At 43.7% G+C, this 103,375-nt stretch overlaps 5 protein-coding genes across 8 annotated transcripts; 3 read left to right on the forward strand and 2 right to left on the reverse strand.

Annotated features, from left to right (window-relative positions):
- The first annotated feature begins 651 nt into the window (after nucleotides 1–651).
- On the forward strand, nucleotides 652–16,610 carry TMEM175 (transmembrane protein 175). Its single transcript, XM_035141126.2, has 10 exons — nucleotides 652–820; nucleotides 2,946–2,984; nucleotides 4,104–4,201; nucleotides 6,001–6,052; nucleotides 7,639–7,674; nucleotides 9,172–9,255; nucleotides 10,008–10,172; nucleotides 11,270–11,348; nucleotides 12,616–12,745; nucleotides 14,071–16,610. Exons 1-10 carry the CDS (start codon nucleotides 671–673, stop codon nucleotides 14,732–14,734), a joined length of 1,497 nt encoding a protein of 498 aa, XP_034997017.2. The 5' UTR covers nucleotides 652–670; the 3' UTR covers nucleotides 14,735–16,610.
- On the reverse strand, nucleotides 16,598–20,798 carry MYL5 (myosin light chain 5; the record flags this gene model as incomplete). The annotated part of the gene is made up of 6 exons (XM_060269091.1): nucleotides 16,598–16,767; nucleotides 16,933–16,981; nucleotides 18,363–18,441; nucleotides 19,149–19,253; nucleotides 19,797–19,872; nucleotides 20,598–20,798. Coding segments are annotated over 6 exons (609 nt in total), but the record flags the coding sequence as incomplete, so codon positions are not given.
- Nucleotides 20,799–25,407: 4,609 nt separating this feature from the next.
- Nucleotides 25,408–30,263, forward strand: ATP5ME (ATP synthase membrane subunit e). Its single transcript, XM_035141127.2, has 4 exons — nucleotides 25,408–25,566; nucleotides 27,053–27,107; nucleotides 28,710–28,808; nucleotides 30,127–30,263. Exons 1-4 carry the CDS (start codon nucleotides 25,531–25,533, stop codon nucleotides 30,150–30,152), a joined length of 216 nt encoding a protein of 71 aa, XP_034997018.1. The 5' UTR covers nucleotides 25,408–25,530; the 3' UTR covers nucleotides 30,153–30,263.
- Nucleotides 30,264–34,025: 3,762 nt separating this feature from the next.
- GSTK1 (glutathione S-transferase kappa 1) lies at nucleotides 34,026–49,264 on the forward strand. The gene is made up of 8 exons (XM_060268826.1): nucleotides 34,026–34,295; nucleotides 36,842–36,923; nucleotides 38,477–38,605; nucleotides 38,883–38,983; nucleotides 44,915–44,950; nucleotides 46,319–46,435; nucleotides 47,567–47,660; nucleotides 48,266–49,264. Exons 1-8 carry the CDS (start codon nucleotides 34,116–34,118, stop codon nucleotides 48,307–48,309), a joined length of 783 nt encoding a protein of 260 aa, XP_060124809.1. The 5' UTR covers nucleotides 34,026–34,115; the 3' UTR covers nucleotides 48,310–49,264.
- Nucleotides 49,265–49,318: 54 nt separating this feature from the next.
- On the reverse strand, nucleotides 49,319–98,629 carry LOC118097646 (rap1 GTPase-activating protein 1). Of its 4 annotated transcripts, none has more exons than XM_060268825.1 (23): nucleotides 98,563–98,629; nucleotides 79,701–79,794; nucleotides 78,109–78,144; nucleotides 74,764–74,811; nucleotides 74,074–74,112; nucleotides 72,689–72,880; nucleotides 70,650–70,753; nucleotides 69,759–69,837; nucleotides 69,262–69,315; nucleotides 69,079–69,162; nucleotides 68,350–68,450; nucleotides 67,901–68,030; nucleotides 67,480–67,635; nucleotides 66,630–66,701; nucleotides 65,315–65,401; nucleotides 63,802–63,936; nucleotides 61,143–61,310; nucleotides 57,435–57,538; nucleotides 54,738–54,854; nucleotides 53,925–54,051; nucleotides 53,716–53,818; nucleotides 51,866–51,951; nucleotides 49,319–51,734 (listed from the first exon to the last, which is right to left on the reverse strand). In XM_060268825.1, exons 3-23 carry the CDS (start codon nucleotides 78,124–78,126, stop codon nucleotides 51,711–51,713), a joined length of 2,028 nt encoding a protein of 675 aa, XP_060124808.1. In that variant the 5' UTR covers nucleotides 78,127–78,144; nucleotides 79,701–79,794; nucleotides 98,563–98,629; the 3' UTR covers nucleotides 49,319–51,710. The 4 variants fall into 4 exon arrangements, with proteins under 4 accessions (XP_060124808.1, XP_034996620.2, XP_034996622.2 ...); XM_035140729.2 differs by lacking the exon at nucleotides 98,563–98,629 and having other exon boundaries at nucleotides 49,319–50,346; nucleotides 51,665–51,734; nucleotides 53,925–54,054; nucleotides 79,701–84,822; XM_035140731.2 differs by lacking the exon at nucleotides 98,563–98,629 and having other exon boundaries at nucleotides 49,319–50,346; nucleotides 53,925–54,054; nucleotides 79,701–84,822.
- Nucleotides 98,630–103,375: the final 4,746 nt, after the last annotated feature.

Consider the following 103,375-nt stretch of genomic DNA (forward strand, 5'->3'; position numbering starts at 1 on the left):
ACAGAAAAATCGGAAAATTAGAATATCATCGAAAAGTGCATTTATTTCAGTAACGCAACTTAAAAGGTGAAACCGATATATGAGATAGATGCATGACATGCAAAGCAAGATATGTCAAGCCTTTATTTGTTGTGATTGTAATTATTCGTTGTTAGGCGGGTCAATTATAAATGGAATGTAATTAATGAAATGTAATAGCAATGTTAATTTTTGTATTATTGTAACTGTTTTATTACTGTGGAATTTCCAAAAGAAAGCATTTGTAAAAATTAAAAGAAAAATAATAAGTTGCATTACTGAAATAAATGCACTTTTCGACGATATTCTAACTTTCCGAGTTTCACCTGTACTGTATATTGGTTTTAAAAGAAACGACAAGAGAAGATTCGGGTCTAGTGAGCTGCATCCCCCCTAGGATTCTCGTTTATGAAACCCAATACTGTACAGTACAAAGTGAATCAAAGGACCGAGTCTTGTGTTTTGCGTCTTTCCCTTTTCAACTTCCCGCCCCCGAAGGGAACCAGGCAGCGCCTCCTCCCGAAGCCAAGGCCGCCGAGAGCGGGGCGGGCCTGGCCGGAGGAGGCGGGCGGGCGGGCGGTGTTGGCGGCCGCCCTCTGTGACGAGGAGGGCGGGCTCTGCTTTGAGGCCCGCCCGGCATGCGAGGAGCGGGATGGCCGAAGCCGGGGACTACGCGGACGCCGTGGTCTCTCCGCCGCCGCAGGGCAGGCCTCGCGGCGGGGAGCTGGGCGGCGGCACCCAGGCCTCGCAGCGCCTGCTGGCCTATAGCGATGCCCTGCTCTCCATCATCGCCACCGTCATGGTGAGTCTCTCGGAGTCAGGCGCGTCCAGAGGGCGGCGAGGGGAAAGCAGGCGCGCCCCTTGCTGTGGGATCCCGTGGGGGGCTTTCCCCGCCACGCGCGGAGGTTGGGTGGAGCTGCACCTGTTGGAGTCCCGCCTGCTGCGCTAGACAGGCTGGGAGAAGGAACGAGGCGGGTGGAGAGACACAACAACCCCTGGACCATAGCTGTCAAGTTCTCCCTTTTTCTAAAGGGAAATTTCCTTCTGCTGAATAGGCTTCCTCGCGAGAAAAGGGAAAAACTTGACAGCTGTGCCCTTTCGCATGGAAGGGGCGAGGTTTCTGCAGCAGCGCCTTTTCCTTTTTCTAAATTATGTAATTCTTTATTTAGATTATTAAAATACATTCCTACAAACACGCAAACATACACGAAATATGAAAGTAAACACACAAACATACACGAAAAAGGGAAAAAAAGAGTAAGTACAAATCATGAAGAAAAAAGCATCACAGTTTAAAATTAGCTTCCCATCACTTGTATATCATTTCCCTTATCCCTTATACAGAACTTGCTCTTCCTCACAAATAAAGATAAAAATATAACTTAAAACACTCTATAATATATGCATACATATTTCCCCTTATGTATCTCAATCCAAACAATCCATACCTTCTTTTTTAAAATAATCTTCCACATATTTCCACTCACCTAGCAAAGATGACAGCAGCAATTAAAAATATCCCAAAACAAAGAGTTAAAGCCTCTTCCTTTTTCAAGATGAAGCAGCATGGCTGGATTAGAACCTGGGTCACAAGCTCTTTCAACACCACCTTTGTAATACACAGGCAATAATCTTGCTTTATTTGTTACCTTTCTACCCTGCCTAAGGAAAATAGTAGTAACAGTGTTCTTACATCTGGCTGGGTTGCCCAAGCCTCTTGAGATTCTTCCCCCTCTCCTGTTTTGACTACACAATAACCCTGCAAGGGCTCTTGGACCACACTTCACTCATACCTGTGCCTAGAAACCACGGGTCTTGAGAGCAGTTTTCCCGTTTGTCCCACCGCTTTCCTCAGGACAATCCACTGTTTATTTTTTATTTATTGAATTTACGCAGAGGTCTCAGGGCGGTTCACAGGACAGAATCAGAATATAAAAGCACAAAATAGGTAAATAAAATAAAAACAACAACCCAACAACGCACCCACCCCTGAATCGGAGCAAATGTCGACCCGCAGAAAACCCGGTTGGTGTTTGCTCTGATTCAGCTGTAAGGAGAAAGCGGCAGTGTGGATGAGCCCCAGAGAGAATGACTGAACTGTGGGCTCCTTAGGCCTTGGTCAGCTCTAACCACTTTGAAAAACTGCCTTTTTGGGGGAGGGGACTTGTCACCTTTCATTCATGCTGTGTTCACAATCCTTAAATCAGATTAGGACCTCAGTTTCAGTTTCCCCCTTCTACTCCAGGGGACAGAGACCCTGCTCTACCTCCAAGAGGTTCAAACATGCGGGTCTGCCCATTTTATTCTCACAACCAGTGCTTTTTTTCAGGGGGTACGCAGGCAGGGGGTACGCAGGCATACCCCTAAACATTTTGTGAATCTTTGTACTTTTGTCCATTTACTGTATTTATTTTTCCTGATTTGAACTACCGTATAAAATGGTGATTTTTCTTGAGTCAAAATGAGACTACCCCTAAACATTTTTTAAGAAAAAAAGCACTGCTCACAACACTCTTGAGGTAGGTGGGTGAGGTCACCCAATGAGTGCTGTGGCTGAAAGGAGATTGGCGCCCACGCCGTTAGCTCATGTCCAACCCTCTCTTCGCTGTGGCTGCATACCTTTACATAATAGCATCTTTATTTACTTTGGCGTAAGCACCACTCAGTAAAGTGGTACGATTTTAATAGTAAAATAAAGGATAGGTTGAAAAGATTGGGGGGCGGGAACCACCCTTTTATCATGCTTTAATCACTGTGATTGTGAGCAAGGTCAGGGTTAGGAAAGCATGTTGGGAAATACAGTACCCATTTTGTTTATGCATCTGTAAACTCATTAGAGATAATTTTCCCCTTCCCCAAATGTCCCTTTTATGCTCTTCGGTGTTTTGTTTTTTCTTCACTGCTTGTTACAAATGCTTCTTTTGCAGATTTTGCCCGTGGCCCATACAAAGATACACCCAGATCAGGTATTGTGTATAATAATAATAATAATAATAATAATAATAATAATAATTTTATATCCCTCTTTTTTTCCCTGATGGAACTCAAGGCGGTGTATTTCACATTAAGTGTACTTTTGATTGTATTTCGGTTTACTAATTTAGATTGCACTTTGCATCTCCAGTATGGTTGTTCCAGTATATAGGACATTTAGTGCTGAGTGGTTAAACCACAGAGCCTAGGGCTTGCCAATCAGAAGGTCGGTGGTTCGAATCCCTGTGATGGGGTGAGCTCCTGTTGTTCAGTCCCAGCTCCTGCCAACCTAGCAGTTCGAAAGCACGTCAAAGTGCAAGTAGATAAATAGGTACCACTCCGGCGGGAAGGTAAAGGGCGTTTCCGTGCGCTGCTGTGGTTCGCCAGAAGCGGCTTAGTCATGTTTGCCACATGACCTGGAAGCTGTACGCTGGCTCCTTCAGCCAATAACACGAAATGAGCGCCACAACCCCAGAGTCGTCCGCGACTGGACCTAATGGTCAGGGGTCCCTTTATCTTTACCTTACTAAAAGAAATTAGAACATCCGTTTCAGGTTCATTTTAAAGTTTCTGTCAATAGGTGCCTCACAGACCACTTCCAGCCCACCTCGGCTTCAGCTTCCCCTATCCCACTTTCCCTCACCCAAGTGGCAAGTGGGTCTCTTTTGACTGGCCTCTTGTTATTTTGCATGCAACCACCAAGATAGGAACAGCACCGTCTCCATATTTTGCTTTTGACCTAACCACACTGCTTTCCTGAGTACTTCGCAGGGCAGCACTTCCGGGTTAGAAAGAGTAGAAGACATCTATACTGCTTACTAATTAACTACCAGGCACCTTAAACAATTCAGTGTGTCCACCAGCTAGATTTGTCTTTATTCAAAGAGTTTCATTCTCAGGTTTTGTGTCTTCAGAGAGCAGGGGGAAGAATGTATTAGATTTGGTTTTTGTTCTTGTTTTAAATTCACAGCCTGCACCTTAAGGTTCGCTTTGCAATGCGCTTTCTCTTTGTGCTTTTGCTTGTGTGAAAAACAAACACACCATGTCATGTTTCACTAACTTCCGTAATGAATAACAGGCACTTATTTGTCAAATGCTGTGCTTTATTTCAGAAACTGGGTGAAAGTGTTCAGCAGCTCCTAGCCACCAAAATTGCCGTTTACCTGATGACTTTTTTAATAGTAACAGTTGCCTGGGCAGCTCATGTCAGGTACGCATTTAGGAATGTGTTGGAATCGGAGTATAAAAGCACAAAACACAAGCTGGTCCAAGGAAGGAAGGCATCCTGTAACATAGCTCGCAGGTTGTGCTGAGCCCTGCCATGCCAGTTGAATTAACTGCCACTAAGGACACATTAGTGGGACCCAGGTGGCGCTGTGGGTTAAACCACTGAGCCTAGGGCTTGCTGATCAGAAGGTAGGCGGTTTGAATCCCTGTGACGGGGTGAGCTCCCGTTGCTCGGTCCCAGCTCCTTCCAACCTAGCAGTTCGAAAGCATGTCAAAGTGCAAGTAGATAAATAGCGGGAAGGTAAACAGCGTTTCCATGTGCTGCTCTGTTTTGCCAGAAGCGGCTTTGTCATGCTGGCCACATGACCTGGAAGCTGTACGCCGGCTCCCTCGGCCAATAACGCAAGATGAGCGCAGCAACCCCAGAGTCAGTCACGACTGGACCTAATGGTCAGGGGTCCCTTTACCTTTACCTTTTTAAGAACACATTAAAGCAGCCTAGGAAAAATAAATCCTCAGTAGAACATAATAAGATCTTTATTTAATCAAACCAACAGTTAATCAAGCCCAGCCCCCTATTTTCCACATCGGAAAAAATGAATTGCACTTGGTTAAAAGAAGCCCCTTTTTTTCTTTTTTGTCCTGAATCTACTGCCAGACAATTTCATTATGTTACCACCATACAAGGCTTTCTTTTGACCAGTCTGCACATACATCCGTTTGCCATTTGCGGCCTTGGGAGAAGGAACAACTTTTGTAAGCTTCTGCTGCATCTTGCGGAAGTATTTTAATGCTTAATGTTTTATTATAATTTTATATGTGTTGGAAGCCACTCAGAATGGCGAGGCAACCTATACAGATATGGGCAGGGTATACAAATAATAGAATCTATTGTTGTTATTACCTGGATACAATTGTTACTGGCTCAGGAGTACTCACCATAGCTGCCAAGTTTTCGCTTTTCTCACGAGGAAGCCTATTCAGCATAAGGGAAAATCCCTGTAAAAAAGGGATAACTTGGCAGCTATGGTACTCACCCTTTACAAGCTTGGGTTTGTTGGCTGTTCTCAAAATCTCATTTAATTGGTGGTTTGTGAGGGATCTACAAATAAGTAGTTTGGCTTATTAGCCTCTTCCCCTACCTACCTACCTACCTACCTACTCCCCCCCAAAAAGTCCTGTGACTTTCACCGAGGGCTTGCAGGGAGGGCAAAGCTCTTTCTCCTTTCTGCTATGTATAAAGAAGATAAGAAACAGTGGGGAGAAACTCCTTTCATTTCCTGTCTTATCCAATCCTCAACACACTGGAGTTATGACCAGCCTAAGAGCTGAGCTCTTTGTATATGCCAAGGGAGAGGTGGGAGCTTATTTGATAAAATGAGAAATGGCAGGAGAATCTTCCATCTTTTAGTTTCTTTAAGCCACAGTAGGTGTAAGAGCTTGAGGGGTTGGGGAGGGAAGCATCCTGTTGGCTGACTTTCACCAAAGAGCCTAGCAAGGTGGTGAGCAGATTTGCCTGGTTCATCAGGCCTGGTCGCCTGATCTTTGTGAGTGGTGTTTCAGAAAGGGAAGTTTCTGAGTTTCACATTCATTTCTCCCTTACTGCTGAATATGAGTAGACTCATCATAGATTGGAGACACTGCATAACTTCCCAAGTGATACTACTATCATCAAAATTAAGACTTGTTCAGTGAACGTGTCTGTCTGTCAAAGCTTTCAGAGTATTTTACCAGGGCCAAATTATTAATGGCTTCTGTTCTCTCTCTCTCTCTCCCTCTCAGACTTTTTCAAGTGATTGAACTCATAGATGATGTCCTTGCCCTTCTAAATTTGGTGAGTGAAATAAAGGTCCGTTGAAAAAAAAAGACACGCTGGTGTAAAGATCAAGATATTCCCAGCCTTGAGTATTATCGATACCAAGATGGAACAATTTTGAATCTCCTGCTTACAAATTTCAGTATCCTTATGTTTCAAAAACACAATTATCTAGAACAGCAGTGGGCTATGATGTGTTTTATCCGTTTTACTGCACCACTATTTGATATTAATGTCTGAGTCACCCAGGACATTATAACTGCACCCGGGATATATGTGTAATGTTTTTTGCTTCATTTGTTGACAGTGAAGTGCAAAATATGAATAGTTTAATAATTACCCGAAGCAGTTGGAGGTTTTAACTCGTCCCAGTGCATAACATACAGAATCTTGAGCAGGCATCCCCAAACTGCGGCCCTCCAGATGTTTTGGCCTACAACTCCCATGATCCCTAGCTAACAGGACCAGTGGTCGGGGAAGATGGGAATTGTAGTCCAAAACGTCTGGAGGGCCGAAGTTTGGGGATGCCTGATCTTGAGGGACATTCTGTCCAAGTCTTCTTCAAATGTATGGGAGCTGTCCAGGAGTCCTGCCTTTCTAGGGCTAGCAGAGTGGGTGGCGTTGTGGTCTAAACCACTGAACCTCTTGGGCTTGCCGATCAGAAGGTCAGTGGTTCGAATCCTGTGACAGGGTGAGCTCCCGTTGCTCTGTCCCAGCTCCTACCAACCTAGCAGTTTGAAAGTTTGCCAGTATAAGTAGATAAATAGGTAGAGCAGCGGCAGGAAGGTAAACAGTGTCTCTGTGCGCTCTGGTTTCCACCACGGTGTTCCGTTGCTCCAGAAGTGATTTGGTCATGCTGGCCACATGACCCGGAAAGCTGTCTGTGGACAAACGTCGGCTCCTTCGGCCTGAAAGCAAGATGAGCACCGCAACCCCTTTGATTGGACTTAACCATCCAGGGGTCCTTTACCTTTTTACCTTCTGTCCAAGTCGTCTTCAAATGTATGGGAGCTGTCCAGGAGTCTTTCTGCCTTTCTAGGGTTGCCATATGTCTGGATATTCCTGGGCAGGTCCGGGATTCCAATGACGGAATTAGCGTTTGGGTAGAATTTTGGGAAATGGGCAAAATGTCTGGGTTTTTGACAACAACTTATTGTGTTTGGATTTTTACTTCTTGAAATATGGCAACCCTATAAAGCTGTCATTCATTTCGGCATGTCTTGTGCTGAGAGAACAACCTGCTTGATTGTGCCCTAAAATTGTTGCGATCTAACACAAGAAACAGATTTGAGTGTAACTTGGGAAAATGGCCTGAGGCTACAAACAGATGATTGTGGGAAGCCACTGATGTCTTCCAATGAGTTCTTCTGCATTTCTTTGTAGTACAGTACCATGCCTGGGTTTGATAAAGCATGAGGGTTGTAGAGGTTCCACAGGCAACACTTACTGCATTATCTTTGTTCAATGTGAGTTGCTGCTGCATTGCTATGTATGAAGTCCTTGGACGTGATCTGGCTCCCTTTCCATGCTAATGTCATTCCTGACTTGCATTTACATGTCAAGGAGCCATTTCTTCTCACATGTTGAATTCTTTTCTCTCCTAGGCATGTATGATGCTCATTACCTTTTTGCCATACACAGTAAGTAAGTTCTTTCCTGCCTAACGTTCCCCCTCTGTCTGATTTTTGAGGACTAAACTCCTTTTAAAACTTAAAGACTCTACCTGTTGGAATAGAGTTGACATCTTCCTGAAATGGGTACCACTCTTACTTGCTTAAAAAGCTTAAGCGTAACCTTAAATATATGGTATATCAATTGGTCAGCTGAAGATTAATCACTTAACCAGTTATCACAAAACTTCACTTATTACAAGTAAATAATGCCTAAAGTAAAAGGCAAACAATGTTAATGTACTCTTATCTATTCTGAAGCATGTCTCATTATGGAACACTTTGTACAGGTATAGAAAGCCATTTGAACAGAGTGGTCAGTGTGCCTTTGCAGACCATGGCTCTCTAAAATGTCCCCAGCTCCTCTTTGCCTCTGGTGTTGGATAGGAGCAAATCCCCAGGCTTTGAGTATGAGTGAGCAGTAAAAGCTACCCTCCCATCACAAGACCACAACCTGTTTCCTTTCCTTGCCTCTAGATGGTTAGCATGAAACCAAAGCGATTCCGACTGCTAATCCATTCAGTCACAAATGCATGTCAAAACCCAGAAACTGATTTTAAGCAAATTTATTAAGAATAAGGATTAAGAAAACCACAAAGGGGAAATGCAGAATGATCTTACTATGTATTTGTCACAGTGCATTTTGTTCTCTGCGACTGCGGTGAGGCTTGCAACTCTAAACCTAATCCTCTTCGAAGGTAAATTATTTTAACTAAATGGTCTGAATTGTTCAGACAGTCCAAGAATTTTCTCACCCAAACTTGAAACTGGGCTCTGCCAGTTAGCATAGAAATTTCACTGTGCTTGCACCAATGCCTTCCAGTAGAAGAAGAGGATTTTGGATTTGATATCCCGCTTTATCACTACCCGAAGGAGTCTCAAAGCGGCTATCAATCTCCTTTCCCCTCCTCCCCCACAACAAACATTCTGTGAGGTGAGTGAGGCTGAGAGACTTCAAAAAAGTGTGACTAGCCCAAGGTCACCCAGCAGTTGCATGTGGAGGAGCGGAGGCGCGAACCCGGTTCCCCAGATTACGAGTCTACCACTCTTAACCACTACACCACACTGGCTCTCACTAGCTTTTCGGCATAATATGCTGGTTCATAAACCCAAGTTGCAAGCATCTCAGTCCATCCTAGAATTCTGTACTCAAGCACCTGTTCACTGAAAGAGTGAAATTCAGAAATTTAGCATTTCTTACTGCTTTCCTCTTCAAGTTACTACAATATGCTTGGATGTGCTCTTGGCCTCTCTCAGAATAAGTTGCAGATCTTACAAGTTTGTTTATTGATTCAGCTGAGTGTCAAGGCAGGACATAAAAAGCAGAGCTTGCAAATATATAACTTCATATTTTTAAAAAAGCTGATCCAAGCAAATATATATACAGTACATATTTATTGGTCTTACTCTTTACTTTCCTTGAGTGTATTTTGCAGTATATCACTGATCTCCCATTTTGTCTTGCAGTTCTCCTTGATGGCCTCATTTCCAGATGTACCATTTGGCATTTTCATGTTTAGTAGCTGCAGTGTTGTAATCGGCACTATCCAGGTCTTGTTGCTTTCATTTGAGTATTTAAAATTAGGGACTATTTGCAAGAAAGAATCCATAGGTTTTAATCAGAAAATGGTGATGATGCACGTGTTATCCTCCTTATATGAGAACATAATTGTTTAGTCCCCAAAGGAAAGAGTAGATTCCCTTCTTGCAGCAGCTAGTAGAGCAGGGATCCCCAAACTAAGGCCCGGGGGCCAGATGCGGCCCAATCGCCTTCTAAATCTGGCCCGCGGACGGTCCGGGAATCAGCATGTTTTTACATGAGTGGAATGTGTTCTTTTATTTAAAATGCATCTCTGGGCTATTTGTGGGGCATAGGAATCCGTTTGTATTTTTTTTCAAAATACAGTCCGGCCCCCCACAAGGTCTGAGGGACACTGGACCAGCCCCCTGCTGAAAAAGTTTGCTGACCCCTGTAGTAGAGGCAACAAAAGCTGCAAGCGCTTACAGGACCAGTTTATTATTGCATTGCTTTGTGCTCACAAGTTTGCTATTCAGGCAGGCAAGCACAAACAACAGTGGACAACAATCATTCACAGTCATTTGTGGACAATATGGTAAACAAAGGTTTGATGCAAATTGGGATTGGAAATTGGCTAACTCTTCAGTGTGCAACGGTAAGAGGGAGGTGGGGAAATAAGCAGAAGCTCGAGGCTTGTTCTTGTAACACCAAACCATGGTTTGGCATTATGTCTGGGATTGGCGTTAGTCTCCTGTACTCATGCAGTGCTTTCTTCACTCTGCAGGCAATCATCGTAGTGTATGGCTTCCACCACCCGTATTTACTCAGCCATCAAATACAGGAGTCTGAAAACCAGGCATTTTACAAAAATCATATTCTGAAGATTATACTAAGAGGGCCAACGCTTAGTTTTTTTGCTGCCATCGTCTCATTTTTCTTCATCCCATTGGTAAGCTCTCCTTTACATTCAAGCAGCGATTAACAAACTGTGTGCAAGAGCAGGATTGTGTTCTGCAAGGGGGGCTTTTCAGGGTGCCAGCCAACCATGCCCTTCTTGGGGTATTTCACTCCTTTTCCTCATTCTCCCTACCGCTTCTGACTGTCAGCCTATATTTTGTGTCTGCTGAGCATGTTCAGTCTTCATTAGGCTGTTGTGAGGAGGGGTTGGTTTTTTAAGTTTGGGGGTTTATTCCCCCTAAATATTTTTTTGTATTCCTGAAAACCCTGGAACTCATCTGAGCATGTTACCATGCAATAAACAAACTCTTATTTCCTTCCATAATGGAACCCAATACTGTATAACTACTGTACAACAAATATACCTTGCAATTCCCTGAAATGAGAGGTAATCGGAGGAACAAAAATATTTAAGGAGCTAAGGATAACAGCTGATATAGAAATAATAAAAATAACCAAATCCTTAATGGGATGCCGGCTACTACCTCGTTTCACTTCGATTAGCAGTTTCCTCAGAAGGAAAATGAGAATACTATATTTTTTTAATAATAACAACATTCAGAAATAAGGGAACTCTATTTTTGCATATTCAAAACGCAGGCAAAAAAGGTGGACTCAAAATTAAGCTATCAAGCTTTCTGAAAAAATCAAAGCCTGGGCGATCTCAACCCCATTACAAGATAAGGAGAAAGAAAACTCAAATTTAGCATTCCCAAGGCCCAAAAAGCAGGCAAAAGGGGAATTCAAAATAAGTTATCTAGCTTTCTGAAAAACACAAAGCCTGGGCTATGTCAACACCATTCCAAGATAAAGGGTAAGAACTCAGATTTAGCATTTTCAAGGCCTGAAATGCAGGCAAACAAGGAGCTCTAAACAAGCTTATACTGTATAGCTTTCCGAAAAACACAACTTCTCAATGCAACTTGTGTCTGCTGAGCATGTTCAGTCTTCATTAGGCTGTTGTGGGGAGGGGTTGGTTTTTTAAGTTTGGGGGTTTATTCCCCCTAAAGATTTTTTTGTATTCCTGCAAACCCTGGAACTCCTCTGAGCATGTTACCATGCAATAAACAAACTCTTATTTCCTTCCAGGCTTACGTGTTTCTTGGACTCGTTATTTTTTTCCCACATGTCAGCCACCTAACCAAATGGTTTAAAAGCAAGTTCCTTGGTGAGTATCCTTTTTTGTTTGTTTGTTTGTTTGTTTAAAGATTTTTATTTTTTTAAAAACCAGGCTGCCCATGCCACTAGATTGGCAATCTAATAGACACTATACAAAAAGAGAAATGAACTGAACCGAAAGTAAGGAAGTTCAGGATTCCTTCATTAGCCCTAGTTACATACTGTATTTTTCTGCGTATAAGACTATATCCCCCCCCCAATTTTTTAAAGTTTGAATTTGGGGGTCGTATTATACACGGAATGTTGCAATTACTTATTTCTTAATTTTGGGCTCAAAAAATAGGGGTTGTCTTATACATGGGGGTGTCTTATACATGGAAAAATACGGTAATTGATACCATAGTGACCAGCTGAAATGGCATAGGAGGCAGCAAAATGGCAGCTGGTCCCAGCCAACTCGATGGAGGGGGCTTTGCAATCTGTCCTCTGCCTCAGACACAGCTAGGCAGAAGCTGACTTAATTCTTCTTCATGGGATTGCTTTATCTCCTCCTTGGGCGACTGACTAGGAGGCAGGTTTTGAAAGTATGGTCCAGAATGAAAACAGAAGGACAATTCAGGCCAAAGAAATTGTTTTCTCCTTGCTTTGTATTGGACAGTGATTGTGACAGAAAGTCTGTCTCCAAGTCTTCTAAAACGACCAGAGCACACAGGGCCTTCTCTGTGGCTTCTCTGGCCACAACTCTGAAATTCCTATGCTAACTGGAAATAATCAGGCTCCTAATTCGTCTGTCACCAGAAACTGAAAACACCTTTAATTTAAAAAGTAATACCTGGTGTTATTGTTTCTGGTTTTAATGTACAATATGTTCTACCCTCGCTGCTGCTACGTTTGTGTCTTGTTTTGCTTTAGGTATGTTCTGGTTTCTGTTGCTTTTAGAAAGTGTCTTTCTAACATGTTTATTGCTTATATGATACAGTTTTACGATGGTGTTGCATGCCACACTGGGCACTTCTGGTAGAAGAGAGGAATATCGATCAATTAATACTATATTTGGAATAGGATAGGCAGCTGGCCAGTTGGGAGTCTAAGAATAAACACATGATGAAAAGTCGCAAAACAATAATCTGTACAGGCAAGGTTCTCCTATCAAGCTTTGGATAAGCAACATATCTATGGGAGAAGGTAGGCAGGAATAACATGGTGAATACGTTTTTATTTGTTTCTAGAGGATGAGACAAAATGAATAAAGGCTTGTTGACTTTATAAAAGAAAAGCTTAGCTCTTTCATCCCGCATGCTTATTGTGCCTTCCAGGTCAAGAAGACGAAGCCCCCCTGGAGTCTTTTACTTCTTACCTTACAGAACCCCTTAGTAAGGAACGAGTGGAAGCATTCAGTGATGGAGTTTATGCAATCGTAGCAACCCTATTGATTCTGGATATATGGTAGGTCTTCAGAAATCTTAAATGTTTTAGGATTAAGTTCTATCCAGTATTGCCCTTGACTGTTTTTCATAGGAGAATACAGTGCTTGGAGGGGAAAGTGTGTACAGTGGTACCTTGGTTCTCGAACAGCTTGGTTCCCGAACGCCGCAAACCTGGAAGTGAGTGTTCTGGTTTGCGAACATTTTTCAGAAGCCGAACGCCCGACACAGCTTCCGTGTGAGTGCAAGAACTCAGACTCCCGGAACAGATTAAGTTCGAGAACCAAGGTACCACTGTCTAGTTTTATTTCATAAAATTTATACACTGCTTGACTGTAAAAAAAAACAACAACCTCAAAGCAGTTTACAAAAAGATAAAACAAGAAAACCAGGAAAGATTTACAGCCCTACTTTAAAACATACAAAAGTTGAAATACTAAAACAGATTAAAATGTCCTCAGCTTTCTAAGATTCTGGGTAAGCTTGTCTAAACAAGAGTGTTTTTAGCAGGCGCTGAAAAAAGTTCAGTGAAGAGGTCTGCTTGATCTCAATAGGCAGGGAGTTCCAAAGTGCCACACTAAATGGCTGAATTCTTACCAATGTGGAACGGGTATTATGTGGCACCTATAATAGTGTCCACTTCTGCCAATCGAAGCAGTCGAGTGGCCGCACATGGGGTAAGGTAATCTTGTAGGTAAACTGGTCCCAAGTTGTTACGGGCTTTATATACTAATAGTAAGGCCTTGAACTTGGCCAGTAGCAAATTGGCAACCAGAGCAGATAACTGAGCACAAGTGCTATATGCTGACAAAGCCTCACTCCTATCAACAATTGCTCTGCAGCATTCTGTACTAACTCCAGCTTCTGCATCAAGCACAAGGGAATCCCCACAGATCTCTCTTGAGCATGGGCCCTCTACCAGTGTCTTGTGCAATCATATTAGTACTTGCACATCCCAGTGGAAAATACCTACGCTTAATGAAGTGAAATGATGAAATTTCCACCTTTGCTTCATGTCGGTAGTTCATAGATGGCAAAGTGAGTGCTGCATATCACATAGCGCTTGTCCATAGCAGTTGCCTGCAGAATAGAAAGGTCACCTAGATCTGCAGTCTCCTGTTATCCCACTAACTGACCAAAAACCACCAGTTCATTTTAATCCTCCTCCTCTGCAGAAAACAGAGGTGTTATATGTACCATTGTTTAACTATGAAAATCATTTAATAAAAAGGATTTTAATATATATATATATAAGTGTTAAAGTAACATGCAGAAAATGATAGAAAATCACCATATAAACGGATGCCACTGCATGTACAACTCAAAGATCATTTCCCACCCCAACAGTGAAGATAACGTTCCTGACGCTAAAGAGGTGCGAGAGAAATACCATGGGAATCTCATCAATGCCTTGAGTGAATATGGTCCAAATTTCCTCGCCTACTTTGGGTCTTTTGTTACGATCGGCCTCCTCTGGTTTGTCCACCATTCGCTCTTCCTTCACGTGACGAAAGCGACGCGCCTGATGGGCCTCCTCAACAATCTCTCGTTGGCTTTCGTTGGAGGTCTGCCTCTGGCCTACCAGCTGACCAGCGACTTTGCAGAGAAGTCTCACAACGAGATAGAAGCCATCCAGGTGAGCTGCGTCACCATTTTCTTCGCCAGCATCTTTCAGTTTGGGATCTGGACTGCCGCCCTCTTCCACGAACGGGAAACGTTGCATCCTTTTGCACGATACGGGGGCAAAGAGCATGCCTTTATGTTTGCCAAGCTGGCTCTCTACCCTTGTGTGAGCCTCGCCGCCTTCTTCCTGACCTGCATTGTAAGCAAGCTGAGTACAGAAATCTTCCACCTCACGCAGATCATCGTCCCATTTGCCTTCCTCGTCTTGCGCATCTTTGTCAGGGTTGGTTTGGTGGCGTTGAAGTTCCTGGTGTCTTTGTTCAGGCCACGGAAAGATGTATTAGAAGAAGAGGAAGCGTGTTTGCCTCCTGCTGAGACCTTGTCATAGCTTTACCTCTGCTTTCCTTGAAATTCCTGTGGAATTGCTTCGACTTGAACATACCTGGTCCAAGCCACAACTGGGTATATTCAACATTTTACCAGTTTAGATGCTTTGCTTCATGAAACATAGAACCCTTTGAGTAAAGAGATTTCAAGTGCAAACCCAGAAATAGAGTCATGCAATAGGGTCATATTTTTGGCCGCAGGTTGGACGTTTTTGTCAATGATTAGGGCTAGGATGATGCATCTAACCAGCAATGTAGCCAGTTTTTTGCATAATAATAAAAATAATAATTTATTATTAATACGCCGCCCATCTGGCTTTGTTTCCCCAGCGTGGTGGCAGAGGGAGCACAGAAAAATTAAGGGAGAATTATAGCATTGGGTCTGTTTTTGAGGCGTTGAATAAGGGGACGGGACTGTGGCTTGGTGTTAAATCACATGCTTTGCATACAAAATGTTCCAGGTTCAATTCATAGGATTGCCAGTTAGAGCTGGGAGAGTTCATCTGAAACTGAGGAGCTGTTTTCAGTTACAGGTAGTTTTAATAATACTGAGTTAGCTCAATCAGTGGTCTTGGAATAAGGTAGCTTTCCCTAGTTCCTAAAGTCAAGTTTCAGTTGTCATAATTAGTAAAAGTAGTAAGATTCATATTCATGTCATGTTATCAGTGGGCATTATTTGAATGTTAAGTTGTTACATATTCTAGGGTGTGCCTGTTGTAGTAAATCGTACATACATCTGGAATACATACAGGATGTAATTGGCCTGGAATACGAGTGAAAATTATTATGTAGAGTGTTGGACAACTGCTCGTGAATCCCCAAAACAAATGGCTTTCATGGACAATAGACAAGGTGGTTCATCTCTGGTTGGAAAATCTAAAGACCTCCATTTTCTCAGGGATCTGGAATCTAGGAATGTGAAAATTGTACCAGGGCTCATCCTGGTTTCTGCAGAAAGTTGAGGGTAGCACCTACAGATATTAAGTCATTTTCCAGCTCTTGCTTAATGTCTCTTTCCTTCAGTGTTGTTCTGCTGAGTGTCACACTTCCGGTATAAATCCCTCTGAGCTTTGGCTAATCCACTAAGCTGCTGGTTTACTGTATCTTGAATGTTGCTTTTAGCTTGAAGAAAGAACTTTCTATACCTGATGTTTGATGCAACTTCTCAATGAAATGCTCAGCATTATGCCACTCAGAAAAAAACAGCAGTCTCTTTTCTTGAAATGCACATACGTAGGCTAGCTAATAGCTTCTGTACTTTTCCCTTAATTGCACTTTATTATAAACGTAAAATAGTATTTATATTTTGAGTGGCTTATGATGCCCAATTACCTTTACTTGATTGATTGATTGATTGATTGATCATCATAATACTTGCTTTGGAGAAATGCACTATATTGTATGTTGAGATTCAACCTACAGTCTAAGATATGTCCTCTTAATGATTCTCTTTGGTCCCTTATTTTATATATTTCTTAATTTTAAAATGTGTTGGAACATTTTTTTTATTGAATAAAATGCTGCATTTACAATTGAAACTGGCAGGAGTTTTATTCCACTTCATCATCTCTCTTCCACATTGGAATACCAGAATACCATTTCACCAATCCTTACAGCAGCCGTGTAATGCTGCAAACTAGGAGGAAACTAAGCTACACAGGAGATCCCAGTCACAGATCCCATCTAGTTTGCTCTTGAGCAAATGCCACTTGCAGTCTCCCCAGACTGATACCTTTCTGAAAATAATTCTTTTAAGTAGCAAAATTTTATATAGTACCTTGTTGAAGAACAAATCATTCCAACTTGACATTTTCCTGTAGGGTTGATATTCAAATAAAATACACAGTGCTTGCAGTCATAGAGAAAGTAATGCATTTATTTTGTTTTATTCTTATTGCATGGGCATAGGTGTTGACAGTTTCCAAAAGTAGGCAGACTATTCTTTTTCATCTCCGTGAGTGATGGTATAGCAGAGAGCTTTGTAATCCAGGTTTCCTGCTGCGTCAATAGGAGAACTCTGGAACATCTGATCCATCTGCACATCAACAGGGATAGTTAGAACTGGGGGCAACAGAGACACCTCCCACCAATCTAACTAATGTGATCCTGGCCACATCTTGAAAAGTTTGGTGGCATTTTGGAAAACAGGCATCCTAAAAAGCCATGTATAATTGATTTTGGGTAAATAGAACATACAAACCTCTTCAGCATTGAACCTGTCACCTTGGGACATCATTAAGCGTTTAATACTGTAGAAGAAAAAGAGAGAAAATTACCTTGTTTATGAAACGGCTGGCATAAGAGTCATTGTTAAGATCTCACTTCTTTAACCAGAAACTGCAGCCGAGGCTTTCCCTACAGGTGAAACTCGGAAAATTAGAATATCGTCGAAAAGTGCATTTATTTCAGTAATGCAACTTAAAAGGTGAAACCAATATACAGTATGAGATAGATGCATGACATGCAAAGCAAAATATGTCAAGCCTTTATTTGTTGTAATTGTAATTATTTGTCGTTAGGCAGGTCAATTATAAATGGAATGTAATTAATGAAATGTAATAGCAATGTTTATTTTTGTATTATTGTAACTATTTGTTTTATTACTGTGGGATTTCCAAAAGAAAGCATTTGTAAAAATTAAAATTAAAATAAAAAATAATAAGTTGCATTACTGAAATAAATGCACTTTTCGACGATATTCTAATTTTCCGAGTTTCACCTGTACGGTTACAAGTTGTGGTTAAGGAGGAGACACCTTAACTACTATTGTGAATTTATACCAGGCACGTCTAAAACAACTGGCATCCCATTGTCCTTGCGGGGGGGGGGGACCAAAGTTGTTGAGTTTTCTTTAGGAAGGGGGAGGTCTTAAAACGCAACAATAAGTGGGTGCAGCAAAACAGGCAAGTTTCTTGCCACTAACGACCGCCTATTGCACATAACAGACGGACAGAGCGAGGACAGCGGGGGGCAGAGACTTTTAACACCATGCTTCTTTAAACGAGCGATCGGAAGGGAACCTGCGATCGACCACGGTTGGACAACGCTGATTGAGATAATACACAAGCTCTTCTCCGGGAGACAGCCTATTTGTATGGTCACGAAGTAATTTTGCCTTAACCCTAACATGTGAGCCAGGCCAATGTATGTGGTGTGATGTTGGCAGGCTTAAGGAGTAGAAAGGTAGGGCTAAACTACATGCAACAACAGTGAACCCAAGCATTTCACGGTGGCTCTGCTCCCGAGTGTGTGTAAAGTGAGAGCGGGGTGCCGTTTCAAATTGCAAAAGGGTCAAGGCATTCTGAACCCTCACCTCACCCGCCACATATTCCCGCAGACCTTCCCCCGCAACCTTTTACTCCCAGCTGGGTTCATTTCCAACTCAAAAGCCTGGATGGGGGCCAAAATGCCTTTGGGGGATGGCCTGTGGTAGGGAAAATGGGTGTGCGGGGGGGGGGTAGGGTTGTCACCTCCTACCCATAACTCATTTTGCATGCTTGTGCACTCTACAGGTGATTGGAGCAGAGCTGGTTTTAAAGCCAAGGGTCCTCCACTGTCGCTGCAACTTGTCGCTGCAATATGAGCTGTCCACCAGCCAACAGGGGTTCTGCTTAGGTAGCTAATACTTACTAATCCTTGTTAAGGTTTCCTTTACCATCTGGGTCAAACATTTTAAATGCGTTCAATATGGTCTCTTCAGTATCCGTACCTGCAGAAAACAATGAGGTACAGCTGAAGCTAGGCTGGTCATGGCATTGCTTCTGAGCGATAGAAAAGCCCATTTAAAATTGGATACCCCAGAAAGAAGAATACTGTATTATTAACGGGAATCTGTTATCTGTGGGGATTTTCCTACTCTTCCTTTCAATTGGGGGGGGGGGGGAACCTGCAGAAAAGATGAAAGAACCACAGGGAAAATACAGGATGACAATGATTTGATGATGTTATTGTGCAGATACCCTATAGAAAGAGGAAATGAAGAGTAAAAGCAGCCCAAGGGTGTTATGGGTTACCAAAACACCCAGGAAGAAGACAAAAACCACAAATGCAATCAGTTTGTTAAACCTTTCATTTGAATTTTAACTTTCGTCCAGTGCTAAATACTGATTTTACTGCCATAGAGAAAATAACTCGTCTGAAATGTCATGATTAGCCTCATGTGCAAATTTAAGGGGAAATGTAGTTTTAATAAGAGAGTGTTAACCCCCCCACACATATATTAAGTAAAATAGAAACATCGTCATCTGACCCCCCCACCTCCCCCCATCTACGTCTATCCCCCTCTTTCTTCCCAATGTCTCAACAAATGAAACTGATTTGTAAAAATGTTACGAGAGACATTGCATATATTTCTGTACTGTAAATCAATAAAATCTTTAATAAAAAACAAATAAAATAAGAGAGTGTTAAACTTACCACTTAACTTTTCCCCAAACAGGTTCAAAAACATGGTAAAATTAATCGGTCCAGTGGCTTCTTTAAGCATAGATTCTAACTCCTCATCTTTGACATTTGTTTTACCTAAAATCAAATGGGAAATAAATGATCCATTGCATCAACAGAGCATGCATGTACCAGAATATGCTTGATGGTATAGAGCAGGCTTCCTCAAACTCAGCCCTCCAGATGTTTTTGAGACTACAGTTCCCATCATCCCTGACCACTGGTCCTGTTAGCTGGGGATCATGGGAGTTGTAGGCCAAAAACATCTGGAGGGCAGAGTGTGAGGAAGCCTGGTATAGAGAGACTGCCACCATCATTTGTTGTTTAAGTGCCAGCAAAAAAAAAATTTTTTTAACATTCAACAGTTCCCCATTTAATCTCCCAGGCTTAAAAAAAATTCTATACAGTATAAAACTCAAGAGAGCTCAAATTAGGAGGCATAGTAAAATATGAATCTGAATTTCAGATCCCAGCCCTGCCTTTGAGTTAACAGGATGCATTTAGAAATGAGTTTACATATGCTTTCTAAGGAACATATTTAAATTACATTATATGGAGAAAACACAATTGTTACTACAAAATGGAGATTGAAAGAGGATGTGGCCATTTCGCAAAACTTGCCTAAAGAAGCATAGGTATCTTTCAAGTCTTCTTTATCAATGAAGCCATCTCTGTTCTGATCAATTAGCGTAAAAGCCTATAAAAAGTATTTATTTAGAGAGAGAGAGAGAATTGGGATATAAAACGTTCTTGTGATTAGAAGAAATTACTGATTTAACATTTTGTGTTTAAGCCCAGTGATTTCAATATGCAGGATAACAGTCTCCAAATGAACTTTTTCTGCACTTAAGTCCTCAGAATTGGGATAACCTCAAACTGCTAAAAGAGATCAGGATTGCGGACTTTATTTATTCATTTTTTTTACTTGTACCAGTTTAAGTGTGATGGCTTGCCACAAAGGCTCCATGGGTTTTTAGTTTGGTGTTGTTAAGAGAATCTCCCTAACCCTGCAGGAAGAACTACAGAGCCCAAAGGTTCTATGAGGAGAGGGACTGAGCATTCAGCCAGTTCATCTGTAGAATAAACATGCTTCATTCCTTAGATAACCCCCCCTTTCTAACCTGAAAAAACCATCAAAACAAATATTTACAAAGTCCTGTCTCCAACTGCAGCCCAAGTCTGTGATATCAGAGGGAACACCTGCTTTCTTCCTACAGGTGTGGTCTGCATCATCATCATCATCTTCATCATCATTGTACCCCACCCATCTGACTGGGTGCACTGCCCTTTCCATTTCCTATTTCCATACATCTCAAGATTCAGGTAGCTGCACATCCCTGATTAATATTAAGAGAAAAATACAGAATTGCAAGCCTATTTGTAAATTAGAGCCTCCCGGCCATAGACAGGGAATTTACTTACTTCCTTAAATTCTTGAATCTGTGTCTGTTCAAAGTTGGAGAAAACATTAGAGGATGCTCTCTGAGCACGTTTGGCTCCCCCTTCCTTCTTCTTGGTTTTTCTGCTGGCCTGAAAAGAGCAGGAAATGAACTCAGTCGGTGCAGCATAGAGCCCATATGACAATTCAGCAGCAGCAATGGCAATCCATGAACCATTATCATAGAATTGTGGTGTTGGAAGGGACCTCAAGGGTCATCTAGTCCTACGCCCCGCAATGCAGGGACTTTTTACCCTACATGGGACTCAAAATCATGACAATAATAATAATAATGATAATATGTCCTCCATCAGACTGAGTTGCCCCAGCCACACTGGATGGTCCTCAACAAAATATTAAAAGCACAATAAATATAACAACAACAACAACAACAACAATTTTTTATTTGTACCCCGCCCATCTGGCTGGGTTTCCCCAGCCACTCTGGGTGGCTTCCAACAAAGATTTAAAATACATTAAAATGTCACACATTTACAACTTCCCTGAACAGAGCTGCCTTCAAATATCTTGTAATTGTTTATCTGAGATCTGATGGGAGGGTGCCACTACCAAGAAGGCACTCTACAGACTCAGCTATCCCATACATACATACATACATACATACATACATACATACATACATACATACATACATATATACATACATATTTGGACTTTCCCCCCAATTAACAGCCATCAAAATATGCAGCGAGTCATAGAAGGCACACTTTAATTTAGGTACTCTTAAACCTGCACAAATCAGAATACGTTGTTGCTGCTGTAGTTTTCAACAAAACAGATTGTATCGCCACACAGGCCAAACTCACCATCTTTTGTGGAAAGCTACTCTGCCCACCTTTCTCTGGCAAATTTTTCTTTATGAATTGCCTCTTATATGAAGGGGAGGATCTTGTCTTTACAGCTCAGATCTCCCAAAGGAGATCTCAAACGTCTTAAGAACCCTGAGCTCGCAAGAGCTATTCCATACATGGCAAGAACTGCAGGATACCTTCTGTTCCCCAGTGGCTGGGCAACTGTTCCTTAGACATGAACTTGCCTAGTAAGTCATTTGCTTTAACTGCAGAGAACTAAGAGTACATACAGTGAAAAACTCTGAGATTGTTGTAATGTATGCGTGTGGCACATTTGGATTCAGTTATCTATTAGACGGCTTGCCAGAAGTGTTAATAGCGCAGACAAAACACAAGTTTGTTTTTTTTAAATTTGGTAGTGCAATTCCACCCCCCTCAAATATAAAATGCACCACCCGACATCAATTAAAACATATATATTATAGGATAATATCCAGTTGTGGAGTCCCACTTGAATAACATCGGATTGCAGACCCTTAGGAACAGATCAGTGGCAGGAGTGGGACTGCAAGCAGGAGAAGAGGGAGGGGAAGTTTAATTGTGTTCCCTGGCAATAATGTTGGGTCTTCCATTACTCAACCATTACTGCTATACTGTAATTCAGTGCACTTACAAAAAAAAGAAGAAGATCCAAAATGTTGTTAAATTTTGCAGAATTTAACAACATTTTCCTCTCTAGCAAGGGAGGGGAGGACCTGCTCACTCTTGGGCTGCCTCTGATACGCATTTTTATTTTAAAAGCATGAATGGACTAGGAATGGGAAGGGATTCTGGAAGATTTCATGACAAACCCTCTGGCTTTGCCAATGTACAAAAGTAAACGGGGATCAAAAATTCAGAACGGCAGCTGTGGCTTTCCAATAGAAATAAGTGGGACAGAGAAGTGTAATTTGGGTGGATCATACCCATTACTTAGGACAAAGTAAAGCAAAAAGCATTAGGATTCATAAAATACCACCCTGATTTAAAAAGGCTTCTAGGGATATTATATTTAAATAGGTTTGTGTGTGTGGACACAGTAGGATTGTTTAAAAAAATAGCATGCAGGCAATCAAGATCTGTAGATCTCTCTCTCTCTCTCTCTCTCTCTCTCTCTCTCTCTCTCTCTCTCTCTTATTTATTTATTTATTTATAATTTATCTAAGCTACAAACACTGAACCCAATATTGCATGGCATTTACATTAGATTTCACTGAAGGCATTACAATTGGGTGTCAGTTTGGATGTCAATGACAGCAAAATCATCATTGCAGGAATTAATCTGGTAATGTTAGTTTCCATGATCCATTAACACCAAAAGGAACTTGGCTGCACTAGAGATTTGATAATTAAAATGATGAGCCATGTTAGAAATATTCATTAACTGTACCCTTTTAACACTCTTGCACAGTTGCTTCTTGCTATTCGTATCTTTTGCTTGCAGCTGCTCATGCTAATAATATTCGCTAATTATACTGTGTTATGATATTCTCTCTGGGCTTTTGGTTGGCTCTCTCTGTGTGTATCTTTAGCATCTGCTATTTCCCTGCTCTTCGGGATCCAATTTAGGAAACAATGTTCAAACAGCTTTCAAAGTCTGTATTATATAGTTATTGAAACAGCTTTCAGGCAATAGGGGTAGATGATTAAGACAATATATTCTTCTTAAATGAGTTGTCAGAATACGCTTCTTGCACAGACAGTTACATGAATTACCCCCACATACAATCTGTATACAGTACTTACTAAAAGTTTTGAAGGTGCCATTCCCACCCCACCAACTACTTATAGCACCTATTTTATTTTACTGCAGGATTTCAGAGCTACTACCGGTATTGATTCCAGTAGTATACAGCTCAACCGGAGCAGGACATCCCGGAATTACAGAAGCCTTCTGACTGGATCCCAGAATGTCCCATTTTTTGGTCCAATACTCTGGCATGAACCAGCTGAGCAAATGGCACTCCTTTTTTTGGTTGGGTGCACTGATGGGAACCAGCTGCTAAAGAAGGCAGGGGGGGGGTGTTAGATGACTTCTGTGTGCTGAAGCAGTGGCCACCGGGCGTGAGCCCCGCAGATAGGCCATGGTTTGACCACCACTCCCCGGCCAACCTCAACTGTCTGTATGACATGCCCTCAGTCTCGCCTTTGGCTTTCTCAGTAGTCTACTGTGTCCTGTCTGTGAGCTTTGCCTCCCTTTGGAAAGGCTGGCTCACTTCCCATTGGTAGGAACATGACATGGTGGAGCAGATCTCGCAAAGGTCAGAGGAAACATACGTGTCAGATCATGATGTAAAAGCGCTAAAGGTCAGACTTTTCCTACACGTGTGCATTTGTGCTAATAAAAAAGGCTCTGCCGAGCTTGGCAACTCAGCTTGCTGTTCACACAGCTCACATGCTACAACTCCCAACTACGTGTGCTTCACTTCATTGTGCCATCTCCTTAAACTGCCATAGGGTGCAGACACACCATACATTAACAGGGCATTTCCACCACACACACACACACCCAGGATCTTGTGAACCATAGTTTACCCCTCAGAGCGCTACAATTCCCATCACCCTGAACAAACTTGTTTCCAGGAATCCTTGTGGGGGGGATGGGCTTTAAACATAGTGTGCATGCAGCCTTTATACCCTTTTAAATGTGTTTAGGGGATGGGTTGGGGGGTTATTGGTTTGTGCGTTTTGTGTGTGACTTTTATTATGCATTTTGTGTTTTTATCTTGTCTTTTTACATTGTGAACCAGGGTTGGCATGGCTTACAAGGCATGGGCCGGATCACTCCTGCGGAGATCCTCCATGGGTCGGGTCAGCGCAGCCTGTGCAGAAGCGATTTTCAGCATCTGGGCATGTGCAGAAGCAATTTCCGGCGCCGCGGAAGAGAGTCCCCACGCCACACTTCGCCGGTTTAGCGCAGCACACAGGGACTCACCGAGTGGGTGGCTCGTGGGCCGGTTAAGCAGCCTCCGTGGGCCGCTTCCGGCACATGGGCCGCAGGCTGGGGACCCCTGTTGTGAACCGCCCTGAGATCTATGGATGCAGGTGATATACAAATTTATCGGTAGTGACGCCCGTCCTGTGGAACTCCCTCCCATCAGATGTCAAAGAGAAAAACAGCTACCAGATTTTTAGAAGAAATCTGAAGGCAGCCCTGTTTAGGGATGCTTTTAATGTTTAATCAATTATTTTATTTTATTTTTCCCCAGAGTGGCTGGGGAAACCCAGCCAGATGGCGGGGTATAAATAATAAATTAATAATAATAATAATAATAATAATAATAAATTAATCATCATCTACCTGAAAGAAGGCGTGGCAGCCTAATAAGAACCCTGGGCAGAAGGACGGGATGCTGCAGTTCCCTACAATAACATAGTTGTAGGGAACAGAGCAAAATAAATAAATATAAATAAATCCCTCACATAAAATTATTTAATAATACCAATAATAAAAAATACACATCCCTATGAGTCGTATAGGCCTACCCGCTTTTTCAACCTCGCAATAACACGAGCACTGAGGACTAGAAGCATCAAAACTAAGATGCTGAGGGTCGGGCCGGTTCTTGTTTTTTGATAAGCCAATTCATCCGCTTGGGAAAAACGTGCAGATTCTGCTCATGCGCATTGGTTCTTTCTTGCGTCTCTCACGGTCGCCTTCTTGCAGAGATAAGAAAAATAGAATGATATAAAGCCTCAAAAAGCTAACCCTAGTAGACGTGAAAACTGTACTTAGAATAAGCGCTACTACGGTAAGATCAACGGACATTCTATTCTGCGTGCAAAATCGAAATGATCCATGATTCCTTTTTCCGCGTCTCTTAGCGAAAACCGTATTCGTGCCTCGCCGGAAGTTTAGACGGGAAAGCCACCTCAACGGAAGCGTCGTTACTAAAAGAAGACGCTTGCCTTTTCCTATCTCTATCGTCTCCCTCTCAACTCCGCGCAGGCGCGACGCACTAACGTCACGACCCCTGCTCAGAGACGCTTTTCCTTTCCGAGGCCTTCGGTTCCTGGGCGGCTTGGCGTCACTTCCTCCTTAGCGGTAGGACGAGGAGAAGGCAAGATGATCCCGCCGGTGGAGGTTTCCCCGCTGATCAAGGTAACGGAGCCCAGTGTCGGGCGTCTCTCTCTCTCTCGGGGCTGCCAGCCATCCACGCGCGGGGTTGGAACCCGAGTCAGGTGCTTCCCCTCCTCTGCCGGAAGGTGACCGTGGAGGAGGAGGTCAAGGAGAGCGGCTGGGAAGCGCCTGGCCTTCGGCGCCTGCGCATCCGAGGCAGCTGGGCTTCCGAATGCCGGTTGCTGGAAGCCTCAGGCGGCGGGGAGACGGGGTCGGCTCTGGTTCCCAGGCCCCTCTTGGAGAGCCTGCGAGGATAGCAAGAGCCCTTCTGGGTCAGGCCAAGGACCCATCATCATCATCACCACCACCACCAATTTAAAGTACTCATTTTTACATCCTTAAGATATCTATGCTTACCTTTTTCACTTTCCATGGTTCATAAATCCCTGCATGTTTTACAAAAAAAACTATGCCATTCAGTATTCCATTATTACATCCATCAAAATTTATTTACACTGTTGAATTTACCTCCTGCCAGCGTTTTCATGTTATTTCACCATATATCCAATAAACGTTTTCCAATTTATTGTTTTCCGTCCTGCTAAAAGCCTTCCAGTAGGCTTGCCATTTACCCTCTAATAATCTGTTAACCTGCTTGCTTATGAAAACACCTTAAACCTGGATTTTTTGGAGTAAATGCCTGCAAGGCAGCTAACAACTCAAAATGCAAAGTGTGTGTGTGTGTGTGTGTGTGTGTGTGTGTGTGTGTATAAATGTTGTGTGTCTTGCGCAAATATACTGAAAGGCATTTTCAAATGCTCAGTAGGAATATGAATTGTAATAGCTGAAATGAAAGGAAGCTAATTGGGAAGCCAACTGTTTTTGCTTGTAGTTTTAGTGTGGCCTAAGTTGTGCATTGGAACTCCCTGCCTTTAGAGATCAGGCCTTTTATTATACAGTATTATATTTGGTGCCTATGTGATTTTTTTGTTTTTCTTTGGGCAAGCCTGTCCAGATAGGTTGATGTGTTTTAATCTCTATTTAGTTTGTTTTTAATTACTTGCTTTTAAATGTTTTCTTTTGATAATTTTGTTATTCTTGTATGCAGCTGTTCTAATAAAGTGGTATGTAAATTTTGTTAAAATAAACATGGGCAGAATGTTAAAATGGGTAAAGGTACTCACACAAGCATTTGGCTCTTCACTCAATTATTCATAACTGAGCAAAAATCTGTACTTTGAGTAAAACATAGCTGAATACCATCCATTTGACTTTTAGCTGAAGGTGCTTGGCCTTCAATTTTAGCTATAGTGTAAAAGGCTTGTCCTAAATCAGGGGCAGGGAACCTTTGGACCACCAGATGCTGCTGAGGTGATGGGAGTTGTAGTTCTGCAACATATGGAGAGCCAAAGGTTCCCCACAGCTCTGCGGTCCTTAAAATCTGAGAACTGCAAGGTAAAGTGTTTATGTGTTTGTGTATTTTAAGACATGTTCTTTCTGTTTCATCCTTATGCAATTCATTTTACAGTTTGGCAGGTATTCAGCACTGCTCATTGGGATAGTCTATGGAAAGAAAAGATATGGTAAGGAAAATTGTTATCTAATCCAGGGTTGGGGAGGCTGTGGTCCTCCAGATGTTGTTCTACAACTCTCAGTATCCCGGCTGTTGCCTATGATGGGGCTGATGGAAGTTGAGAATCCAACAGGATCTGAAGGACATCAGGTCCCTTGTGCTTATATAAGCTTCGAATTGGTCAATTAACCATATTCAGTTTCTTGCATTTGCACTTGAAAACTAAATTGTAAATATGAACAGAGGCAGTGATTCTACATTCAAGACACTTGCGATTCTCCATGGATTTACATTATGCAAATGCTTCTGCTTTTCTCCTCTGTTGCTTCTTGTATTCAAGTGCTCCTCTTTCTTATAAATCCCTTGCAAGATGTTCTAGAATAGATCCTCAAAAAGAGTTGCAAAAAGAGTGCCTGGTCACATGAATCTTGTTGCAAACATATATACCAGGGTCCCCAAACTACGGCCGGGGGCCACATACGGCCCACGAGGCTCTTTTATGAGGCCCCCGGCAACCCGTGCCGCCTGCTGCCGCTGCCTGCTCTTACCAGCACGGCTGCCCACTTCTGACCTGGAAAAGCGACAGAAATAGCTTGTGCGCACGTGCAAGCGTCATTTTCGGTGTACTTCTGGGTCGAAGGAGGTTTCTGCACATGCGCATAAGCTATTTCCGGCGCTTTCCAGGTCAGGAGTGTGCCAGAAATAGCGTATGCGCATGGGTGCACACGGCCGGCCACTCCCCCGCCCTCCGGCCTGCTGCGCGATTGGCACGGCGGGCATCCGGCCCGAAGCCGGGTAAGTTTGGGGACCCCTGAATACTGTATGTCCAATGTAGTATTGTGTTTTGGCTTGAATCAGTCAGGAATCCCCAGGCTTTTGAGTTTACTGAAACACTTTCTATAAAGTATTTTAAAAGCTATTGTAGAAAATATTCCTGAGGAGTTTAAGTAGTGCATCTGTGTTTAATCTTTGCAAAGCTTTGTAACAATAAAACCAAAAATAATTTACATAAAGTGGGGAAATTCCAGAGAATCTATCTTCTGGAAAGAATTCTAAGTAGTAAGTTCACTGTTGGTACGTATCTATACATATTAAAAAATGTAAGAGCGCCATCACCCCGCAGTTTGCTTTGCCACTCACTGGTGGCACTGTAAATTACAGTGTGGAGAGAAGCAGTGCATAGGTGGCCCAGAGAAGGCGCAGAGGGACATCCAGAACAGGCTTCATCAGCCCCCCAGCAGCCACCATGCCCCACTGGCTCTTCAGCCTGACTGCTCTGGTATCCAGATCCCCAGCCCAGCTGACCCCACTACTGGTCACCTTCCTCCTTTCTGGCCAGCTTGGGAATCCACTGCTTCTGCCAGTGTTCAGGAATGCAGAAAGGGCCATGATTTTATATTTGAGTCCACCAAAAGTGCTATGGTTCTCCTGAGGCATTTCTGATGTATTTCACTTAAACTTTGAAGTGTTGCATGTATCTAATGAGTTGATGCAATATGTAGTATACGATGAACACTCAGTATTTGCTGAGCATGTCTTCCATTGGTCAGAAAGATTATAATGCATTTGTAAATATACAGTGATCATGAAAATTCATTTTTTTTAATGATAGACTATTTGAAGCCTATTGCTGAGGAGGAAAGGAGAATAGAAGCAGAGGAGAAGAAGAAGCGTGAGGAAATGGAACGAATTGCAAGAGCGCTGGCAGAAGGTATTTTTTTCCTAAATATAGTCCATCTTTTAAGTTTAAAAACAAGGTGTGTGTGTGTGTGTGTGTGTGTGTGTGTGTGTGTGTGTAAACTTAGAGTACAATGTCTCAAGTCTATCAGGTCATGTGATGGAAATGATCATAGGTGACTTAAAATTCTAGTCACTAAAAAGGACTGAATTGAAGAGTTAACCTTTGGGGAGCATAAGAACAGAAACGGCTTGATTGATTCAGTTTCCAAGAGCAGAATGCCACAGTTGATATTCTGTACTGTCCATGGCTTATATCAAAGAGAAGCTTGTTCTACAAGAAAAAAATGTTTTTGTACATTCTTTTGATGATCTGCCTTAAAAAGAAATTTATTCCCTCCCCCGCCCCGCCCCCTGTAAACCTATAAGAGACTCAAAGCTAAGAACAATTTGGAACATCTTTCTGAATAGTACCAGCTTCTTATGTATGGATCTCTGCACAATTCTTTCCTTGCTAAGAGCAGCTATTGGAAATAACTGAGAAGAAATTGTAATACCAGTTATGAGTACTGTATAGGAAATTCACTTCCTATCTTAAGATAGACTTGTGTATCATTAAACAATAACTAAATTGCATGGTGTTTGGGGCAGTTCTCTTCTAGTGCAGTTAGAAAAATACTTGGAGGCAGATGTAACAAATAGGATGTTTAACAAGCTCCAGTTAACTACTATGTGTGGTTTAAAAATGGGAATTTGTTGTAAAATGCTTGATGCATGCTATGGACCCCTTCTCTCATCTTGTATTACAATGTATCTCATATTATGGGGAGAATTAAATGGCTGCATTCTTGACCACCTTACAGTATTTAACGAAGATTGCAGAAATTAGCTACAAACAGTATATCTGACATAGCTTGCTGAAGTATATTTATTCTGTATTTGAATGCTGTAAGATCAAAACCTATCCATCAAAACCTATCAAAACCCAAGAAGATCAAACCTATCCATTCTTAAGGAAATCAGCCCTGAGTGCTCCCTGGAAGGACGGATCGTGAAGCTGAGGCTCCAATACTTTGGCCACCTCATGAGAAGAGAAGAATCCTTGGAAAAGACCCTGATGTTGGGAAAGATTGAGGGCACTAGGAGAAGGGGACGACAGAGGACAAGATGGTTGGATAGTGTTCTCGAAGCTACGAACATGAGTTTGACCAAACTGCGGGAGGCAGTGCAAGACAGGAGTGCCTGGCGTGCTATGGTCCATGGGGTCACGAAGAGTCGGACACGACTAAACGACTAAACAACATTTGAATGCTGTACCAATTATCTTAATCGTTTTATTCTTTCCTTTTCAGCTAACGAAGATTCAATACTGAAATAAACCTGCTTGATCTTCATCTTCACCTTTTAATATCCAATGTATGAAATTTTGAAGTAGTTGATCTCAAGTGTCAAACACAAACTTATTTACATCAATAAACAGTTGCTGGAAGAGCTGTTGTCAGATTCACTAATGTGCAAAGTACAAATGGCACAAAATCATTTCCTTCATATTTATCTAGCAAGCAGGAGGTTTGCATATATTACTTTTCATGCGGCAATATTTGTGAAAATCAAAGCAGGATCTAATTCTCAGCTGTCTGTGTGAAAGAACACTTGGTTCCCTTGTGCTGCTGCTGGAATGTAGACTTTTCCAGATAATAGGACAGCGAGCTACAAGTCAGCCCCTTGTAGGGGATGCAGTTGCCATACTTCTAGCCAATACAATTGGCCTGTTTGCTTGTGTACTACCAGTAAATAGATTTCAGTATACAACTTCAAAAGATGAACTGACAGGGTGGCATGGGAATGTATGTTAAAACGCCAATAATTTCACCAGTGTCAGCCTTACAAACTAAGTCTGTATGTACAAGTATTTCATACCACATTTTGTGTGGCCAGTTCTAATACCTTTGGAAACATGTAAGTGACACAGTAATTTCTCACACCGATACGTTAAATAAAAAGCAGACTTCATTTATTTGAAGTGTTTTGTTATGCTTCCTGTAAAGCAGGCACCCGCAAACTCGGCCCTCCAGATGTTTTGGGACTACAACTCCCACCATCCCTAGCTAACAGGACCAGTGGTCAGGGATGATGGGAATTGTAGGCTCAAAACATCTGGAGGGACGAATTTGGGGGTGCCTGCTGTAAGGAGATGCTGCTTCATGGAGTTTGCATGATGGCATTTTATGGCAATCAAAAACTGATTCTAGTAGTTTGAATCCATTGTAGGATGAAGTGCGTGAAAGCCATAGACTATCTTATCTATTTATTTAGTATACTGCCTCATAGTTAAAGCTATGGTTTTCCCAGTAGTGATGTATGGAAGTGAGAGCTGGACCATAAAGAAGGCTGATTGCCGAAGAATTGATGCTTTTGAATTATGGTGCTGGAGGAGACTCTTGAGAGTCCCATGGACTGCAAGAAGATCAAACCTATCCATTCTGAAGGAAATCAGCCCTGAGTGCTCACTGGAAGGACAGATCCTGAAGCTGAGACTCCAATACTTTGGAAAGATTGAGGGCACTAGGAGAAAGGGACGACAGAGGACAAGATGGTTGGACAGTGTTCTTGAAGCTACGAACATGAGTCTGACCAAACTGCGGGAGGCAGTGGAAGACAGGAGTGCCTGGCGTGCTCTGGTCCATGGGGTCACGAAGAGTCGGACACGACTAAACAACAACAACAAATACCCTCAGGTCTCGGGGCAGTTCACAATATAAAATCACAATATCTGAATATAAAATCACAATATGAAACTACAAAATTCATTTAAAAAAATAAGAACAACTCAATAATTCCCCCCTCCCCAGCACATTTTAATAATGGCTCAAGCTTGTACTGGACAGTGGCTTCTGGCTCTCTATGGGTAGACACGCACTCATATATTTATTATTTAATTATTTTTATTCTATAAAACCTTTACATTGCTTGATTGTTAAAAAGAAAAAGAAAACAACAACCCTCAAAGCAGTTGATAAAAACATATCCATTGTGCAAGGATTACGCTGCAACTGATGATGCTTCTGTCAAACTGCCTGCATTTTACCTTTGGTCCTTAGTTGGGGTATAAATGGGTATCTTGTATTCAGAGCCAGGCACGTTCTGTTGTGAGGATAAAGGAAGCATGTGAATCATCCTGCGCTCCCTGAGGCAAGAATGGGGAGAAAAGATCATGGAGGAAACCGCTTGTCTTTCTGTGCTCATCCTAGACTCCTAGAGCATGTCAGAGAATTAAACCCAAAAGAATAGGGAGGAAGCAATATGCACACCGTTTGAAGTGGAGGTGACAGGGAGTGGGTGGGCAAGTGGGAGAATAGATCTGCTGATCAGCTGGCTGGAGAAGACGTAGCTCCACCAGTATGCAATTTCTTGGTGTAGCTCCTTATCAAGCCAGCTATGGTGGAAGGGGGACTATCGCTAAATTCCATAGGATTGAGAAACTCCATGGGTTGAGAAATCTCTAGCTATCCAGGTGTTGCCAACCTCCAAACACTCCCCAACTCCACATTCCTGACTTTTGGCAATGCTGACTGGGATTGAAGAGAGTTGGAGTCCCACAATGCCTAGAGGGCCACTCGGAGCTGTATAAAACTGCTGAGTGAGGTCACCTGGGAGTTTGTAGAAGTGTCATCAATATGTAAATGCCACCCAACTCCTTCATCCAATGGCAGTGCCTGGGCGTGCTAGTGAAGTGGATGAGGTCCAGTAAACTGAAATAGAATGCAGATGCAACGATAGTCCTTTTGGTGGGTGGTTCATCTACATGGGTTCATGGTGGTCCACTTCTCTGAAGGGACATGATCGCAGACTATAGAGTTGCTTGTGGATCCATCTCTGCCATTGGAAGTGTCTGTGACCCTCTCTGGACCAAGAGAGCAAGGGATATTGATCTATAAACTGGTTACCTTCAGATTTTATACAGTACTGCCTTTGAAGAGCATTTGGAAACTGCAATTAGTCCAAAACAAAAACATTTGGGGTCTATGTAATTATTCAAGTCAATTAAATTATTACTGTTTAGCTGTTAACTCAATTTTTCTCAGCAAATCTGCTGATCGGCTGGCTGGAGAAGACGTAGCTCCACCAGTATGCAATTTCTTGGTGTAGCTCATTATCAAGTCAATTTTTCTCAGCAAACAAGTTACAGGTATAGTATGTCCTAAAGTAGATATAAATAAAGCATCAACATTGTGGTCTTTTTTGTTTGTTTGTTAACAAAACCTTCAGATTTCTTTCTTCCTTTTGCAAAAGCTGATGCTCAGATGAGAGTAGAGCAAGTGAAGATAGTAAGATCTTGTCATTTGTCGACCGTTAAAAGCATTCTATAAGCAGTTTAAAAATACCAATTTCATCCAGAATTCTCAGGGTTGCCAGGAACAATATTATTCAGTAAGTCTGTCTTTGTGTTGATTTTTGTGCAAAAAGTGGCATGCAAATAAAAACAAGGAAGGAAGGAATTATTAACTACTGGTCAATCATGTATGACTCTCCTTAATGATGGGACCAATGTTTAAAATGCCATATATACAGGTGAAACTCGGAAAATTAGAATATCGTCGAAAAGTGCATTTATTTCAGTAACGCAACTTTAAAAAGGTGAAACCAGTATATGAGATAGATGCACAACATGCAAAGCAAGATATGTCAAGCCTTTATTTGTTGTAATTGCAATTATTTGTCGCTAGGCGGGTCAATTATAAATTGAATGTAATTAACGAAATGTAGTAGCGATGTTTATTTTTGTATTATTGTAACTATTTGTTTTATAACTGTGGACTTTCCAAAAGAAAACATTTGTAAAAATTAAAAGAAAAATAATAATAAGTTGCATTACTGAAATAAATGCACTTTTCGGCGATATTCTAATCTTCCGAGTTTCACTTGTACTGTACAGTATATGTTACAGGTAGGTAGCCGTGTTGGTCTGAGTCGAAGCAAAATAAAAAAATTCCTTCAGTAGCACCTTAAAGACCAACTAAGTTTTTATTTTGGTATGAGCTCACACACGAAAGCTCATACCAAAATAAAAACTTAGTTGGTCTTTAAGGTGCTACTGAAGGAATTTTTTTATTGTACAGTATTCTCCTTAACGATGGGACCAATGCTTAAAATGCCGTATTTATTTATTTTTAATGGAAATGGGACTTGAGCGCGGAGTTGCCACTGGGGGGCGGCAGCGAGCAGCCTCTCTGCCTCCGCCTCCCTTGAGCCCAAAGGAAGGCGGAGCCCCGGAGGTCTTCTACTGTCCCGAGCGAGGACGTGCTTTTCTGTCGGGGTGCAGCCTCAGTTTCCCTATCTCATGCTGACCTTCCTCGCGCGAGCGCCCCGTCCTCTCCTCTCCGGCTCAGCCGGCAGCCCAGGGATGCAACCTATGGCGGCAGCACGTCGAGGTTTGGGCAGCAGCAGCAGCAGCAGCAGCAAGAAACTGGTGGAGTGTTTCTACGACGTGCTGTCTCCGTATTCCTGGCTGGGATTCGAGGTAACAGAGGTGGAAGAAAGGTGCATGGAGGGGGAACCGGGACAGCCCCCCTTCTCCCCCCAGATAGCAGGGAGAGCCGCCCTTGCAGCCCCAGGAAGTTACGAAGAGGGGCCCACCCCTCTCCAATTACTCCTGCCCAACTTTGTTTTGCTCAGAAGTTAGCTCTCTGTGTGGGTTCCGTCGGGTTTCCTTCCGTACTTAGGAGGGTTACGAAAAGTAGAATTGCAAAGTCGGAAGTGTCCTCCCCTTACCCTGATGTCCAGCCGGTCGCCATAGCTGCCAAGTTATCCCTTTTTTTAAGGGAAATTCCATTATGCTGAATAGGCTTCCTCGCGAGAAAAGGGAAAACTTGGCAGCTATGCCGGTCGCCCGTTATCGACAGGTAGATAGATCGCCGGTGTGCTTCCGGTCGATCGCGGTAGTTAAAGAAGTGATCGCCCGTGCTGTTAACGCATTGAGTCCCTGCGTTGGCTGCTGAGTGTGGGAAGCAGCGGGAGGGCTGCGAAGTGCAGAGTGAGGCCAACAGGTGTTTGGATGATTACAATATTCTGGAAGAACAACCACTTAAACCTAAAACTGCACACACACTGGCAATCCAAGGCTGCAATTCCACGCAGGGATTTCACCCGGGAGCAGCCTGCCCAAGTATTGCCACCTTGCACAGGACAGGAACCAGGGGCAAAGGTAGCTCAGCTGGTTACAGCCTGATAATGCCAAGGTTGCAGGTTCGATCCTGCATGGGCAGCTGCATATTTCTACATTGCAGGGGGTTGGACTAGAAGGCATGTCCAACTATTTACGATCTACTCCCAGTATAATAAAACTGGCAGTGATCTACCCATTGCCATTGCCCTTGGTTGTTGAGTTTTTTTTGGGGGGTGGGGGGGTGGGAGTGAGCAGAGTTGTTGAGCTTCTTTTAGGGGGGAGTCCTTAGCCAACAGTTATTGTGATAATGCTGTCATCTGAATTCTGCACAGAATTGAGTGAGCAAAGTTCAGTAATTCTAAGGGCATTTTATAAATAAAGGAAACGGCTCTGAAGTGGAAGCAACTCTGGCAACTTTTGCAAGTACCCAGAGGGATCTCAGCTTTCCAAATACCTTTGTATAATAATAATAATAATAATAATAATAATAATAATAATAATTTTATTTATACCCTGCCCTTCCCGACTTGAAAACCAGGCTCAGGGTGGCTAACAGCAAATATGAAACATTAATTAAAAGCGACTTTAAAAACAGCTTAAAAACAGTATAAAATACAACACAAATGTAGCATCCATGTCAACAAAACTCAGGGTCATTTTTTGGGGGAGGGGAACCCAGTTCAGTAAATGTCAAGTGATCGGCAGGGCTAACTGTCCAAGTTGGTCATGCTAGGGCCAGCAAGGAGACCAGGGAAGAGTTTAAATATGGGGTCCCAGAAGGGTTTCTTCACAGAAAAAAGAAAGGGAAAAGGGAATGGAGGATTAGGCTAATTCCTGCAGGGCCCTAGTCTCGTGGGACAGAGCATTCCACCAGGTCGGAGCTGTCACTGAAAACTAAATACCGTACCTTTGTCTGAACTTTGCCTTGTTTACTGCTGCTGCTGAAAGTGTTGCAACTTTCCAACTGTTACTTATCTCTTCCATGTGCTAATTGTGGGTGTTGGGAATTGAACCAAATAGTTTGCCAAGCTGTACAGAGGTCGCTTCTAACCAACCTGCCTTTAGAGCATTCATCCTGAATGCAGAAGCATAGGAATTTTAAAGTTTAGAAGTGACGTTCATAGCTCACATGACAGGGGTGCGGGCTTTAGAAACTTGTAGAGTAGCATGTGTCAATGGTGCAAGAATTTTGGGCAGGTGTTTGTCTCTCCCAACATGGTCTAGATCAGGCATCCCCAAACTGCGGCCCTCCAGATGTTTTGGCCTACAACTCCCATCATCCCTAGCTAACAGGACCAGTGGTCGGGGAAGATGGGAATTGTAGTCCAAAACATCTGGAGGGCCGAAGTTTGGGGATGCCTGGTCTAGATGATCACCAGAGGAATGCAGGAGTTGGTTGATGCTGGCATTTATTTGACAAGGCTAGATGGCCGCCTTCTTACCTTTTCCAGCTCTTGCCCCTGCCCAGTTGAGATTCCCCCGTAGTTTGCACAAATAGTCAAGGCTACTGTTCAGATTGCAGATTCATGTTTAGAACGCTTGTCCTTGCATTCCTCCTGTTTTCTGGCATTAACTGGGTTTTATCCTTGGGCGTACCCCAACCCAGTTGTCTGTTCATGATACAGTCTTAATCTTGCATCTGATGAAGTAGCTTGTTCCCTGCGAAAAATTTCATGCCGTGGTGAGCCTGTTTCTGAAGTACCACCTGTGACCTGTCTCTTTTACCCTGTTGCAGATGAACACAGATGCTGCTTTGAATCTGCCTTGCAAAAGTTGCCTTCCATTTCCTGCCTGCTGGCTCTCGGTAGCTTTATTTCTCTGCCTCTGTCCGTCTCTCTTGTCTCTCCTTGCATGTGAATTTTAAACTGCTGCTGATCGATCAACTTTCCTCACTGATATAGGTTCTCTGCCGCTACCGTCCCATCTGGAACATGGAGCTACGTTTCAGACCTGTTTTCCTTGGAGGCATAATGCACGCGACTGGTAAGTGCTGATTAATAGAACTGGGTTCAGCTGAAATGTACAGTGGTGCCTCGCAAGACGAATTTAATTCATCCCGCGAGTCGCTTCGTATAGCAAAAAATTCGTTTTGCGACACGGCTCCCATAGGAACGCATTGAAGTACGGTTTCCCATAGGGTGCCTCGCAAGACGAATTTAAAAAATCTGTCTTGCGAGGCACCCTATGGGACGAAAAAAATTCGTCTTGCAAAGCACACCATAGGAAACTTCGTCTTGCGAGTCTCCATTGAAATCACAAAACGCATTCGTCTTGCGAAAAATTCGTCTTGTGAGGCATTCGTCTAGCGAGGTACCAATGTATATAAAATATGTAGACGAGAACTACATCCCATATTGGTTTCCTTCTTGCATACCCCCGCCCCCATGCAGTCTTACCCTGGGAAAATAAAACTACCATTTCCCAAGTCATCAAGGCCTGTAAATTTGGTTTCTTCCCCAAAGAAGAGTCTCTTTCATCTTTGTTTTGTTTTTATTGCTTGGTTTCAATATTATCAGGGAATCTGTAGCAGCATCATGCATTGAAGATCCTGCATTGAGCGGCTACGAAGGCTAATTTTGATGAAGTTCATTTAAGGAAGCCTCGGGCTGTTGATATAGCTATGTCTGTTTCTGGACCGGGAGAGCCTGGTTGCTGTTGTCCATACGCTGGTAACCTCCAGGCTAGACAACTGCAATGCTCTGTTTGTGGGACTACCCTTGAGGTCGGTCTGGAAGGTGATGCAAAATGCCATTGTTTGTCTGCTCGCAGGAGCAATGTTGAAAGAAGGGCACTAGTTGCCAGTTAGGTACCGGGCTACGTTTATGGTTCTGGTTTTTGGTGTAGAGAGTTTTATGCAGTGTGGACCCAGGACACCTGAAAAATGGTCACACCCCTTATATACCCAACTAAGCGATGATGGGGTGTGGTGCTCATCTCGCTTTCAGGCCGAGGGAGCTGGTGTTTGTCCACAGACAGCTTTCCAGGTTACGTGGCCAGCATGACTAAACTGCTTCTGGCGCAATGGAACACTGTGATGGAAACCAGAGTGCACGGAAACGCCGTTTACCTTCCCGCTGCAGTGGGACCTATTTATCTCCTTGCACTGGCATGCTTTCGAACTGCTAGGTTGGCAGGAGCTGGGACAGAGCAACGGGAGCTCATTCCTTCATGGGGATTCGAACCGCCAAGCTTCTGATTGGCAAGCCCAAGAGGCTCAGTGGTTTAGACCAGTGTTTCTCAACCACTGTTCCATGGCACACTAGTGTGCCGCGAGATGTTGCCTGGTGTGCCGTGGGAGAATTACTTTATATATAGTCAATATAGGCACAGAGTTAATTTTTTTAACATTTTCTAATGGTGGTGTGCCTCGTGATTTTTTTCATGAAACAAGTGTGCCTTTGCCCAAAAAAGGTTGAGAAACACTGGTTTAGACCACAGCACCACCCACGTCCCATGATGATGATGATGATATAAGGATGAGAGGTCGTAGGACATAGTAGCCTCTGTCTCTGAAATCTCCTTCTCCTCCGCAACAGGTAACAAAGCCCCAGCATTGGTGCCCAAGAAAGGAGAGTACATGATGAAGGACCTCCCACGAGTGGCAAAATTCTACGAGGTGCCACTGCATCTCGTAAAGGATTTCCTAGGGACTGTTATTGAGAAGGGTAAGCAGAGGGAGATGTTTGGTGGGGATACATGGAGATAATGGAGAAGAACCAAGAAGTGTTGCACAATGCGTCTGTGGCAGCTCCCAAGTACAAATAAAACTGCCCCACAAAAATGGAACTCTCTCAGCAAGTGCACAATTTTTCTGCAAGGCAAGCCTTCCTAATAAGGGTTTGTAATGTGGGGGCTGGCCTCTTCTTTGACAACAGGCAGGGCTCTTTCCTCCCCTCTTGACGTGTACTCTGATGCTTTTCGTGTGTCTCTGCCCAAATGCAGGCAGTCTGAAAGCCATGCGCTTTGTCACAGCCGTGGATATGGCAGAGCCGCAGTTTTTGGAGCCCGTGTCTAGAGAACTTTGGATGCGCATTTGGTCCCGCGTGAGTATGGTTGTACTGTTTCTCTGCCCTCTCCTCTGTAAGGAGTGTCACACTGCGCTTCCGGGTTCAGCGCCAGCGTCGATCGGCGGGGCTTCGTCTCGTCTCCGAGACGGCCCGTCTCTGCTAGGAGTGGGGAGGGCAGCGAGAGCGACGCTGCGCCCCTTAGAACCTCGGGAAGGGCGTCCCGAGGGCAATTTGCTCGGCACAGACCCAATCCGGACTCCCCAACTCTTCGGCTAGCTCTAATAAGAGCTCCGGAGCGAGGAGGGTAGAAGTCGCGGGGGCCATTTTGAGCGGCAACGTTATTCTAGCAGGGAGAAGCTTCAAGCCGAAGGCGGAGAGCGCTGGATTCTTCCGAAAATAAAACGATTGGAAAAGACTGTAAGTAACCTCATGATTTGGATTATTATAAAACAATTTGGATCTGGGAGAGAGGGGAGAAAAGAGGAAGCCACCCCCCCCCCACGGCAACAAAAGAGACAGTAAATAGAAACCCGAAGCCATAAACAGAAGATTTACAATTCAAAGGATCCCTCAAAGGCATCAAAGAGAATCTCCCCTTTGATGCAGGGTGAAAAGGGGAGAGAGACTGCGGTTTATGACTGCCCTGCAATAAGAGGTACAGCTTAAGAAAAAACCTTTCCACTCGGGAGCCGGCAGCCCAGACAACCCAGTGAGTTGTCAGGATTTATAAGTCAAATTTTACTTCACTTTGTATTTCTGGACTTTGTGGAATTTCTTTTTTGGCTTAAGTGTTTGTGAAATGTGAGTTCGAACTTTATTGTCAATAAGACTTGAAGAATGCAGCCAGCTTGTTAAAATGGAGTCGAAAAATAAACTATGATCATATTCCACCCCACGTGACAAGTTTTGACCTTGGCAGGACTGAAATATGTCAACAAAAAAGTGTTCCCCTGAGTTCCAGCGGTCTGTTTTGACCTTAATGTGGGAAACAAGAATAGAGTTATGTCAAGAGGAGACACGACGGCAAGAGTTACAGGAAAAATTCCAGGAGGTGATGGCGGAATATGATTTTTTAGGAGATGAAGCTTTTGACACTGAAAAAGATGAATGTGAGAATGACAATGATGGGGAAGGAAAAGAAGAAGATGAGGATTGTGATGATTCAACACAAAATGAAGCACACCACGAAAAAAATGATGACTCTACTCTACAAAAAGTTGGATGGAGTGCCCTGCTTTTGAGGGGGGCACGATTGGTATCATTGGAACTCCAGAACGCCCACAGGGAAGAAGGAAAAAATATGCAGAGAAGAGAAGAAATTCAGGGGTCCTGTATGGTGGCCTGGATGACAAAAGACTGTAAACAGGGGGTGGGGTGAAGGGAAAGTGATGTTGTGATTAAGGATGGATTAACAGGTTTATAACTGGTCTGCTGATTTTGGAATTTGCTGGATTGGGGGGGGAAGCCGGCAATCGGGGATGTAAGGTTAAATTGAGAATAGTTATAGTTTTAAAAGTGAATGGATTTTGGAAAATGTGAAAATATGGAGGCTTATAGAGGGAGAAAAAACAAAAAATTAGGCACGGGAAGAGAAAATGGGAGTTTGATTTCTCAGTGATTTGAATATTAGATGAAAATGTTAACAATTGATTTATAAGTTGTATAAGATGCAAAGGTGTATTTTTATAAAGTAAGAAACTGTTGCAGATGATAAAAAAGGGATGAAAACCGGGGAAGGGGGGGGGAGGGGAAGCCCACAAAATATGGTTTTACAACTATGAATGCAAGAAATTTTTTTTGTTTTGTATTGTTTTTTCTTTTTTCTTTTTTCGCCCTTTCTTTTTTTTCCCCCCTTTTTTCCTATTTCTATTTTTCTCTCTCTTTTTTTTTTTTTTGGTATGACAATAGATGGTTGGATGGATGTCCTCCTGCGTACTGCCCTGGTTTGCTGGAGCTCCCTGGTGGCAGGGGGGGGCTTTGGGGTCAGGGGAGGGGGGGGAGGACAGAAACCCAAGCATAAAATGGACCATCTCTGACTGTTCACATACATGGGATACTTCTGTGGCAGGGGAGGACCCATGTGGGTGGGTAGGAAGGAGGTGGAAAAGGGGTTTAAGTATGTACCTTTTTTTTTTGCTTTTTTGTATTTTGTAAAATTAATAAAAAGTATGTTCAAAAAAAAAAAGGAGTGTCACACTGCTTCTCACTGTATTGGTGTGTTTGAAAACGCAGTAAAAAAAGCACTTAGGAGCCACAGCCCAGGATTGATGGACTCTGTTCCTCTTTGATGGTCTCAACAAAGTTGTATAGGTCTGGGCGGAATGAAAAAAACAAGGATGTTCAGAATAACTTTTATAAAAAACAACAACAACCCAGAAGCTTTTCTTTTGGGAATTATAGGAACAGAACTACCTAAATTGTATAGAAATTTGTTTATGTATGCTACTGCAACAGCAAGAATGCTACTCGCCCCAAAGTGGAAATAAGCAGAAGTCCCAGCAAAGGGGAAATGGATACAAAAAAACTTGCAGAAATGGCGAAACTTACCGGCAGAATAAGAAATCAAGATAACAAACTTCTTATAAAAGAATGGAAATGGTTTATTGAATATTTACAGATAAATTGCAAACACATAAAAACATTGGCAGGATTATTGTAATAACCTGCATTTAAAGTAGATAATTAAATGAGTATATTAAATGAATTTGGATATGCAGGAGATATTAAAAAATAAATTTAAGGAACCACGAACATGAGTTTGACCAAACTGCGGGAGGCAGTGCAAGACAGGAGTGCCTGGCGTGCTCTGGTCCATGGGGTCACGAAGAGTCGGACACAACTAAACGACTAAACAACAACAACAAAAACAACAAAAGAATTTGGATATGCAGGAGATATTAAAAAATAAATTTAAGGAACCACAGAAAGGGGGGGAAGGAACTCAAATTTTGAAATGTTAAATTGATTGTGAAATTAATGAAATGTATAAACTTGAAAAAGAAAAACTTTTTAAAAAGAAAAAACAAGGGCCCAATATAACTTGTAGGGCCTCTCCATAGAAATTATTTTATTTATTATTATTTATTAAACTGACTAGTTGCTTGTCACCCGAAGGTCTCCAAGCGACTTATAGCAAAGAAAAATATACAATGCATAATAACAGGGGGGAAGTGGAGGGAATCATATTATACAGTCATACCTCAGTTTATGATCACTGCGGTTTGCGATCGATCAATTTGCGACCGCCGCGGACCCGGAAGTGCTTACATCCGGGTTCCGCGGTGCGCGGGTGTGCAGAAGCGCTCTATCGGCGCTTTGCGCATGCGCAGAAGAGGTGCTCTGTTTACGACCTGCTCGGGGAGCGACCGGCTCCCCGGAACCAATTCAGGCCGTAAAAGGAAGGTCCACTGTACACTAATATTTCGTATAACGTAACATTTATGGAAAAACAAGAAGAACGAACCAGCCGTATAAATAATAGCAAACATCATTAGCAATGCTCAGATAATAAACAGGGCAACACTCTGACCCGCTAATTAGCAAACAAACTGTATCAGGGTTCAAATTAAATAAAGAAAAAACAAAGTTATTAGTAAAAAATATGCAAGAAAAAGAGCAAAAGGAATTAGAAACCAAAATGGGATTAAAAATTGTGAATAAAGCTAAATATTTAGGTATAAATATAACGATGAAAAATATAAATTTGTATAAAAATAATTATGAGAAAGTCTGGGGCGAAATTAGAAGGGATTTACAAAAGTGGGACAAATTGCAATTATCAATATTAGGGAGGGTCTCAATAATTAAAATGAACATTCTGCCAAGGATGCTGTACTTATTTCAAACAATCCCCATAATTATAGAGGAAGGATGCTTCGAAGTCTGGCGAAAGGATATAACGAATTTCATATGGCAAGGAAAAAGACCACGGATTAAATATAAATTATTAACAGAAAGAAGGGATAGGGGAGGGTTCTCATTGCCAAATTTGAAGCTATATTATGAGGCAGAATGTCTAATTTGGATAAAAGATTGGATCAAATTGGGTGAAAATAGAATTTTAGATCTGGAAAGCTACAATTGCAGATTCGGCTGGCACGCGTATCTAAATTATGAAAAAGAGAAAGTAAACAAAGAGTTCTTAAATCATATATTAAGAGGGGCATTATATAAAGTGTGGAGGAGATATAAGAGATTTGTGGAACCGCTGACGCCTTGGTGGATCTCACCAATTGAGGCATATGCCATTAAAAGATTATATAATGAAAAGAATTGGCCAAGGTATAGAGACCTAATAAAAGAAGAACAAGGTAATTATAAATTGAAGGAATATGAAGAGTTAAAAAATTTAGGAATCAGCAATTGGCAGTACATACAGTTAATCAGTGTTTTCCAAAAAGATAAAAAATTAGGTTTTGCAAAAGAAAGTACCAAATTTGAATTAGAGGTCATCCAAAACAAAAAGAAAGTATTATCTAAAACATATAGTTTACTTTTAAATTGGGATCTAATGGAAGAGAGTACGAAAGAGGCAATGATAAAATGGTCAAAAGATCTTGGCCATACAATCACCATCGAACAATGGGATAAGCTGTGGGGTCAGGACATCAAATTTACAGCTGCTAACAATTTAAAAGAAATTTTTTTGAAAATCTACTATAGATGGTATTTAACACCTGTGAAACTTGCAAAGATTTATAAAATCAAATCCAATTTGTGCTGGAGATGTAGTAAAAAACCGGGAACTTTTATTCATATATGGTGGGAATGTGAGGAGATAGCAAAATTTTGGAATAATATACACGAAGAAATGAAAAAAATGATGAAACGATCAATATCAAAAAAACCAGATATGTATCTATTAGGTTTGTTAAATGAGGAAATTCCCAAAGAAAATATAAAAGTTTTCCTATATGCAAGTACGGCAGCAAGAATGCTTATAGCAGCAAATTGGAAGTCTACTAGGATACCATCAGTAGAGGAATGGATAAATAAATTGAGCGAGTATTTATTGTTGGCAAGGTTGACAGCAGCTGTAAGGGACCAGTCGAAGCAGAAATTAAGGAAAGAGTGGGAAAGCTACGATGAGTATATGAGGAAACATTGTTCGAAAGAAGATATGTTAATATGTGTAGACTAGGGATATGAAGAGAATAAAAACAAAAATAATTAATTAGAAATTTAATAGCAAAGTGGAATTATATTGGAAGTAATGCACGAGTGAATACAAGAAGGGAAAAAGGAAGTCGAAATAGTGCGGAGGGAAGTATAGAGGGGAGGGGGAGGGAGAGGGTGGGCAGAGGGGGATTGTATCTATGCATATGATGGATTTTATCTTATTTAAGTTTGTTATTTCTTTTGTTGTATATTTAGAAATTCGAAATAAAGTCTTTTTTAACTTCAAAAAACAAACAAACAAACAAAAACCCGCCTTAGCCCAAAAATCATTTCCATCGAACCAAAAGTCCCCCCCCATCCTGCCCAGAAGTCTGGTGTCAAGGCCTGATTAGAAATTGGGGTGGGTGGGCCCAGGGATGGTCCAGCATGTCTCTTCTCCCTTCAGAGGGGAGCAGCAGCAAAGCAGGAAGAGTTTTACCTGCTTGCAGTTGACACCGCTACTGCTCCACAAAATTCCAAGCCCTACGCCATTCCTGTCACCTCCACTTCAGTGTGATCATTGTAGCAATCGCTTCAGTGAAGTGAACTTCTGTTCCTGGCACCCGTCTCCACTAGGGTCAGGGATGCATAACACGGAGTCCTCCATTTGGTAGTTCAGAAAGTGCCACAGGTTCTACACTCCTGATTGAAGTGAGTGACATGGCACCCTTGTTCGTGTGTGTGTCTTGGTGCTTCATTCCTTGTAGCAGAAGGAAGTTAATAATTTTGATATCTTCACTCTCCCTGACACAATCATTCTCTTGTCCACGAAAGATTTGTAATCGGTTGCCTTACTCCTTGTCTCTTCAGGATGAAGACATAACCCAGCCAGAGAGCATCTTGGCAGTAAGTTTCCTCCTCTTGCAGTTCTGCAGCACTGCCTGTCCTCCCGTTTGCCTGGTCTAGATGAGCGCTTTTCATCCTTGCATCTCCTGATGCTGTTAGACCACAGCCTCTTATCATCCATAGTCCATTTGGTCAATAGTCGGGGATGATGGAAGTTGCAGTCCAACAGCATTTGGGGACCTGAGGTTGATGAATTGGTCTAGATGCTGTAGACTGGCCTGTGGAGATCTGTTGAGTGATCATTCTTCTATTGCAACAGAAGTTTATACTTCATGATTGTGGACCTGCAGGAAGAGCTTTTCAGGTAACCTTGCAGTGCAGAAAGATTAGCTTTGTAGTTCTAGCTAGTCAGACAGAAAATTTGCAGAAGAGGATGTGCGTGATTTTATTTTCCTCCTAGCATGGCTGTCCTGGTGTTGTCCCCCCTTTCAATGAAAGCAATTCAGTGTAGCTTTAGACTACTTTCTGCACTCCCTGGCGAGAATTCTCTGTGTCTACATATTCAGAACGTCCTGCTACGTGACCTGCATCCTATTTCTCTTGCAGTGTTTTGTGCTCTTTAGTATGTATAGGAAGGATCTGTGGTTAAGTGGTTGGCTGTGTGCTTTGTGTACTGAAAGCCCCATGGTGAGTCTTTGGCAGCTTTAGCCAAGCAGGCCTGGCAAAGATCTCTGCCCAGCACTCTGCAGAGCCATTTCCTGTCCAGGGAGGCAACGCTGGGCCATATGGTCAGAATTTAGCCTAGCTTAATATTGACAATCTGGGAACAAGTCATTTCATGTGTGCGCAATCTAACCTGACAAGGTTGCAAAAACAGCACTTCCCCTGCCTGCTGGTTGCCCCTGCTTCTCAGCAAAGCAGTTGTTTGTTTTTTGCTGTTCTCTCCTTTAAAATACAGGTAAAACTCAGGGAAATTATAATATCGTCGAAAAGTGCATTTATTTCACTAATGCAACTTATTATTATTTTTCTTTTAATTTTTACAAATGCTTTATTTTGGAAATTCCACAGTCATAAAACAAATAGTTACAATAATACAAAAATAAGCATCGCTATTACATTTCATTAATTACATTCCATTTATAATTGACCCGCCTAACGGCAAATAATTACAATTACAACAAATAAAGGCCTGGCATATCTTGCTTTGCATGTCATGCATCTATCTCATATATTAGTTTCACCTTTTAAGTTGCATTACTGAAATAAAATGCACTTTTTGACGATATTCTAATTTCCCAAGTTTCACCTGTGCTCCATGCTGGTTAAATTCCTGAGTCAGTACCAAAGACCTTTTGAAGTGTTATCCAATTAACCTTGGGCATAGCTACTGCAGTACCTGCTTTTCTCCATCTGTCTCTTTTTCAGGCTGCGGAGAGAGCAGGCTTACCCTCGGACCAAGCCCGAAAACTTTTGGAAATGAGCTCCTCACCAGAGGTGAAGAATCGCCTGAAAGCTACAACAGAGGAAGCACTAGAATATGGGGTGAGACACTGGCATCGCATCACGCCAGGGCGGGGTAAGCTTTGGTCCTGCAGATACTCCTGGACTCCCCAACTCCCATCAGCGCCAGCCAGTAGGGTCAGTGCTCAGCAATGATGGGAGTTCAAGTCCAGCGGATGTCTTGAGTTCTGCAGGTACCTCATCCTTGCAAATACTTTTATCAGCAGCTGTCCATCTTTCACCCCTTTTTCCTGAAGGGTACCCTGAGGAATCAAGTGCCTGGATGTACAAACAATAGGGGAACGGGCCATCTGCTTTGAATGCAGAAGGTCACAGGTTCAATTCTCGGTGGAGTCCGCCGCCCCCCTTCTCCTACACTTCCCAGAGAAGAGGGAGACGGTATAGATTTAGAACGGTGGTTTGCAGAAGGTCATAGTTCAGAGGCTGCAGAGGGGAGAAGCTGAGAAATATTGGGAGGGGAGGAGCACAAGGGGAAGAGACAGCTGACAGACTCTGTGTCTTTAGAAAGCATTCCAGACACCCCCCCCCACTTCTCCCAGAGGTCATGGAAAGTAGGAGAACAGAAAGCTCAGAGGCAGAAAACACAGATCTGCCAACATAGGGATGACATATAATAGGAGAGACGGAGGTAGTGGGGCTTTACTTGGAGCAATGTCATTACTGCAATGGAGAGGCACTTTTCAAAGCTGTGAATATTGAATAAAAGATTTGGTAAGAACTCAATTTTGCATATCTAATTATTGGCTGCCCACCATGGAAGGGATTGGATTCGCTGAAGCCAGGTAGGGCTGGTCTGAAATCTTGGAGAGCTGCTGGCAGTCAGTGAAGACAGTACTCAGCAAGTACTCAGCAAGATGGACCCATATACTGATTCAGTATAAAATTCCTGGATCTCTGTGTCCTGGTGAGCCATCAGGCTTTCGAGCTACTTTCAGACAACCCTACAGAACGGAAGTAGCCACATTCACTTCCCAGTGTTCAAGCTCCGATATATATTCCATCTTTCTTTAGAACCCAAGCGTAAGTTAAATCTGCAGCCACAGAAGGCAACTTGAAACCGTTTGAGCTTCGCCGGTTCATGTACATTGCATCAAAGTGTGTCGATGAAGCAGTGCCCTCTTCGTCACTCTTGTGTCTTATGTCTTCCTTCAGGCATTTGGGCTGCCATGTTTTGTCACCCACGTTAATGAAGAGCCTCACCTTCTCTTCGGTACGGATCGTTTAGAGCTGCTGGGAAATCTCTTGGGTGAGTGTTTTTTAATGCTGTTGCCTATCATTTAATGGCCTTCCAGGTTCCGGTTTGGACTAACATGCCAAAAGGAAAGTCCTGGCCTCTTGCAGGTACTTAAAGAAACCCCAACAACTTTAAAAACCTCAGGCTGTATACTGAATATTCCAGTCCATGCCGTCTAGAGATTCTCAGGTTATTCAGGAGCCCCCTGACACAAATGTTCCTTTTGCATGATTGAATGCTTCTTCATTTAATATTTTTTGGCTGACAAAATTCTTGCCTAGCCTAGTTTTCACTGTGCTGGGAATTATTGATGGAGGAGTATTCAGTTTTGTAAGCATCTGCCTTCACATTGAATTGGCATAGCTTAGCATCACTCTGCTGGCCCTATGAAGAGTTTGATCTCTTCCCCTTACCTGACTTCCTGTAAAGTGCTCAGACCTCTGAGGCAGTTGTAGTGACACAAGTTGCCTTAATCTAGTAACCTATCAGATGAAGTAGGGAATTAACATTACTTTTCTGCTGCTGCTATTGAATTGGTGTGTTAGCTTGTTGCTTCTTTAAGATCCCCTTCTGCCTTCTGAATCTGATTTGCTCTCTGATTCTGACTTGTTTCACAGGAGAGAAATGGCTGGGACCAGTTCCCACATCTTCTAAGCTTTAGCTCTGCGTTATAGAGGAACAATGGGACTTCTAAACAACAAAGGTTTGGGAGCGTCTGCTTCTACAAGGTGAACACAGGAGGGCTGATGGGCAGAAGGCAACCCCATAAACATGATTTGTGATACTAGAGAAGGCAACACAGTGATGATATCAACATGCAATGCACCTCATGCACACTGGTGTATGTCTAACGTACTTTTGACCCGTGTGAGTTGCTGGCACACCAGAGATGTAGATTTGCATTAACAGGGAAGCTTCACTTTTAGTGGCTTGTTTTGGTTGCTGCTTCCGGCAATTTAGTTAGTTGGTTGCAGGAATTGATCCAGATAGTGCGAGTCAATGAGGTGCATATTGCTCTTCATGAGAGACTGCTCTTTGTTGGGGATATGTAATGACATAATAAAAGGGGCCTGGAGGTGTATCTTGTCCAGCTTGGTCATTAGAGGGCTTTAAAGTACGGTGGGCAACAGCACAGCTCTGAAGTGTTGCATAATAGCAACATTTGATTCTTTTCTGAAATTCAGATGTGTTATAAACATCGGAAACTGACACGCACTAGGTCGGTAGTGTCTACTCTGACTGCCAACAACTCTAGGGGTATCAGAGGGTCTGTCACGACCTCCGCTACCAACTTCTTTCAACAAGAAATGCCAGGAGTTGAGAACCTTCTTCATACGCCATGTGCGCGTGAATCTTAATTTCAGCCAGCCACAACTTGAAACAACTGTTTGGGAAAAGAAGTGCCGTTGCATTTCAAGCTTTGGAGCGCTGTTCTCCTGGGAGAAGTGTCTACAGTGAGCCTTATTACAAGTAGAGCAGCTAGTTGCAGGAACTGATTTCTTCTGTGCTTGGTGAACATCCTCTGCTTAAGTGCTACAGCTAAATCACTGTGGTGTTGTGCTTCACAAACAAACTAGAACAAGAAATCACCCTGATTTCAGGTCACACAGGTTTTTTTGGGGGGTGTATGTGGGTGTTTCCCCCCCAATTTGCAGCCTTGGCTCACTAACGAACTCCTCCTGTATCCAAAACCTGTATCTGGATGCTGAGATCAGTGTTTCTGTGCATCAACTCCCCTTGTGCTGAAGAACAGACATAAGTGTGTGTAGCACTTCATCCCAAGACCAAAGAATTTAAACTGATCTCATCCTTCACACTTTCAGTGGGGTGGAACTGTCTCAAGGTCACACTGGTTTTTTTTAACCTGTTCATCTTAGCTAAAATAAGGCACGAGAAGATAATGTGGTGCAGGCCAGACCCCTTATTTTAAGCCCAAATAGTTATTGGCAGGAACACTTCGGAAACCACAGCGAAGATCAGAGTATATTGGTCACAGTAGTCTTTTATTGCAAGCCCAGACACCACAGACACAACAAGCATGGAGCAAGGGTCACAAATTCACATTTATAGGTTCTTGATGGCACAGAGACTTAAGGGAGAATGAAGTGGTTGGCGGGACTGTTGTACAGTGAGATACCAAACAAAGACCTGTTGAATCCCATGAAGGATGAGATGAACACAAACCCCTCCCACTATCAGACACGTGTGCACTTTGGCACAAGATACCTATGCTGCATAAAGCAGTTGAGGAGCTCTTACATACCAGGTGCCGTCCTTGGAGTGATAAGGGCTTTCATTCCTTAGTTTTACAAAGCCTGTGCTCAGAAGAATGGATACAAACACAGCCTTCCTAAGAAGGCCCTTTGGGGCACATCTTGGGTTTTTAAATTTTAGCAGTTATGAGGACAGACAGAGAGAAAACTCTCCTCTCGTTTGTTTCTGAAACTATGGCAGGATACCCCTGTCCATCCCCCCGTCTTGACTCTTTGATCTCCTGAGGTTGCTGAACTAGAATGACACATGTGGGTGAGTGAATGCCACGATTTGGACTTTTGTGGTTGGTTTCCTTACTGCCTGTGGTGCAGCTGTCACTGAATGAAGCAGAAAGGTCAGGTCAGGCGTTCCTGGGGAATCCAGCATCCATCTCCTCCGGACATCTGGGTGAGCTGCTGTTGAGGTCTCACTTTGGCATCAAATCCTGCAAGCACAGACAGGAAAGTTGATAGCAGCTGAGTAGATTCATGGGACAGATGTGATCACGGGACCCCGAAGCAACTTTGTTTTTTCCTACACTTCAGCCTTTGGTAAAGCTTAACAAATCAAAGCAGTTCCATCTGTGAATGCTAACGAAGGGCAAGTACAGACCCAAGACTAGAGGCGGGAAGATAATATACCAGGCAGCATAGCAACTGGGGAACCAGGTGGCCTGTCTTTTACCAGCAATCTCCATAAAGAATCCAGGTTCATATATGGAGATACACAACCAGGGATGAGCAAAATCTCACGGAAAGCTTTACAGAAGTTTTTTTATTTCCCTTAAGCCATGAAAAGCAATCTCGTAATATAATATGGATGCAGCTGAGAGGGCAATATTCAGATCCGCCAGGCTGATTAGGCGAAAAGCATTTCAACGCAACGTATTTCCAAGTCCCACTGGGACAATTTGCAAGCGTGCTCCGACAAGCGTGGGTGACAGATTCAGCCAAGTTAGTTGTGTTACCTTTACTGGATCTGAACAAAGCTACAAATTGGTATATGAATCACACCAGTGCAATTCTGATTTTTTTTGCTTCTTATGGCACCTCCTGTGGCCACCAAAGCTGTGGGGCACAAGTAACCTGTTCTATGGTGAAGTTATCACTTATGGGCTGCATGTTGATTTTCATAAGCACCCCTGCCATATGAAGCTGGCACAGCACATCCAATGAGTTCTGTTTGCACAGAAACAAACCTAGGCAGAATATAATCATTGCGTCCGATCAGGTACTGATCAGGGGGCAAGTAACTCGCCCCCTGGAAAAGGCGTCTGATTACCTTGAAAAGCTTCCACAGTCCTTGGGAGTCCCTCCCCCTTTCTTGAAGACAACCTAACGAAGGATGCACCTCCCCATTGATGACAGAGGCAGGAAACAGATTGACAGAAACACAAAGCTAGCCAGTGAGCAGAGATGATTGAGCGCAAAAAAAAAATTGAAAAAAGCTGCAGTAACACAGAGATGGATGGGGCTGGGGGGGAAAGGGCATTGTGGGAAACAAGAATCTTGGGGAATTAGCCAAGAAACTTGCAGAACCTGCTAGATGCAGCGGAGGTGTGTTTGTGATGGGGGCACAGAGCAGTTGTCTTGGGAAAGAAGTTCAGATTGGTGTCTGGGAAGGGCCACAATGTCAGCCTCCTGTTTTCCCATTGGGGAATGCGGAGGGTGACAAAGAGAGCCCTCTTCCTTTCCATCACCTTTTGCCCACATGCCCTTATCCCCTTACCCTAGGGCACCGCGGCTCCCTAGGGTGCGGATTACCTGAGAATTACCCAGCATGCACTGAGACACCCCTCCAGCGATGACATCACACACAGCACAAAATGGAGGCCTGTGGAACAAGGAAGTGGCAGTTTCTTTAGCATTCTTCCCTTTACCCCCCTGCTTTCCAGTATACGAAGAACCCATGAAATCACCTCCCTGCCTCCTTATTGTCATGGGAAAAAGAAAAGAAGAACATACTGGACTGTAACGATGAGCATCCACTTTGCTGCTTTTCCCCTTCTCCATGGAGCCTGCAGCACTGCTTGGAGGGAGCAGCTGAGTTACTGAAAGGAATTAAGCATTTTATTTAGAAAGGTTAAACCAAGCTATTTCTGGCGCACTGGACCCATCTTTTTCCCACTCAGGCTCCTGCCAACTATATATAGGATGCTACAGTACTTCTAATTTACTTGGGACATCAGCCATTTTCTGATACCCGTTCCTAGTAAATTTCTGCCCCTGTTTTACCATTGCAGAAATATTCAGTAGACACTGTTCTACATTTTCAACCCTCCTAGCCTCAGAACATAAATTTCAAGCATGATATTCAACCTATTATCCACTGCTTTTGTTTGGAATTGTTTTACTTGTTTCTCATTGTTGTTTAGTCGTGTCCAACTCTTCATGACCCCATGGACCATAGCACGCCAGGCACTGCCTCCCGCAGTTTGGTCAAACTCATGTTCATAGCTTCAAGAACACTGTCCAGCTATCTCGTCCTCTGTCGTACCCTTCTCCTAGTGCCCTCAATCTTTCCCAACATCAGGGTATAGTTGCATAAACCATTACATATCTGTTCTCCTGGTTTTTCATTGCATGATTATAATGTAACCCACCCTGAAAAATGTTCAGGGAAAAAGAATGTACCTTTATGAGTCCCGATCCAAATTGGGGACTCCCCATGCTGCTTTAAAAAATGAACAAACCACCAAACAACACTTAAATATGTTCAAATGTGGCAGCACATTTTAAAGGTATCATCACCAGCCCTTAGGTGGTTTCAAAATGGAGAACATGTCCATTAATGGTTCTTGGTCACGAAGGCTAAATGAAACTTCCAGAAGCAAAGCCATTGTATCCCTAAACACTAGTTGCTGGGGAACACCAGTAGGAGAGGCCTATTGCCTTCAAGCTGCCAGAAGCATGTGGCTGGTCACTGCAAGAAAGGGATGTGCCACATTGGTTCATTGGTCGATACTGCATTTTATTCATGCCTTTAGCCAGAGCCCATCTTTCTAGGATGTGTCAGGAGGAAGTAGAATCAAGAGAAAGAAAAGAGGATGTATTTAATTTGCTTTAGGTAAAGGGGACCCCTGACCATTAGGTCCAATCGTGACCAACTCTGGGGTTGCGGCGCTCATCTTGCGTTATTGGCCGAGGGAGCCGGTGTACAGCTTCCAGGTCATGTGGCCAGCATGACAAAGCCGCTTCTGGTGAACCAGAGCAGCACATGGAAACGCCGTTTACCTTCCCGCTGGAGCGGTACCTATTTATCTACTTGCACTTTGACGTGCTTTCGAACTGCTAGGTTGGCAGGAGCTAGGACCGAGCAACAGGAGCTCACCCCGTCGCGGGGATTTGAACCGCCGACCTTCTGATCGGCAAGCCCTAGGCTCAGTGGTTTAACCCACAGCGCCACCTAATTTGCTTTAGCATATTGTAAAGAAACCAGGTAGTTCTTCAGCAGCTGAAAGTGAAACTGCTTTCCAGCTGCAAGGAAAGACAGCCATCATTCTCAAATGATTCCTGCCTCTTGGTCCGAACTGTGGGGTTTTCGAAAGGATAGTGAGTCTTTGGTCCAACTTGGAAAACTGTACCCACGTCCTTCTCATGCAAAAAGGCACAGGGGTCCTTCTCGTGCTATCATCCCTCCTCCATGAGGGGCATCAACATGTGAAAGTTCCCATAAGTCTACTCACTGTCAGTGCAATTTGGGATGGTGAGGGCCCATCATGGCTTTGGGGCAGCAATGACAACGTAAAGGTTACATATTAGTTCACCCAAACAAGCCTTGTCCTAGAACCTGCAAGAACTCGTTCGGTTTTTACCTGGTGAGCTGGTACTGCTAGGTGTGCAGACACTATCGTCTAACCACGCGCTCTGAGTCAGGGACTCCTGCTTTTGGGGACCTTCAAGGGAACACATAAACTCCTGCACAAGAGAAATGGGAGACGGGCCTTAGAGGATGCTGCAGCTGCTCAGCTGGGACAGGAGCACTACTTGAGTGGAAAGGGGATTTCCAAGACTCCACACTGACCGCCTCGTTCTCCTCCTCCTCCGACGTCTCGTTTTCTCTCACTCCGCTGCAACAGCTGCTCACGTTGGACGAGGAACGGGACAAGGGCTGCATCACGCAATACCCTGATGTCTGACCAGAGAGGGCTCTGCTGGAGGAACACACAAGGCCCAAATCATCACCCTCGTAAATCTTGAGGGCATTACAGCATTACAGTTCATAATCCTCTGTGACAAAAGCCTCACTTTGCACAGAAGTCTTAAAAGCCTGCCCAGACTTGCTCAGGTCCTCTAGTTCATTAGAGCTCAATACACACATTTAAAAACAAAACACTGTTTGTTTGTTTGTCTGTTTGTTTGTTGTTAATTAAATGTATATCTCACCTTTCCTCCCAGGAATATTGTTCTCCCCATTGCTGTCATCACAACCCTGTAAGGGGGCTTGGGCTAAGAGACAGCAGTTGGCCCAAAGTCACCCAGTGAGCCTCATAGCCAACTGGGGTTTTGAACCCTGGTCTCTAAAGTCCTAGTCCGCTACTCTTAACTATTATGCTGCATTGGCTCAATCACCATCTCTTTCCTGTTACAGTGGTACCTTGGTTTAAGTACACAATTGGTTCTGGAAGTCTGTACTTAACCTGAAGCGTACTTAACCTGAAGCAAAGTTTCCCATTGAAAGTAATGGAAAGAGGATTAATCCGTTCCAGATGGGTCCGCGGAGTACTCAAACCGAAGCGTACTCAAACCGAGGTATGACTGTATTATAACATGGCAGGATGGAGGTTCCCCCCCCCTTTACCCAAGGCTTCCCAGTGTTCTTTTGTTCTCGGCTCACTTGTTCTTCCTGTTGGGCAATTCTGGGGAGCTGGGACTGGAGGAACCGTCTGACTTGAGGTCAAAGAAGGGCCCTGGGCTCTCCAATACTTTCTGTATCCTTTCAGCGATGTCCTTGCTGTGGAGGAAAGGGAACAAAAAACATTTACAACACAGAGCCAAGAGTCCCTGTGTGAGAGCCAGCGGCTTCCTTGTTTAAGACTCTTAAATTCTCCCTTCAGCCCATATGGGGACAAAAATGAATTCCTCAAAAAGTCATGGGAATGGAAATTGGCCCTTTCCCAAAAGTCTGACCTTCATGGCCTCCTGTCTTTCTCTGTAGCAAACTGTATATCTCAATTACGGTGAACAGGCCGATTTAACAGGTCAAAACTAACATGTATATCAAGAAGAGCTTCATATACATCTCAGACCTATGATACTTAGGATTTTTAGGTTTAACTCACTTGGAACTCTCTTTCCAACTAAAATGCACTTTAACCATGAAAAGAAAGAAGTAACCAGAGATATAGACTGTGTGTAGTCATATTCGCAAGAAGGTAGGCTTGTCCCTTCTTCCAGCTACCCGTGTTTCTCCCAAAATAAGACACCGTCTTATATTTATTTTTCCTAAAAAAAAAAACACTATGGCTTATTTTAAGGGGTGGCTTATTTTTTTCCTCCTCCTCCTGCCATGACCGGCATTGCTGCTGTGCCTATCCCTATGTCTTATTTTCGGGGTATGGCTTATATTCCTTGAATGCTTAAAAATCCTGCTATGGCTTATTTTATGACTACGTCTTAAAATAGGAGAAACAGGGTACATATATAGCACAGGTTTGACAAATATGCAGGGCACATTAGATTTCACTTTCAAGATTTTAGCTCTCCTTATTTTAAGGAGAACAGGAGCTTTAAAGGCCAAAAGTCTTGGAGAGGACGGCAGCCCCAACTCTAGTTTGCAGCCTACACTATCAGTACAGAATAATGAATCACCAGGTCATTCTGCATATGACTTAAGAGTAGGGTGGTTGGTTATGCACTGGGGGAAAAATGAGAACAAATCTACAGATGGTAATTCACGTGTGTAAGTTGCAAATTTAGAAATAATTGCTGAAATTTAAATAGAATTGCAATACAATCTCATCATTAGGGGAAAAACAGGAGAATGTCTAGAATGTTGCTGCTATCACTGGGCAACTTCAAGGCTCATGGTCCTCTTTTTTCTGATTACTTATCTTTAAACCAGATTTGGACCAGACAGACAGCAAACAGAGGAGACCTTGCCTGCCCAAGACACATGGGGGCATCTCCTGACAGTGTTTGCTTCTTTTAGCTTTAATGGTCCTGTCTTACTGGAGCGGCAGGATAAAGGGGGTGGCACAGAAGGTATAGCTAAATCGTGGAGGAGGGAAACACACTTACCTGGGAAGTGAATAACCCTAACCCACAACTTAATGGGACTCACTTCTGAGTAGATATGGGGATTGCACTGTTAAGTCGACTTCAGACATTGTCAGCTGCTGAATCACAAATTATGCTAGCAAGTGTTTAATAAGTGTGCTCATTTGTTGCTCTAGCTTCCGTGATGGCATAAGGGTACCACCAAGGAGGGTGACACTTGTGATGATGGGACTCGGCGGCAGACAATTTGTAAGGGGCGGGGCAGGGTTGGGTCCTGTCCTTCCTCCCAATCAATGGTCCTTTGGCAAAACTGAAGTTGTGAGATTTTTATTTTTCTTAAGAGCGAGACAGATCAATACACACCTAAAATACGGTACTCTTTGTTCTGAGTGCATGAACTGACAGCGGCTAAGGTTTAACAACTATCACTACCTCTTCCATTGGACTTAAATGAGATTCGTACCTGAACTTCTGCCTGTACTGGAGCATGACATAATTAATCCTATCGTCCTTTTGGTGGCCTTCACAAAATCCGATAAAACAATGAGGTAAACAAAATGGGTGCAGATAGCACTGGGAAGGATGCCTCAATAATACCACCTTCACCCCTCTTCCAAACAATGCTCTGTTTATGATATGTCCCTATAGCTCAAGGCATTTGGTCCTTCCTCTCCGCCATTCTTCCCTCCAGTATCTCCATTCAGGCTTCAATTTCTTCACACACACCCCAAATCATAAGTTCGGTTCCCCACAATTCCACATCAGTTTGTGATTTTGTTGTTGTTGAAAAAAGTTTGCATGAAAATGCATCAGAGTTTTATGAAATTTTAATGGAATTTTATGAAATTTTAATGGAATTTTAGGAAATTTTAATGAAATTTTATGGAATTTTAGGAAATTTTAATGGAATTTTATGAATTTTTAATGGAATTTTATGAAATTTTAATGGAATTTTAATGGAATTTTATGAAAATGCATCAGAATTTTACGGCAAAATTCCCTTAATATACACATTTTTGCAAAGCAATTTCCCCTAATATAAAGCATTCATGCATGTTCTTTTTACTCACACACTTATATGCACACTTTACTCCCTCAGGCTATGTATTTTTGTGCACACTACTTGGACTGGAGGTCTGCATTGCAAAATTCAGAGGTGTGCAAATTTTAAGGGACAGTTGTGCTTTAGATTGCCTATTGTTTAGGAAAGTGCTGATTAGGTAAGCTAGCCTATAAATGGAAACCAAATTTCTCCACCATCCCTCTCCCCTGCCCATTGTTCTAGTCCTCCAAGTCCCTATAACCCAGTCCGTACCTTTTCTCCTCTTGGATGTTCTCAATGCCAATTGCACTACTGCGTCGCCCATTGAAGCGGCTACCTCGGTTGCGTGACGGGCTTCTCCCAGGTAGGGCAAAGGACTGGAAGGGAGGAAAGGACAGTAGGAAAAAGAGAGAGACAGAAGAGGAGGAGGAGGAGGATGTAGAAAAGGCAAGAGCTGGAGGGAAGATGGAAGACAGGGCCCCAGAGCCTGTCCTTGCATTGCTATCCCATGCTAACAGATGCAGCCGGTCCAGAGAGCCACAAGGTGCCCAAGCATGATTTGAGTTGGACAAATAGGGGATGAGCCAAAAGAGAAAGAGAGAGAGACTGAAATGGAAAGATCCGTAGATAGAAATGCATGTATGAAAGAGCAATAGTGACACGAAGACAGGGGGAAATACAGACTCAGAAAAGCACAAGGTAAAGCCATGTACAGCCCCAGAGGGCTAAGCTAGATATTACAGTAAATGTGCACCTGCTACCCAAAACGGCACCATCACATCTTCTCCCTCTGTCCCAGCAGAGTTTTCCTCCCTATATAATTAGTAGCTGAAGATCTGGAGCAAGGGCAGGGCGATGTGGGATGCAGCTTCTACCAGGGATGCCAAAGTGTGTGGCCAGGGGGTGGGGCAGGGATTAAACACCTAAAGGCAGTTTCCAGCACTAACTGTATGTTTACTCCAATATCTAGCTTAGCCCTAAAAGGAAGGGAGAAAAAGGAAAGGTGGGGAAGTATAGAGTGCCTCCTTTCCTTACATTTGTTTGGCATTTCTCCTTTGACCACTCTACTTCCAGCAGGTGGTGGGTATCACCTTTTCCCTGCAGAATTCCGCAAAGGAGACAATGCCTTTCCTGGCTTCTCCGGACATGGTAGGATGGATTCACCTAAAGGAGCCTTGCACAAGGACTTCTGCTTGCACAATGGGGCTTCCATCCCTTCTTGAATACCCCCCAAAATGGCTTGAGGGGTTAGGAGAGCCCCCATAACAGGGATGCTTGTGCATTCATCATAGTGTGACACTTGAGTTCCATCCAGTGTTTGGTAAAAGGGTAAAGGTAAAGGGACCCCTGACCATTAGGTCCAGTACCGGCAGTGACCAGGGGAAATGAGAAACGAAAAGCTTCATCACAAATACAGCTTTCTGAAGTGCCATATTTAGAGTGCCGTCTAATGAGCTGATTAAACCCAGGCTGGGGGACCTGTGGCTCTTCAGGTGCTCTAGTCTACAACTCCCATCATTCCCCACCATTGGCTACACTGGCTGGGACTGATGGGATCCCACAACATCTGGAGGGTCACAGGTCCCTCACCACTGGATTAAACACTAAACTGCTTGCTCCGAACCACACAATGCACTCACATCTGACTGAGAATTTTGGTACCATGAGAACGGGCTTAAGATATAAGCCACATCTACTTAGATATCTACTTTGCCAACTTCTTCCAGTTATGCCAGAGATGTTAGGATTTCATAGTAGATTCTGTTCCACCTTAAACAGGAACAGGCTTGGGAGAGGATGTTGAATGTGTCACATGATGTATACTTCCATTTGTTGTACTATTGTAATGTTAGTTCTCTTGCTTTTGCTTTGCTGATGAAGACAGACACGTTTGGTCTTTCTTCCGAGATGCTTTAGAATAAACGCTTGTAAATATGCAAGGACTTCTCTCTGAGTCTTCTTTGTTGCTGCTGCTGCTGCCAAACCACGCTGATCGCTGGAATGGACTCTGCAGATAACGTGTCCAGACTCTGAGAGCCTGGATCATGTTACAGTTGGCTACCGGAGGCGGAAGACACCCGGCAGAGGCTTACCGGGGGGCTTGGTGGCCCAGGCCTTCTGCGTGTATGCTAACAAGAGAAACCTCAGCGCAGAAGGAATTCCCTCTGTGCCATGCTTCTTATCACCAGGGGAGTTGGGCACGTATGGCTCAGGGATAGCAGAACATATGCTTTGAATGCAGAAGGTCCCCAGGTTCAGTCTACAGCATCTCTGGTAGCTGTGCCGGTCTCACCTTAAGCACTCTCTTGAGAATGACAATTCTCCTAAGCATGCTTTCCACACTATAACTGCAACTCCAGACTCTCTCGAAAATGGCCTTCTCATCACATGCCTTCAGTGCCTGTGCAAAGGACTGAATGCACCACTTGGACAATCAGAAGATGCCCTGAACTAGAACAGCACCAATGCACTGGTAACATTAATGCCAAGCAAAGGAACAGCCACTAATGCCAACACTTCTAGCTATTAGTTCTTTCATTCCAGACACCACTTCATCTCACCCTGCCATGCAGTCAATCACTGAACAGTCAAGTCTTGGCAGACAACACTAACTCCCTGCAGATTCCCACCAAATGGTCCATAGTCAGGAGGTGGGCATACTTGAGTGTTGTTGTTTAGTCATTTAGTCGTGTCTGACTCTTCGTGACCCCATGGACCATAGCATGCCAGGCACTCCTGTCTTCCACTGCCTCCCGCAGTGAGTTGGTCAAACTCATGTTCGTAGCTTCGAGAACACTGTCCAACCATCTCGCCCTCTGTCGTCCCCTTCTCCTAGTGCCCTCAATCTTTCCCAACATCAGGATCTTTTCCAGGGAGTCTTCTCTTCTCATGAGGTGGCCAAAGTAATGGCGCCTCAGCTTCATGATCTGTCCTTCCAGTGTGCTCAGAGCTGATTTCCTTCAGAATGGATAGGTTCGATCTTCTTGCAGTCCATGGGACTCTCAATAGTCTCCTCCAGCACCATAATTCAAAAGCATCAATTCTTCGGCGATCAGCCTTCTTTATGGTCCAGCTCTCACTTCCATACATCACTACTGGGGAAAACTTGGGTAGAACAATCCTAAGTAAGGTCAGCAGTATGCTCTACCCAACAAACACACTGTCCTAAAGCTCTCCAGCCATCAACAAGGTGGTGGGAGAGGTTCTATAAGCGGGCTTTTATGGAATCTTTTTTAGTTCCCTCAAAATTAAAATTCAGGCTAGTTTCAGGCCTGTTTTTGGCACATAAACCACCCTTGTCACTCCAAAGGAAAATCAGTGCCGAGAGAGGAATGCCAGGAATGCAACTTCACTAATTCTCCTGGATCTCTCAGTAGCTTTTGGAATCACCAAACATTGTACCCCTAATGGATAACCTGTTCTGTGTTAGGAATCGGTGGCATAGGGTTTTGGTGGTCCCATTCCTCCCTTGGGGACTGATTCCACAACTGCTGCAGGAGAACTACTGCTCAGCATCGATGCTAAGGGATCCTGAAGGCATTCATCTTGTCCCCAAGACCAAACATGGAATGTATACATGAAATTTCTGCGTATTTTATTCCTCTATAAAAGTTTTTATATTCCACCCACTCACATAAGACATCAAGGCAGTGCTCAGCAATGAAAAACAACCACACAATTTATTCAGATTCTCCCTAAACGCTTTCCCTGTTCCTCAAATTATTTTCAGAGTCAGAATCGGCAAATGAATAGAATCGGGTGTAGCCGCAGAGGACCAGGATAGGGAAATGAACATAGTGAGATGGAATGGCGGGGAGCACAACAGAAAATAGCCACAAAACACCACCAAGACAAGGAGACATTAATAGCTGGAGAGAGATAATGATGAAGAGCAGCAGGTTCGCAGTAGTAGGGGATGGTGGCAAAGGACTGAGTACAAGCTGGTCTCCACCCCATGACCCCACCTCCCCAATACCTTACCGCAGCAATAGCCTTGGGGCCCTCGGCGACACTCTGGTTGAGGGCAAGGCCAGCAGTAGCTGGGCGATTGGGTGGAGTTGATGGCTGCTGCTGCTGCTGCTGTTGGTGCTGCTTCTTCATGGCTATCCCCATGGTATCCAGGCTCTGGCTACGGCCCCGGATCACCCGCTGGAGAGAAGGGCAACAGGGAGACAGACACGTTCACAGACACACAAAAGGACATCATGAAGAGCACTATAGGATGCTGGTGGGCTGGGTGGAAGGAAGCGGAGGGAACAGGCACGAGCTCAGAAACGCCCCGCTTTCTACAGGACTCGGGCAGACAAAGTATTGTTTCCAAGCGGACAGAACTCGCTCCTGCTAACCTAATCCACAGCCTCCTGAAGAGCTCTCTCATAAAAAACCACACACACGCTGTCCCTAGCCTATGGCACCCCAAAGCACAACCACCAGGGGGCAGACATTTAACCCTCCAGCACAGGCATAGGCAAACTCGGCCCTCCAGATGTTTTGGGACTACAACTCCCATCATCCCTGACCATTGGGTCCTGTTAGCTAGGGATGATGGGAGTTGTAGTCCCAAAACATCTGGAGGGCCAAGTTTGCCTATGCCTGCTCCAACACTATTCTTTGAACCTGGCAATGTAGATATCAGCAGAACCACCAACTCGCAGAGACGGTGCAAGAGGATACGGTGGTCAATGGCATCACAAGCTGTTGAGAGATCAAGAAAAGGCAGCACTCTCTCCCTGTCCCTCTCCTAAAGAAGGACATCCATCAGGATCATAGCTGCCAAGCACCCCGTATTCCCCGGGAAACCCCCGTTTTTCCTTACCATTTCCCGGCGGTCTGCCGTTTGAGCTCCTCTCCCATAAATCTCCCTTAAATCCGCTCCTGCCGGCAGCCATTTTTCTGGTGCCGGTTTGCCCATCTATGGGCACCAGAAAATGGCCGCCGCTGGTGCCGGAAATAGCTTCTACGCATGCCCGTTGGCCATCTAAGATGGCCGCCGCCATGCGGCCACCCCCAAGATGGCCGCCGGACAACTTCCGGTGCCGCTGCTGCTGCTAATCCCGTATTTTTCTGTGGGAGACTTGGCAGGTATGATTAGGATGCTTAAGGCCATTCTGTCCTCAAACTGGACCTAAACCCAGACTCAAAGGGGTCAAGATAACCAGGTCCTTCCAATGGTGTCTGCAGCTGGACGACCCTCTCAAGCACCTTATCCCATAAAGTGATCGGGTGGTAGTTCAATATTAGTGACCAGTCCATAGTCATCAAAGTTCCTCAGGGTTCAGGCAGGGGTTCTGCATTACTGCCTCCTTCAAGGCAGCAGGCACCAACCCTTCATGCAAAGATGGATGAACCACCCCCTGGATACAGCCAGCGCAGCTCAGGTACTTCAAATGAGTCATGTTGGCCAGATGTTGAGCACACATGTGGGCCAAACCTTACCCACGTCCTCAAACCTAATCAGCTGATCCCACAAGATTGGGCAAGATGTTGTGTTGGACACTTCACCCAGCTCTGTAATAATGGTAGCATTCAGCTCAACATGGAGGATGGTGATTTTATTCTCACAGCCCCTGGCAAATATGTCACATAGCAGGCCTCCAACGATTCAGACACTCTATTCCCAGTGACAGGTTGGCAGCGCCCTTAGCACATCTCTGCTGGCTGGCTACTCAAGGGTGCGATGGGGTAAACAAATTAAGCCTTCTTTGCAGTAGGCACAACTATGTGCTCTAGCACAGTGGTCCTCAACCTTGGGCCTCCAGATGTTTTTGGCCTACAACTCCCATGATCCCTAGCTAGCAGGACCAGTGGTCAGGGATGATGGGAATTGTAGTCTCAAAACATCTGGAGGCCCAAGGTTGAGGACCACTGCTCTAGCACACCTCTGGCCAACTTTGCACTGGATCATACGCCATTGTATTCTAGCCTTCATTTATCCTGTTTCATGGCTTGGAGAGCCATAGACACCCCCAGTGAGCTCTCCAGGCTCCACAGTTTTGGAAAGTGAACTCGGGAGTAATTGCGTCAACAGCTCAATGCATCTCACTATTCCACAGCGACACCGAAGCTCAACAGGACCACCAGCCTTGGCTTCTGAAAAATCCCCCAAAGCATTCAAGAACCCCTTGGATTCCATAAGTCTCTGGGTAGACCATCCTAATGGCAGAGAGGGAATGACACTGCAAGACCCAACTTCGCCAGATAATGGTCTGACCATTACAACGGCGTTAATTCAATCCCGCCCCACAACATCTAGAGTACCACCACCCATCACACCTTGAGGTGAAGCCTAAATGAAGAGTATGTCGTTAGCATGGACACCGAATTATCCCAGAAGCAATGTACTGAGGTTGTCACCACTAATCGAAGAGCTAGCAAGTTCCTTCCTTTGGTAAACTACCATCTCTGAGCCACCTGCACCCCTCTGGCAATTTCTAAAATACGGAGATGATACTACAGACCTACCTCTCAGAGCAGTTGTGGGGAAGACTAAGATAATGTATGCGAAATACCTTCAATGGTAAAAAGCACTGCACAAAATGCATAGTATTATTACAATATTCACCAGAGCAGCACAAAATGGGAAGATGCAAAATTACACCGAAAGAGGGAGTGATTAAGCATCATCTATTCCCCCTCTCACCTTGAAATTCTCAAAGAAGCCACCACCCCCATTCTCCATTTTGTCCTCATCGCCAGAGGCCAAGCCCATCATACTGCGGCTACGAATCTGCAACTCCTCATACAGGCTCTCCAGGAGGGCACTGCGGGTACGATCCTGCTCCAGAAGCAGAGAAGGAGAACACGTTTCAAAAAACAAATAGGATAGAAACAGGGAATCAGAAAGAAAGAAAGAAAAGATCAGGCTGAGTGACAGAAAAGAAAGCAATTCTATATCAGCAGGATCATAGAGCCTCAGTACCTCTATGAGCTCTCATTAAAGCATGAGACTCAATCTCAGGGATGTGGGTTCAAGCCCCACGTTGGGCAAAAAGAGATTCCTGCATTGCAAGTTGTTGGACTAGATGACCCTCAGGGTCCTTTCCAACTCTAAAATTCTATGATTCCAAGTGGATGTGATTAACCCATTTTAATTTGTTTTTGCTCCCAAGGGAATATTTAACATCAGGGGACCCAGGTGGCGCTGTGGGTTAAACCACAGAGTCTAGGGCTGGCTGATCAGAAGGTCGGCGGTTCGAATCCCTGCAACGGGGTGAGCTCCCATTGCTTGGTCCCAGCTCCTGCCCACCTAGCAGTTCGAAAGCACATCAAAGTGCAAGTAGATAAATAGGGACCGCTCTGGCAGGAAGGTAAACGGTGTTTCCGTGCGCTGCTCTGGTTCGCCAGAAGCAGCTTTGTCATGCTGGCCACATGACCCGGAAGCTGTCTGCGGACAAACGCCAGCTCCCTCGGCCTATAGAGCGAGATGAGTGCTGCAACCCCAGAGTCAGACCTGACTGGACCTGATGGTCAGGGGCCCCTTTACCTTTACCTAAGGAGGCTTCAGAGACCCCAGGGAACTTTTGGAGGTTGTTTGATAAGGGGCAGCCTGGTAAATAGTTAATCTCTTATCTGGTGGCACTGAGTACCTTAAATAGGGAATGGGAGGGTACAAGAGAGGAGCACACTCTGTTGTGGCCAGGTCTCCCCCAAGGTGACCCAGGGTGGCTAGAATGTGATTGTCACTTACATAGTGTGATTTTCATTCTATTGTAGGAGTTCCAGTGCCTATTAAAAGTGTAATTTTGAGTTTAAAGTCACCAAGAGGAATTACCCTCCCCCCCCATGCAACAGCTGCAGTGTAGAAAGTTCTAGGTTCGATTTATGTACTGATTGTTAAACCTGCATTTCATTGTATATCCTGTCATTGATCACCAATATGTTACTTCCTGGTACAGTGGTACCTCTGGATGCAAACAATTCGTTCCAGGGGTCCGTTCTTACCCCGAAACATTCGTATCGAGGCGCGGGCGGCGGAAACGTTTCCTTTGCTTCTGGGTTTGCCGCATGCATAGTCCGAAGCATTCGTATCCAGAGTGGTTTGTATCCAGAGGTACCACTGTACCAGGAAGTATCATATTGGTGATCAATGACACTGTACTCTCATACCGATCTTTGCTCTTCAAGATATATGAATGCAAATAAAGGTGACTCACCTCCAGCTTAGCAAATTTCTCAGCATGGTAGCAGCTGTGTTCTGCATTTATAAGCTTTGCCAGAAGAAATTCACGGAACTCTGTGCCCTGTAAGAAGGGGGAGAATGTTCACTCATTGTATTTAGGTCCTACAAGACCCTTTTTCCTTATAGATATATCCAGAACTGTTTTGGTGCCACAAAGGACAAAGATGAAGGTTCTAGGATACTTCTTTGCAAGCTAATGCTTAGATTGCATGTTGATACCAAAGCACAGGAACAAACACAGATACAAGAATACAGTATTCCTCTGTTCCCCTCAATGGGTTGCACTGTAGAGGCAAAGAATACATTCAAATTAACCACGTGGTACTGTGCCACTCTAAAAACTCATGATTTCCTAAATGCCCTCCCAGTCCCCAAGGGAAAAAAATCCTTTCCAGTATGTATGTAGACATACAGGAAATGAAGGCTATGTTTCCTTATGGTGCTTTAGATTTTGACAGGCAGGGAAATCTATTACATACAGATTCATTTAAAGAGGCTACCCCTCATTTCCTATTTATAAAGACAAAGTAGACTACATATGCTGTACTACAATTTTTCTGAAAATGTATATTAGCTGGTGAGTACTGATGCTAGAATGGGACCCAGGTGGTGCTGTGCCTAGGGCTTGCCGATCAGAAGGTCGGCGGTTCGAATCCCTGTGACGGGGTGAGCTCCCGTTGTTCGGTTCCAGCTCCTGCCAACCTAGCAGTTCGAAAGCACATCAAAGTGCAAGTAGAAAAATAGGGACCGCTACAGTGGGAAGGTAAACGGCGTTTCCGTGTGCTGCTCTGGTTCGCCAGAAGCGGCTTTGTCATGCTGGCCACATGACCTGGAAGCTGTACGCTGGCTCCCTCTGCCAATAACGTGAGATGAGCGCGCAACCCCAGAGTCGGTTACGACTGGACCTAATGGTCAGGGGTCCCTTTACCTTTACTGATGCTAGAAGGCGCTTAAGCTGAAATTGGCAGCATTCAGACAACAACCTGTTCACTTTTATTCACAAACAGCCTATTTTAGGTGCTTCTGAACATATTAAATGACAACAATGGCAATATTGGGAATGCTAGAGCCACATCTAAGAACACAAGCTGAGCTGAAAAAAATGGCTTCCAGGTTCATAGGTGCCACAATATTTTAGAGTCAAGGCCGTCACAAGTTTGGGGCTTTTCCAGCCCTACCGTAGGTAGCTGCACAGAAAAGTTTCATATAAATAGATCGTAATGTAGGAACCATTACCAGAATTCCACTGCCCTTTAAGCCTTTAATTGTTTTTCTAGCTGCACACAAACCTTTTTGAATATTGCTGGATTTGGCAGAGAAGGCCCAAAGAAAGGGACGTCATCACGGGCTGCAACAGAAACCTGCAACCATCAGAAGGGACAGAGTGGTTTTAGAGTACAGACAGAATGACCACCGTGCAGGGTCTGTGCAGGTCTGCAGCCTTAGGATAATATTAAAACATTGTCAGTTTTCAACTGCTGTCTGATGAAACTGCTAATCAGCAGAGAGCACAAAAGATATGGGATGTTAGCAACATCTCATATACAGCCACACACACACACACACACACACACTCGTTTATAACATTGCAAAAATGCAAATAAATGCACATTAGTACATTATATTCCAGGTGAGTACATTGCAATCATAGTATTCTTCCTTTTTCGACTATCAAAATACATACCGGTAAAAGCTATTTCCATTACCAACAGTCTGTTATACTTACTACCTTTCCTGTATTTCCAATACATTAAAAACTTGCATTATTTTACAAATAAATATCACATAAAAACCTGATTACTATATTTTCCTTCTGTGTTCTTATTTGTTTAATTTCCCCTCAACAATAGGTATGGATTGGCTGATTCCTGCACTTTGTTGTTATAATATTGGATAAATAAACTCAGTTTCTTTACAAACGTATTTTTGTGGTGTCTTCCTTCTCTAACAAATCAAATTTGTTAGCTTAACCATTCATGAGGGGTGTGGCTGGGAAGGGGGTGTGGGAGATTCCCAAGGGCCAGCCAGAAGAGCCCAGAGGGCCACACCCAGCCTCCAGACCTGAGGTTCGCTACCCCTGCAGCAGAACTCTCTTGCACTAGTCGTCAAAGTAGCAGAGTATTGACCAAGTGGACTTACCTTGTAGAGAGTCTCCCCCAGGGCGCTGTGGTGGAGCTGCACAACCACATAGGAATGCAGGAAGTTTGACGCAATCATGTCGGGGACAAAGGGAGTATTTTCGTCCTGGAAGACAATGGCCACGATATCGTTCCCAATGTGGCGCTTCCGCTGAAGCTGGAAGGGAACACGCAAGGGAACATGTTATAAGAGGGGAGTTGGGCTTCCAAAATGCAAGCTAGCTGCCCAGCTTGGCCACTCAAGTCCACAGCACCCACCCCAATTTTAAACTCCCCAGACGAGATTATGGCCTCTTCTTTCCAATCACAACTTGCTCCAACAACCTTCCCTTTGTCACATCAACCCTAAAGTAGCTAGCTGTCTGTTGCCATCACTCTAGAGGCTTATTCAATACTGTGTCCTCTATAGGTCCCCACGGTACCTGTTGGGCATCTCCCTCTGTGAAGGGCAACATTGTAGAGACATGGAACATGATCTCTTTGCCCCGGAAATGTGTGTAGACAGACTCAGATCCTGTTTGACCTCGAGTAACATCCAAGCCACCTCGGAAGCTGATCAGCATAAGAAAGGCAAGAGGGAGAAGGAGAGAGGAGAACAGACAGAAGAAGAAAGATATACCATGAACAACGGTAGCAGCTTTATCGAAGACAGAAATACAATTCACAGAAGGAATTGTGGTAATTGGTCCATGCAGTGGTGTGTGAAAGGGGGTAGGCCTAGAACTTCCTGGTGGTGGTACTGTCACTTCCCAGGACGGGACAAGACAGGGCCATTGCTATCTGCTGCTATTACGGCGATGCACGAGTCTTAGGAGGAAAAATGGGCCAAGAAGGACAACTTCCAAACCATTTTTACAGCTGAAGTACTCACCCACGGAAATCCTGCAACTGGATCCTGTCTCCAAGGATATTCAAAAACTCTAAGAAGCCCAGACTCTCTTCAGTATTACTGAAGACTTCTTCCTCTGTGGTCTATATAAAAGGAAATAGAAAACTGAAGGCCACCATTTTCCATTTGAGTTCTTGACCGACCCTGGAGTCCAATAACCAGTGCAATAAAGGTCTCTTTTGCACATGTGTGTGCATACGCACAAACACACACACACATAAATAAACACACACACACACTTTCCTTTCACCTTCCTAAAAAAGCCACAATCCCTGTTTGCCAGAGCTGAAGGTGTGGAGATTGTGTGTATCTTTGACACTAGCAGAAGATAAGCTGAATAGGTTCGAACCAGATATTAGTCAGTGGTGGTCCATAGGCCATATCCAATCCCCTAAAGGGTACCTTTCAACGGGGACTTAAAGAGACATTTCTCAGGTTGGTTTCTCCTCCCTAGTCGCTTGCACGTCACTTCCAAGTCCTCTCCTTCCCAGCTGCAGAAACCAGAGGGAGGATGGGGGGGGGCGAGGAGGGCAAGGGGGGGGGGGGGAGATGACTAGCCAAAAAGGAGTGATGATGTACCGGAAAGGAAGAATGGAGGATCAATGGACATGATGGAGGGGAACAAGAGGACATAGGGAAGCTCTTGTCCAGACTCCCCAAATGGCCTACGATAGAAAAGGGCATCGAGTGTGCATAAGAAAAGAGGTTTACCTGCCCAAGTTTTTGGTAGATAACTCCGAACTTGAAGTTATTGCTGATGACATGTTCATCAAATGCAACAATGAGTTGCGAAGCCTAGGAGGTGGAGAAACAGCCCGAGTGAGTTAAAAGTAACAACAGGCAGCAGCCCCAGAGAAAGAGAGAGTTTGCATATGCGGCTACAGTTGAGCCTACCTTGGGATAGAGCACTGGAAAGAAGCGGTCAACATTCACATCCTCACACAGCAGCTGCAGGGGGACAAGCAAAACAGGTTAACACACTTCTAGTGCAGGGGCTTTTGGTACCATTTTCATTGAAGCCAATTGGATGAGCACCAGTTATTTAACATGGCATGAAAATTCACATTTGCAAATTTAATCTTTCAACAGTCCTGTATTTGCAAGGGATTGGTGTCACACACACACACAAACCCCAACTTATTTATTCTCTAGTTGCTTTCATAGTCTAGTACTCAAGGATTCAAAATTGATTAAGTGGGATATAAATTTAAATTTCGGACTTAAAATTTGAGACTGTTTAACTTATGATGCCTGGCATGGGTGACCTAATGAAATGGAACTTTCTCTTTGGACAAGTAACCGAAAGGAATCAGATTTGGTTCATCGGAAGGTTACAAGGCAAAAATAACCCAGCAACTAACAGTAAAGGTGCTGGACCTGGAACAATGTACCTTTGCCATTTGGACAGCATTGGGGAACTCATTCAGGCAAGAAATAGGAATCAAGTCGTGCTTGGTACTAGTTCGAGACCTGCAACAAACAAACAAACAAAATAAATGCTAAGGAAACCAAGCAGCAACAACTCCAGCTTCCCTAGTACCCCAAAGTTAACAGTACCTAAAGCCAGCAAAGTTATTTTGGCACCTGTGACAGAAAAATCGCACAAGCCCTTCCCTCCTTCCCTTACAGTAAAAATACAATAAATTAAATGGCTAACATTTCCCCACAATTTCATGACACTCAAAATCAGCTGCCTGTCTCATTCTGCCTAATAGCAGAGGTAGCTTTACATCCAGGAAGGGTGGATACCCTTTGGCAATGCAACAGGCAATTTTAATTTTATTTTGCCCACTGACTGGATAAATTTTAATTTATTTTATCCACGGACTCCTTTCTGTAATTGTTATGTATACTGCAAATTAAGCTTGGTAATCAAGTGGTATATTTAGCAGTAATTAAGTAATATATATAATTTCATTGGGTGCCCCAAATAAGGCTTGTTAGCCTTCTCAAACATCAACAGTTGTGGACTTTTCCCAAAGCAATCATGAGGGAATTTCTTTTTTAAAAAGTGTGCTGGGGTGGGGTGAGGAAGACAAGCACTTGCCAAATGAATAGCCGAGGGATTATTGACAGCACCTCCTGCTATCTTTAAATGTAATTTTGATTTGCAAACAGTTCTGAAATTCCGGTGACTTGTGTGTGTGTGTGTGTGTGTGTGTGTGTGTGTGTGTGTGTGTGAAAAGTGGCAAATAAGCTTAGTTAAGACAGCCATTGAGAGACAGAGAACCACCTGAAAAGTACCATCATTTCACAAGGTTTGAACCAAAGGGCAATTTTACCTCAGAAGCAAGCGGAGGTTGTCTTGCTTTTCAACTTGTTCATACTTCACAGAAAGGACCAAATACCCCAAAGTTGTGTCACTGGCATAAAAATTGTGATGTTCCTGAGGAAAAGAGATATTGAAATAAGGGATGTAGAAGTAAGAGACTCTTTTGCTGTTCCAGCAGCCACTGGGCACATGTAATCTTCTGAATTCGGGACTGCCTTGAGGTAATATGAGAGGACACAATGGAAGTCGTAGTAGGCCAAATTGGGGCGGAAGGCAATGCAATGTTGCTTTGTATGTAGTAATGCAGGTTGTGCGCTGAGGGTGTGTCATAATTTCACTGCCTCTCTCCAGCATCACGGACACAATCTTTGAATGGTGGTGGTATTTTCAGGGATATAGCTTCTGCCATTTTTATGTCACTTTTCTATTTTCTGTGCTGTGTCTGTTTCCCCCCGCCCATCCCCTTCTGAGTTGACCATACCTAGGATACAATGGATGCTCCAACATGCAGAAGCAATGATTTTGCCTCCCCTTCTTCCACAGTGATCTGTGGTTTTCATTGTACATATAATTATTGTATACCACTTGGATATTTTCGATGAAATTAGTGTTTTCGTAAATAAATACTTTCATACATAGCTGCCAAGTTTTCCCTTTTCTTGCGAGGAAGCCTATTCAGCATAAGGAAAAATCCCTTAAAATAAGGGATAACTTGGCAGCTATGCTTTCATAAGATAGTATTTTATGTTTGGTCCATTTTTATACTGGTTCTAAAATAGTCTGGGAAAACAGGTGTGCCCTTAAAGCACACCTAATTGATTATAACTGACCCTCATCGATTAATTGACAAAATATTAAATTGACCAGAAGACACCAGTAATTAACAATTAAACCAGCAGGTTACTGTATTTTTCCGTCTATAAGACGCCCCCATGTATAAGATGCCCCCTATTTTGGGGGACTCAGATTTAAGAAAATGGGGGGAGATGTATCCATGTACAAGGCACACCCTAATTTTTGACATTATTTTTTAGGAAAAAAACCTAGACTTATACACGGATATATACGGTAATTGTGATGTGTTTGGCACCATCTCTTTGTAGCTTTAGGTGATCACAGAAAATGCACTTCTTCTACCTGGCCTTTGGCAACTGTACTCAGGTTGTTACTGTCTCCCTAGCTGTAATCTGGTTTTGTTGATATGTATGGTATTTTGCAGTGGGACTTTTTCTTTGTTTTGTTTTATTGTACTAGTTTTCTCTACGTGTAACTCACCCTGGGACTTCATGGAGAAGGGCAAGCAACAAATATAATAAATTTTAAAAGCCTGTGTGCCTAATAAAATAATAGCATTTATTTTAAAGTATTTTTAGGATGCAATTTCATTTTTTATAAAAAAAACAACAAAGCACTTTACAACAAGCGCAATACAATAAAAACTACACAACATTAAAACAGTTCACCAGCTGAATATCATGGGAAACATTTTCCTTGACTGTCTGCATAGCCCTGGTTGCAAAAAAAAAAAAAAAGTTTTCAGCAAACGTTTGGAAGTTAGGGCTTTTCCACACCTCCCCCTTGTCCTGTTACTTTACCCCGGGGGAAACCGCTCTTTAGTGCTTAGTTGGAACAAATGGCAATTGGGGTTTCCCCCAGGTTCCCGTTTGTTCCAATCTATTGCTAAATTGTGGGTTTTCACATGGAAAGTGGGTAATTTTCGAATGTGAGAACCGCTCAGACCCATGCTTTCTAGGCACAGCACAAGTGGAAATATGGACAAGCTCATAGTTCAGAAGATGCCTGCTGTATGTCCATCGGAAAAGCATTCCCCAGCAGTGGGCCAGAAAGACTGAAGTCTCAGTTTCATGTTGACGTCAAATAAGCCTAACCAACTCAACGGACAACCAGGGACACTCTTTTCAGATGAGCTCAGTGATCAAGCTTAGGATATAAGGCACCCAGGACCCAAGTTGTTCAAGGCTTTATAAATGGACCCTGAACCCAGCTCAGTAGCAGATGAGCAGTCAGGAGCTATAGAACTTCTCTTACCTTTCCCAGGAAGTGCTTGCGGTACAACTTAGCTGTTGGGTCACACTCCAGCTTCACTTTGCCACTGCAAGGGGATGGCAGGTCATGCAATTCTGGGCCTGAGATGGGAAGGTTGTGAGAGGTCCCTTCGATCCAATAGCCCCCAAACTGGGGCAAGATAATGAGAGGGTAGGGCCACCCTCTCCGTAACACCTGTCCAGAAAGAGAGATGTTGCAGGATCAGACACGAGCAGAGAATCAAAACAGAACAGATCTAGATCTCTTGAATTCTTTCTTTCTTTTTAAATAGTTTTTATTCAAGATTCTCTTGGTTTACAAAAGACCGTGCATTGTCTCTTTTTCAGGTTGTAAACTCTCTTCTACAAATCAGTTACAAATCTTTTCTACAGATCAGTTACATTTTCGGCACAGAAAATTTAAAATGAATCCGATCTATAATTTCACATGCACACACGTCATCTGAAACAAAAGTAAGCCTTCAAAATCAAGTTTAGATTCAATTCTGGTCAGAATCTACCACAGAAAATGAGCTTTCCCCGGTCATCAAAGCATAGTATGAGCACCCAGAGAAGGAAATCAAATATTAATCTTAATAGTAGGACAGGTTCAGGCGGAAGCCATCATTTAGATATGTGGATTGCAAACAGTATATGGCTTTAAAGGTTAAAACTAGCACGTAGAAGTGTGTCCAGAAAATGACAGGAACTGGTGAAGCCATTTAAAAATGGTAGAATGTGGTCTGGCCATCCAGTCACAGCTGCCATCTGCACTATACATTTAAAGCAGTAATATATGACTTTAAACAGTTATGGCTTCCCCTTTGGAATCCTGAGAACTGCAATTCCATTAAGGATGTTGCGAGTTGTTAAAAAGGTAAAGGTACCCCTGACCATTAGGTCCAGTCGCTGACGACTCTGGGGTTGCAGCATTCATGTTAGGAGACTCCTATTCCTTGCACAGAGCTACAATTCCTAGAGTGGCTTAACAACCAATCCCTCTTCCCAGGGAACTCTAAACTTTTTTCAAAGAGGGCCAGATTTGATGAAGTGAAGGGCCGTGAGGGCCAACCAAAGTTGTTGAGCTTTTTATAGGATTGAGGGTTGGTTTTTTTAGGATTTTACCCCATGAAACAAACTGCCTCAGGGGTCGGATTAAACCGACTGCCGGGCCGGATTAGGCCCCTGAAACGGGCTTTGGACATGCCTGGAATAGGGGGTCTCCTAACAACTCTTAGTACAAAGGCAAATGAAGGCTTGGAGACATTAAATGCTGTCAGTTCAAACTAACACCTGATCCACAATTTGGGGGCATACCTGAGCCAACCTCATTTTTTAAAAACTGAATAAATTTGAACTCAAATCTTGGTTGGTTTTGCTGAGACTCACCTCATGGATGCTTGGGTATGGGATATACTCCTCTTCTCTCTGAAAACCCAAAGAGGTCATATGGGGGTGAGGAGCTGGGGATTATGCAAATTGCAAAGTAGTGCATGGGCTTCCCACATCCTATCAGATGCATCTCTGCCTCCTGAGTCCAAATAAGGATAATAATTGTGCCTCCCAGTTCTTCCACCCAAACTATATGCATTTTTGGATAATACAGTGTGTGTGTGTGTGTGTGTGTGTAATGACTATTTCCCCAGCTCCCTGTCTTCCTCATGAAACCCTCACCTCCTAGCATAGCTGTCAAGTTTTCCCTTTTCTTGTGAGGAAGCCTATTCAGCATAACAGAATTTCCCTTAAAAAAAAGGAAGAACTTGACAGCTGTGGCTCCTAGACCCTTAGCTCCACAGTTGAAACCTATGTAAGTGGAAGGCTGCCATTCATCGATACAGGGACACACACAAAGCTGCAATTCATCTAGGAGCAAAAACACACCCCTGTTGTCTTGCCCCCGATTCCCTGCCTGATGCTTAGCCCCATCTGGGCCTCACTGATCCCTCTCTGGATGATGGGAAACAGCTTTTTATATCATGCATTATAAAGACAATATGAGGATCGGCTCTTACAGTTGTCATTTTTAGTACTAAAATTCCGTTTGAGGGTTCAGTCGTATAATTGCAGAGCTGAACTGACCTTGAGTGGAGCTGGAAGTGAACACCTTTGCTCATCCAAACGACTTTTCTAGACAGAGGGAAAAGGCAGAATGAAACTGCAAAGCCCAGTATGTCTCTCCTTTTCCCTTTTCCCTCCACCTGATGCCAATATCCTGCTTGCCAACCCACCCACCCTCGCAACACAAGTTCAGATTTCTGCAGCTGAGAGCAAGATTCTCAACAAAGTTTTAAGTCCTACTCATGGATATAGCCAAGGTTAAATTGCAAAAAGAGAAAAGCCAGCATACCTGTTGTTGCTACGTTTTCATAACAATTAACTGTAGAATACCGTAGAAGGTATTCTGTAGCGTATCATCAACACAAACTGACCAATCAACAATCAACTCCCTTGTTTGCAAAGCAAAAGGATTCGTGCTTTTGGCATACACACCTAGGACACACAAGCCAATTTCACTATTTACATAACAATAGTCACTCAGTGTGTAGAAGGAGTAAACTAATCAGAAATACAAACTAATACAGAAATGAATCTGGGAAATAATCACATCATATAGTCTAAAATACTGTAAGCAGTGGAAGAATGGAGCTCTTACACACTGTAGCATCATATTCTGAGCAATGTACTCCTATAAACTACCCTGACCAGTGTGTTGACAAATGGTGAGGCTTAACTAAGGTTTACTTAGTAGGAGTAGTTACAGGTAGGTAGCCATGTTGGTCTGAGTCGAAACAAAATAAGAAAAAAATCCTTCAGTAGCACCTTAAAGACCAACTAAGTTTTTATTTTGGTATGAGCTTTCGTGTGCATGCACACTTCATCAGATATGGTACCTCATCAGAGAGGTATCTCTTCCAATCAATTGTGATTGGTGGGTTTGAATCTTTGGGTTGAAACCTGGAAAAGGTGAATAAAATAGCCTGGGGGGAGTGAGAGGGAGACTTCTCTCTCTCTCTCTCTCTCTCTCTCTCAGCTCTTGCTGGCCAAGGCTCTTGTGTGTCTGTCTCTTTCTTTGCACTCTGCACATGCTTTAACGCTACGCTACACCTCATTCTTTCTTATTCTGGCTGAGTTCCATTGCTTTAGGAAAGGGAAAGGGCATGATGTTTTGCAACCCTCTCATCCAGGTGTCAGAATCAACCCATGTTTTGCACAGGCCAAACGTAAAGCTAAAGCCTTGCTGTATATAGAGGCATCCATACACACAGCTGTTCCCCATCTACCGGTAACTGTTTCAGTTCAAGACACCTCAGCAGGCATCAGGGTAGTTTTCCAATCCTAACCTGGTTACTCCATTTCCTTTCCTCCTCTTAGCCTTGAGAGTTTAAGATTAAAAGGTAAGGTGTGTTCACCCAATTATCAGGGTAGCAGACACCTTTGCAGTACACTTTTCTGATAAAAGCTCTTAATTACATGAGCGTACCCAGACATGTAGGACTGCTGTGTGTTTTAATCTGTAATTTTAGCTTGTAACATAGATTTTTAACTGTTGGTTTTATTTATATATTTTGATTTAAAACAAAAACGAAAACAACACCATCGTTTTAACCTTGATCTGTTTAAATTATATCTATCTATCTATCTATCGCTTAGATGCTGTTGGGATGTTTTGTTTTGTTTTGCAATTAAGCAGAATGCGAGTTCTGTTAAATAAAAAGAGAGAAAGTTAACATGGCATAATGAGAGAATGCAGAGTTTGCTTTGCTAGCACAAACAGTGACAACACATAGTGACAACACAGAGAAGAAAACACAAGCAGGCATGGCAGGTGGCAGGGAAGGGGGATTTCGCTTCACATGTTCCTTACGTCAGAGCTACTGTGCATTCGGCCTCCGGCACCTAGCAACTAGGTAATTGCCAGCTCTTGTCTCACCACCAGCAGTTCGGCGCTGCTGGTTCTCTCTCTGACGCAATCAACAAATCATACAGGCTGCAGAGTGCCATTTTTAGTTATTGCCTCTGTTGCAGTTTCTGAGCCAACTGGCAATAGGAACTTAGCCTCCAGCCAGGGGTGGGGCAAAGCAGGGATGCCAAGGCACTCCTACGAAATATTTCATCCCAGGAATCGTGTGGTCAAGTGTATACATCCTTGGCCGTAAATGAGTGTTAGCTAACAGAAGCTCAGCGGAAAGAAAGCCACCCCATTTGTAACAAGCAGGAGCAAGGTGTTATAAGAATTTTTAGGTCTCAAATATCAATAAAATGTTCACAAATATACAAGGCAAACACATACATAAGTATATAAACCACGTGTCTGGCATAGTACAGGAGAGTACAGTGGTACCTCGCAAGACGAAAGCGTTTTGCGATCTTTTTGTTGACTCGCAAGACGAATTTTTCTATGGCCGTGTTTCACAAGACGAATTTCTTTGCATTATTTTTTTTTTTGCTTTGATTTGTTTAAATTGGAAAACCGCAAAATGAAATTTCCGCAATAGAAAACAACTCGCGGAACGAACTAATTTCGTCTTGTGAGGCATCACTGTAATCCTGAAGTCATTTTGACTCTCCCAAATTGACCTCAAATATTTCTCTGTAAGGAGAAAGGAAATGGGAAAGCCTCCCCATTGTCTTTTTGCTTGCAAATCCTGCCTTAAGGGCGTATTTGTGTATGAATAGGGTGAGCCTGTGTCCTGAATTCAAGAACTAAAGTATTTGCCATCACAAAAGAATGCCCAGGCTGCCCAGGTAAAGCAATCGGTGACCAATATCAAGTATCCTGGCAGACAGGACTTCTGCTGTAGATTCCCTCCTTCTGTGATGTATGTATGATGTTTTAGGGGGGTGGTCTTGGGCTACAGGGTGGGCAATTTCAAAAGTCTATATAAGGGCTTACGCACCATTGTTCTGGGTTCTCTCCTCCCTCCTGCGTGCGGTGAGTAAGGACCCTGTTGCAACAGTTAATAAAGATCAGGCTTACTAGCTGCTTTGCTTCGCAATGTACTCTGGTTGGCCTCTGTTATTTTCTCCTACCAATAGAGAACCCACTTAAGGACTCTATATGGGCTCTTGGATACCCCATAAGGGAAAAGGAGCAGTTTTTTCTTATAACAAGGGGAAGAGGTAAATACGTTTTGTGAAATGAGAAGGAAAGAGAGCCAGAGGAGCCGGTTGGAAGCCCAAAGTTGAAATAGAGTGGTGACATCAAAGCAGCTATGAAAGACCATTTGGCCAGCTGAATGGAGGTGAACAAGACTAGTTTGCAGAAGGTGCTGTAGAACTGGGGGGCGGGACTGGAATGAAAGACAGCAGGTTTTTACACGACAGCAGTGTTGCAATGGAGGTACAATCTCACAGCATATTTAATGCATGGGAGGTGAGTCAGCACTAAGAAAGCTGAAATTTGATGGAATAAGGCAACCATACCTGCATTTTTTCAATCATTTCAAACAAATCCACTGCCTGTAAGGAATAACAGGAAATAAGAAATGAATTTGCAAGGTCACAAATTTAGTTCAAGCTCTCTGTAATCGATGAGACTTTTATTCTGTTGTGAAATTATATGATGCTTAATATTTTGCCCTTTACACGCGCCCCAAAACTTGAATCTGCAAGGCTCTTCATAAGATTGACTTTCTCATCACTGATGTTAAAATGAATACTTCCTGATCTTCATTGTTACACAAATAGGCATGAAAGAAAAACTATTGCATAAACTCTAATTATTCAGAAACCCAACTGAAAAAATACTACTTACATATTCTGAGGTCTTGTGATTTATGAATCTTTCACTTTTTAAAAAAGCAATTCATCAGTATCACCTACCAATTCAGATACCAATTCACCTACTATTCAGATAGTAATTTATCTGTTAAGCTGAGGAAGATTTTCCATACCAGTCTAGAAGTTTTCCCATTTAAAAGCACAACCCTTGCTACTTGTTCTGATCCAAGCAGGGGCTGCACATGTGTATTGAAAAGGGATTCTCTGTATATCCCTAGCTGTAGGAGAGCTGCACCAATTAAACAGTTATGTTTGTGCAATTCACCAGCCTAATTCAACAGCCAGGACCAGGGCTGGCTCAGAACGTTTTGCCACTTCAGGCAAAACAGAAAATGCCACTCCACCTACGAATAATTTAAGCCAGGATCTGTCCACGTCTTTGGTCCGTTTTCTGCCCTGACTGGGCTAGCAGGACGACTGAAACACCTTCCGCTTAAATCCGGAAACCATGGACCCGCAACTGGACGTTGTGAGCACCAACTTCAATAAAAGATGGGCGTGGCAGTAGAGGTTTTATCCTCTTTTTATTTCTACAAGCTACAGCATATTTACAGAATTTACAGGCTCAGTCATCTTATCCTCAACACAGAGATAAAACACACTCTGACTGCAGACTGAGAACTCAGAGACAGACAAACTCCAAACTCCTAAAGCAGCAGAGTCACCGCCCCTTTTCTCTCTTAACATCAGATCATCCAATTCTCACACTGGGAGGGGTGAAAATGCTAACAACTACAGCCACCACCTCTTCCTCCACAGCTCCCTACATCTTGCTCCACAGACCTCCCCACAAAGGTGGTGGGGGAGTAAAAGGAGGCTGTAGAGCAGGCATCCCCAAACTGCGGCCCTCCAGATGTTTTGGCCTACAACTCCCATGATCCCTAGCTAACAGGACCAATGGTCAGGGATTATGGGAATTGTAGTCCAAAACATCTGGAGGGCCGAAGTTTGGGGGTGCCTGCTGTAGAGGAGCAGACATTGGTGGGTGGAGATGAGGCAGTTGCAGAGCTGGTGAGCAGCACACTCGCTGGAGGCAAGATCTGCTGCTTAAGGCAATTGCCTTACCTCACCAAATGGGCGGGCCGGCCCTGGCCAACTATGTGCACAGAGCTGACTACATGCACACCAGTTGGTTGAGAGAGCTGATTCAATCTACAACCTGACTCACTGAATACCTGACTGCAAGGATTCTAGTGTTTTTTTTTTTTTTGAAGAAAGATTCTGCAGCCTCTTACCTTATTTTGAACAGCTGGATTAAGGGCAGCCTGAGGATCCTGGACAGGTGAATCTAAGGTGTCACTGATGCAGCGCTCTGCCTCATCAGTCCTCCTGCATGAAAAGGAGACAACTCTAATCGGAGCACTATAAAATCCCCAATGTAGCAGGCAGGTCCTCTATTCCGTTTAGTCATACCATCCCTCCCAGATGTTGACACCCACCTTTACTTACAAGCCAAAGAATTGTTATGCTTGCACTTCATAAGACCCTTGGACCTCACTTTCAAAATCGGTGGAGAATGATCATCATATTATACTTCCAAGAAAATATCACAGCTGACAATGGGTTCAAGATCAAACCCAAAAATCTCAATGATAACTGAGAAATATGACACACACACACACACACCCTGCCCCTGATCAGGCCAGTTAACAAAGGCATATGTTTGTAGTATTTTCCACATACCGGTAAGCATATGCCAGAAACTCCAGACAGAAAACAGTACCACACTTATCTGCCCAGTGAATCAAGTTTTGTTTTTGTTTTTTTAAAAAATGCTAACCTAGAAATTCTCTAGCACAGTGTTCACATAAAAATAAAAAATCCTTCCAGTAGCACCTTAGAGACCAACTAAGTTTGTCATAGGTATGAGCTTTCGTGTGCATGCACACTTCTTTGGATACCTGTGAACAGGATACCTGTTCACAGTGAGTCCTAAGTGATCCTACTTCCATGCTTTTATTTGTAAAATTCCCTCCAGCCTACTGCAGCATCCCACCTTCCATTCTAGTACTGGCAACCAAGCTGCCACATACGGTACTATTCTCTCTACCCCTTCGGTGGTTCCACTGCAGTTTCCTTGCTATATCCAAATATGACTCCACACAAACATCCCTTCCAGTCTTCCACCACTTTGACTTGGCTCAGCAAATTCTTGAGCCCTTCTTTCTCATGTCTGGTTACAGTTGAGTATTAGCATGAACCTGAACTACATGTTTTGTGTTCTGCTTTGCTAAAAAAAGAGAAAAATCCTAGAAATCACACCAGTAGGTTTTACAAATGGAAGATGCGAGTTCTGTAAAAGAAAAACAGGCTTGGAACAATTCCCAAAAGACAATTAAATCAACAGACTTCCATATCATATAATTCTTTTGGTGACCTGCTGTTAGCCCAACGGTTCACTCTGTGTGTGTGTGTGTGTGTGTGTGTGTGTGTGTGTGTCTACATGCATCTACAGTGGTACCTTGATTCTCAAACGTAATCCGTTCCGGAAGTCCGTTCCAAAACCAAAGCGTTCCAAAACCAAGGCGCGCTTTCCCATAGAAAGCAATGCAAAATGGATTAATCGGTTCCAGACTGTTAAAAACAACCCCTAAAACAGCAACTTAACATGAATTTTACTATCTAACGAGACCATTGATCCATAAAATGAAAGCAATAAACAATGTCACACAATCAATCAGTGGGTTCCACAGAGTCACAAATAAGCCGCAAAAACAAAAACGCAAAATAAATATCAAAAACAGACAGACCTCAGCGTAGCACTCAAAATGGAGCACATTAGGCTTCCGAAAAAGGTTCACGAAACACTTCTGGATTTGCAGTGTTCCAAGTTGTTTGAGTACCAAGGCGTTTGAGAACCAAGGTACCACTGTATATGGATGAGTGAGATGTGTTTGCAGGACCCCAAGAGTTTTTACGACATAAATTATCTTACTTGATTAGCCATACAATATCAGAGTCTTTCCAAATTTTAACAATAAGCATAAGGAATGCCATGTAAAATAAATGATACCCTGATCCCAGAAGTCACGTGACAGTAAATAGCGAGTTACAAACTCCTTGGTGCAATAAACATTAGCAGTAGCTGGGGAATACTCTTGGAGGCCATTTACCAAAACAATGAGAGAACTCATCGAGTTTTATAAGACCTGTATCTGAGTGTGACTCGTCTGCACATAGAATGCCAGGATGCACAACTTCCCACTTTTGGGACCATTACCATTTTAGGGGCTGGGTGACTCTGAGACTCGGCGTGACATGCATTCTGTTTGATCTTAAGTGACCAAACTGCAGCTGAGATATTCTGAGAATCTATCTGCATTAATAGAAGCACAATGCAGAGGTAGAAAGCAGCTTTGCCTTCAACATCTGTTTCTCACTGATGATGGTAACACTGAAAGACGGTAATATGGAGGCAGCACAGCAAGGGGTAATTACTGCTTCCAGTAAACTCATTTAGAGGATTTCCTGAAAGAACCTGAACACTCCTCCCAAACAAATAAGCAGAGGAAAAAATGCACACATAATCACAATTCATTTACATGGGTTTATAATTAGGGTCTTACGCAAATTAAGTTGCTCATTGCTTGCTTTGCAATGTGGATTTAAAACATCTGGAAAATCAAACCAAAACAGCTGGACAACTAAAAGTCACCCAGGTACATATCCCAGAGGCAAGCTCTAAATCTATTGCTTGTTCTTCTTAAAGTTGCTTGCTTGGATTTGAAACGTACTGGAGCCCTGGTGGGCTAGGAGGTGGAGCCTTGATGCACAAAATGATCAGAGTAAAGGATGGGAAGAGCCAATAGCAAAATGGAAAATAAATAAAAAATATTATTGTACTACTACCTCTAAAGTATAATGGCTTCTAAGTCTTTAAGTATTTGTGATAACTGCCAGAATGTGGTTTTACTGGTCGGTATATCTAATTGACAGCCTTATATAAGAATATATAATAAACATTTTATGACACTTTTTCAGCGTTCAAAGTGCATCACACACATTATTTAAAGTTATCACCTACTTATATAGCTGCAAGGCTGAGCAATAGCATATAGCCATGCTAATCATTATTCTTCCTATGGAATCCTGGGAATTATAGTTCAGGAGGGCAATTAGGATCAGTGACAGATAATTCCCAGCATCTTGCTAAAGGACAATTCCCAGGACTCTTTGAGGATAAGCCATGTGGTTTAAAAATGCTATTAAGTTGGTAGTGTGTGGATAGGACTTGTGGCTCTCAAGATGTTATGGGACTCTTGCAACCCATCAGAAAAAGCCAGAATGGCAAATGGACAGGTATTATTGGAGTTGTGCTCTGATAACATCTGGAAGGTCATAGATTCCCCTTTCTGAGTTTGTGGTTAAAGTGATATTTGAATTGTGAACCTTAGCCACAACACAGTCCCGTGACTGGCAAACTCCAGATGTCCTTATTATAAACCAAAATCCAGGTTTGTAACCACAAGAGGCGTGTGGGAATTCAGGGATATTCCAGGCCCTCCCCAGAATATTCACATTTCATGAAGGTGGGGAAAGAAATGTGATTCTTTTTCTTTTGCTAATATATGGATGAAATGTGTAGGCAAAATTTATCTATACTGCACCTTTAAAGCATATTTGAAGCTCGTTTCCCCCCTCTACGAAATATGGGCACTGTAATTCACCCCTCACAGAGTTACAATTCCCGGCACCTTGAACAAACTACAGAGCTCAGAGCTCTTTGAGGAGGAAAATGTGCTTCAAACGTAATTTGTGTATGCACTCATAGTTGCTCAGTAAGGAATAAAACTGCTCTCAGTTCCCAATATTTTGGCTGCTACAAGAGCAAACCAACACAGGGATTACTGTCTAACATGAAGTACTTATATATTTAGACTTTATAACCATTTAATTTTACTACATCCACATCAAAAAACTTTGAGCTCTCTTGTTTCTAGATTCTGGCTGCTCTACATTAATGCTCCTTTCTCCCAGTTTACCAATAGGCCCCCCTCAAAGAAATATTTCTGGCAACAGGTCCTATGAAATTTCAGCCATATTTAGCATTCACGTTCCACAAAATACCATGGTACCGATAGGACTATTCTCCGGATGCGATTTTCAGCTGTGGGTCTGTAGAACTCCCCTTTTCTGAAAGCAAACGTCTTGTGAGAAATGCAGGCTCAGCTGTTTCCCTGTCTTTGGAAATACACTGCGTACAACAAGACACCTTTTCGAAAACCAAGAGGAAGGGGAGAAAGAGAGAAAAGGAAGACCTGAAGATTTAGGCATTGCAGGCTGGAAGGCGAGATCAATCCAGCTCATTCCCCTTCCCAAAAGGCTTGAGGGATCCCCTCATTCTTCTGGAAGTTCCCCCGAACTTTCGTAAAGGCAAAATAAATCCAGCTGCTCCCTTCTTTTCCTGGAAGATGCAGCAGGAAGGACATGCAACAGGGTGAGCCAGGACCTGTATAGGTACATACCCTTCACAGACTCCAAAGGTAAAGCTACGCTTCCGAGAAAACATCCTCTTCTCTCTGCCAATTGTGGGTTGCTTGGCCTCCTGTCTCCTCTTTCTGTGCCAGCATAAACTCGCCACCCTGGCTCCAGAGGCGACAGGATTTGTCCCCAAACCACTATTCCCCTTGCTTTAAAAAAACGAACAAAAAACCTCCAAATCTAAACTGCTATTTCCTTTCCTCTCCTGAGATATACTTCAAATGACAAAATTAAGAACAGCTCACAGTTAGGGCTCGATCTACACAGCGCAAGGGCAGGAAACTCCTGGGGAGACACTGCAGGTTGTCAGGAGGGCTAGAGAACAACCAAGGAAGAAAGGTGAGAGAGTCAGAGAGGGAAAGCAAGAAATGAAGGAGGCGAATATTTTGAAGAGGAAAATGAGAAGGGAAACCGAAAACCTAGCACTTCCTCGGCAGGGATAATCCAGATCTCCATGAAAAAAACATCATGCTTATCATTGTACGTCGAGGGCTGTTGTTTGAACAACAGTACCATAGTGGTTTCTAGCATGATGTTACAAAAGGGAGATGGACCTGAGATGTTTTGGCAAGGAGGGAGACAGAGGAAAGGAGCATGGGTCTGCAGAACAAGGAACGAGCAGGAAACCATTTAGTTGTCTATCCTTATTATGGCAGAAGAAAACGAGCCAGACCACCAGGAGATCCACGTAGAAGACTATGCCCAGTCTCTGTGTAACTTCACTCAGCAGTTTAATGCAGACATTGAACAGCACAGAGGACAAGGTTAAAACTGCGGTACTGCATAGGCCAAAGACAAAACAGCAAACAAAACAAAACAAAACAGCAAACTGGTAGTCCTCCTAACACCATCTTCTGGGTCTGCTCCTGCCCTCCAGGGAGAAGAAGAAGAAGAAGAAGAAGAAGAAGAAGAAGAAGAAGAAGAAGAAGAAGAAGAAGAAGAAGAAGAAGAAGAAGAAGAAGAAGAAGAAGAAGAAGAAGAAGAAGAATTTTATTATTTATACACCACCCATATGACTGGTGCTACCTGCAAATCGAGCCTCTCACACCCATTCATGTGAGATGGCCTTGACTGTATATCAAATACTCTTGAGAGGTCCAGAAGAATGATCATTTCCCTGGTGCAAGCAATCTTCTGGAATAATAATAATAATAATAATAATAATAATAATAATAATAATAATCTGGGCTGAAAACTTAATTGGGAGGAACCAAAACAACTGCCGTTATTGAAGAAAACTAACATACAAGTTTTCTAAATGCAGAGGTGATGCTTGTTCTTTTATATGAACAAATAGTCTTAGGCAGTGCTTTTTTCTGGGGGTACGCAGGGGTACACATACCCTTAAACATCTTGTGAATCTTTGTACTTTTGCCCATTTACTGTATTTATTTCCCCTGATCTGAACTATAAAATGGTGATTTTATTGAGTCAAAATGAGTACCCCGAAATACCCCGCACTGGTCTTAGGAGAGTAACATTCAGTTATTGCAGCTGTGTGCACACCATTTATTTAAAGCACATTTATAACACATCCCCTCCTCACTGCAAATAACCCGGGGAATTGTAATCTACCCCTCACAATTCCTCAGGGGCCTGTGAAGCCTCTGAGTGCGCCCACCTCCCTTGCAAGCCAGCCCTTATCCACTGCCCGCTTTGTCCTGAGGTGGTTATAGATACATTTTTCCCTCGAAAAGAACATGTAGAGGGGAAGGAGGAAATGTGATGCTGCTTCCATTCTGCTTTCAGCTCTATGTTGTTCAAGGAGGATCAGTACAGTACTTGAATAGCTGAGCAGAAAGTGGAGCAACTGAGAGGGCAGGAGGGAAAATGAAGTTATCAGGGAGACAGAGAGGAGAAAAATAGCAGTCAGGAGGAGAAGAGGAGAGAAAGTGAGGTGCCATAGGAGCCAGGAGAGCGAATATGAAATGTGTGTGTGTGGGGGGGGGGTGTCAGAGAGAGAGAAAGTGTGTAATCACATGCATACATAAATACACACGTCAAATCTAGTAAAACAGATTCCCCTTGATGTCACATTTTTTCATAGGGTTTATCCCCCTCGCCCTGCCACCTCAACCACCACTGAAATGCAGATCACACCTCTCTCTGGTGCCTGAGCCATCAAATTGCAGATCTGGTGTTTAGCAACAACGCCATCGTACACAAATATGGATCCTTACAGATCCTCATAATTTTCCCCTCAGAAACACCATCAAATGACCAAAGATGTGCTTTGTGATTATTATTTTTAGCGATTTTTCAGTCGAAATATGTAAAAGCATGGGAGATCAAAAAGGATTCATGCCTGGCTGGGATTAATGTTTCTGTGGTGCTCACAAGCACCAGATTTGTGATTTTTTTTTTTTACTCTGCAGTCCGCTCAAACAAGTTTTGATTTGATGGTGGTTTTTGGTGGACCCCGTGCAAATTTGTTTTAATTCTGCTGGATCCAACATTTAGCCAGCCCCCATAGAAAAATAGTGTGTGCATGTGGACATGACATGTTCTCTCTTTTGTCTGTCCAGGGGAGGGAGAAGCTATCAGAGGAGAAAGTGCCCACTATGGTCTCCCAAACTTGCAAATTCACTCAAGGGCCCAAAAACTTTGGCAACCCCTGGTTCACCACCTCAGTTCCCTGGTTTATACATAATGCTAAGCCAGGCATCCCCCAAATTGCGGCCCTCCAGATATTTTGGCCTACAACTCCCATGATCCCTAGCTAACAGGACCAGTGGTCAGGGATGATGGGAATTGTAGTCCAAAACATCTGGAGGGCCGAAGTTTGGGGATGCCTGTGCTAAGCCATAGTGTTTTTAGCTCAACTATGACTATTCAGCCAACATACTAACCATGGTTTGTTTTCTGCCAAACCACAATAAGCTTATGGTTTGTTGCTGGCTTAAGGATCATGACGTGTTTTAACCATGGGTTTATGTTCTAACTCAGGCATCCCCACACTTTGGCCCTCCAGATGTTTTGGCCTACAACTCCCATGATCCCTAGCTAACAAGACCAGTGGTCAGGGATGATGGGAATTGTAGTCCAAAACATATGGAGGGCCAAAGTGTGGGGATGCCTGTTCTAACTTAACAATCTTGTTTAACCATGGTTTGTTTATAGCTACCCACCCCACCTCAAGTGCTCTTCAGGTTACAAAACCATGAGGCAAGAGAAGCTGGAAAACAAAGCAAGGTTTGGAGAAACAAACAATGACTTCTTTGGGCGTATATGAGAAGACCTGTGGTGTGTTGAACATATCATGTTAAAATAATGGCTAAGTTGTGTGTGAATGCAGCCATTGAGAACTAGAGTTTCCCCCCATAGTTTTTCTATTGAAATTTGTTAGGATTTTATTGATTGATTGCTACTTTCCCCTGCTCATTTATCAGAAGGGACATCAAAAGCCCTTAGTAACAGCTTGATCTCTTTGAACTCCTCAGTCCAGGTATGAAAATAGTCTGTGCGCTGCTGAAGGGGGAATCAGGGATTGGTATATCAATGAAGCCTTATTAACAAGCCTGACACATACCAATTCACTTCTCTTCAGCCTCTTGTGAAGGGCATTTCCCTATTTCCTCTCTCACAATGCATGTTTATTCAGAAATAAGTCCCGCTAGGGTCAATGAGGCTTACTCCCAGTTTAAGTGAGCATAGGGTTTGCTGTTAGAGGAGTTGCTTCTTGAATCTTGGTCCTACTGCCTGATGATAAAATCCCTTTGAGCTATTTCCCCCCCTGTTTCACTGCCTCAGCTTTATTGCTATTAGCCATATCACTGCAAAAAGTAAAATGAGCAAATGCCGATAATTAAAACAGAGGAAATGTAAGGACACCAGAAATATAATATGGATGATTGGCTTCCCAAATTGACCAGACGAAATCTCAGGCAGTTGTACATATTATAAAACAGATTTATTAAAACATTTATTGCAATAAATGGTGGCAGTGAGAATGAGTTTCTCATTCTGCCCGACCCATGGGCATACACAGAGTGCTTTTATACCTTTTTTGACAGAGTGAAGTGAAGATCAGCCTTTCTGCAGTACTTCATCAACCAATCAAGAGAGAGCACCCCAAGATGCAAAGTCACCCGCCCAACTCTACTAGGTGGCGTTATGTACCTGGTACCTTCATACACGTGTCTATGTGGAATTTTACAGGCACAATTGTGGTTGTGCCCTACTTAGAACTTGCGGTGGGCTGCATCCTCTTGCTCTTGTGGTTTATGCTAGAATTTCTTAGAAGTGCTGTGTGTGGTTAGATCTTTGCATTAGATGTGCAAACATGCTGTGCCTGTTTGCTTTCTATCAGAGGCAGAGAGATTTAGAATTGAATATACAAAATGGAGTTCCTCTTGCTCCTTGGGCCTACGTGGCCTGACCAGGATTATTCTGGCCCTGGTCATTGCCACCCTATATTCCCTCCTCTTCAATATGGAGATGAAGAACAGGTGTGTTTCTGCATCTCCATTTGATTGACCCATCGCACTACAGTGTTTCCTGGTGTTTCCTGTTTGGCAGGGGGTTGGACTGGATGGCCCTTGTGGTCTCTTCCAACTCTATGATTCTACAGAGGAGCCAGCAGCTTCCCATGCTCCAATGTTAGGCCAAAGGATGGGCAACAGAGAGCAAAGTAAGTGAGGAAGCTTCTGCTGACTTTTCCCAGCTTGTTACTCAGCTTGTCTCAGAAGGGTTACCAGAAACTTTTTACAAACCAAGGTTCTGCATAGGGCTAAGACAATAAGAAAGAAAATTGATATTATGAGCAGAATCTCTTTTAACTATGACCAACCTGGGAGCCAAGAACTAATCTAACTCCATACACTGGGCAGACCTGCACCGTCTAGGCTAACCTTGTGGTACAAATCAGCCTGCTTCTTAATGTTTTTAACATCACTCTCAACACGTGTACTCTAGTTGTATACAGATGTTAGTTCCCTGATCCGTCCAATATCGGTCACCACGCGTTGATCATGATTGATGTACACACAGCAGGAGGAGTTCAGAAGGGCTACCTGGCCAGCTGCATCTAGTCCTGAGAGTCTGGCCAAAACCTAATGCTCTATTGAGAGACTTCAGAACTCTGAGAAGATTGCTGGGCTTCAAAGAAGTATGTAGGGCAGAAGAAGGCTAACTGGAAGCTTGCTCAAATGTTAGGTTTTTGACTTCCAGGGAAATAGTGCAAGGCAGATAGATAACTTCGGGGTGGAGGCTGCCTTTTCTACTGAACAGTTAAAATACCTGACCAAGGCTGTTAAATGTTTCTTAGGGTCACCAGAACTAAGAAGGTGCTAGGAACTAGCAGTCATTAAAGACATTAGTGCATTACTTTCTTAAATCAAATAGCAAAATATTTCACAAACAGACCTACATTTTGTTACCTGGCACATTCAGACCTTCATTTTGAAACTTCTTAACTTAAGGTATACAAGCTAGTGTTTCTAAAACAAGTGAATAATGTGCATCACTAAACAGTTTAAAAGTGCTACCACACATACACATGGGGTTGGAAATCTTTCCTAAGGGGGAAGAATAATTCACTGTTAGGACAGACACCATCAGCTAATTCATAGGACTATACACAAACTCTGAGAGCCTGTAGATTAAGGCATTCAGTCTGCAGAACTGTCAGTGTAAAATAACCATGAAAGTTTTTTTTTTCTCTCTCTCTTTTCCTGCTTCAGCTTGATGCTATAAACCAGAGTAAAAATGCTTGCTGAATTTAAGCCTGGTTCAGCTTTTGATTAGTTCATTTCCATAACTCCTAAGCATTTTCTGTTGAAATTTTTAGCCTTCGTGTTAGACCTAACTGGAAACACATATTTGCATTATACAAACATCATTTTTGTCGAAGCACAAGTGCCACTTTCTACTACATTGCATTTCCATTTGAGGCACACACAAAAAATCACAATACAGACTTTTGGCAACAAAGGGTTCTTTCTCTCAGGTGGGCCATGAATCTATAACGGCCACACTAGTCTTCAGAGATACTGGGTGTGTAACTATAGTTGCAAGGGGCTTTGGCCACTGTTTCCAAAACTTTATGTCAGCAGGAAAATACACAGTTCTCTCTCAGCTCAGTACTGGGCTTCAATGCAAATCAGTGGGTTTCAAGAGTTCCTACACAGTTCTAAAGGCCAGGAAGATATATATATATATAACAATTGGAGGTTTGTCCCAGCTGAGCATTTGGCTACAGAAAGAATGGCTATTGTTCCAGTTTGCCAGAATCAGGAGAGGCTTGCATTAGATATCAGTGGGCTACCAGAAGCTTCTCCCATCATTTCCAAAGCCAGAACTGAGGGGTGCACCTGGCCAGCTCTTCCAGTTACATCCCCAACCCAGCTATAGCCCTGTATCACCTAGGGAGTTGCTGGAACCCACCCCATGGTTCAATTTCTGAAACTGTTTTGGGTCTGTTCGCTCAAGTGAGGCAGGTACACTGCCCTTCCTTCCAAATTAAGGATACTGCTTTGGGGGCAGGTAGACTTCTACTGTGGGTCCCACTCAATTGATGCCTCCCATACAAATATACATACATACATACATACATACATATATAAGGGTCTAAGATTTACTGCGTCTCCTTGTCTCCTTGATGTTTGGTGCTGCATAAGATGGACATTCCTCAACCCGTGCGTCGAGTGACAGCGTCCGGAGTGTCACAGCAGGGGCTACTTCGGTTTCCCATGCGCTGGGCGTCTTTTGCCGGTCAGACGCTGCAAGGGGAAACTGGTGCACCGTGCGCTGGGTACCCACTTCTGATTAGGTACAGCAGGGTGTGGATCCAGGGGGTCATCTCAGGCACTTTCACCGGATGGAATGGATACCTCACCACCTAGGAATGAAGAGGGTCTCGTCTCCATTCCTTCAGGGATTCACTCAGGGACTCGCTAGCGTCAGGCTGGAACCATCGTGTCAGGCTCCGCAAGGCTACACGCTCTTCGCTCGAGTGATTTCCTGTAGATAAAAAAACAAAGGGGGGGGGAGAAAGAGATTGTCCTTGTAGCTGCCGCTGCTGTTTTAGAACTTCTTGCTGGTAAGTCCACCACCAAACTCTCCGAGGTAGTGCGTCCCACGTATGGGACATTGAGGTGTGTCTGGCACACAGAAGTCATCTCTGGGATGTAGCAGCAGTTAGTTGAGAAGTCATCTCTGGGATATAGCAGCAGTGCCTTACAGCAGTCTTTGCAGAATTTCACAAGGCTTACAACAGGATTCCACGTCTGGTCCATCTTTCAGGATCTCCCCGTGGTTTCTCTTTCCTTCCACAGAACTTCATGCATGTGCAGGGTTAAGGAGGGGTCCTTTAAATCCGTATTTGCCTCCCATCCAGCTGCCGACGGCTGAGTTCTGCTAGGATACTGAAGCCTGTTTTTCAAATTATGCAAAGTCTTGTGGTTTCTAGAAGAAGAAAAAACTTACAGCTGCTTTGTAGCAACGGGCTGTTTCCGTGAGACATAATTTTTTTAAAAAAAGTCAAAGCATTTAGAGCAGTAGTGTTTTTGTAAGCTGAAACGTGGACCTCCAAAGCATAACATCTTTTTCTCCCTACTTTCACAGCAACTGTCTTGGTCACACAATGTCACACAATAGAATGTCCAAAATGGCAACACCAGCCAGGCACAGCCACAGTCTCTAAGTGCAGGTTGCAGGAGAAAACAAGTTGTGCAAATACAAATCATGCAGAATCGCTTGTGTAACCAAATAAGGGGGGTTACGCCACACATCTCTGCCGGAGGTTTGAGAGTTATTGAGATGTTGCAGCCTGTCTTCCAACGTAGTGTTAGATTCAAACAATGTCTTTACACACAAATCTCAATTCAGTATAACTTCCTTCTACCTTATCCTGAATTCTTTAGTTGACAGACATTCATTTCATTAAAATATGCAGTTCTACAAATTTTCCAACATGTTGCTGTCACAAAAACATATGAAATGGGGCTGCAGGTAGGAGGGTTAAACCCTTTAAACGTAGTTTGCTTTTAGAAGGACTCAAATGTCTCTTTTTCCCCATTCTTGTAAGTTTCCCCAAAAACTAAAGTCTGCACAGCTACAACAGGACTTGGGGAAAAGATTATAATTGTTCAAATAAAATCTATTGTCTCTTGCGTTGTGAACTACTTAAGTACATGATTTTTTCCTTTTCTTTTCTTTTGAAGCCAGCTGAAGCATATGAAAACATTTTCTGAGCACCGTTACTGGCATTTTGTCAGTATCCTGTGCGGCGGTAGCCTCATTTCTAGTGTGGTGAATAGCATTTTAAAGGTTGCAGAGATGATTTTTCTGAACCAATCCTCCGCTGTCTGTTTGTACAGCCCTTTTAGGCATAAAATCAGTCTGATGCTTCTTTTGGCTTTTTGGTGCTGTTTCAAGGATATTTAAAAACAGAATACTGGGTGCCTATGTTTATAACAAAGTCCAGATGCAGGTAACTCTTAGGTCACCTTGACCACGGCTCCTTGCCATGCCTGCCAAACCGACGAACTCTCTTCTGCTGGGACCCCCTTGTCCCATCTTTCTCCGAACACTCTTCCTTCCTCTTTTACATTGACCGAGACATCTCCGTCCTAGCAACTGACCTTCACCAGTGACCTTTGAACCCCTTCTGGTTCCTCACTGGTCCTTGAGCCATTATTTGTTGCTGTTTAACCACTGCCTTTCTCTTCATCTTCTTTCTCAAAATGCCTTTCTTCTCTCTGGGGGTGGGGGATACTGGTTTGCGCCACCATTTTTCTCTGAACTTGTTGTTGGCAGGACTTGTAAATTAAATTTCTTTTATAGCATTCTGAATTTATCTATCATGAATTCTAGGGAAATCACATTTTTCCCTCCTCTTGACCATACTCCTCCCATTTATGGCCCTGTAAAGTATCCCCTCATTCAACCAGAGCATGCACTGCAAACTTTGCCACACATACCATGCATTGGACACTTTACCACACTCTACCTCCCAGTTTTTCCTTGTTTCCTAAGTATCTATTTGTCAGGGGACCTCCTCCCTACTGACTACTAACATACACATTTTCCTCCTCCCTTTGCCTCTTACCCAAAGCGCATGGTTTTCCCAGTTGACCTCTAATTAACTGAGTACTACCAACACGCTGGAGATGTGATCAGGATCTCCCTTCCCCTCATTAAAGGGGGCCAATTCCCTTCAAGGTACCTTTTCCCTTTCTACTTACCCCAGCCGGCTTTTCCTGTTCTTCCCTTCCAACCTCGGTCCTTTTGCCTCTTCGTCCAGGGCACGGAAACTCAAGGGCCACCTCTGATCCTCCGGAAAAAGTCTGCCGGTGTGCACCAGACCAGAGGCGCCGTTAGGAATCTGCGCCCTGTCCATTGGGGCAAAAGGGGACTGCCTCTGGTTCAGGGAAATGCCCTCATCCGAGTCACGCTTGCACCAGAAATGTAAGGACACCAGAAATATAATATGGATGATTGGCTTCCCAAATTGACCAGACGAAATCTCAGGCAGTTGTACATATTATAAAACAGATTTATTAAAACATTTATTGCAATAAATGGTGGCAGTGAGAATGAGTTTCTCATTCTGCCCGACCCATGGGCATACACAGAGTGCTTTTATACCTTTTTTGACAGAGTGAAGTGAAGATCAGCCTTTCTGCAGTACTTCATCAACCAATCAAGAGAGAGCACCCCAAGATGCAAAGTCACCCGCCCAACTCTACTAGGTGGCGTTATGTACCTGGTACCTTCATACACGTGTCTATGTGGAATTTTACAGGCACAATTGTGGTTGTGCCCTACTTAGAACTTGCGGTGGGCTGCATCCTCTTGCTCTTGTGGTTTATGCTAGAATTTCTTAGAAGTGCTGTGTGTGGTTAGATCTTTGCATTAGATGTGCAAACATGCTGTGCCTGTTTGCTTTCTATCAGAGGCAGAGAGATTTAGAATTGAATATACAAAATGGAGTTCCTCTTGCTCCTTGGGCCTACGTGGCCTGACCAGGATTATTCTGGCCCTGGTCATTGCCACCCTATATCACCACCGATTACATTTATAGTAGTCATTTAGCAGCAAGAGAACTACGCGAACTTTATTTTCCTCTGGCAATGAGAATGAGTAAGATCTCATTAGAACAAGAACGGTCCGCAAGATGCCACAGCAACAGCAGGACATTATGGATTAAATATTAAACAAAATGGTAATTTAAGATATTGGACATGGATGAGAAACATCCGAACAGATGAGAATCAATAGGGAGACAAGTCTTGCACAATTTCCACAGGATCCAAAACCATGATAACCCCCTTCCAAGATAATAAAAGGGGTTACGGGTAGGCAACAGCAACAACATGTTGGTGAATAGAGTCGTACGTACAGCCAGCAGTCATTTTTTTCCATTTTGCACGGGCGAGATTCTACAGGTGAAACTCGGAAAATTAGAATATCGTCGAAAAGTGCATTTATTTCAGTAATGCAACTTATTATTTTTTATTTTAATTTTCATTTTTACAAATGCTTTCTTTTGGAAATTCTACAGTAATAAAACAGATAGTTACAAAAATAAACATCGCTATTACATTTCATTAATTACATTCCATTTATAATTGACCCGCCTAGCGACAAATAATTGCAATTACAACAAATAAAGGCTTGACATATCTTGCTTTGCATGTCATGCATCTATCTCATATATTGGTTTCACCTTTTAAGTTGCATTACTGAAATAAATGCACTTTTCGACGATATTCTAATTTCCCGAGTTTCACCTGTATATGCTGCTTTTGAGGATTTTTAAAGACTGCTTTTGACACAATGGTTCAGGAAAAGTTGAGGGAAGCCTTTTCTGAAACAATCTAGATAGCCAATTCTTGCTGTTTAAAAAAGGGTTCTATATTTAGACAGCAGCCTCTGGGTTATTAGCAAATAATATGCCAATCACTTGGGGAATAAAACAAGAATGCAGTCTCGCTCGATTTCTTTTAACCTTTTCTATAAAGGAAACTACAGGTGCACTTGGCGATAACAAGCTCTCTCCTTCCCCCAACGGATGGTTAAAGAAACCAATACAGTCCCTCCTATCTCATCTATGCAAAGGTAGGTTATAACAACGGTTAATCACCTTAGGTGGATATTGGTGTAAAAAAAATGATCTTAACATAAACTATGGCAAAACTAAAGTGAATATTTATATTGCTCCAAGGCATCTTGAGCACTATTTGGTGGAAAGGCAAGATATAATAAGTAAATAATATTTCATACCCTCCAACATTTCTCCAATGAAAATAGGGACATCCTAAGGAAAAGTGGGACATTCCGGGATCAAATCAGGCAGAGGGCCTTCTTCCATCAGGTGTCAAGCAAATAAACAACTATCTAACTTTTAGAAGACATCTGAAGGCAGCCCTGTTTTGGGAAGTTTTTAATGTTTGATGTTTTATCACTTTATTATTAACAATATTAATATGTTGGGAGCTGCCCAGAGTGGCTGGGGACACCCAGCCAGATGGGCGGGGTATAAATAATAAAGTATTATTATTATTATTATTATTATTATTAACTGGAACAGCTTCTCTAAATCAGGGACATCCCTTGAAAATAGGACACTTGGAGAGTCTGATGCTTTGGGGCTCATAGTTAAGCACATTGACTCATAAAATTAAGGAAGCCATAACTCATATTTGGAAATCCTGTTCTCTAGCTGGATAACTAGGAAACACACCTGGACCTAGCTCAGCTAAAAAGGGATCAGTCCATATATGTGGCTCATAATTTTTAGAGTATCCACGGAGGCAAGCAAGTATTCCTGCACACCTTCCATGAGGCAGTAGTCTGGGGCATTTGTAGACCCTCAGATCTGAAACATTTCCAAACAAAACCCTAAGATCCATCTTGAGAGTGTTGTGGTGAAATGAAACTGGAAATCAGAACATAGGAAGAGTCCTCGTGGATCAAAGGCCCATCTAGTCCTGCATTCTGCTCTCACAATGGTGCACCAACTCATCTTCAGCCGAGATGAAAATATATCAGTGTCTTGTCAACTATAATGTATGTCAAATCGCAGCATGTCCTTGGGAGCCTTCCAAGAACAATTGCAACCCAACTCCCCTAATTGTCCTACTGAGCCCAGAAAACCACTTTACAGTGCAATTCTATATACGGTAATTGTCTTGTTTGTTTGTTTGTTTGTTTGTTTATCGTTATGTCTATATGCTGCCCTTCAGGATATAAATCCACCCAAGGTTGCTTACAAATTACATATTTTTATGTATTTTAAAAACACAGTAAACAGTTTTAGCATATCTAGGATCCTTCCCTACAGGTTGACTGATGCTAGATTGCCCAGGAGAAGTAAGTGCAGCTGGAACAGACCCTGAGGTGGTCTTCACCAGCCACCCTCTCTCCTGAACCCCCCCCCCCAAAAAAAACAGCTCAGTTGAGGATAGATTGCCTTGAGCAAAGAGGAGAAAGTCCGGCCTGAGCAGGCCCAGAGTATGTATCTACTCAGAAGCAAGTCCAGTTTAATTAAATGGGACTTACTCCCAAGCAACCCTATTTCCTTCTTTAAAATTGCTTGCCTGAATCCGAGCTGCCAGCTGTTAAATGGAATTTAACAGCAGAGAGAATTTTTTTATTCGGTAGTCATTCTTAAAGAAAGCACCCTGATTATGAATTAATACAATTTTAGCACAGCCTTGAACATTATTTAACTGGGACAGGTCTACGTTTTGTTGTCGTTCTAAACTGAGATCTGCTTTTGCATTGCTAAGGTTCCAACAGCTGCCCTCTGCTGTACTTGATGGACATTATCGCAATGTTCCTTTCAATTTGAGACACCGTTCTGTGCCGTAAAGAGGAAGATATTCTCCTCTACATGTTTCACTGTGTTATCTCTGAAACTGAATAGGGTTTCCTCCTCTGCTGAAAGGTGGTGCTTTTTTGTCAAACAAACAAACAAACAAACAAGAAAAAAGTAGTGTGGTTTTTATTAACTCGTCAGCTGCAAAATGCCACATATTTCTCCAGGATTAGCTTTTGGAAGGCTTGTTCTCATATCTTTTTCCCTGCTACAATTTTTAATTTGTTTCTGAATCGAACAGCCAAAAGCAAATGAACTTTAAAAAGACAATTGAGCATGCTTTTTCCTCCTACTTCGCAGTCTAGAAGTCTAGACAAATTTCATGGACTGATCTTCTGCACCATCCATCAATGAAATGAGTCACAATAAGGACCTGCAAGTCTGATGAGAGACATAAGAGACCTGGGGGGGGGGGTTAGGAATCCCCTCTGTGCCCATGTATATTATCTGCCAACTGAAATAGCAATACCACGCAGCTGATGAAGAGGGCTCTCATCCAGAAAAGCTTGTGCCACCATAAATCTGTTGGTCTTTAAGATGCCACGGGACTCTTTTGTTGTCTTTGCTGCAACAGACTAGCATGGCTACCCCTCTGTGGAATACAGCCTCTCTCGCATGCAAACACAATGGCACATACCGTAGCAGCAGCTGAACGCCAGCCAGCACCACAGAAGTGCAGGTTCTGTTGTTCTTTTTTAACGTTTGGAAATAGAAGCAAATCCAAATTGCACATACCAAACAGATGATATCCGCTATGAGATGCACAGATATACAAAGAGCCTCTTGCGAGTTGCCGCCGATATTAAGGAGCCTCAAAGATGCAACCTCTACCTCAGCATAGCCAGCTCTCCGGCACAGGCAGAAGTGAAACAGGTCTTGCCAAGTGTCAGGCTCGCCTGCAGCCTACTTGTGCTCAAGCTGATTCCCAGTGGTGCCTATTTGCAGGAAGAAAGATGCCAGGGGCTCCATTTTGCCTGGAAGTCATGATCTCTGACCTTCAAGCCCCCCCCCCCCGCCACCCCAGCCAGCCCTATATATTTGGGGGCTACTCAGTAATGAGAGAAAGGCAGTCTACACATGCTCAGAAAGGCACTTAAAAATAAAGAAAATTCTCCCATATCCAGCATTGATGAGCCATACTGCTGAAGACGGGTGCTGGTGCTCAAACCGGCTGAGTCCCAGGCTCATAACTACTCAGGTTGTTTGGACATCTACTTCCCACCTTCCCACAGGTCCAGGACCAGAAATTTACCTGCACTACTCTCCCTCACTTTATGCCTGTTAACAGTGGTGTGGCAGGCAGCAATACAGCAGGTGCAGCTTTCAAACTGCACAGGCTCCCAATAGTATGAAGCACCTGCACCTGCTGCATTTCTGCCTGTAATGCTCTAAAAGGAGGGATGAGTCGGGGGAAGAGAAGGTGCCAACCCTACTGGGCTGTGAGCCTCCTTACCAGCATCCACCGATCTCCAGCCCACTTACCACCCCATCCTTCTTCTGCCTTTGCTTGGGGGATGTCACCCAGGGCAGCTCAGAGGTCAGCCGAGTTGAGCAGCCCCCTACAGTTTCCCAACACCCAAACAGCTGCTCGCGCAACCAGGGTGCTGGCAAATTGGCATTCAGGGGTACACTGCCCTGGGAGAGGGAGGCTCCATTAAGCTCCTGCCCGCCGAGAGCTCTCCGGGAACGTGCCCGAGTTAATTCTCCAAAGCCGCCTCCTCCACCAGGGGCCATTGCCCGCATCCCTCCCTAATTAGCCCGGCGGGAGAGAGAGGCGCGCCGAGCCCCCCTACCTGCGCGCAGCGCTCGCATCTCCGACGTGGCGGCGAGCGGGGGGCGAGGGTGGAGGCTCCGGAGGCGGCGGCGCAGGGAGCCCGGCGTCCGGCTGCTCCTCCGCGTTTGCTCGCTCCCCGCTTGGCAGCCCAGCCTATCAATTATTCAAGTAGGTTGCCGTGTCCTCTTCTCCTCCCCTTCCGCTGCTGCTGCTGCTGCTCCACCTGCATGGGGAGGAGGGTGGTGGGGAGAGAGGCTGGCATGGACCCGCTGCTGGGCGTGCAGCAGCCTGAAGTCAGGACGCACAACACAGGAGTGGGGGTGGCCCACAGAGGCAACACCAATTAGAACCCACCCACCACCCCCGTCCAAGTGATGGAGAAGACCATGGCTATTCTAATCATCTATTATCGGGCCAGTTGTATAAGACTGCTTGTCTTCTCCCAAGGTGCACTCTAAGAAGAGGCAGTATGCGCATTTTCGGGATCTAGTAGTCCCGTTACATGCATTTCGCTGCTTTCCTCCAAAGAGTGCGCTGCTTCCCCTCCTCTCCATTGTTATCCTCACGACAACCCTGCGAGGTAGATCACTGGCCGGCCCAAAGTCACCCAAAGGAAGCTTTGTGGCTGAGTGGAGGTTTCAGGTCCAGCACACCATAACAGACAACTCCTAGAGGGCCAAGGACCCTTCGGCCTCCCCCCCATAAATTTTTTGAGGGGGCTGCCCCCCCCAGGTTGATAGCATTGTCATTCAAATGGTGTGTGAGCACCACGTCTTGTGACCTGCCCTCCCCCAATATTTTATTCAAGTTGCCACTGCTGCAGCATACTAACCACACTTGATCTGTAAGCCAAGAATTGTGTGTTTGTGTGTGTATTTGTGAAGCATCCTTTCCCTTGCTTCGAAAGCACCTGCCTGGACAGGCAGGCTGAGATCTGCCCAGCCTATCATTCTTTAGAAGAGAACCAGCAGCCTTACTAGACATTGGCCAGTGGCCCACTGGTGGTAGCCAGGCACGATCCAGCTTGTGCCCACACCCCTCATACCAAGGTTATGGTTTCCTGTAACAATTTTTTTTAAAAAAGGAATATCCATCCATTGCAATCCGACCCCCTGCATACGTTTGCTTGGAAGTGAATTCCACAGAGTTTTGGGGTGGAAGACCTCCTCTGGCTGCCTCCTTCCAGCAGAAATGATAAGACATTAGGAGCCAGATGTCTGAGATGACCTTGTCCGTGCCTGTTTCCAAACTTGGCTCGCATCTTAGACTGACAGCCGAGCCGCCTGGAGGGGTGGAGGGAGAAGGCAGATGAACACAGTCTGCCAGTGGGTAGAGGGAGGGGGGGGTCACCTCAGTCTCTGCTTTTCTAGACACAGCTTCCTTGAGGAAGATGGTTGTCAGTTTTATGTGGCGTTTTCTTTTCCAGGTAGAAGGCTTCTGTTTATTTACAGATCCTTCATCACATTGGTTTTTCAGGCTTCCTTCGAAGATCTCGGGACAGGGCAACTGCAAACTATCCATTATTATTATTATTATTATTATTATTATTATTATTATTATTATTATTATTCCAGTTCTGGGCACCACAGTTCAAGAAGGATACTGACAAGCTGGAACGTGTCCAGAGGAGGGCAACCAAAATGGTCAAAGGCCTGGAAACGATGCCTTATGACAGGGGTGTCAAACTCAAATTCATCGGGGGCCGCACCAGCAGTTTGGTCACCCTCAAAGGGCCGGTTGTATCTTGTGTCAAAAAAAAAGGGGGAGAATAAAAGGTGAAGGCTGGCAGCCGGCGGCGGCTACACGCAGGGCCGTCTTAAGGTCATCGGGCGCCCTGGTGCAGGGATCCCTCGGGCGCCCACCATAGCTGCCAAGTTTTCCCTTTTCTCGCGAGGAAGCCTATTCAGCATAATGGAAAATCCCTTTAAAAAAGGGATAACTTGGCAGCTATGGCGCCCAACCCACTCTAAAAAAAAAGGTAAACTCTTACTTGGCTTGCCGGGCGGCGGGAGCCTCACGGCGGCCCCCGCACCTCACAGCAGGGCCGCGCTGTGCCAGAGGCTGCTTGCCTGTCCGATGCCACCGGATTGAGTGGGGGAGGGGGCACTGCTGCTTCGCGCAGCCTTTCTCCCTTCTCCCCGCGGAGCGGGGTGCCTGGGCAGGCCGGGCCACGCCGGGTTCCTTCCCGCCAACAGGGCGCTGCGTTTCATTGGTAGAGGTGCTGCCATGTGGCGGCACCTCTACCAATGAAACGCAGCGCCGGGGTGAGGGATGACCCTGGCGCTGCAGAGCGGAACAGGGTCCTAGTGCCCCTGTTCTGCTAACTTCCCTCCCTGCTCTCGCAGCGCGGCTGGTGGAGGGAAAAGGGAGGCCACCACAAAGCTCCTCCACTTGCTGGGCGAGCCGGTCCTGGCTACATGGGCCACATGATGAGGTCTGGCGGGCCAGATTTGGCCCGCGGGCCTTGTGTTTGACACCCGTGCCTTATGAGGAACGGCTTAGGGAGCTAGGTATGTTTAGCCTGGAGAAGAGGTGGTTAAGGGGTGATATGATAGCCATGTTCAAATATATAAAATGATGTCATATAGAGGAGGGAGAAAGGTTGTTTTCTGCTGCTCCAGAGAAGCGGACACGGAGCAATGGATTCAAACTACAAGAAAGAAGATTCCACCTAAACATTAGGAAGAACTTCCTGACAGTAAGAGCTGTTCGGCAGTGGAATTTGCTACCAAGGAGTGTGGTGGAGTCTCCTTCTTTGGAGGTCTTTAAGCAGAGGCTTGACAGGCATATGTCAAGAATGCTTTGATGGTGTTTCCTGCTTGGCAGGGGGTTGGACTGGATGGCCCTTGTGGTCTCTTCCAACTCTATGATTCTATAATTATAATTATTATTATTATTAGGCACGCTTGGCAAATCCACACCGTGATCAACTCCCGCCTGGAAACCAATGTCCCCACTGTGGAAGGACGTGTGGATCCAGAATTGGCCTCCACAGTCACTTACGGACCTATTGTTAAAAATTGTGTTTATGGAAGACAATCTTACTCGGCTACGAGTGATCGCCAAAGAAGAATTATTATTATTATTGATTATATTTCTAACCCACCTCCCCTTCACAGAGCTCAAGGTGGCATACATTTCTCTGCCTCATTTAATCCCCAGAACAGCCCTGTGAGGTAGGTTAGGCTGAGGGGCAATGACTGGCCCAAGGTCACCCAGAAAGCTTCATGGCTGAGTAGGGATTTGAACCCTGGTCTCCCAGGTCCTAGTCTGCCACACTAAGCCTATACTATAGTGGCTCCATTTTACTATACTTCACCTACCTGCTGGGTAATTTCGGCTGTGTTCACACTCCTGTTTACTGTGCACCCACTGAATTTTCAGTGCTGGGCTTTTAACCCGTGTTCCTATGAATAGGTTATCCAAAATGCATATGTATCCTATACTTTGTTATGAAATACTGCTGCTTCATCCGTTATTTCTCAAACCAGCATCATACCAGTTGGGAGTCCTTAAGTGGTGTCCAAACTTTTTTCAAAGAGGGCCAGATTTGATGAAGTGAAGTGCAGTGAGGGCCAACCAAAGCTGTTAATCTTTTTTTAGGATTGAAGTTGTTAAGGTTTTCTTAGGATTTTACCCCAGGAAATAAACTGCCACGGGGGCCGGGTTAAGCTGTCCGGCGGGCCGGATTAGGCCCCTGAAATGGACTTTGGACATGCCTGCAAGCCATTCCTAATTGTTGTTGTTGTTGTTGTTTAGTCGTTTAGTCGTGTCCGACCCTTCGTGACCCCATGGACCATAGCACGCCAGGCACTCCTGTCTTCCACTGCCTCCCGCAGTTTGGTCAAACTCATGTTCGTAGCTTCGAGAACACTGTCCAACCATCTCGTCCTCTGTCATCCCCTTCTCCTAGTGCCCTCAATCTTTCCCAACATCAGGGTCTTTCCCAAGGATTCTTCTCTTCTCATGAGGGGGCCAAAGTATTGGAGCCTCAGCTTCACGATCTGTCCTTCCAGGGAGCACTCAGGGCTGATTTCCTTCAGGATAGATAGGTTTGATCTTCTAGCAGTCCATGGGACTCTCAAGAGTCTCCTCCAGCACCATAATTCAAAAGCTTCAATTCTTCGGCGATCAGCCTTCTTTATGGTCCAGCTCTCACTTCCATACATCACTACCATTCCTAATTAGCTCCTAGCAAAGCATGAACACCACTTCATAGCATAAAGATATCCCTGTCCCTGTCAATGCCCCCCTGGTGTGCATACAAACAGAAACGAATCCGACATTAATGAAGTCCTGTTGATGTGAACATCTGTGGGGGGGGGGGGAAGTGCTGTGAAATGCACCAGGGGAGGTGGGGGGGGGGGAGAGAGAGGAGAAACAACTTCATTTGGCTCTAAGGCGGTGATGTGGAGATTTGTTTCTCCCTGGTCCAAGTCTGACAGGGAATGGATAGGAATTTTTATTCTGCAGGCATTTAAAGGAGAATCTACCCAGTTCACACTTTCCCAAATCATTTGGGAACCAAAATATAGTCATTCTTTGAAAACCGCACCATACAAAAACACGGGCGTAGCCAGGATTGTTGTGGGGCGGGGGGAGGAAAGGCTTTTATTGGGGGGGGGTTAGAAAACTTCAGATTTGTATTGATTTTTAATGATGATTTAGGCGGGAGGCAGCTGCCCCCCTGCCCATGTAGAGAAACAACATCAACTACTACAAAGGAGCTGTCACTGAAAATATTACACAAATGGTACTCCCCAGATATCACTGGCAAACCCTAATGTTTCTCCTTTCATTGCAGAGGGTGTGGTATTTTTGGCACGCCTCTT

Source organism: Zootoca vivipara, chromosome 16, assembly GCF_963506605.1.
Source record: "Zootoca vivipara chromosome 16, rZooViv1.1, whole genome shotgun sequence".
Lineage (NCBI taxonomy): Eukaryota > Metazoa > Chordata > Lepidosauria > Squamata > Lacertidae > Zootoca > Zootoca vivipara.

What these genes read in the sequence shown, in the direction of transcription:
- ATP5ME (XM_035141127.2), top strand. Translation starts at nt 25,531, where the DNA reads ATGATCCCGCCGGTGGAGGTTTCCCCGCTGATCAAG. An exon ending in AGGTTTCCCCGCTGATCAAG is followed by an intron (nt 25,567 to 27,052) that starts GTAACGGAGCCC and finishes TTCATTTTACAG; the next exon opens with TTTGGCAGGTATTCAGCACT. An exon ending in CTATGGAAAGAAAAGATATG is followed by an intron (nt 27,108 to 28,709) that starts GTAAGGAAAATT and finishes TTTTAATGATAG; the next exon opens with ACTATTTGAAGCCTATTGCT.
- TMEM175 (XM_035141126.2), top strand. Translation starts at nt 671, where the DNA reads ATGGCCGAAGCCGGGGACTACGCGGACGCCGTGGTCTCTCCGCCGCCG. An exon ending in CCATCATCGCCACCGTCATG is followed by an intron (nt 821 to 2,945) that starts GTGAGTCTCTCG and finishes CTTCTTTTGCAG; the next exon opens with ATTTTGCCCGTGGCCCATAC. An exon ending in TCCTTGCCCTTCTAAATTTG is followed by an intron (nt 6,053 to 7,638) that starts GTGAGTGAAATA and finishes TTTCTCTCCTAG; the next exon opens with GCATGTATGATGCTCATTAC.
- LOC118097646 (XM_035140729.2), bottom strand. An exon ending in TAGCAGTACCAGCTCACCAG is followed by an intron (nt 51,952 to 53,715) that starts GTAAAAACCGAA and finishes AATTCCTTTCAG; the next exon opens with TAACTCAGCTGCTCCCTCCA. An exon ending in ATGCTCATCGTTACAGTCCA is followed by an intron (nt 51,735 to 51,865) that starts GTATGTTCTTCT and finishes CTTGTTCCACAG; the next exon opens with GCCTCCATTTTGTGCTGTGT.
- GSTK1 (XM_060268826.1), top strand. Translation starts at nt 34,116, where the DNA reads ATGCTGACCTTCCTCGCGCGAGCGCCCCGTCCTCTCCTCTCCGGCTCA. An exon ending in GGATGCGCATTTGGTCCCGC is followed by an intron (nt 38,984 to 44,914) that starts GTGAGTATGGTT and finishes TTGTCTCTTCAG; the next exon opens with GATGAAGACATAACCCAGCC. An exon ending in GCTGCTGGGAAATCTCTTGG is followed by an intron (nt 47,661 to 48,265) that starts GTGAGTGTTTTT and finishes CTTGTTTCACAG; the next exon opens with GAGAGAAATGGCTGGGACCA.